General features: G+C 49.5%; 1 protein-coding gene across 8 annotated transcripts; it reads right to left on the bottom strand.

Moving 5' to 3' along the window:
* Positions 1–34,862: 34,862 nt before the first annotated feature.
* On the bottom strand, positions 34,863–110,079 carry LOC139230396 (cell adhesion molecule CEACAM1-like). Of its 8 annotated transcripts, XM_070862232.1 has the most exons (9): positions 109,998–110,079; positions 78,219–78,518; positions 74,397–74,666; positions 71,558–71,857; positions 67,607–67,876; positions 64,641–64,727; positions 43,369–43,421; positions 41,171–41,246; positions 34,863–35,836 (listed from the first exon to the last, which is right to left on the bottom strand). In XM_070862232.1, the coding sequence occupies exons 1-8, from the start codon at positions 110,056–110,058 to the stop codon at positions 41,205–41,207; spliced, it is 1,383 nt and encodes a 460-aa protein (XP_070718333.1). In that variant the 5' UTR covers positions 110,059–110,079; the 3' UTR covers positions 34,863–35,836; positions 41,171–41,204. The 8 variants fall into 8 exon arrangements, with proteins under 8 accessions (XP_070718333.1, XP_070718331.1, XP_070718336.1 ...); XM_070862230.1 differs by lacking the exon at positions 41,171–41,246; XM_070862235.1 differs by lacking the exon at positions 41,171–41,246 and having other exon boundaries at positions 43,355–43,421.
* Positions 110,080–144,179: the final 34,100 nt, after the last annotated feature.

A 144,179-nucleotide genomic window follows, 5' to 3' on the forward strand; every position in this document is an offset into this window, starting at 1 on the left:
CTTCACCCCCCCTCACCTAGCCTCACACTCTCCCCCCCACAGCCTCTCTCACTCTCTCTCTCTCATTCTTCCCCCCCCCACCTAGCCTCACACTCTCCCCCCACAGCCTCTCTCTCTCTCTCTCTCTCTCTCTCTGCCCCCCCGCCCCCCACCTAGCCTCACACTCTCCCCCCCACAGCCTCTCTCACTCTCTCTCTCTCCCCTCCACCCCCCAAACTAGCCTCACACTCTCCCCCCCACAGCCTCTCTCACTCTCTCTCTCTCTCTTCCCCCCCACCCCACCTATCCTCACACTCTCCCCCCCACAGCCTCTCTCACTCTCTCTCTCTCTCTTCCCCCCCCCACCTAGCCTCACACTCTTCCCCCCCCACAGCCTCTCTCACTCTCTCTCTCTCTCTCTTCCCCCCCCACCTAGCCTCACACTCTCCCCCCCACAGCCTCTCTCACTCGCTCTCTCTCTCTTCCCCCCCCCCACCTAGCCTCACACTCTCCCCCCCACAGCCTCTCTCACTCTCTCTCTCTCTCTCTTTCCCCCCCCACCTAGCCTCACACTCTCCCCCCCACAGCCTCTCTCACTCTCTCTCTCTCTCTCTCTTCCCCCCCCCCCACCTAGCCTCACACTCTCCCCCCCCACAGCCTCTCTCACTCTCTCTCTCTCTCTTCCCACCCCCCCCACCTAGCCTCACACTCTCCCCCCCACAGCCTCTCTCACTCTCTCTCTCTCCCTTCCCCCCCCCACCTAGCCTCACACTCTCCCCACCCCCCACAGCCTCTCTCACTCTCTCTCCCCCCCCACCTAGCCTCACACTCTCCTCCCCACAGCCTCTCTCACTCTCTCTCTCTCTCTTCCCCCCCCTCTACGTAGCCTCACACTCTCCCCCCCCACAGCCTCTCTCACTCTCTCTCTCTCTCTTCCCCCCTCCCACCTAGCCTCACACTCTCCCCCCCACAGCCTCTCTCACTCTCTCTCTCTCTCTTCCCCCCCCCCCACCTAGCCTCACACTCTCCCCCCCACAGCCTCTCTCACTCTCTCTCTCTCTCTCTTCCCCCCACCCACCTAGCCTCACACTCTCCCCCCCCCACAGCCTCTCTCACTCTCTCTCTCTCTCTTCCCACCCCCCACCTAGCCTCACAATCTCCCCCCCACAGCCTCTCTCACTCTTTCTCTCTCTCTCTCTCTTCCCCGCCCCCTCCACCTAGCCTCACGCTCTCCCCCCCACAGCCTCTCTCACTCTCCCTCTCTCTCTCCCCCCCCCCACCTAGCCTCACACTCTCCCCCCCACAGCCTCTCTCACTCTCTCTCTCTCTCTCTCTCTTTCCCCCCCCCCACCTAGCCTCACATCTCCCCCCCCACAGCCTCTCTCACTCTCTCTCTCTCTCTTCCCCCCCCCCCCCACCTAGCCTCACACTCTCCCCCCCACAGCCTCTCTCACTCTTTCTCTCTCTCTCTCTCTCTCTCTTCCCCGCCCCCCCCACCTAGCCTCACACTCTCCCCCCCCACAGCCTCTCTCACTCTCTCTCTCTCTCTTCCCCCCCCCACCTAGCCTCACACTCTCCCCCCCACAGCCTCTCTCACTCTCTCTCTCTCTCTCTCTCTCTTCCCCCCCCCCACCTAGCCTCACACTCTCCCCCCCACAGCCTCTCTCACTCTCTCTCTCTCTCTTCCCCCCCCCACCTAGCCTCACACTCTCCCCCCCACAGCCTCTCTCACTCTCTCTCTCTCTCTCTTCCCCCCCCACCTAGCCTCACACTCTCCCCCCCACAGCCTCTCTCTCTCACTCTCTCTGTCTTCCCCCCCCCACCTAGCCTCACAGTCTCCCCCCCACAGCCTCTCTCACTCTTTCTCTCTCTCTCTCTCTCTCTCTTCCCCGCCCCCCCACCTAGCCTCACGCTCTCCCCCCCACAGCCTCTCTCACTCTCCCTCTCTCTCTTCCCCCCCCCACCTAGCCTCACACTCTCCCCCACACAGCCTCTCTCACTCTCTCTCTCTCTCTCTCTTCCCCCCCCCACCTAGCCTCACACTCTCCCCCCCACAGCCTCTCTCACTCTCTCTCTCTCTCTCTCTCTCTCTCTCTCTTCCCCCCCCCCACCTAGCCTCACACTCTCCCCCCCACAGCCTCTCTCACTCTCTCTCTCTCTCTTCCCCCCCCCCCACCTAGCCTCACACTCTCCCCCCCACAGCCTCTCTCACTCTCTCTCTCTCTCTTTCCCCCCCCCCACCTAGCCTCACACTCTCCCCCCCACAGCCTCTCTCTCTCTCTCTCTCTCTCTCTCTCTCTCTCTGCACCAACCACCCACCTCCCCCCAATCTCTCCCTTCTCTCTTCCCCCCACCCCAGTCTCTGTCTATCTCTTCCTCCCACCAGCCTCACTCTTCCCCAGCACCCTCCAAGCTCTCTCTAACCACCCCCAAGCTTTCTCTAACCACAGATTTAAGATAATTGGCAAAAGAACTACAGGGGAGATGAGCAGAACTGAATTTTATGCAGCGAGTTGTTATGACCTGGAATGCATTCGAAACATTGAATGGTTACAGCACGGAAGGAGGCCATTCGGCCCATCGAGCCCGTGCCAACTCTCAGCTAGTCCCACTCCCCCGCCCTTTCCCCATAGTCCTGAAATTTGTTTTCCTTCAGATAATTATCCAACTCCCTTTTGAAAGATAAGATTGAGTCTGCCTCCACCAGCCTTTCAGGCAGTGCATTCCAGATCCTAACCACTCGCTGTATAAAAAAGTTTGTTCTGGCGTCGCCTTTGCCTGAAAGTGCGGTGGAAGCAAGATTTAATAGTAACTTTCTAAAGGGAATTGGATATATACATGAAATGGAAAAATTTGCAGGGAAATGGGGGAAAAGTGGGAATGGAACTAATTGGATAACTCTTTCAAAAGAGCCAGCACAGGCATGATGGGTCAAATGGCCTCCTGTGCTGTAAACCTCAATGGTTCTTGATGGTGGACAGGTAAAACATTTCAAGCTCTTTAACTTGGCTTCTGTAGACTATCTGGACTGGATACTCTACTTCAACATGCCTGGGACTCTCCCTCGGAATTCTGCACTATCAGCCTATGAATTTCTGGCCACTCCGAATATTGGTTGGAAAACCACAGGATAGAGATTGTGGAATTTCCCAAAATACTCTTGGCAGTACCAGGAATACTGAAACGGAAAATCCGGACCTCCAGCTCTCCTTTATGTCTAGACGATTGAGGGTTGATCTGATTGAAATATTTAAAATAATAAATGGATTTGGTAGGGAAGATATAGAGAAACTATTTCCTCTGGTAGGGGAATCAAGAATGAGGAGGGGACATAATCTTAAAGTTAGAGCCAGGCCATTGAGGAATTAAATCAGGAAGTATTTTTCACACAAAGGGCAGTAGAATTCTGGACCTCTCTCCCCCACAAGGATGTGGATACTGGGGGACAGTTGGAGCTTTCAAGACCGAGATCGATGGACTTTTGTTGGGTAAGGGTATCGAGGGATATGGAGCAAAGGCGGGTAAATGTGCTGATGATCCTCCATGACCTAATTGAATATGTGAAACAGGCTCGAGGGGCTGACTGGCCTCCTCCTGTTCTGAATGTTTCTCACCGGCACAGGCAGCCAAAAGCTGAGCTATTTTGCACCTGTTTGTTGGAAAAAAACTTTCCACATCTGAGTTCCTGAAAGATGAAACGTTAACTTAAACAGTAACCTATCTTTCCTCTTTTAGATGCTGACTGAGCTGTTGTGCATTATCGACAGTTCTATTTCTCGGCTTTATGTTTTCGCATCCTGTAAGCTGACCTTTTCTGCTCTGTGCAGGTTCGGGAGTCGGTAACGAATGGTGAGCTCACGTACTCCCTTCTACAGTGGTCTAAGCCCAGAAACTCAGCACCAGAACCCGACACAAGAGAGGGACCTCTAGAGACCATATATGCTTTTGCACAGAAGACGGCGAGATGAAGTGCCTGAGCTGAGGCAATCAACAGGGAATTGGATCAACTTCCTGGTTCAGCAGGAAGAGATAGGGAATGGGTTTTGCGGTGGGAGAAATATGACAATCGGCCCTATTTTAGTGGCGAGCAGAGTCCGTGAAACCTGTGCAGGTTGGTAGAATCCTGAGTGGATCCAGTGGAAGTTCCACTACCCTCCATGGGACACACTGACATTATACAGCACCGAGTACAATCAGGGGTCTGAGGGAGCTCCAGTGAAAGTGGTTACAGTGTGTACCATCGACAAGATGCACTGCAGCAACTCGCCAAGGCTTCTTCGGCAGCGCCGCCCAAACTCGTGACCTCTACCACCTGGAAGGACAAGGGCAGCAGGCGCATGGGAACATCACCACCTCCACTTTCCCTTCCAAGTCACACACCATCCTGACTTGGAAGTGCATCGGTCGCTCCTTCATCGTCGCTGTGTCACAATCCTGGAACTCCCTCCCTAACATCACTGTGGGAGTACCTTCATCACACGGACTGCAGCAGTTCAAGAAGGCGGCTCACCACCACCTTTTCGGGGACAATTAGGGATGGGCAATAAATGCTGGCCTTGCCAGCGGTGCCTACATCCCATGAATGAATAAAACATTATTTTTTTTTTTTAAAAGGACCACTACCCTCCATGGGACACACTGACGTGATATAGTACCGAGCATGATCAGGATCCCTGAGGCAACCAGCTAGGCCCATTGGTTGGCTCCTCGGAATGTGGCCCCTTTGGCTGCGAGTTCCTGAAGTCCTTCAGAATGTTGGGGGGTAGCCCTTCACATTGCACCATGGTGTATAACGGGAGTCAGCAATCCGTTTTGTATCTCTCCCCACGGACTACGATGGATATAAAAATGGGGAGAGATGTAGGATGGGCCGAGGCTTGCTTTCACCTGGTTTACACCATTCACCCACAGTCGAGATCCACCCCTAGGGGCGCTCCAGGGTGGCAGATTTAGCGGGTTCCAGAATCGGTCGCAGTTGGGCTGACAGGGGAAGCGGGAGTCCCGGCACTCGCTGTTCCTCAGCTCTGCTTCTGGTTTGTAATAGTTTCAATCACCAGCGACATTCTACGTACAACAGTTTACAGTTACTGTAGCCACAGAGGGCTGGGCCATTTCATTCATTCATTCCTTCATTCCTTCATTCCTTCATTCCTTCATTCCTTCATTCCTTCATTCCTTCATTCCTTCATTCCTTCATTCCTTCATTCATTCATTCATTCACATTTGCTGATAGGAGTTGTAAAAAAATTCAGTAGCATTCAGTATCGATGGGGGGTAAGTTTAACTTTTGGCCAGGATGTTACAGAGGCGATACAGTATCCGCCGCCCATTAGTCGCCCTGCACGACTTTCCTTAGCATTGGCTGCAGGAGAGGTATATAATGGGCGGCCGACACAACATGAGAGAAATTGAACCCTCCCACCCCACAGGGTCCTGGAGCAGGAGTTGCATCTCCACCCGATGAAGATGGAATGAATCACCTTTTCCTCTTCCTCCATTCTTGTGGAGATTTAAAGTAATGATCACCGGCATTATCTGTATTAATATTGTACCCGACGATGGTTATTTGATTGTATCAACCCTCGCTCTGTATTCTGCCTTGTGTCTGAATTGGCTCACTATTGTATCCAATAACATATAAAATCCAATGAGGAATTTAGGGGACACTTCCTTACCCAGAGAGTGGTGAGAAAGTGGAACTTGTTACCACAGGGAGTAGGTGACTAACATAGCTGTCTATAAGGGGAAGCTAGATAAATACAAGGGAGAAAGGAATAGAAGGATTTGTTGATTGGGTGGGTTGAAAGAGGGGTGGGAGGAGGATGGTGTGGCACATAAACACCGGCATGGAGCAGTTGGGACGAATGAGCTGTTTCAATGCTGTAAAATTTGATGTAATAAGATAGCAGGGCTGGCTCCACGGTATTGGTTCCCTTGTGCCCCCTCACCTCACCTATACCAGGCTCAATATGAAAGCTTGCTACGTGCCTAAACAACACAGAGCATGAATGCTAATATGTAATTTCAGCTGCAGTGTAGTGTACCATTCTGGTATGTCGGTAAAAAACATCAGAGTCAGAGACTTGTTTGGATATTGATATTGATGTAATTTCTGTGCATGGATGTGGAGCAGGGACATCGTCCATTCAACAGCCCCCTGTACGGGGGAGCCGATTTAAAACTGATATGAGAAGGAATTTCTTCTCCCAGAGGGTTGTGAATCTGTGGAATTCTCTGCCCAAGGAAGCAGTTGAGGCTAGTTCATTGAATGCATTTAAATTACAGAGAGATAGATTTTAACCAATAAGGGAATTAAGGGTTACGGGGAGCGGGCGGGTAAGTGGAGCTGAGTCCACGGCCAGATCAGCCATGATCTTGTTGAGTGGCGGAGCAGGCTCGAGGGGCTAGATGGCCTACTCCTGTTCCTAATTCTTATGTTCTTATGTTCCGTCCACCCTAAACCCCGACGACACTGGTACATCTGATAGCCCAGAGCCCCCCATACACCCCGTACATCTCACACCCCGGGACCCCCCCGTACATCCCACACCCCGGGACTCCCTGTACATCCCACACCCCGGGACCCCCTGTACACTGTTAAGGTTGTGATATAAAGATTGTGATATAAATAATAAGCAATTTAACAGAAAATGCTGGCTATCTGACACAAGAACGGAACATACTCAGCATACTGGAGCAAACAGAAGAATTAATGGACCTGAATTTGCTGAGAAAATAATGGGGTGTGAATGATGCACGCTGTTATTAATGTACAAATCGCCCAGCAACTTGTGGCAAAGAACAAATACCCTGTGAAATGACACTCACTCCAAATGTCTGGCTGATTTGTGCCACTGCCGTTAGCTTCATGAAAGACACCTCGCACTTAACCTCCCCGTGAGTTTCATGAAATTGCTGCATTTGCACATTAATTAATGATTACACTCAGCACAGAAAGTCAAGTCTAGTAATTAATAGTGTAAGTACCCTTTTAACACCATAATGTTTGTTAATGATAATAGTTAATGACGGCCAATCAAACCCTCTGGCCCAGAAAGTAAACAATTAAAAGTGTAGGCTCTCATTCCTTCAGGTTTTGAATTGTTGTTAAAGATTTTTAAAAATGTCAAACTTAAAATTTGCATTTGTGGCCTTGTCATTTTCTGCTTTTTTTTTTCTCTTTTTCTCTTAATCCAATCTTTCCTTCCTTTGTTTTATTTGTCCGTCTGTACCTGATTTGACATCGAATTCACATTCCTTCTCCTTCCTCCTTCTGTTAATCTCTCAATCCTTTAATCTCATTGGTTAAGGAGATAGACTGTTGGTCCCATTGTTCACCAAGGTCCCAGGTGACCAGTTGCAATTAGCACATCATTATCCGCTCACACTTTCAGTAACTTTGTGGGCAAAACATTTTTGTGCTGAAGGATGCAGGAACAGGTCTAACCAACAGGGCATCGCGCAAGATGCCCCAATCCAGCAAATTCTGGGCCATTGTTTGAGGTTTAGAGCCATCATCAGGTCTGTAAGAAATTACAGAGGAACAACATTTTAAAAAGGAATCAAATAAAGGGAAGGGAAATAATATCAAGAACAGAGAGCTGCAAACTGCCTCAGACTTTAATGATAGTTGCCCACTTTCTCTTTGGCAGGGAGTGCTGGTGGTGTGGGCTGGATGTGGCGGTAGGTTGGTTGGGAAAGGGTTCAATTGATGCTTGGAGTGGGGACCCTCCTTCAGAAATTCTCCTTTAAGACCATCCATAAAACCCAGCTCTTTGACCAAACTTGTGGTCACCCCTTCGAATATCTCATTCCTTGGCTCGGCGTCCATTTTTGCCTGATTAAACCTCTGTGAAGCACCTTGGGACATTTTGCTACATTAAAGGTGCTGTATAAATGCAAGTTGTTAATGGAGTCTGTGACAAGGCCCTGCGTGTTTTTGCAGTTTTGGTTACTTTTGTAGACATTACTCCTGATTCTGTGGCCCAGTTTTTATAGTCAGCAGTGAATGAATGGCTCCCGCCATTCATTGCACGTGCACTTGCTGCCATTTGCGCTCATCTGAAATCCATTTCAGCACGGCGCCCTCTGCAGGGGATCTGGGACCTGTGAGAGCAGCGCAAGCAACAGCGTTTCTCTTCAACCAATCACATTGTAGAATCCTTACTGTGCCGTGCAGAGTCTGAACCAGGAAGTGTCAGTTAGAATATTTAATTTAACGTCCAATCATGTCAAGAAAGTGAAATAAAGTGTGCGAAAGAAAGATAGAATTAAGAGAGAGATAAAAGAGAGACAGAAAAAGTAAAAGAAAACTTATTTGAATGTTTATTTAAAACCTTCAATAATAATTAAAATCTGAAGGAATGAGACTCCACACTTGTAAAAGTAAATTTTCAGTGCCAGAGAGGTTGTTTGGTTGTAATTAAGAGTTGTCACGCTGTTAAAAATGCACTTGTACTTGAATGAACCAGCCCGAACTTTTTCTGGTGTGTTTAGTGGGTATCTAGTGGGTAATTATCACAACGTCATGCCCTTAATGTGTTTCAAAGCCGACTCTCTCAGCGAGGTACTGCTGTAGCGAAGCCTGTGGAGGAGGAGCAGGAAGGAGGGCAACTTCATGATTTTTGTGTTTAACTGCACATGTGTGTACTCTGGAAATTGCTGTCCGATATACTCCTTATCACAAACTCCGGGCCAATAATTTTACTTATTGAGCTTCTGCCTGTATGTATAATATACGGGCCACATTGTCCGCATGCCTGAGATGAGACTCCCTAAGCAAGTGCTCTCCTCGGAACTCCTACACGGCAGGTGGGCCCCAAGTGGATAGAGGAAATGCTTCAACGACACCCTCAAAGCCTCCTTGCTAAAGTGTAACATCCCCACCGGCACCTGGCAATCCCTGGCCCAAGACCACCCAAAGTGGAGGAAGAGCATGCGGGAGAGCGCTGAACACATCGAATCTTGTCGCCGAGAGGCGGGGAGAGGCGGGGACAAGTGTAGGCAGCGGCAGGCAAACCAGACTCCCCACCCACCCTTTCCTTCAGCCATTGTCTGTCCCACCTATTACAGAGGCTGTAATTCCCAAATCGGACTGTACAACCACCTGAGAACTCACTTTTAGAGTGGAAGCAAGTCTTCCTCGATTTTGAGGGACTGCCTATGATGAGGAATGTGTATGCAATGAAAGGGCGACAGGGGGAAGTAATGAGTCACTGGCTTGTATGATGCCTTAAGCTTGTTTTGCTGAAGCTATTTTGATACAAGCTTAAGGGCTGGGATTTTCCATTTCCATGTTTACAGCAATCAGATATTGGAAACTCCCACACACACCCTCATTATTTTCCCAACCATTCATTTTCAGTATTAACTTGTAAACAAAAACAATCAACAGATTGAGATACATGTACTATGGTCTCCTTGATTATAAATCTGTTGAATCTTTTAACTATTGGAGGAGAGCTGCAGAATCTTCACAATTGCAAATGTTGCCTCTGGCAAGGATTTTGAAGGGCTGGGCTGTGGCAACACAGAATAATGGCTCTTTCCACTCCTGGGGAAGGGTAGAGGGGATTGTACATAAGGCAAAACTTGGAAGATTCTACCTGGAGGGAGAGGGGGAGGGGTGAGCAGACAGAGATATATATAGACATGGAACACAGAGACAGGGACAGACAGACAAACACACACGCGCACAGACAGGGACAGACATACAGACAGACAGACACACACACGCAGATAAAGAGAGACAAACAGAGAGAGAGAGAGACACACACACAGACTCAGACACAGAGAGAGGCAGGGACAGAGATAGACACTGACAGAAACACAGACACAGATAGAGATAGGGACAGACAGACAGACACACACAGACAGGGACACAGACACACAGACACAGACACAGATAGGGACAGACACACGCACACAGACAGGGACACAGACACACACACACACAAACAGACACAGATAGGGACAGACAGACACACACAGACAGGGACACAGACACACACACACATACACACACACAAACAGACACAGATAGGGACAGACAGACACACACAGGCAGGGACACAGACAGACAGACACAAAGAGAGACAGGGACACAGATGGACAGACACAGAGTGAGACAGCGACCAACAGAGAGGCAGACAGACAGAAGGCAAAGAGCTGTTGCAGTTACTGCTAGGAACCATTGTTTCTGGTTATTATTAAACGCACGGGGGCAATTTTGACTGTGCGACAGTGTGATCTAATGATAGCTCTTCACACTATAAATGCTAACATTTATAATCAAGATAAACACATTTGTTGAAAGGTGGAGGCAAATAAATACTTAAATGTAATTTCATTAAGAAAAGAAGAGGGGGTAGATTTTGGCTGCGATAGTGTCAAGTGGGCGAAAGAGAATCACCAGCTCGTTTTACATCTCCCCCGATTCACTGCAATGGAAATAAGAATAGGGTGAATTGTGAAACGGGCTGCCGAGTTACTATCGCCCATTTTACACTATCACATAACATCAACATTAAATCCTCCTCCCATTAGTTTTAATAGACTACTAAATAATTTAGTAAATGATTAAAAAGAATGTGTTATTAATTATTTTGCTGGAAACACAGTGAGTGATCTCAGCCACCAACACAGCCGAGCTCGAATACATCACACCGAGCTGTCCGACTGCAAAATAATGAAACATGCCGCAGGCAGGAGGTGGGCGGGCATCAATAAATAAAAGATTTTTTCTGTGAAGGTAGGAAGTGTAATTGGCCGATGGGCCTTTGAAACGACCGCAATACACAAAGGAGGGAATTAACACTCCGAACTGTTTGTCATCACCATGGCGATGAGTAATTCAGCCTGTGGATGGACTTGGATGGTACAATTGACTGAATTGCTGAGGGTGAAATTCGACGGCATCAGCAGCACCAAACGAGCTTGTAGCTAATCGACTGCCCGTTTGAAGTTAAGGGAAAAGTAAATCAGGCACGGTGTAAAACAGGCTGTAGTTTCAGTGAGCTTATGGTCTACAGGTCAGTAATGATACCAGCCCTCCTACATGGGCTCAGAGACGTGGACTATATACAGCAGACATCTCAAAGCGCTGGAGAAGTGCCATCAACGATGCCTCCGCAAGATCCTGCAAATCCACTGGGATGACAGACGCACCAATGTTAATGTTCTCGCTCAGGCCAACATCCCCAGCATTGAACCACTGACCACGCTCGATCAGCTCCGTTGGGCAGGCTACATCGTCCGCATGCCCAACACGAGACTCCCAAAGCAAGCGCCTACTCAGAGCTTTGTCACGGCAAGCGAGCCCCAGGTGGGGAGAGGAAACACTTCAAGAACACCCTCAAAGCCTTCTTGATCAAGCGCAACATCCCCACCGGCACCTGGGAATCCCTGGTCCAAGACCCACCCAAAGTGGAGGAAGAGCATCCGGGAGGGCGCTGAGCACCTTGAGTCTCATCGCCGAGCAGAATCCAAGCACAGACAGCGGAAGGAGCGTGCGGTAAACCAGGCTCCCCACCCACCCTTTCCTTCAACCACTGTCTGCCCCAAGGTCCTGCATTGGACACTTCAGCCACCTGAGAACTCACTTTTAGAGTGGAAACAATGCTTCCTCGACTCCGAGGGAATCCCTATGATGATGATGATGTTTCACATTGCAGGCGCGGATCAATTTCACACTCTGCCCCCGTGTTTAATCAGACTACAGCCCTATTTTCCTATAGCGTGGTGACTGGTAGTATGCAAAGTCCTGCTAATTTTCAGGCATGGCTCAGTTTCAGAAGTTAATGGGTTTGTGTCTGGGCGGATATTAAAGAGTAAGAAAGAACTTGCATTTATTTAGTGGACGTTCACAAGCCCAGGACATTCCAAAGCACTTTACAGCAAATGAAGTACTTTTTTAATCGCTGTTGCACTGTAGGAAATGCGGCAGCCAATTTGTGCACAGCAAGCTCCCACAAACAGCAATGTGATAATGACCAGATCATCATTTTTTTTCCCAGTGATGTTCATTGAGGAATAAATGTTGGACACTGCTCGTCCTCGAAATAGTGCTGTGGGATCTTTTATATCCACCTGAGAGGAAACTAGACAGAGTAGATAGAGAGAAATTGTTCCCATTGGTGGAAGGGTCGAGAACCAGAGGACACAGATTTAAGATGATTTGCAGAAGGTCCAAAGGCGACACGAGGAAAAACTTTTTTATGCAGTGAGTGGTTAGGATCAGGAATGCATTGCCTGAATGTATGGCGGAGGCAGACTTAATTGAGGTTTTCAAAAGGGAGTTGGATAAGTACATGAAGTAATAAAGAATTGCAGAGCTACGGGGTAAGGGCGGGGGAGCGGGACTAGCTGAAGTGCTCTTGCAGAGAGCCGGCACGGACTTGACAGGCCGAATGGCCTCCTTCTGTGCTGTAACCATTCTAGGATTCTATGAGAGAGCAGACGGGGCCTTGCTTTAAAGTCTCTTCTGAAATACACAGCTCAGACAGTGCACCACTCCTTCCATACTGCACTGGCAGCGTCGGCCTAAATTATGGGCTTATGTCCCTGAAGTGGGGCTCGAACACATGATCCTCTGACCCCCAGGTAAACTGCTGCCCACTGAACTATGGCTGACACCAATATAAACACAATGGGGAAGAAGAGTAATTCGTGTGTCTGATCGCGTGTTAAAGATAAGCGCACATTTAAATAAACAAATGCTGATAAACAGCATAGGTTTCTGCGAGGGCTGTTATTTCATATTTTGACCCGATCAGCAGACTGCGACTTGTTCCTGTTCTAGCTGCAGCCCCAGGTGGTTGGCTTGCTGTCACGAGAGGCCCTGTCAGGGTTGGCATCTTCAGCAGTGGGTCAATACAGTCGGGCCATGTGGGTTCAGCAGCTCAAAAGACAAACTGTCGTTTAGCACTTGTGGTTTTGAAACTGCCGATTCTTTCCTTAAACAAAACCAGCCACTTATGACAACAGATGGGTCACGGCTGGCTTGACAGCACCAGGCCGCAGACTGACCTCCACATTGCTACTCCTTATGGGCCAGCGCTGGTTCTGTCAGGATACAACGCACAGTCTGGGGTGCTGAGTCGCTCGGGCCAGTTATGTCCCTGCTGAGATCGTAGAGTTGGCCTCAGTGTCCTTGAGCTAGCAAGCAAGCCATGGCTAATTGACATCCAGTGCTGTGGATTGTGGAGCAATGGCAGAATTATTAGTAACGCACCTCCCTTGGTGATATACTGGGGGGGGGGGGGGGGTGCTCATGGAACCAGCATGTAAAAGAGGAAAGAAAGACTTGCATTGATATAGCGCCTATCATGACCACCGGACATCTCAAAGCACTTTACTTTTGGAGTGTAGTCACTGTTATAATGCAGGAAATGTGGCAGCCAACTTGTGCACAAGCAAGCGCCCACAAACAGCAATGTGATAATGACCAGATAATCTATTTTTTTGTGATGTTGCTTGAGGGATAAATATTGGCAAGGACACCGGGGATAACTCCCCCTGTTCTTCTTCAAAATAGTGCCATGGGATCATTCACAAGCACCTGCGAGAGCAGACGGGCCTCGGTTTAAAGTCTCATCCGAAAGACGACAGCTCCGACAGTGCAGCACTCCCTCAGCACTGCACTGGAGTGTCGGCCTAGATTTTATATGCTCAAGTCCTCAACCTTCTGATTCAGAAAGCAAGTGTGCTACCCACTGAGCCACAGCTGACATAAATGCATGTTGCTGTATCTCACAAGCGTTTAGCAGCGATTAATATATATATAATTCTGTGCTACCCACTGAGCCACAGTTGGCACTGTAAAGGAATTAAAAATACAGCTTTCAAGGAGAGAATGGGAGGACAGAAAAATTGATGGGGATAACCTTTCAATAGAATGTCCCTCCAAAGTACTTATCATGTTGACAGCATGACTGATAAACTGCCCGTGCACTGTCACTGAACTCCTGAAAGGTTTCCTTGTGTACAAGAGGGCAGCGAGCGTTCAGATGCAACATACTGCAGGGGCTGGAAATCAGGAATGCTGGGAATGCTCAGTAGGTCAGGGCAGTATGTGTGGAGAGAGAAACAGAATTCCCTGCCGCAGAGAGTTGTTGATGCCAGTTCATTGGATATATTCAAGAGGGAGTTAGATATGGCCCTTACGGCTAAAGGGGTCAAAGGGTATGGAGAGAAAGCAGGAAAGGGGTACTGAGGGAATGATCAGCCATGATCTTATCGAATAGTGGTGCAGGATCAAAGGGCCGAATGGCCTACTCCTGCACCTATTTTCTATGTTCATAAGTTTCTATGATCAATTTATCTTTTGTGTATTCCAGTTGATTTGCCGAGGAGATCCAGGTGAATAGGGATTAATGTGTGAAATTGAGCTTGAAATGTGAAGAAACCATTGGCAAACCATTAACTGTAATAGCACAAATCATTGCAAAACTGGGTAAATCCTAGACTGGAAAACAACAGAAGCCACACCACCAGGTAGAATGTGAAGCACATGCAAACTCACAAACCTTTCTTGAGCATCCATCTCAATTTTTACAAAAGCTAATAGGTCTGGAAAAGTGAATCGTATTCTTCGGGACTTCAGCTTACTTTTATTGAGGAAACTATGCAGTTGCAATATTTAACTATTTTAAAATAGCTACTGAAGTGCTGAGGATGTTTGACAAACAATTTAGCATTTAAAATAAGTGTACCTGATATTTAACAGTTTTGCAGGTCCAGAAATGTGCCATATCTCTCGCATGCAATAAAAGCTACTTTAAAGTTAAAAAAAAAACAGGCCTGGGTGGAGGCTGGGTATTGGTTCAAAGCCCATCTGCCTTAGAAATACTGTATACAGTTCTGGTATCAATATTACAAAAAAGACACAGTAGAGAAGGCGCAAAAAATAATTACAAGGAAGTTAAGCAAAATCGAGAGTTTATAACCATCAGGAAAGACTGAGCAGGTTCGGCCTCTTTTATATGAAAGAGAGAAGACTGAGGGGTGACCTGACAGAGGTCTTTAAAATTACGAAGGGGGTTTCATAAGATAGGCATAAAGAAAATGTTTCCACTTGTGGGCAAGACCAAAATTAGGGGCCATAAATATAAGATAGTCACCAGTAAATCCAATAATACATTTCAGATAAACTTCCTTATTCAGACAGTGGTGAGAATGTGGAACTCGCTACCACATGCAGCAGTTGAGGCGAATAGAACAGCTGCATTTAAGGGGATGTTAGATGAGCACATGAGGGAGAAAGGAATAGAAGGTTATGCTGATGGGGTGAATTGAAGTAGGGAGGGAGGAGGCTTGTGTGGAGCATAAACACCGACATGGACCAATTGAGCCGAAAGGCCTGATCCTGTGCTGTACATTCTATGCAATTCTATGCCACTGGGATGATTCACGGCCCAGGGAGAGGAAGAAAGGGCAGGAGAGACAATTCAAAGAAGTCGCTTAGAAAGTTCTTGAGGCACAATGTCTGGCGTTGTGAACCTCTGAGAATCAATTCGCCATTCGCTCTACTTCTGGCTCAGATCAGCAGCTTCCTATAAACATCACAAGATGCGAATTTCCAGGAATAGTTACAGAAGCCGTTCAGCTAACGGGTTGATAACTGCCCGAAATGTCAAGTTAGCAGCAAGTTGGCCAGCCAAAGAAAGGGGCCAAGGATTTAACTCCAGTGCCAGAAGCACCGACCCCTGTAAGGCACTGCACAAGAGAGTTCTGTTAAAATCTTCATTGAAGAAACAAACACACAGATTTAACCATCCTTTAAATATCGCTTCCGGAGCGGTGGAGACACGAGAACACGGATCAGACCGACACGCAGGGCATACTAAGTGTTAACCCACCAGTTCCTGTCAACCCGAGCCACCCGCAATCTCAGCATAAACACCACCCACCCCGCAGTACCGGGGAGAGCAGCATCCTGCCGCTCAAAGATACACTGGAATTGAAAATCATTGGGGTGGATCAGTGTTCATGGAGCTGCAGTTACCATGGGCGCACACAGACTCGGGGCGGGGGGGGCTGAAATTGGACACGGGCGGGGGACATAAAGCAGGCGCCCGTTTTACAACTCGCCCGATATTCATTGTTAACGGTGTGTGGGGTGGTTCAAATGTGGAATTCGCTACCCGCCGGGAGGCTCGTATGAAGCATAAACACCGGCATAGACCAGTTGGGCCGAATGACCTGATCCTGTAAATTCAGTGTAAAACAGGAAACTGATGCGATTCTGCCTGATTTGTGCCCAATCTCACCCACACAGGCTGCTGATTGGGTCTAAATATAGAATAATGACTCATAAGCAGCACAAGAGCTCTGCTTTTTATTAATGTTTATTAAATCAGGCTCTTTAGCATGCAACCAGCCATACAGCCAGCCATTAATACCCCAATCGCCTTCTCCTCTCCTCCGAAACCCCCCTCACTCCCCACCTCCTCTCCCCTCACCCCCCCATCCCCACTCCCCACCCCTCCCCCACTTCCCACCCCCTCGCCCACCACCCCCTCCCCCACTCCCCACCCCCTCTCCTCCCATTCCCCACCTCCTCTCCCCCTATTCATCGCCCCCTCTCCCCCCACTCCCCACCTCCTCCCCCCCCACTGCCCAATACTCATCTCCTCAGGGCCCACTCCACACCTCCTCATCGTCTACTCACCCCCTCCCCCTCTCTCCTCACCTCTGACCCCTCCTCACCACCTTCTCCTCCTCACCAACTCCCCCTCATCACCCCTCCCCCTCCTCCCCATCTCACCCCCTCCCCACACCCAACCCTTCTCACTCTTTCCATTTTACTTACGCCTCACCTCTCCTCACACTCTCACCCCTCTCTAAAATCCCTCCGCCAACTCAACTTCTCCTAATCCCTTCCCCTCCTCAACCCCTCCCCCCTCCTCACCCCGTCGGGCCCCTCACCCCTCCCCTTCTACTCAACCCTCCCTCCCCACTCCTCATTTTCACCACTCCTCTCCTCCCCCACTCCTACGCTCCCCTCACTCCTCCCGTCTCTCACTTTTCCCCTCACTCCTCCTGTCCCTTGCTTCTCGCCTCCCCCACCCCTACCCTTCCCCTCTCCTCCCCTCCACTTAATCCTGCCCTCCATCCACTCCTCCCCTCCCACACTCCGTCCCCCCACTCCTCCCTTCCTCGCACTCCTCCCTTCCCCTCACTCCTCCCCTGCCCCCACTCCACCTCCCTCACTCACTCCCCCCACTCCTCCCCTCCCCTCTCTCCTTCCCTCCTCTCTTTCCCTCACCGCTCCACTCCCCCTCACACAGTCCTCCCCTCCCCCTCCCACTCCTCTCACTCCTTCCCTCCCCCACTCCTCCCCTTCTCCCCACCCCCACTCCTCGCCCCCACTCCTCCCCTCCCCACTCCACCCCTCCCTCACTCCTCCCCTCCCCACTGAACCCCTTCCCACTCTTCCCCTTCCCCCCACTCCTTCTTCTGCTCACTGTCCCACTCCTCCCTCCCCATCACTGCTCCCATTCCAATTCCACCTGCCCCCCACTCCACCCCGCCCCGACTGCTCCCCTCCCCCACTTATCTCCTCACCCCAGTCCTCCCTTCCCCCACTCCTTCCCTTCTCTCACTCCTCCCCTCGCCCCCACTCCTCCCCTCACCAACACCCCTCCCCTCACACAGTCCTCCCCTCTCCTTCCCTCCCTCCCACTCCTCCTCTCCCACTTCCCCCCAACTCCTCCCCTCCCCCACTCCCTCTCCCTCCCCCACTCCTCCCCTCCCTCCGCTCCTCCCCTCCACACTCCTCCCATTCCCACTCCTCCATCCCTTCTCCCTCACCTCCCCCACTCCACCCTTCCAGTCAATCCTCCCTTCCCTCTCACTCCCCCCTTCTCACCACCTCCCTCCCCCTCTTCACTTTCCTCACTCCTCCCTCCCTTACTCCTCCACTTCTTCCAATTCCACCTGCCCCCCCACTCCTCCCCTCCTCCCCAGCATTCCTCCCCTCCCCATCACTCCACCTCTCCCCCAGTTCTCCCCTCCCCCACTTCTCCCATCCCCCTCACTCCCCCCTCCCCTCCCTCTCACTCCCCTCCTCCCCCACTCTTCCCTACCCTCCATGCCGCACCTTCCTGCGGCCCCCACCAAACCAGTGTCTCTGATGCCTGGATGCTGGGTGCCCGGCTCCTGGATGCGGAAAGTGTGGAGTCACCAACTGCCCAGGATTGGCCGTGGATTCTCCAGGAACTTAAGATCAATCTCCAGGACACTGTGGTGAGGCAAAGCATGGGAGAAAAATCATAAAGCATATGTTAGATCTCTTAATTTCCAATGAAATACGAACTCCGATTGTAGTTTTAATGTCACTTTATTTCTGGCAGCTGTAAGAAGCTCTTGGCTTTAAGCCAGTTCTTTGTCCTTCTGAAACCACATGGTCAAAATGGCTGTACTTATACCTGGATCAATTTACAGAAAAGAACTCACCTTCTTTGACCTTAGTGGCTCAATTAATAGTCTTTTAACCTTTTAATTGGCTCTCTACCCAAAGTCCTAAAATGTCAAGTTGATTGATGACTTAATGCAACATGCTCCCACTCATGTAGCATCTCTGACTTGGTGTCTGTGAATTCTCACAGTCTGTCTAAATGCAGCCTGTTTGAATTCTCTATCAATCTCCCCTTTGATTCTTTCACAAACTGAATCATAAAACATCAGGTATCACTGGTTAAACATTCTACAAAATAATTTCATACATGTTAATAGAGTTTCCTTCTAAAATTTGTTCATGTGTTTCGCCACATGTCTGGACTAGTAGCTTCCACACAAATTTACACCAACCCGAGTTCCATCATGGCCACAATGGAAGTCTGGTTTTAGTAGGTTAATTAACCTTATTCCAATTTAATCCAAATCAATAGCTTAGTTCAACCAGTAAACATCCTTCCCTTAAGCATAACATACCCCTGTGCCATGTACAGACGGTCTGCTGGGACCTGCAAGGTGTCTCACATGCGGGACAGCAGCTACAGCCGCCTGGTCGCAACAACATTTAATCAACATAAACAAACAATATAAAAGTAAAATAATTACAACAAATAGAATGAAACCTTCCACCAATGAAGTTCCTATTGAACCTAGCCATTCAGTGGCTCCGCTCCACAAAGTGAATGATGGGGGTTGCTTAAGTTTTTCTACCTCCTTTTGGATATGCTCCGCTAAGTGGGTAATTTCTTCTGAGCTATCTGGGATATATGTGCAACACTCAGTTCCGAGTAGGGCGCAAGTACCTCCCTTTTCAGCCAGGATGTAATCAAGGGCCAGTCTATTCTGTAGGGCTACTGTGCGGATTGCTACCATTTCTGCATTGATTTTAACTAGGGCCTCTGGGATATCATTGGCTACCCGTTCCACAACGGATGCCATGTTAATGGATTCCCTTGCCAGTCTGGCGGTCCCATACCTGGGGATCAGAATAGCAAAGAACCTCTCGGTTTCTGTGATAGCTCTCTTAGGATGGTGTAAATGTTCCGACAGTGACTTTACATGATACATATAAGGCACAAAGTAGGCTAAATAGCAGGATCCCGTCCAATTCTGGGGCAACCAAAGGTAGGCCTAGTGGCCACACACCCAATAGGTGCCATTATAGGCAATGAATTTTAGCTTTTTCTTTGTCAGCAACACTCCGGGGCCTGTCCAGGCTTTTCCATCTGTATTATTCAGAATCCCCGTTACATTAAGAATTCCCACATCGGCCCAGTTTGGACGGTTCCGTGGCTTGGTTATATTATAAATGCAGGAGCAGTTACTATACCCCATATTTTGGCCTCCTTTGATGTTTCTAATCAGACAGACTGATTCCCCCAGTCTTCCAATTCACGTTGTATTAACGATAACAAAAAATGGGAGCCGTTTGGAATTATTGTAGCACGGTATGGTATCCCCCTTCAAAGGTAGTCAGATTGTAACCTGCTGACTTCCATTTACGTGCCCAGTTTTCCGTATCCTGAAACGCATTGCCTGTTTTGTTTTGATTAATTGTCCACTCAGCCATTTCCGAGACATTCAAGGGAACTGGCCTCAAGGGAATCCCTCCCTTTGAGTGAATAGGAATATGCGCACACCCAACAACTAGAAATGTTACCTTGTTTGGCATAAATGTTTGACATATATAAAAAGGTATTTACATGTAATTCCCTTGCTACTCTACTATTTCCCTTTGGTGCAGAGGGTCGGCTAGTAAGAAGTAGGCCTATGCCTAGAATACCTACAATCAATAATACAGTAAATGTATACATTTTCGCAAAATGTAATTGTCCTTAATAGATTTCAGCTTCAGTTACGGGTTCTCGTTTAACGTGTGAAGCATGGATCCAGGCTTTCTTTCCTTGGACTTTAACAGCTGCCTGGGCGGTCAATAACACTTGATAAGGTCCCTCCCACTTGGCACCCAAAGGTTCTTTATGCAACTTTTTCACATACACCCAGACTCCCGAGATGATGTCTTGTCCTCCTTCGGGTGGATTACCCCAAGCTGCCGATACCTGTCGGGAAACAGAACTAATAGCTTTGGTTAGGTTCTGACAGTATGATAACAAAGTGTCACTCATTAAGTGAACATCAGCTTTCCGTAAATCGATAGTTCCTGGCAGCGACATGGGTCTTCCTGTTATAATTTCAAATGGGCTTAGACCTGTAGTTCTGTTCAGGGTTGCCCTAATGCTACATAGCACTATTGGTAGTGCCTGGGGCCATGGTGTTCCTTCTTGGTGATATTTGGCAAGCTGTTGATTCAGTGTTCAATTCATTCGTTCTACTTGTCCTGATGATTGTGGATGATAAGGACAGTGTAATCCCACGTAATGTTCAGTAACCTACAGACTTCTTGGCAGACAGCAACTGTGAAGTGTGTTCCCTGATATGAGTCGATGCTACTCGGGACTCCCCATCGGGGAATGTAATCCTTACACAAGACCTTTGCAGTGTGATTGGCTGTGGCTCTTTTAGTTGGGACAGCTTCTACCCATCTAGAGAATCTGTCGACCATGACAAGAATGTTAGTGTATCCTTGGCATGAAGGAAGAGATATATAATCAACCTGCAGATGCTGGAATAGTCCGACAGGGGCAGGGGGCCTCAGTTGGGGCATTACCGTGATGGGTCCAGAATTATTTTTCTGGTAGACCACACAGCGGTCTGTTACCAGCTGGGCATGTTTTATAAATCCCCGACCCCACCAGCTTTTCTGGAACCGCGCCATCATCTGTTGTGAGGCCAAGTGTCCCCACGAGTGGATCTGTTGGGCTAAAAAAGCATAAGTGCTTGTGGCGCGACTGGCTTGTCGGTAACTCTTTGTCTCCAGACACCATCTTCGCATAGCTTAATTCCTGCCTCAATCCATATCCATTTTTCCTCTCGGGAGCACTCACCTTGCATTGTTTGAAGGTCTCTTGTCAGAGTCCTGAGTGCTTTCAATCTGCACATCTGTGTTGGTTCTTCTGGAGGAACGCCCTGTGAGGCGGCATCTTTAGCTGCCTGGTCGACTAGGGCATTTCCCTGTGCTTCTGTGGTATTTTCCTTGGTATGGGCCTTACACTTCAGGATGGACACTTCCTAAGGTAATTGTATGGCCTCCAGTAAGTCTTGGACTTCTTTTCCATTTCGGATAGGTGTACCAGCAGCAGTGAGGAATCCTCTTTTACGCCATAACAGACCAAAGTCATGAGCGATTCCAAAAGCATAATGCGAATCTGTGTAGACATTAGCTGTCTGTCCTTCTGCTATTCGACATGCTTCTGACAGGGCCCGTAACTCGGCCTGTTGTGCTGATGTTCCTGAGGGTAAACATCCTTTTGCCACTACCTCATATAAGGCTGTAACTGCCCATCCTGCTTTTCTGGTACCATTGTCAACAAATGAGGAACCATTTGTAAACAGGATGAGGTCTGGGTTGTGCAGAGGCTCCTCTGCTGCTAAGGCTGCTTCTTCTGTTTCTTTTAAAATCTCCACGCAGTCATGCTCTTCACATTCTCCCCCCTCTTGCTCCCTCGATTCTGACATCGGGAGCATAGTTGCGGGATTAACCGGGCTGGCCCGGACGATATGGAGATTAGGAGCTTCCAAAACTGCTGTCCAGCGGGTCCATCTAGCTGCCGTCACCTGAGACATTCTAGTCATAGACAGCAAAGCATGTACGGTGTGGGGACACTTGACAATCAGCTTTTGGTCGAGGACTAGACCCGCAGTGATCATTACTGCTCGACATGTAGCTTCCATGGCCCTTAGGCAACTTCCCCATCCAAGGGCTACCGCATCCAGTTTTGCTGAATAATAGCCAATAGGTCTTTGCCGATCCCCATGTTCTTGTGTCAGTATAGCTGTCATATATCCTTCTTTCTCATGGACAAACAGGGTAAATGGCTTACCACTGTCAGGGATTCCCAGAGCCGGTGCCGAACACAAAGCCTTTTTCAAACTCAGGAAGGCCTCTTGCTGTTCTTGAGTGAGGGTGATGGCTTCTTTAGAGGCACGTTTCCCCTTTAAAATATCATTCAATGGCTGAGCAAGCTGTGTGAAGGAGTCAATCCAATTTCTGTTAAAATTACACAATCCCAAAAAAGACCTTAGTTCCTGAATAGTGGTGGGTTTTTTAGCAGCCCGAATGGCTGAAGTTCTATCCTGGGTAAGTTCTCTCTTTCCTTGTGAAATCTTTTGTCCCAGGTATACAACCTCTTCTTGGGATATTTGTGCTTTGTCGATGCTGGCTTTATGTCCTTTCAGCCGAAGGTGGTCCAGCAAAGCTCGTAAATCTTGTTCATGCTGGTCTTCTGTGTTTGAAGCTAGCAAGATATCGTCTACATATTCGATGACTGTGGATGACAGGGGAGGTAATTCTCGCAAATGGCTTTGTAAAGCCATGTGGAATACCGTAGGGCTGTTGTGGAAACCCTGCGGTAACCGGGCCCAAGTATACTGTTGTCCTTGGACCGTGAAAGCAAACCACTGTCGAACCTCCGATGCCAGAGGCACCGACCAAAATCCGTTGGCCATATCTATAACCGAGAAATATTTATGTTCCGGTTTGAGGGCATTAAAAATGGTGGAGGGATCTGCGACCAAAGGAGCTTTTTGATCAATACACTGGTTAGCTTTCCTATAATCGACAGTCAAACGCCAAGTCTCATTAGATTTCTGTACCGGCCACACGGGGCTATTGGAGGAGCTATGCATTTTAATAAGCACCCCTTGTTTCTCCATTTGCTGAATAACCAGTAAGATTCCCGCGATGGCAGTTGGACTGATGGGATACTGTTTAGTGCATGGAGGCTTGGTCCCGGTAAATGATGCAGGCTCCATCTGGAGTAGGCCACCTTTATCTTTATCTTTAGCCCATATCGGGTGTTCCTTCAATTCTTCTTTCTTCAAAGTTCTAATTGACCATGTCACCCGACCATCCTCAAAATGCAACGATGAATCTATTTGGATTAGAATGTCCATTCCCAAAAGGGGTTGATCTACTGGGCCTATGCAGACCGGCGTGGTTAGTTCATGTGGACCCAGCCCTATAAGTACCGGTGTTGTCCTTTTAATTTCCATTTTATGGCCCCCAACTCCATAGGCTGTACGTGCCCTACCATCCAACGGCAAAAAGTCTCCATATTGTAGGGGTAAGCATGTTAATTCCGCCTCTGTGTCTAAAAGACAGTCCACATCCTTATCGCCCACCCTCACAGTTATATATAGCCCATCTCCCCTCTGTTGTATTAGTGCGAGGAGGGGAGCCAAGGTGGGCTCTAACCGTTGTTTGCTATCCCAAGTAACTCCTTCCAAGTTGTTGTATTGTCAGTCGCTTAAATGCTTCTATGAGGTCGTTATCTTGTGACAAGCCTGGTTTGTTGGCTGAATTGTATCCCTGGCTGCGTCCTCTTCCCCAGCCACGACCTTTCTGTTTTGCCCTGCATGTCTTGGCCCAGTGACCTTCTTTCCCACAATAATGACATTTTCCGGGTAATTTTCCTAATAACTGTTTATCGGAATCCTGGGATTTCCATCCCATAGCCTGTACAGCTCGGACTTTAGCTCCCATATCCCGATCTAATTGGTTACATCGATCCACCAACACTGCAAAGGTAGTTCCTCTACCTTCCCAGTCCGGTAAAACTACCTTAAGCATTTTGGACAGTTCTGGCTTTAGACCTGCCATGAAAGCTGCTTTCAGGGGTCCAAACACTTGTTCATCCATTTCCTCATCAGTATTATTCATACCCGAATGTTCTAGCCATGTGCATCTAAACCGTTCGTCATACTCCAGGACCTCCTCTGTTCCTTTCTGTTGGCAGGCTGCAATTTTTCCCCAGTCTGTCTTCGCTGGACTGAAGGCTTGCAGCCAGTGTTTAATCGCCTCCCATTCTGCGTCTAATTCTTGCTCATCCTGCCCCAAAGCTGCTTCTACCTTGTCGTGCAATTTTCTTCCCTGTGTTTTTGGCACCATTATGGTCAAAATTTGTACTCTGTCCCAGGGATGAAGTTGATATATATTTCTTAAGCGGTCCAATTGGTCCCACATTTTTACACCCCTTTCTTTGGATTGGGCAATTCCTTGGACCATTTATCAATTTTCTCTGGGTCTGCTGGATCATGAACTAAGTATTTTTTATACAGCCTTTTCTTCATTTTTTTGGTTCCGCCCTCATCCGCAGTCTCTTCTGATTTGACTACAACTCGTCTTTTTTTAAACGGGGCAAAGTGCACCCCTAATTCTTCATCATCCGACCTTGTATCGTCGGAGGATTCAGAATTCGTATCTATTCCTCGGTCGTGTCTTCGGGTTTGCGCTTTTAATTTATCCAAACATGGGTACCCTGGGAATTGACTGATACATTTTCCTTTTCCTATTACTGTCTCTTGACCTAATGATTTTTTCCATTCTTTAATTTCACCTTTAAGATCTTTAACTTCCGCTTTTAGCTTTTCAAGTCCAAGTTTTTTCTGTCGCAGCTGTGCACAAACAGCTTGCAATTGATCCTTTGTACTGGTCAGTTCTTGATCATGTTGGGAACGCATTATAATTTCATTCCAGTTTCGAATCTGTCCCATAACCGCTAGGGACCATGTAGTTCGCTTTTTATTTTTCATATGGGTCATTTTTCCCCAGACCCTTTTAATCTCGTCCAAGGACCATTGTCCTTTGGAGGTTCTGTACTTTTGTTCGATCTTAATATAGGTTTTAGATAACTTGAATTGTTGCTCTATGTATTCTTTCAACTGTTCGAGAATTTTATCTATCGAAACCTCAGGTGGTACTTGCCCACCTTAACAGTTGTAGGCAATTCTTTGCTCTTATCTCCTGCTGCCATAATACTGATTTCTTTACTGGGGTCTCAAGTCGTAGGCTTTCTAGCCGATCAATAGGTCAGTGATTAATTAACTAACACACCGCCAAAGTTTAGACGTCTATGGGACCTCGAGCCGACTACCAACCGGAGGGTTCGCAAACCGGAGGCTTTCAGAATCACGTAAAAGGAGAGGCGAATTTAGACTTTTGACCGAGGACTTTTATAAAGAGGAGTCCTTACCTCAGTATGTAGGTCCGATGTCCAAAATTCTGTTTCTTTCCTCAGCGATTGTGTTCGTGAAGCCAAAATTGTTAGATCTCTTAATTTCCAATGAAATACGAACTCCAATTGTAGTTTTAATGTTACTTTATTTCTGGCAGCTGTAAGAAGCTCTTGGCTTTAAGCCAGGTCTTTGTCCTTCTGAGACCACATGGTCAAAATGGCTGTACTTATACCTGGATCAATTTACAGAAAAGAACTCACCTTCTTTGACCTTATTGGCTCAATTAATAGTCTTTTAACCTTTTAATTGGCTCGCTACCCAAAGTCCCAAAATGTCAAGTTGATTGATGACTTAATGCAACATGCTCCCACCCACGTAGCATCTCTGACTTGGTGTCTGTGAATTCTCACAGTCTGTCTAAATGCAGCCTGTTTGAATTCTCTATCAGCATATTAAATTTAACATTTTTATTTTCATTGGATACATAAAAATATCGGGTATGGGGGAAACAGGGCTGTTTGACTGAGAGTGAAGAAGTGAATTTAATTTCTTACACTGCCATGGTGGAAATTGAACTTGCATTCTCTGGATTACTAGTCAAGTAACATGGTTACTGCACCACCCTACCCTGTTAACCCAGCAGCTCTTTCAATGATATTTATCTTCTCCATGTTTGAGAGTTCCTGGCTGCACCTTATTTCAGGTGTAGATTGACAGAATTTTACATAGGAACAGGAGTGGACCATGCAGCCCCTCAAGCCTGTTCCACCATTCTATGAGATCATAGCTGATCTGTGACCTAACTCCATAGAGCTGCCTTTGCTCCATATCACTTAATAGCTTTGGTTAACAAAAATCTATCATCCTCAGATTTATAATTAACAATTGGCTTGGCCTCAATTGCCATTTGCAGAAGAGCTTTCCAAAATTCTAGCACCTTTTGCCAGTAGAAATCTTTTCTAACTTCACTCCTGAAAGATCTGGCTCTAATTTTCAGGCTCTGTCCCCTAGTCCTACACTCCCGAACCAGCGAGAATAGTTTCTTTCTATCTACCCTATCAGTTCCCCTAGATTGTACAATCACACCTCGTAATATCGAGTCTAGGCATCATTCTGGACTCCTACGCTGCACCCTCTCCAAGGCAAATATTTCCTTCCTAAGGTATGGTACCCAGAACTGAACACAGTACTCCAGGTGTGGTCCTATTGGGCTTTGTACAGCTGCAGCATAACTTCTACCCCTTTGTATTCTAGTCCTCTCGATATAAAGCCCAGTCGGCCTATCGAGCTTGTGCCAGCTCACCGAGAGAACGATTCAATCAGTCCTACTCCCCTGACCTCTCCCCATACCCTTCTAAATGTTTCTCCAAATATTTATCTTTTAAGTCTGTAATGCAATTATGAATGACTCCATGAGGCAATGTGTTGTACTCAAACTGTAATGACCTTAGTACTTTATTCGTAACTCCAGAGTGAGGCACAAGCATGGTGGGTAGCCTGTTATACTGGGCCCTGCACACCCATGCAGGTGACCCTCAGGTGTCCCACTGCAGTGCCCTCTGGTGGACAGCCTCTGCCACAGGGGCAGGAAACCCCGGTCTCCACCAGTTGCACCCTCTAGTGGTGCCAGCATAGTATATACACAGTGCAAACCTTATTGATAGTACATCAGGTAACAAGTCTCCATTTTATGCAACTATACAGTGACGACACAGAGAGTATCTCTGTAGTCTGCATATGTAACATTATCCACTTCCCTTTTAAGGCATGATCTCATTGAATGGCAGAATGTGCTGGAGGGGCTGAGTTGCCTACTCCTGGTCCTTCCACACTGTTTCTGACAGTGGACTGCATGTTCTAACAATACTCTGTCTTAAACATTTCTCCCAATCTTTCTCTTTGTTGTTTTGATGATTTTTCTAAATGTAAGTCCTCTAGTTTACAGACAAGTGGAAATAATTAATCCTGTTTAATCTATGATTTCCAAGTAATCTCCTGTGTTGTAATGAAATTATTTATTCTGTGTGGTTCTACTGTATTTTGTCAGTTGTCAGTTTTTACTTAGGCTCAGAAATTTGCCTATTATCTGGGAGAGGTCAGAACACTCAGCAGTCCACATATATGTTGAGGAGATATTTGCATATTATTTGTAATAGCCGAGGTCATCATCTGGTACATTCCACAGGTCTAGTTGCGCCGAGTAATTCAATGAACAACCAGCACTCCTTCCCCGTCCCAGTGTGTGGGTCTGTGTGTATGCATGTGTCCCTGTATTTGTGTGTGCGTATGTCTGTGTGTGTGTATTGCTGTGTGTCAGTGTGGATATCCGTGTGAGTGTGTGCGTATGTCTGTGTCAGTGTGTGTGTCTGTGTGCATTGGACTTGGATATATATCGCTGTTCCTTTATCGTCGGTGGGTCCAAATCCAGGAACTCAATATCCAACAACACTCTGGGAGCACCTTCACCGTACTGACCACAACGGTTCAAGAGGGCGGCTTACCACTACCTTCTCAAGCTCAATTAGGGATGGCCGATAAATACTGGCCTTGCCAGCGACGCTTACATTCAGTGAATGAATAAAAATAAAAATATAAATGAAATGAGGGCGTTTATCGAAAGTGGTGAAATGGTTAAGGGGCCAACAGTCACACTGGGTCCTGCTCAGGAAGTACAGGATCATTGGGCTGGATTTTTGGCTCGCTTGTGCCTCTGTTAGCACCTTCAGAAGGGCGGTAAAGGTGCTAACAGAGGCACAAGTGAGCCGAAAATCCAGCCCAGTGATTCTAGGCGTTAGGGTGGACATCCAGCTTTTACTGCCCGGTGGACAAATTGAGCTCATGGTTTGCAGCGGTGCAAAAACTTACCGCCCCACCCTCTAGTTTCATTGAGATCATAACGTCAATCGTCGTGCAATGCTCCACTAGCACCCCGGATGTAAAATTAGGCCTTAACGCGTCATTATTCGCCTGCCTCAGGAAACGCCTGAAAAACAGGCATTCCCATGGTGCAGCAGGCGGTATTGGCGGCGTATTTAAATGGAGGGATGAGGATCCTACATCGCAAATCACATCGACTGCAACAGTTGTGCACAGCAAGCTCCAACTTGAAAGCGGCAGTTTTATCTGCCATTACAGTGTCTTTGTAGCTTCAGTGAAAGAATTTAATGGGGGCATTACTAGTTTGCCAGCCTATCATCCTCCGTGCTATTGCTAGGTGGCATCAGTATACAACAAGGGCTCTTGGCCATGTCGGGCCACAGATGAGGAGAGGCTGAAGATGTCTGGGGTGGAAGGCTTACCCCGCCCCCACCGGTTTACAGGCACCAACGCTCAGACCTCCAGCTCTCTGAGGAGAATTGTGTGAGAAGGCTGCGCTTCCGAAAGGAAGTGCTGACAGAGATATGCCATCTCCTACAGGCAGACCGATGCCTGGACCGCTCTGGAGAAAGCCTTCAATACTCCTCTCAGGAGGTTTCTGAATTCATTGTGGTGTGCTGCATGTTGCACAACTTGACCATCATGAGAGGCCAGGCATTGCAGTGGGGATTGCAGGCCCACCTCAGGGGGAGGAGGATGATGAAGAAGAGTCTGGCAAGGCCCCCATTGGATAGCCATACCATCCATGGGGGAGGCAGCATGGAGATGCTGCCGGATCAGCAGTTGTATGTCGCCAGCTCATAATGGACCAATTCTTCTAAAGAGAGGTGTTAGCGTTAGTGTTTTCTCAGAAGAATCACTCAACACTCAACACTCAGGTTCCAATGCTGATGCGGCTTTTATTACGCTCAGCGGGGAGGAAAAACTCAGGACTGTATCCAGGTTTCTCTCCACCGAACAAAGGGTTACATGCACCTTTATATGTTTCACAACAGTTACAAAACAGTTTATTACAGCTACACAGCCCATCACAGCTGGACACAAGCCAATCACAACGATTATAGATTACATATAGGTTCTTTTAACCCAATAGAATTCCCCTAGTATCCAGGGAACCATATGTTCGGTTATTGTCAGCTTGGGCTGATCGATGACTTTATAGGTTCTCTCCCTAGTTCTTTCATCTGGGAGAAATAATTGGTTTTAACCTTGTTTACAGGAGATGGTTTCCCTCTTATCTTTCTTCCTGGGGAATTAATTGGTTTATGACCTTGTTCACAGGAGATGGTTTCCTTCTTATCTCTGTCTTCCCGCATCCCAGGCATTCCTACAGTGGGCCTCACAGGGTTATTGCTTGGTCATTGAACGTTCAACAGTTCACAGCTTGACTACCTGATTTCCCATCATGCCTGGGCAGCCATTTTATGTGTGTGTCCACTTTAAACTTATATGCATTTAGATATATCTAGCAGGTGCCTAATGCCTAGTATTCTGGTATATTCTAAAGGTGCCTACCTCCTACAACAACTCCCTCTTTCGGTAAAGGGACTAGTCCTAGTCCCCTTTTAACCGACCATTCGACCTTTATTAGATTTTGTGCACGGCCCGGTACTCCCTGCCTCAAAGTGCTGGCCAGTCACGCGGTTTCAGGAGTCCCGGTTGCTTAAATCGAATTGACAAAGGCCAAATCCTCCTGCCCCCTTATAAAACAGGCTTGTTTAGTATCCGGGGAACGGTGATTTGTCCGTTTTCGTTGTGCGTGGTGTCTGCATGCCTGGCAGGCCATTACGCCCCATGTTATTGCTAAGATCAATTGTATCCCGACCAGTATATGTGAAATTATTCGAATCCATGGGTGGATGTTCACATTTATTCCCCAGTCCCACACCTTTCTCCACCAACTCTGACTTTGTAAGTCTACCTCGGTATCTTCTTCCAGTGCTTTGATTTTAGTTTGTAGTTGGTGGTAGAGCTTTACGGATTGACCCACTCTGAGCCTCAACTCTCGTAATACTTCGGTTAGATGTGGGATAAGGACCTGATCTGGTTCATCATAAGCCTGTAAATGATCATGGAGCTGATCGGTTACCTCAATAACTTCGGACTTCCGGCGCCTAACCTGGATGATATGCGCTTGCCCAATCGCGACAGGTCGTAGTGGTGTAAAGCAAAATTTTGGCTGTGGTATAGGGCACTGCAGGTCATTATACTGGAATGAACGCTCAGTAGTAGAGACGCAGTATCTTCCCTTCCCTCCGTAGCCTGCCCTCGCGAAGTGCATGTGTGCGGGCACTATTTCTAGTACACACCCGTCGGTTCAGTTAAACCCGCACTCGTCTCGCTCCCCTCTGCCCACCGGGTGAGGGCATACTGTGATTTCCCCCTTTTGCTTGCAATCTGCTAGGGAAATCCCGGTAAGTATGTTGTTTCGACGAACGGCAGAGGTGGTGGTCAGGTCGTAGCGTATGGAGACATTTTCCCGTATTATTACGATATTCTCTCGTTGGTATAGGGGGAACGGCCCTGAGTCCGGCGTGGCTATAGGGATCATCAGGACTATCCCTATCCCGGTAGTCCTACCCATCTGGCAATCTGGAATTGCTGGGTATACTCTGGTCAGTCCCTTCAGAGTACAATTATCCAGTGTCCCCCTTTGGTTAGCAAACTGAGCTAAATGTGAACTGTCTATCCAATCTGGTACTTCCCCGCGTTGGATCTGGTCGAGATTGTGGCGGATCTGTCCCACCATCCACAGACCATAAGCGAGACAGAGTTGCCCCTGTCTTTGCTTTCCCTGTATCTTCCTGTTCTCTATCAATGAGGTGATTGATGGTTCTGGCGTGAGCTTCCAGGACTGAGATGCCATCCAGCTGGATTTTGGCACCCTCCTTTCGTAGGTTGGCTTGGTCTTCCTGGTTTTGCTCCACCCTCTCCAATAATCCCTTCATCACCCCTCTAAGCTGTTCCACCCTCTCATTTAATCCTTGTATGTCTATCGAGTTCACTACGGAGGTCCCTGTATTGAAAACGGTAGCAACATCATTAACTATTTCCCTCTTCATCCTGGGGGCTAACCCCTGTCCCCGGAACCTACTGGCACCCATTGCATCGGCAGCCTGCTGCATTACAACTTTACTTAATACATTGTACATCTTCCTTGACTGTTCTGTACAGTATTCCGGCATCTGGATGCCTGAAATATTGATCAGAGCAGGCACAATTTAATGTTTAACATTATCATACAACAGTTCCCCCTCGTTGTACATTACAATCCCATTCTCTGGTCCCTTCGTAGTTATGGGGCAAGGCAGTTCCTCGGGCAATGTAGTGATTCTTATGGGGCGCGGTGTCGGAGCGGGTGAGAAACAGACATACAATGATATTGCAGCCGCCCCCGCCTCCTCGTAATACCCACACAGCCCCATTCCCTTCTTGCGGATGACTGATTGCTGGGATTGTCCCGGAGGCGCGCAAATTATGCCGAAAGTACATTCATCGGGCCCTTTGACATCCCTCCGTTTAATGCATCTGCTCCTTATACCCGTGGAGCACTGTACACATACTCTTATTCTTATTAGGATTCTTATTAGGATTCACTTGTAACCATGCATTAAAATAAGTCCTGTCCTTGCTCCAGTCCTTGGCTGCTGGGATGCACATTCCGTCCGTTAAATTAAACAAGACTCCATAGTTCAGGTAGTTGTTTATTTCCAGCGTGCTCTGCTGTCCGTCGGTGTTGCCCAGGGTACGTGCATGTCACAGGGCTATCCATATTACGAGTAGCACCGTTCGTATTCCCATTCCGGTAAGTATTATCTGTAATTTTAAACAGACGGCCTGGTCGTCACCAGGGGTTAAGTTTTTTGCTCTACGAGTGTCCCTGTCACCCTGCAAAATCAGAAGCACAAGGTTATAATCGAACCATTTCGAGCTGAATCTGTAGGGCGTGCGCCCGTGTCTTTACCCACTTAAATATTACCCAAACTCCTATGACCAAGGCCAAAGCTATTCCTCCAAACATCGCTGTCTGCTTTACCGTTAGGTTGGGTTTGTGGACTACACCTACCCACCGTGGGGTACATTGGCTCTATTGCCAGAGGTGATGGTGCTATGGCTGCGCACTGCACTATCCGTCTAGTCCCGTTATCTCTTCCAGCCTGTTTATCTTAGCTTTTAACTCTTCAATTTGTTTTATTGAATATCTATTTCTTTATTGTATCAGGCAAGTATTATTACATAAGCTAGTTCTGTTTTTATTTTTGTTTCCTCTGTTAGGTGAGTCTTTTTTTTTCCTATTAAGAAATCCAAATTAATAATGTTCAGTATAAAACGGCTGTCAATGGAAAGGGTTAACTCCTTTCCAGGTTTGTAAGAAGACCTGATGTCATTACGTGACTTCACGTAATCATCTGAAAAAAAAAAGTCTTTGTGCTTCGAAATTAGGAATCCGTTAAAAACAGCATAAATCATTAGAGTAAACTTCAATGTTTTCTTAACTTCTAATTCAAGTACTTGCCAAAGAATTTTTTTTTTAATTGTTTTAAAACAAGACCACACATACAATAGCAATTTTGTTTACTGAAATTCAATTCTGTTTTTTTTTATTTCTCTCTTTCTCCTCGTTATCTTCAAAACCCTCCTGCTTGTTTAGACTGTTCGAGACATTTTTGATAAACACTGTCCATTTTGGAAATCTTTTCAAACTGCATTGAAACTTTTTCATAATTTAAAATTCGAATCCATGTAGAGTGTTTTTTACTTATTCCAATTTTTTTTTCCTTCTAATTAAACCAATATCTTTTTCACAGCAAACATCAACTAGTATTTAGTAAGTTATGTCTTTTTCCATTTAGTCCGTTACATCTTTTTTTTCTTTCTTCAAATTAGGTTTTGTATTTTACACGGAGGGTTCGTAACTCCATAAAGTTGTTAATTTAAAATCATTTGTTTACTTTCAAAGTGGCGTCTTTATCTTTTTCTTTTTTTTCATAACTGGAATGGAGTCCAGCTTTGAGAGTTTGAGGGCTGCCTTTCGTTATCTCAAAATGCTCCAGTTTCAAAGTCGTTACTAAAGCTTGCTGTCTTTTAACATTTTCCAAAAGTTCCTTTTACACCTTCGCAGATAGCTCGCCACTTGCCCAGGAGTTTGACCTGATCAGATTTAATTTAAGCTTTTTCTTTTTTTTTTAAATCCACCTCAGTATTTCCTGTGCTTTCTCTGAATATCTCAAAATCCCAATTCAAACTTTGTAATTTCAATCTTTATTTAAAACTTTTTTTTTTTAGAAGCTCTTTTTTTTAAAGCATTCTTTATCTCATTCCGAGACTAAATTTATGTCTTTCAACCCAATCAATCATTGCATGTTTTCTTTCGGCAAGTAAGTGAGCGTGTCAAATAAATCTTTTGCTCAACAAACCTATCCTTTATTTGTTTATTTTCCTAGCTCCGTAACTTATCATCCGAATAAATCCACACCTGCGTTTCTAACTTAAATGTCTTAAAACTTCCCACATACAGGACAACATTACAAAGGGTTAAAAAAAGACTTTCACTCTGTTTCTAAAATAAACAGACACTTGCATTCCTCTTCCAACCAGGCTTTCGGAACATGAAAACATAAAAAAATTCATTCTGCAGTCAAAAATCACACAGACACTTCTCACTCAACGATCAGACATTTACAACGGCTCTATTTTTGGATCCATGACCTTTCAGGGAATTCGTAGTTTTATCTAAATAATTCCTCACATAACTAGTTCCTGAGGATTCCACCCTGCTTTAATCATTTTTTCAATTAGCTTCTTTTGTTTTTCCGCCAGGTGGCGGGTAAGCGACCCTTCTGGTCCCCACTCGAGTTTACTTGTTTTCATGGCCATTCCTGGGTAGGACTAGTACCGTTAGGAATCTACTCTCAGAGGTCCGCTTTCTTTCTAGCGCGACTTGTAGTAAACTGTCTCTTAGCTACTGTCAGGTCACAAGTTCTGCTGTTACACAAACTTATACAATTCTTAAAAACGCGTTTAAGCAATTCCCGCAGTGCTCTACGTATCCTTAATGACTACCTACCACCGCTCAGCCCGTTGGTCCGACCCTGTTCACAGGTTTGGATTCCGTTAGCCGCTGTACACCGCTTGGTTCTACCCTGGGGTATTTCAAATTACACTACTGGGTCCGGAAGATGTCTCTCGGTATCACGATCCCACGGTCTAAATGTGTTCCCTACGCCTACTTGGTTCCTGGCCGTCACGTGGGACAAAAGTCCTTTTAATTCAGGCTCAGGCTAGGCGTTTGAGATATTAGACCGTCTCCTCATGTCGATCAACCAGCTTCCACCTTCCGCACCCTTTATATTTAAAAATTGTTTTTTATACTCACCCGGGTTTTTTCCAAGGGCGTCCAGTGACTCCGGGAAATCCCGTCGACTACGCCATTGTTATCGTTAGTGTTTTCTCAGAAGAATCACTCAACACTCAGAGTCGGTTCCAATGCTGATGCGGCTTTTATTACGCTCAGCGGGGAGGAAAAACTCAGGACCGTATCCAGGTTTCTCTCCACCGCACAAAGGGTTACATGCACCTTTATATGTTTCACAACAGTTACAAAACAGTTTATTACAGCTACACAGCCCATCACGGCTGGACACAAGCCAATCACAACGATTATAGATTACATATAGGTTCTTTTAACCCAATAGAATTCCCCTAGTATCCAGGGAACCATATGTTCGGTTATTGTCAGCTTGGGCTGATCAATGACTTTATAGGTTCTCTCCCTAGTTCTTTCATCTGGGAGAAATAATTGGTTTATAACCTTGTTTACAGGAGATGGTTTTCCTCTTATCTTTCTTCCTGGGGAATTAATTGGTTTATGACCTTGTTCACAGGAGATGGTTTCCTTCTTATCTCTGTCTTCCCGCATCCCAGGCATTCCTACAGTGGGCCTCACAGGGTTATTGCTTGGTCATTGAACGTTCAACAGTTCACAGCTTGACTACCTTATTTCCCATCATGCCTGGGCAGCCATTTTATGTGTGTGTCCACTTTAAACTTATATGCGTTTAGATATATCTAGCAGGTGCCTAATGCCTAGTATTCTGGTATATTCTAAAGGTGCCTACCTCCTACAACAGAGGAAACTGAGGGATGGAGCTAATACTGGACACACGCTTGGTGCCCCCATAAAGGCACATCTCCGGTGAACATCAGAATGATGCACAAGACACCAATGCTAAAGGATTAAACACACATTTTACTACAACAAAGTAACAGAAACTTCTGCCACCAAAATAAAACCATACAATATACAATGTTATGTTGCAGGGCACTGAACAACAATGGGGAAGGTGCAGATTCTATCTTCCACCCAAGCGTGCCAAGCTGAAGGGAATGCCGTTTAGTTTTCCCGACACATCCGATAGTCATGACCCAATACTCTGGACATTTCGGCAGTCTGTTGGTGAAAAATAGCATTCCGTGAGTTACTATATTCCCCAGTTATCCAGCTTTAGATATCCGGCTTAGTTCCCAAGGCTCCGTGACCAGGTAGTGGTTGCAGCATGACAATTATTTAGGGTTCGGGGGATGGGTGAGTCTGATCTCCCAGTGACCCCTCCCTCTGGGAGAAGGGGCTCTGTTCCTTCCCCAGAGAGTGGCTGGGAGTTCAGTATTCACGGGCAGGAGCCGTATTCCTGGGGCACTGTGTCAGTGAACAAACCCACTGCCTCAGCACATACCTACCCGGTTGTAGCAACTGTATGTTTTTACTTGTGATAAATTGAGATTTATCCAGTTGAAATCATTTCAATGACAATTTCTTTTACTTCCACTTGCACAGCGGGTGATTTCCCCCATCCACTGTGATTCTCAACCAGTTACTTTTTTTTAAACAACTGTGATCAATGGTTAATGCAATGTCACAACACCTGTCTGGCCCAGAAAGAGAACAATATAATCCATTCCGTCTCAATCCTGCATGTTTTAACTTCTTCTTAGCGACTTTATAAGTGTAAAAAAAAATGTTCATACTTTTCCTCTCTGTCTCTTCTTTCTCTCGTAACCCCATCTTTTTACCCTCTCTTTGGCCGGAATTTTGCCAGTGCTCAGGGGACAAGGTCGGTGGCAGGTCGACAGTGAAATTTGATTTGATTGGCAGTGGGTCAGGAACCCACTCTCAAATCGCGCACACTTACTTTTCCCATTGTCGGGTCTGCTAGCGCTGAGCAGACCTGACCAGCAGCGTGAATTCACAACCTCATCTCTCTCAGCTGAAGGGAGGAGAGCATGCCAGGAGATCTTAGAGATCCAGTGATCATAACCATCTTTATAAAAGGGGACAAGTCCGACTGCAACAAGTACAGAGGAATCTCCCTGTTATCAGCCACTGGGAAAGTCGTCACTAGAATCCTCCTCAATCATCTTCTCCCCGTGGCCAAGGAGCTCCTCCCGGAGTTGCAGTGCGGATTCCGTCCCCTCCGGGGTACAACGGACATGATTTTTGCAGCACAGCAGCTACAGCTACATGGCCTTCTTTGACCTTGCAAAGGCCTTTGACACTGTCAACCGCGAGGGTCTATGGAGCGTCCTCCTCCGTTTCGGATGTCCCCAAAAGTACGTTACCATCCTCCGCCTGCTCCACGACGACAAGCAGGCCGTGATCCTTACCAATGGATCTATCACAGACCCAATTCACGTCCGGACCAGGGTCAAGCAGGGCTGTGTCATCGCCCCAACCCTCTTCTCAATCTTTCTCGCTGCCATGCTCCACCTCACAGTTGACAAGCTCCCCGCTGGAGTGGAACTAAACTACAGAACCAGTGGGAAGCTGTTCAACCTTCGCCGTCTCCAAGCCAGGTCCAAGACCACCCTAACCTCTGTCGTCGAGCTACAGTACGCGGACGACGCCTGCGTCTGTGCACACATAGAGGCTGAACCTAGTCGACGTATTGACCGAGGCATATGAAAGCATGGGCCTTACGCTAAACATCAGTAAGACAAAGGTCCTCCACCAGCCTGTCCTCACTGCACAGCACTGACCCCCAGACATCAAGATCCATCGCGCGGCCCTGGAATTGTGGACCACTTCCCTTATCTTGGGAGCCTCCTATCAACAAGAGCAGGCAATGACGACGAGATCCAACACCACCTCCAGTGCGCCAGTGCAGCCTTCGGCCGCCTGAGGAAAGAGTGTTTGAAGACCAGTCCCTCCACACTTTCACCAAGCTCATGGTCTACAGGGCTGTAGTAATACCCACCCTCCTGTATGGCTTAGAGACGTGGACCATGTACAGTAGACACCTCAAGTCACTGGAGAAATACCACCAGCGATGTCTCCGCAAGACCCTACAAATCCCCTGGGAGGACAGACGCACAAACATTAGCGTCCTCGTCCAGGCCAACATCCCCAGCATTGAAGCACTGACCACACTTGATCAGCTCTGCTGGGCAAGCCACATAGTTCGCATGACAGACACAAGACTCCCAAAGCAAGCGCTCTACTCGGAACTCATCCATGGCAAACGAGCCAAAGGCGGGCAGAGGGAACGTTACAAGGACACCCTCAAAGCCTCCCTGATAAAGTGCAACATCCCCACTGACACCTGGGAATCCCAGATCAAAGACTGCCCTAAGTGGAGAAAGTGCATTCGGGAGGACGCTGAGCTCCTCGTGTATCATCGCTGAGAGCATGCAGAAATCAAGCGTAGGCAGCGGAAGGAGCAAACCAGGCTCCCTGCCCACCCTTCTCCTCAACCACTGTCTGTCCCACCTGTGGTTCTCATATTGGACTGTACAGCCATCTAAGAACTCATGCTAAGAGTTGAAGCAAGTCTTCCTCGATTCCGAGGGACTGCCTATGATGACTTACTTTTCCCATTGTCAGGTCTGCTAGTGCTGAGCAGATCTGACCAGTAGCGGCGTGGGACCTAATTTAAACAATTCTTGGCCCAAGTCCAGCCCCTCGTCCTCCTCTTCCTCTCTCTCCTGGCATGGAGCATCAGTCCCTTCTGGTAATTCTTGTCCCCTCCTGATAACCAGGTTGTGCAGCATAGAGCACACAACCACAAATTTAGCTACTTGCTCAGGGTTGTATTGTAGCTCCCCTCCTGAGTGCTCCAGACATCTAAAGCACTGCTTAAGCACAGTAATTGCTTTCTGGACCACATTGCGTGTGTCTCTGTGGCTGTGGTTGTATCGCTTCTCGGCCTCGGTGTGGGTGTCACACAGTGGGGTCATCAGCCAGGTGGATAGGCCATATCAGTTTTCACCAAGCATCCAGCATTGTCCTTGTGGCTGACTCTTAAACATGTCAGAGACAGCGCTCTCACGCAGGATGTGAGCCTTATTGAAGCTGCCCGGATATTTGGCATTCACTGCCATTATTATCTGGTTGTGGTCGACAACTAGTTGGACCTTCAGGGAGTGAAATCCTTTTCTGTATTGCTCCCTGCACCCTGGGGAACTTAGCAATATGGTAGAATCTCCAGCCCTGTCAATCTGAGCCTCCGTGTTCATGGGGAATCTGATAAAATCCATCCTACGCGCGTACAGGGCCTCCGTGACCTGTCGAATGCAGCGATGTGTGGCATGGTGAGACAGAGGGGAAATCTCGACCGCAGAGGCCCGAAAGGTAACCGGACACGTAGAAAGACAGTGCCGCGGTGACCTTGACCTCGACCGACAGTGATGTCCTGATGGCAGGCTGCATATCTGGCCTGATGAGCTCGCATTTATCATTGATCTTCCCACCTTGTGGAAGCGCAGTCTCCGAAGGCAGGTGTGCTCGGACACGTCAAGGTAATACCTCTTCTCCCTGTAAGTGCGGGATGTGTATAGTCTGGACCTCCTCCTCAGTCTGATACATTTTAGATTGGTCACATAATGATGTGCACTAGACGTTGCACCATTTGCACTCTGCAGCATCTGCGTATTAATCGATGCAGGCTGAGAAATGGCTGTCCCCATTCCAATGAAAGTATAAAAGCGTTGATCAGAAGCAATAATTTCCACACTAAAAGACACCTACAGTAAAACCCAATCGTCCAGAGTCTGAAAAGATGTCTGTTGAGATGGTCACTTCACCTGAGAAGAACTCCAGAGTCAATCCAAACGCCCCCGAAGTTGAAGCAGTCTTTTCAATGAAGCGACCTGCGATTTGAAAAATGATGCCCACATCGCTGTGATTCGTTCAGAACAGTTCCCCTTTTTCAGAGCAGTTTTTTCGGTGAGCGATATTGTGGGCGAGATGTGTGTGAGGTGGTGAAAGTGATGCTGGGCGATCTTGTGGGTGTTAGTTTCAGCAAATGTGATCTTTACGACAAAAAAAAGTGGGCGGTCGGTATTATTGAATCTCGGCGTTAATTCCGTGCAGAAAGTAACACTGGGCGATATTATGGGCATTGGTTTCGCCCACTCTGATGATTCTGCCCAAAATAGGTGGGTGGGCGGTATTATTTATTCCCAGCATTACGGACATGGCAAAAGTAACGCTCGGTGATAAGTGTCCGAACAATGGGCGTCAGTTTCTATTTTGTGGCTAAATGAGTGATATCTGGACGTTATACCTCATTTCAACGGTAAAATGGACGTTAAGTGGGCGTTATTCATGCAAAAATAATGGAAAATCTAGCCCGTAGACTCTTGGTCCTATTGTTCACTTAAATGCCAGGTGCCCATTTCCCTCGCCGCACTGTTTTCGGCTCACACTTCCAGCGAGGTACGGCACAAATTATATTGAAGCTGTAGGGTCAGGGGGAAAAGTCTAACGAATGATGCACGCCACGAGATGACCCGCTCCAGGAAAATTTGTCCCATTATATCATTGCCTTAATAAATATTCACCTTTATTAGTTGAGAGTTGAGGCATAGAATACAAGAGCAGGGGGTTATGCTTGAACAGTATAAAAGACTAGTTAGGCCACAGCTGGAGTGCTGTGTGCAGTTCTGTCACCACATTACAGAAAAGATGTGATTGCACTAGAGAGGGTACAGAGGAGATTTACGAAAATGTTGCCTGGACTGGAGAATTTTAGCTATGAGGAAAGATTGAATAGACTGGGTTTGTTTTCTTTGGAACAAAGGAGGCTGAGGGGAGACCATACTGTGGTGTATAAAATTATGAGGGACCTAGATAGAGTAGATAGAACGGACCTATTTCCCTTCGTAGAGGGGTGAGTAACCAGGAGGCATAGATTTAAAGTAATTGGTAGGAGGTTTAGCGGGGATTTGGGGGAAATGTTTTCACCCAGAGGGTGGTGGGGGTCTGGAAGTCACTGCCTGAGAGGGTGGTAGAGGCAAAAACCTGGACCACATTTAAAAAGTACTTGGATGTACACTTGAAGTGCCGTAACCTGCAGGGCTACGGACCAAGAGCTGGAAAGTGGGATTAGGCTGGGTAGCTCTTTGTTGGCCAGCACGATGGACTCCTTCCGTGCTGTAAATTTCTATCATTCTTTGGGGCCGAAATTGACCCTTTCTATAAGGGACATGACCAGCTAAAAGACGTGGCCATGGGTCGGTTAAGAGCCCAAATACCAGAAGCACCAAGCACACCAACAGCAACACCACCACCACCACCACCACCAACCTTCTCTGCAACCACCTGATGCTACACAGGTTACAGGACATCAGCACCTGAGCACATTGCTGCCTAGGAGGCCAGGGATGGCCTCATCATGGCCAGAATTACTTCACTTGATGCTGTACATCCTTATGTCTGCCCATGATGCACCAGGTTGGCACCACCCCACAGCAACACCATAAAGCTTCTCTGTATTCCTTTCATACTCACCACCATTGCTGGAGGTACCGTTATGTCTCACCATTCACAGCAACTCACTAGTCCACTTACAAAGGTGCACATGAATCTGTCCAAGACCAGAAAGTGTTGAAAATAAAGATTATTATGCTTGACAGCACATTAACGGAACTTTACATAGTCATTGGATAAAAAACCTTAGTGGCTACCTTTGTGAATCTACTTAGTGTCATCTTTCTCTTCCGCGTGCTTCTACAAGGTGTTAGTCCTGTGGCTTCAGCAGAGGTAGAGGGAGCCTGCTCACTTCCCTGCTGCCAATGAGCTGGAAAGCACCTTGCTGCATATCAGTGGGGCCATGAAGACCCACATTTATGCTGACATACCTCCTAGAGAGGTCTATAAGCCGCTCCATCTATTCTCCATACATAGCCATCTATCCTCCAGAGACCATGTGCTGCTTTGAGTGGCACTTTAGCTGCTCCATGTAGGTGCCCATCCTATCCATGGAGGAGCCTACAGTCACCATCTCCTGTGGCATGGTGGTGCTCATGTTGGAGATGGGTTCCTCCATCCTCCGACCATTTGCAGACACTGTGCTCACAAACCCTGTCAGTGCTGGACAGAGACGTGGGGGGCGATCTTGATGGACCTGTGGGAAAGTAAAAAGGTGAGTTAAATATGTCATACGAAGAATGGGTACAGATACCATTATGAACATGACCATTCAGTGACTGCTGACATCAGTGCCCATATGAGTGACTGATGTATGCCATGTAGCTGCATGATATGTAATTCTGTCACCAGGTTGCTGAGATGTCCCCATCTCCAGCTGCTCGGCGACTCCAGATATTTCTAAGTAAGCCTCCTCTGCTGTTGTAAGGTTTGCAAATGATGGAGGGCCACCACCGGTTCTCTCCCTCTTATTTTGGGCTCTCTTTCCTGCTGAGAAAGAGAAAAGGTTAAGTGAGAGTTATGGACACCGGTTCTCTCCCTCTTATTTTGGGTTCTCTTTCCTGCTGAGAAAGAGAAAAGGTTAAGTGAGAGTTATGGACACCGGTTCTCTCCCTCTTATTTTGGGTTCTCTTTCCTGCTGAGAAAGAGAAGAGAAGGTTAAGTGAGAGTTATGGACAGGGTGCAAGGAATGGATGGGTCAGATCTTTAGAGGGTGACTATGATGGAGTCGGGTGCCAAAGCCAAGTGGCCTCCTTGTGTGTTGCTGGTTGGTATGATTGCACTAGGATGAGGGTGAGTGTGAGGGGTGGTTAGTCAGATGGGGATGTGATAATGTAGATAGAGAGAGATGGGTGGACGTGCAAGGTACGTTTATGTGAGTAAGGATGTGCAGGAGCCGGCTTGGGAAGGCAGAGTGATGGGGATAAGATGAGAGGCACAGCAGGTTGAAGGTGAGTGTGGCTTTGTACTCGCGTTTTCTGATCTATGTTTGCGGCACTGCACCCAGGTCCTCCTGACCACATCCTTACTGGTGACCTCCTTTGCAGCCTGTTTTGGTGTCCTGGGGATGTCTCTTCTGCCCATTGGAAGGAAAGAGGATCTCCCTGCATGCTCAGATTCCTCCATAAGCATATGGAGGGAGTCATTGGTGAACCTGGGTGCAGCCCTCTGCCTCTGTGCAGTCATTGTCAGTGTTTGCAGTACTCCAAAGCTGTAGTGCACTGACAGCACTATGTCACACTGACATGGCCACTTTAAGAATCCCGGATGATAACCTGCCATGGATGATGGCACCAGACCCGCACCATCTAATTGAATCGGGTAACGCGCAGGGCGGGTTTAATCAGCTCTATGAAGGGAAAGTTGTTTTCAGCAGCGGGATGGAGCCAGCAGCGAGGTCGTGACTCGCCATGACCACCTCCTGTACCAGACCTGCCCAGGTAAGCAAAATTCCGGCCAATGTGTCAGAGTTTCCTAGTCCTCAAAACTATATGAGATCTGAAGAATGTATGACAATATCCTATAATACCTCCACCTAATGGTGAAAGGGATATAAGCCAATATCCTATATACAGCCAACAGTGGAAGACCCCGGCTTCTTCCTTCAGTGGGTTGGATTCAAACCCTGGTCCTGAGAAGATGAAAGGTGCACTAACTCACGACACCACCCAGATCTCAGTCTATTAACAATGGACTATTTCATAGCTGTAGACATGCTGAATGAGGCATGTTGAGCCAGCACTGAAAGAGTTAACAGTTACTTGCCATTCTTCATTCACCTCGTAGACCTGCTTGGTTCTCTTTCCCTCAAGACGCGAGACCGGTTTTCTTGCTGCTAGCAAACAAAAGGATGAAATATGGACTTCAAATTTGCTTTTTTTTTCATAATCTTCTTCGTAGTAATTTCAATCTGATTTATAATGGGAGACTCGCTCCCCCTCCATTTCTCATTGATATACACCATGTCAAAGGAAGTAAGAAAGAACTTGCATTTATATACCACCTTTCATGACCTCAGGATGTCCTAAAACACTTTGCAGCCAACAAAGTACCTTTGAATTGCAGTCATGGTTTTAATATAGCAAACGCAGCAACCAATTTGCGCACAGCAATCTCCCACAAACAACAATGTGATAATGACCAGATAATCTGTTTTTCTTTCCTTGGATGTCGCAATTATTGAGCCACATTCTTGAACCACAGCCATCCTTGTGGTGAAGTTTCTCCAACAGTGCATTTAGGGAGGGAGTTCCAGGATTTTGATGGAGGAACAGCAATATCTTTCCAAGTCAGGATGGTGTGTGACTTGGAGGGGAACGTGGAGCTGGTGTTTTTCGCATGTCCCTGCTGCCCTGGTCCTTCTAGGTGGTAGAGATCATGGGTTTGGGAGGTATTGCTGAAGAAACCTTGGCAAGTTGCTGCAGTGCACCTTGTAGATGGTACACACTGCAGCCACGGTATGTCGGTGATGGAAGGAGTGAATGTTTAAGGTGGTGGATGTGGTGCCAATCAAGCAGGCTGCTTTGTCCTGGATGGTGCTCTCTCAGGTGGAAGAGCAGAGAAGTTATCCCCGGTGTCCTGGCCAATATTTATCCAGCAACCAACATCACCAAAACTGATTATCTGTTCATTATCACATTGCTGTTTGTGGGAGCTGGCTGTGTGCAAATTGGTTGCTGCGTGGTGTCCTACATTACAACTGTGACTACACATCAAAAGTACTTCATTGACTGTAAAGTGCTTTGGGACATCCTGAGGTCGTGAAAGGCACAAGCCTGTCTTTCTAAAGACAAACATTTTTGAAATAAGACCTTTTCAAATGACTACTTCTATTTTGGTGCAAGAAAGAAGTGGACACAGAGAGTGCATGTAAGTTTGATGCGCTCATTTAATTGCACATCATTGAAAATTACAACACAGTAACAACAACAAAACAGAAACAACAACAGCACAGAAACAAATACAACAACTATTGGAATTTATAAAACGACTTTAATGTAGTAAAATGTCCCAAGGGTCTTTGTAGGAGCATCATCAGATAAAATTTGATACCCAGCCACATAAGGAAATATTAGGACAGGTGACCAAAAGCTTGGCCAAAAAGATAGGTTTTAAGCAGTGGTTTAAATGAGGAAGGAGAGGTAGAGATGGAGAGGCTTAGGGATGGAATTCCAGAGCATAGGGTCTAGGCAGCTCAAGTAGGATATGCGCAAGAGGCTAGAATTGGAGGAGCACAGATATCTTGGAGGGTTTTAGGGCTGGTGGAAGTTACAGAGATAGGGAGGAGCGACTTGAAAACAGGGATGACAATTTTTAAATTTTGTGCCCCCATCAATATCCTCCATCTCAGGCCTTTTAAAAAATTCATTCAGGGGATGTAGATGTCTGCACTGAAATTGGGAGAGGTTTTCAGAACTCCAACATGTTTTTTTACAGGGTCCTTACTGGGCAGTTTAACCGTGTCACACAAGGACAGAGTTTAAATGGATCACCGAATGCTCACCACACAAGGAGACAAGAGTTTAACCGGAGCATTGACCTGAAATGTTAACTCTGTCTCTCGCTCCACAAGTGCTGCCTGACCTCATGAGTATTTCCAGCATTTTTTGTTTTTTACTGTCTGCTATCACCGCTGATTTTAAGATTATGCCCCTTGTTCTGGACAGTTCAGCCACACCAAATTGTTTCTCTCTACCTACTCAATCAAATCATTTTAATAATTTTAAATGCCTCATTTAGATAACCCCTTAATCTTCTATATTCAAGGGAATACTCTTTGCAACCAGTTCTCATAACTTAACCCTTTTAGCCCTGGTATCATTTTGGTGAATCTGTACTACACCTCCTCCAAGGCCGATATATCCGTCCTGAGGCGTGGAGCCCAGAACTGAACAGAGTACCCAGATGGATTCTAACCAGAGCTCTGTACCGCTGTAACGTAACTTCCACCCCTCTGTATTCCAGCCCTCTTGGGATAAGGGCCAACATTCCATTAGCCTGTTTAATTAATCTTTGTACTGGTCCACTAGCTTTTAGCAATTTCTGTACTTGGAGCCCTAAATCTCTCAGCTTCTCACAGTTTATATAATCTAACCATTTACAAAACACATCGATCTATCTTTTTTAGTTCCAATGTAGGTGAGCATTTGGTTTTCCCCACATTGAACTCCAGCTATGACCGTTTTTCCCACTCACTTTATCGATCAAAGTCCTTTTGCGAGTCGTGGCTCTCATCTACACTATTTGCAGTGCCACCTAACTTCGTGTTGTCACCAAACTTGGATATACAGCTCTATTGCCCCCCTCTGTCCATGGAATGTTGGAAAATGCATCTACTATTTCTAGGGCCACTTCCTAAGTACTCTGGGATGCAGACTATCAGGCCCTGGGGATTTATCGGCTTTCAATCCCATCAATTTCCCGAACACCATTTCCTGACTAATAAGGATTTCCCTCAGTTTCTCCTTCTCGCTAGACCCTCGGTCCCCTAGTATTTTCGGGAGGTTATTCGTGTCTTCCTTAGTGAAGACAGAACTGGATCAGCTGTCCTCTTTGGCCAGCAGCAGAGAATGCGCCAATACCGTGGAAGGTACCAATTTACAGCCTATTAATTAAATGTGAACGCTGTAATCAAACCAATCGCCCTGTAATGTCAACCACCAAGACACAGTTCCCAACAATCTTCACAATAATTGTTACTACCAACAATAGAGACAGAAATAAAGAACCTGCATTTATACAGGACATTCCAAAGCGCTTCACAAGCCTGTGAAGTACTTATGTTTCTTGTAAGGAAGCGCAGCATCTAAAATTTGTGCACAGCAAGAGCCCACAAACAGCAAATGAGGTGAATGACTAGTTAATCGATCTTTTTGTAGTGTCGATTGACCAGGACATGAGGAGAACCTCCCTGCTTTTCTTTTGATTGTCACGGGATCTTTTACGTCCACCTCACTGGGCAATTGAGACCTCGGCGTAATGTTACATTCGATGGTCAGCACCTCTGACAATGCTGCACTCTCTCAGTACTGCAGTCGTGTCAGCCTGGATTATATGCTGAAGTGGGGCTTAAACTGAGCGCTCTGTATAATATAAGTCAGGTTTTCCTCTTCGGTGTTGGGTGTACGAGCTGGACTGGATGGGAAATGGTGACCATCTTGTGCTTGATTTTGTAACCAGCGTTTCCATGTTTCCCAATGCAAAACAAAGTCTGCCCCCATAAGATTTTATTAAGTTCCTGTGAAAATTATTTGATTTTTGTGTTACCTCTCCACTGGCTGGCCAGGCAGGTTTACTGTAAACCTATTGTTGTGTGTGTATGATTATATCAATATGTGTCAATGTGTGGGGTGGGGAAGTGGGTAGCTTAGTATCATTACACATAGATGGCAGTGTCATTGTGATTAACCACAAACCTCACTGAAAAAGGAGTGAGCTGTGTGGAGAGAGGCACCATCTTTCCTAAAGGGGACTCGATAAAGTAATAAACGTGACAGATAAGGTAAACATGCAAAATTACGCAGCTGATTTCATAGAATGAATCATAGAATAGTTACAGCACAAAAGGAGACCATTTGGCCTGTCGAGCTAGTGCTGGCTCTCTGCAAGAGCACCTCACCTTGTCCCACTCCCCCACCCTTACCCCGTAGCCTTGCATTTTTTTTCCTTCAGGTACTTATCCAATTCCCTTTTGAAAGCCACGATTGAATCTGCCTCCACCACCCCTTCAGGCAGCGTATTCCAGATCCTGACCACTCACTGCGTAAAAAAAGGTTTTTCTCACGTCGTCTTTGGTTCTTCTGTGTCCTCTGCTTCTCGGCCCTTCTGCTAATGGGAACAGTAATAAAAACCTATAAGAGGACGAATTTGTTTTCCTTGTATGGGCTGCATTGATGAATATCGCACTGACAATAGTTGTCCTTACCCACTGCCCGGGTATATGGGGAAATCGTGACCCAGGACTTATCGTCCATTCTTGAATTTTTAGATTGGACTGGGGCATATTTCTAGCGGAAATCTCGCAACGTAGCAAGGCTGCCTCCTTTCAGAGCAGAATTTTACAGCTCATATTTAAAGTCCCTCGTTTCTGCTTTTTAACCACTTGACTCATCAAAGTATCTATAGTTAATGTCAGTTCAGCATCGTTTGCAGAAGGGACGCCTGCCTTTCAGTGACTCCATAGCTTTGAGTCAGGAATCTCACTCTCGCCTCTGAGTCAGAAGGTTGTGGGTTCAATCCCACCTCCGAGACTTGAGCACGTAACCTGGGCTGACACTCGCAGTGCAGTACTGAGGGAGTGCTTCACTGTCAGAGGTATCATTGAGATCTGAGATTTCAGTGATGACCTAAAAAAAAAATGGTTTGTCTTTGATTAACCTCTATTAGAAGGGAACATCTTTTAATATTTTACATTTAAATGAATATTGCACAGTGAGTTGGTAGATGCAAAAGATCCCACAACATTATTTTGAACAAGACCAGGGGAGTGCTCCTGTATCCAACTCCAGGACCTCCACCTCCACTAAGGTGTCAGCCCTGGCTCAGTGGGTGTGGGCATCGAGTGGAAGGCTGGCATTTATTGCCCATCCCTAATTGCCCTCTGAGAAGGTGTGTGGTGAGCCTTCTTGAACCGCTGCAGTCCGTGTTTTTTTTAATTTCAAAATATATTTTATTCATATAAAAATTTGCACAATACATTGGAAGAAAGTTCAGTGCATTTGGATGCAGCCATCAATTCCATACAATACATTTGGATGCTGACGGCAGTTCTGTTCAATTCATTTGCTTGCTTTACATTTCGAGGTACTTTTCAGTACAATCCAGGATACATTGTAATACAGTCATCAAATTAGTTTACTAGTGGCATTATACGGTACATGAAATGGGTGAGGGTACAGTTAAATTTCTTTGCAACATACATTACCAAACAGAACTTGCATTATACATGGCACTACATAGAGCACCATGATCTGAAAAAACCTATGTATACAAATCGTTTCCAAGGACAGCCCGAGGGGAGTTTTATACTGATTCCAGCCCCTGGGTTTATCGTGGTGGAAGGGCTTTAAACTGTGGCTCTTCCCCACCGTGCCTTTGAGGCGACTGCACCAATTTTTAGTGTGTCCCTCAACACGAATTCCTGGATCTTGGATTGTGCCAGCCTGCAACACGCAGATGTGGATATCTCCTTGCTCTGGAAGACCAGCAAGTTTCGGCAAGACCAAAGTGCATCTTTCACCGAGTTGATGGCCCTCCAGCAGCAGATGATGACTGCCTCGGTGTGTGTCCCTGGGAACAGCCCGTAGAGCACAGAGTCCTGTGTTACGGAGCAGCTAGGGATGAACCTCGACAGCAACCACTCCATCTCCATCCAGACCTGCCTTGCAAAGGGGCAGTCCCAAAGGAGATGGATGACTGTCCCGTCCATACCACAGCCAACTCGGGGGCAGAGTGCCATGTCTCTGAAACCTCGGCTGTGCATGAACGCTCTGACGGGTAGGGCCCTCCTCACCGCCAACCAAGCTACGTCTTGGTGCTTGTGTGAAAGCTCTGGCGATGAGACGTTCTGCCAGACAAGTTTGACAGTCTGCCCGGGGAACCACCCGACAGGGTCCACCCTTTCCTTCTTTCGTAGGGCGTCCAGGACCTTACGTGTCGACCACTGCTCTATGGCCATGTGATTAAAGGGTTTTTTTCTGAAAAACTTTTCCACGAAGGACAGGTGGAAAGGCATGGTGCAACTGGTGGGACCGTTTCACGGCAGCGTGGCCAGGCCCATCCTTCGCAACATCGGGGACAGGTAGAACCTCAGCACGTAGTGACATTTGGTGTCTGCGTACCGGGAGTCGGTGCACAGCTTGATGCAGCCACACACAAAGGTGGCCATCAGGATGAGGGCCACGTTCGGAACATCCTTTCCTCCACTGTCCAGAGATTTGTACATCGTGTCTCTGCGGACACGGTCCATTTTGGACCTTCAAAGTGGAAGATGGCCTGAGTGACTGCCACAGCACAGGAGCGTGAGATGGGCCAGATCTGTGCCACGCACAACAACACCGAGAGCGCCTCACTCCTGGTGACCAGGTTCCTTCCTGCAATGGAGAGGGAGCGCAGCTTCCACCATCCCAGTTTTTGTTTCACTTTGGCAGTACGCTCTTCCCAGTTTTTGGCGTACGCCCCATCTGCTCCGAACCATATTCCCAACACCTTCAGGTAATCTGGCTTAACGTTGAAGGGAAAAAAGGATCGGTCGGCCCAGCTGCCAAAGAACATGTCCTCGCTTTTGCTGTGATTGACCTTCGCTTCCGAGGCCAGTTCAAACTGGTCGCAGATTGTGAGCAATCTGTGGACTGACTGCGGATCCGAGCAAAAGACGGTGATGTCGTCCATGTACAGGGAGATCTTGACGTGAGTGCCTCCGCTGCCTGGGATCGTCACCCCTCTAATGCTCGCATCCTTCCTGATGGACTCGGCAAAGGGTTTGATACAGCACACAAACAAGACAGAGTAGAGGGGACAGCCTTGCCTGACTCCATACCTGATCGGAAAGCTTTCAGTTTCCCACCCGTTGATTAGAACTGTGCTACTGATGTCTGTGTAGAGCAGTTGGATCCAATTGCGGATACCCTCCCTAAACCCCATCTTGGAGAGCATGTCCATCAGGTACGCGTGCGATATCCTGTCAAAGGCCTTCTCCTGGTCCAGGCTGATTAAACAGGTGTCCGCCCTCCTGTCCCGCACGTAGGCGATCGTATCCCTGAGTAGCGCGAGGCTATCAGAGATCTTCCTGCTGGGGACAGTGCAGGTCTGGTCCGGGTGAATCACCAGCTCACGAGCAGACTTGACCCTGTTTGCGATGACCTTCGACAGGATCTTGTAGTCCACATTGAGCAGCAAGATGGGCCGCCAGTTTTTGATTTCCTCCCTATCCCCCTTCTGCTTGTAGATGAGGGTGATGATGCCTTTCCTCATTGATTCTGACATACTGCCGGCCAGAAGCATACCCCCGTACACTTCCAGCAGGTCTGGGCCCATCCAGTCCCACAGAGCCGAATACAACTCGACCGGTAAGCCGTCGCTTCCGGGAGTTTTACTCGTCGCAAGGGACCGGACGGCCTTTGTCAGCTCGTCCAGAGTTAGCGGGTGGTCCAGACTCTCCCATTCGCTGTCGTCTAAGACCTCTGAGATAGACGACAGAAAAGACAGGGAGGCCGCGCGGTCTGTGGGCTTGGCGTCGTACAGCCCGGCATAGAAGGATTTGCTGATCCTCAGCATGTTGGGCTGTGAAGACGTCACAGAACCATCTTCTTCCTTTAGGCTGCTGATCACGGAGCTCCACTGTGTACCTTTTGGAAGAATAAACGCGAACACGTCTCATCCTGCTCGACGGAGCGGACTCTGGAGCGGAAGATGATTTTGGAGGACTCTGAGGCAAAGAGCGAGGCTTGCTGGCACATCACCTCTTGGAGTTCCTCCGTGACATCGACCCCCATCGACTGCAGCAGGAGCAGGTTTTGCATACTCTTCTGGAGTTGGGACAATTCCCTCTGTCTCCCTCTCGCCTCCTGAACACCTTTGAGGATGAAGAACCTCTTGATGTTTGTCTTGATTGTTTCCCACCAGTGCATCGGGGAATCACAGAGGGGTTTTACGGTTCTCCAACCTTTGTAATCCCTCTTGAGTTCCTCAACGTTTTCTGGGGTCAACAGTTTCACGTTGAGCTTCCATATCCCACTGCCCACTTTCTGGTCTTCCTGTGGGAGGCAGTCGGCCAGTAGGAGGCAGTGGTCAGAGAAGAACACCGGCGTGACATCGGTGGATCTGACCTTGAGCATGTGGGACATAAACAGGAAGTCTATTCTGGAACGGACAGACCCGTCTGGCTTCGACCAGGTGTATCTGCGCGGTGCTCCATCTGCAGGGTTGCTGAAGACATCGCACAGCTTGGCATCTTTTACCACGTCCATCAGGAGTTTGGACGAGGTGTCCAGTTTGCTGTCGGCTCTGCTGGATTGTCCAGCCGCATCGATGATGCAGTTGAAATCACCGCCCAGAACGACCGGTCTGGATGTCGCCAGCAGCAGTGGGAACTGCTGGAGTAAGGCCAGCCGCTCGCTTCTGAGAGGCGAGGCATACACGTTAATTAGCCTTAGAGGAACATTTTTATACAATACATCTGCTACGAGGAGGCGGCCGCCCAACACCTCCTTAACTTCGGTGATGGTGAAGTGGCCTCCCCGCAGCAGAATGCTCAGGCCGGAGGAACGGCGATCGTTGCCTCCTGACCAAACGGGTGGTCCATGGGACCACCATTGCGACCACTGCCGGTAACTGCTGGAGTGCAGCAAGCCGCACTCCTGCAAGAATAAGAACATAAGAACATAAGAATTAGGAACAGGAGTAGGCCATCTAGCCCCTCGAGCCTGCTCCGCCATTCAACAAGATCATGGCTGATCTGGCCGTGGACTCAGCTCCACTTACCCGCCCGCTCCCCATAACCCTTAATTCCCTTATTAAATCTATCTATCTGTGACTTGAATACATTCAATGAGCTAGCCTCAACTGCTTCCTTGGGCAGAGAATTCCACAGATTTACAACCCTCTGGGAGAAGAAATTCCTTCTCAACTCGGTTTTAAATTGGCTCCCCCGTATTTTGAGGCTGTGACCCCGAGTTCTAGTCTCCTCGACCAGTGGAAACAACCTCTCTGCCTCGATCTTGTCTATCCCTTTCATTATTTGAAATTTTTCTATAAGATCACCCCTCATCCTACTGAACTCCAATGAGTAAAGACCCAGTTTACTCAATCTATCATCATAAGGTAACCCCGTCATCTCCGGAATCAACCAAGTGAATCGTCTCTGTACCCCTCCAAAGCCAGTATATCCTTCCTTAAGTAAGGGGACCAAAACTGCACGCAGTACTCCAGGTGCGGCCTCACCAATACCCTATACAGTTGCAGAAGGACCTCTCTGCTTTTGTACTCCATCCTTCTCGCAATGAAGGCCAACATTTAATTTGCCTTCCTGATTACCTGCTGCACCTGCAAACTAACTTTTTGGGATTCCTGAAAAAAAAACGCTCAATCTCATCTGATCTTGGAAGCTAAGCAGAGTCAGCCCTGGTTAGTACTTGGATGGGAGACTACCTTGGAATACCAGGTGCAGGAGGTTTACCGTTGGTGGACTTTGATGTCACCCAGGTCGGGTGGCACGATTTAATGTAATCTAAAAGAGTTTCATGCACAAGGACCAATTGTGGAGCACTGGAGGCGTGGCCTATTCAATTGGAGCCCTGCTGCTGAGAGAGGAGCAGCTACCAACTTTTGCTCCTGCCTGGAGTGAGCCCTGAGACCAGCCCAGGAAGAGAAGGAAGGAAGGGGCTTCACCACCAACTTTCACCCAGAGGGAGAGGAGGAAAAAGCAGAAAACTTACAACTTTTTACCATTTCTACAAAGAGTTGGAGAGAGGGGGAAAGACCAACAACAACATCCAGTGTGGAAGGAGGGAGACTCTACCATTCTACAGGTGGGTGTGGGTGCATTTCCCAAAAAGACTTTGTTGTATCGGTGGGGGGAGGAAAGAAGACCACTGAGGGCCGGAACATCGCGGGGGGTGTGTGTGTGTGGAAAGTGTGTGTGGGGGCCTTGCTTACAACTAGGCCCCACACACAACTGAACCCCCCCCCCAAATTACCTAGCCTGGGATAGCTGGAGCTACCAGGCTGAAGATTTCTTTTCTTTAAATACCCATTTTAACATCGTTAGGATTGTGTGACTGGTTGGCTCTAGCTGCCCCAGGTGAAGACATCTTCTCCCCTCACCTGAAGACCACCCCAAAGACTATTTGTGTTTTGCCATCTGGGGATTGCACCCACCCACAGCTGCGAGGGGAGACCTGCCCTCGCAGTTACCCCCCCCCTTCCCACCCCCCTCTCTCTTTCTCTGTTACTCTGTTTCTCCCCTCTCTCTCTGAGACCCCTTTCTCCCAAATTAATTTTTAAAAAAACAATTGAGACAACTGAGCAGAGGGAGCAAGGCCCCTCCCCAATTGCCAACTAGGGGAGAGGTGTGCCTCGTTAAGGGCTCCTCTGCTCAGTCTTTAGACAAGAGGCCAATTAAGACCATTAAGGCCTGTGACTTTGGGGTGGGTGTAGCCCTTAAAGGGACCCCGTGATGGCGACTCCATCCACGCCGGTGGCAGGGCCAGCAAGGACATATGCGCAGGCGGTGTCCACATCCACGGCACCTCCTGCGCCACCCGCTGCCCTGCCACCTTTTCGACTTATTACAAAAAAACACGGGGTCAAGAGCTACACTCACCCCACAATGACCATCGAGGAGTGCGTGCGGGCGATGGCTGGGGTAGTCGGCCCCTCGGCCATTGTCGCAGCCTCCAAGATGTCTGGAAAGGCCGTGTTCTTCCTGGGGTCGGAGCGGGCGGTGTCCCTGGCCCTCGAAAAAGGGCTCACGGTGGGCGGGACGTTCCTGCCGGTGGACCCTCTCGAGGCCACCGCGCAGAGGGTCATCGTTTCAAACGTCCCGCCCTTTGTTCCCGCTGAGCTCCTCCTCCCTCACCTACAACAACTGGGGGAGGTAAGGTCGGGGATCAACCCCATACCGCTCGGCCTCAGGGAGAACAGCCTGCGCCACATGTTCTCCTTCCGCTGCCAGCTCTTTGTCCGGCTGGCGCGGGAGGAGACGACGGAGGGAAATTTCAATGTGGTGCACGAGGGGACTGCCTACCGCGTCTTCTGGACGTCGGACGGCGTGCGGTGCCATGCCTGTAGGGAGGTGGGGCATGTTCGTAAGAACTGCCCCGCCTCCAAGGCCGCCAAACCACCGAGGGCGGCCAAGGCTGGCGCCGCCGCCACCCCTCCCCCTAGTTGCGTCCGTGTGCCGGGAGCCGTAGGTGCGCGGGCATCGTCGGGGGCCTTTGTTTTCACGGCCTCCGGCGGGGGGGAGGGAGAGCGTCCGATCGAAAAGAAGGCGCGGAAGAAGACGAGACATCTAGAGGCGGGTCCCCTCAGTGCGCCGGAAAGTTTGACCACCGCGCTCAGCCCAACCCAGTCACCGGCGAGCGCGGGGTACCCTGAGCCCGTGCTCTTGAACAACACCGCAGAGGGGCCCGGGCGCGGGCAAGAAAAGGAAAAGGGGGGGGCGGAGCGGGAGGCCTCGGCAGACATGGAGGTCTCGCTGCCTCAGCGCACCTCCAGCATCAAAAGGAGGCGCCGCTCCGTTGAGGCGGAGGGGGAGCAACATCCCTCCGTGGAGGAGTCGGTGCCCGCCGCGTGTCCCGCGTCCCCCACCAGCGCCCCCAAGCAGCGCCGTAGGCGGGAGGAGTCTGTCCCCGGGGAGGGTGAGACAGTCGAGGCGGCCCAGCCTCTGCCTCCCGGGGATGGCGTGGAAGATCTGCCTGTCGTGGGGGGCGTGGGGCTCGCGGAGGAATGCATTGCCGCCGGGCCGGGCGTCCCGGGGACTGAGGCGGGCGAGGCCGAAAAGGCCGAACCTCAGCCCGCCCAGCCAATACCCAACTTCCCCCGGGAGTCGCTCGACCCGGCAGAAAATGAAATTAATAATTTTAATAATACTGTACATGCTGGGCTGGGGGGTGGCAGCGGGGAGGGGGAGGAACACCCACCCTCGCCTCTTGCTGTGGAGCTGGAGCACTTGGAGAGCCTGGGGATTTCCTATGGCCGGGTCTCTCCTTGTTCCCCAGTTCCTGGGGCGGAGGGGGAACCCCTTCCGCTGTCATTTCCCGACCCAGCACCATTTTTAAAAGAGCCCAGTGGGGCCTCCTCTGCCGACGATCCTGGGGGTGGGATCGGGGCAGTGCCAGGGCCGGTTGGAGCGGCCGGGTCATTTGCCGTACCTTGTGCGGTCGATGGGCCGGTTGCTGGCGGCCACCTCCCGGAGGAGGACGGGGACTCGGTGGGGGACGCGGGAGAAAATCTCGAGACCACCGCCAGCGAGGCGGTGGATCTGCTCGCGGCCGCCGCCGAGACCATCCTCATTCCTGCAAAGGAACTCCGGGACTTTTTGGCCCAGAGCTGGGGTCGCTGCAACCAAGCCCGACTGGCCCTGGAAAAATGGTCCCAGCCAGAGCTTATCAAGGGGTCCGTCCGCGCCGCCGTTAAAACCTTGGCCGCGGGCGGGCCCTTGACAAAGGAGCAGCACCTTGAGCTGCGCGAGCTCGAGGGACTCCTCGCTGGGCTGCGGAGGGAGCGGAGTTCAACAAAAGACTCCGCTCCCTCCCCCACAATAGGTTAAGGTAGAGGTTGCACTATGCTTTTGCCATGAAGATAACCATAGCCAGCCTCAACATCAACGGCGGCAGAGGGGCACGCCGTAGATTTGACAATTTTTCGCTCCTGCGGGAGGGGAAATATGCGGTGTGCTTCCTGCAAGAAACCCACACCGTTCCGGGAGACGAAGCCACGTGGCTCCTGGAATGGCAAGGAGAGGTCCGCATGAGCCACCTCACCGCCATTTCTAGTGGGGTGGCCATCTTGCTGGGCCCGCATTTTCAGCCGGAGATCTTGGGGGTCGAGGAGCCCGTGCCAGGCCGCTTGCTGCACGTAACGGTTCGCCTGGGGGACGTGCCGCTCCATCTCGTGAACGTGTACGCTCCTCAGCCCGGCCCGCAGCAGACGCGCTTCTTTGAAGAGGTGTCCGCTCTTCTTGGCTCCGTCGACGTCGGCGACTGCATTGTCCTTGGGGGGGATTTTAACTGCACCCTCGAGGCGAGGGACCGCTCCGGTGCCCCGCAGTGCATGACGGCGATGGAGAAGTTGAGGGACCTGGTCGGGTCCTTCGACTTGGTGGACGTCTGGCGAAATCTCCACCCCGACTCCAGCGCCTTTACTTGGGTGAGGCCTGGAGTAGGATGGTCTAGAGTCGACCGCCTTTACGTGTCTCGGGCGTACGTTTCCTGCGTCCCGGCGGCCTCCATGCGGCCGGTGCTGTGTTCGGACCAGCACCTGGTGTGGGCTGAGCTCGCTTCGCTCCGCGCGAGGACGGGGTCCGCGTACTGGCACTTTAACAACCGGCTGCTGGAGGATGTGCGGTTCCAGGACTCATTCCGTCGATTCTGGTCCGACTGGAGAAGGAAGCAGGGGGGCTTCCCCTCCTTGAGGCTATGGTGGGACGTGGGCAAGGCTCACGTCCGCGTCTTCTGTCAAGAGTACGCGAGGGGGTCGACCAAGAGGCGGGCGGCCAGAGTCGGCGCCTAGAAAAAGCGGTGCTCGACCTGGAAGCCCGTCTCGGTCAAGTCGTCCAGGACCCGGCCCTGCGGACGGTGTACGAAGCAAAGAAGGCCGCGCTGAAGGGTCCCGAGGCGCGTTCGTGAGGTCGCGGATCCGGTTCCTGCGGGATCTGGACCGCGGCTCCCCCTTCTTCTACTCGCTGGAAAAAAGGCAGAGTGTCCGTAAGCAGCTCTTGACGCTGCTGGCCGACGACGGCTCTCTCGTCTCGGATCCGGAGGGCGTCAACAACAGGGCCCGTGAATATTACGGGGCTCTGTTCTCTCCGGATCCGTCCAGCGAGGAAGCGCGTAGAGTTTTGTGGGAGGACCTGCCGAAGGTCAGCCCGGAGGGCGCCGAAAATCTGGAAGCTCCGCTAAGCCTGGCGGAGCTGACCAGTGCCCTCGACCGGCTCTCGAGGGGAAAATCCCCGGGGCTGGACGGGCTGACCGTGGAGTTCCACAGGGCGTTCTGGGACGTCCTGGGGAGCGACTATGCGCGGGTCCTGGGAGAAAGTCTGGCGACCGGGGAGATGCCCCTCTCTTGGTGCAGGGCAGTCATCGTCCTGCTGCCTAAGAAGGGCGATCTCCGCCTCCTTAAGAACTGGCGCCCGGTCTCCCTCCTCAGCACGGACTACAAAATCTTCGCCAGGGCGATGTCTGCTCGCCTTGGTGCCGTGCTGGACCACATGATCCACCCCGACCAGTCCTACACGGTCCCGGGCCGGACAATCCACGATAACATCCATCTGGTCCGGGACCTCATCCATTGTTCCCAGGAGGCTGGTCTGTCGGTCGCCTTCCTATCCCTCGACCAAGAGAAGCCGTTCGACAGGGTGGATCACGACTATCTGCTCGGAACTCTGCGCGCTTTCGGGTTCGGGACGCATTTCGTCGCCCGGATCCGACTTTTGTACGCCGCCGCGGAGTGTCTGATTAAGGTTAACGGGTCCTTGACGGCGCCCCTTCGCTTTAGGAGAGGGGTGCGCCAGGGATGCCCCATGTCCGGCCAGTTATACGCCGTTTGCGTGGAGCCTTTCCTGCGCCTCCTGCGGACGAGGTTGACGGGACTGGCTCTGCAAGGGCCGGGCGTGGAGGTCGTCCTCTCGGCTTACGCCGATGACGTGCTCCTCGCGGTAGAGGATCCCGCTGACCTGCGGAGGATGCGTGAGTGCCAGGAGATTTACTCGGCCGCGTCCTCCACCAGGATCAACTGGGAGAAATGTTCCGGACTCCTGGTGGGTCAGTGGCGGGTGGACTCCCTGTCGGAGGAGCTCAGGCCTTTTGCCTGGAGCACGACCCATCTCCTCTATCTGGGAGTCTACCTTAGCCCCGACGAGGGAGCCTGGCCGGCGAACTGGCAGGAGCTGGAGGCCAAGGTCGCCGCTCGCCTAGGGCGCTGAACAGGACTGCTCCGAGTGCTGTCCTACAGGGGTCGAGCGCTAGTCATAAACCAGCTAGTGGCCGCAATGTTGTGGTACCGGCTGGTCACTTTGACCCCTCCCCCTGCGTTTGTCACCAAGATACAGAAGAAGCTGGTGGACTTCTTCTGGAACAACAGGAAGCACTGGGTCTCTGCTGCGATCTTGAGTCTCCCGCTTGAGGAGGGCGGTCAGTCGTTGGTGTGCATCAGCGCCCAGCTCGCGACTTTCCGTCTTCAGACCCTGCAGAGATACCTTTACGTCGAGCCCCCTCCTAGGTGGTGCGCTCTGGCGAGGTATTTCTTCCGCCAGCAGCGCGACCTCAATTATGACACGCAGCTCCTGTTTGTGAACTTGGGGGGTGCCAGGACCGCCCTCCGGGAGCTGCCTGTCTTTTACAGGGAACTCATCAGGGTCTGGAACAAAGTCTCCACCAAGCGCTGCTCTCCACCGGCTGGAGTGGCGGCCGTCCTGCAGGAGCCGCTGCTCGGGAATCCGTACCTCCACGACCGACGTTTTATGTGGCGGTTCAAAGAGAGGGCTGTGGCTGGTGAGGTGACCAGGGTCAGGGACCTGCTCGATGGCGGAGGTGCGGGCTGGATGGCGACAGACACGATGGCGCGGCGCCTAAATTCTGCCAACGTCCGCCACGCGGCCGATGCCATCGAGTCGCTAAAAACAGCTCTGGGCCCTGACTCCGTTAGGTGCATCGAGGAGGCTCAAGCACGTGGGGAGATCCCGTCCGAACTGACCCCCGTCCGGACGGAATTCCTCATCGGCGCCAAACCCTGGAACCTCCCTTGGGGGCCGGCGCCTCACAACTTGATACGCCTCGGGGAAACCCCTCCGCGCGGAACTGAAAGGCACGGAGGGGTTTCCTGTCCGGGCTGCTCCTGCACACTCTCAACTTTGCCATCCTCGCCGGCCATCCGGACACGCCATGGCGTACCATCTTGCCGTCCGGAGGAGGCGGCGGTCCCCGATGGAGGGCACTCTACGCAGGGGTCCTCCCACTATTCATCGGGGACTTGGCCTGGAGGGTGGTGCACAGAGCAGTGCCGTGCAACAAATTTTTAAGCCGGTTCACGGACTCCCAGGCCGCCTGCAATTTCTGCGGTCTGGAAGAGTCCGTGTTCCATGTTTTTATGGAATGTACAAGGTTGCAGCCCCTGTTTTATTATTTGAAGGGGCTGCTCCTGAAATTCTGGCTGAACTTCAGTCCCACTCTCCTGATCTTTGGGCACCCTGTGCGAAGGGGAGCGGGTAGGTCCGAAGGCCTCCTCGTAGGACTGCTCCTGGGCACGGCCAAGGGTGCCATCAGCCGGTCCAGGCAGCGGGCGGTCGAGGGGGTCGTTCAACCTGACTGCCTGCCTCTCTTCCGCTCTTACATCCGGTCCAGGGTGTCCTTGGAGATGGAGCACGCGGTGTTCACCGGTACGCTCGCGGCCTTCCGCGAGAGGTGGGCACCGGAGGGACTGGAGTGCATCATCACGCCCGGCAACCAAATTTTAATTTGATTTTACGTTTTAAAGTTTAATTTGTTTTAAATGCCGATGCTTTTAGTGTCCCCTTCCCTTTTATAGGGGGCACTGGAAAATTGTGATTTTAGTGCCCAAACAAAAAAAGAAAAACTCAAAAAAAAAGGAAAAAAAGGGCCTTGTAAATGTCGGGTGGCACGATTTAATGTTTTATGTTTTTGCAGGTAGACTCTAAAAAAGTTTCATGCACAAGGAACCCCAGGTCCCTTTGCACCGCAGCATGTTGTAATTTATCCCCATTCAAATAGTATTCCCTTTTTTTGTTTTTTTCCCTAAGGTGGATGACCTCACACTTTCCGACATTGTATTCCATCGGCTAAACCTTAGCCCATTCGCTTAACCTATCTAAATCTCTTTGCAGCCTCTCTGTGTCCTCTACACAACCCGCTTTCCCACTAATCTTTGTGTCATCTGCAAATTTTGTTACACTACACTCTGTCCCCTCTTCCAGGTCATCTATATATATTGTAAACAGTTGTGGTCCCAGCACCGATCCCTGTGGCACACCAATAACCACCGATTTCCAACCTGAAAAGGACCCATTTATCCCGACTCTCTGCTTTCTGTTAGCCAGCCAATTCTCTATCCGTGCTAATACATTTCCACTGACTCCGCGTACCTTTATCTTCTGCAGTAACCTTTTGCGTGGCACCTTATCGAATGCCTTTTGAAAATCTAAATACACCACATCCATCGGTACACCTCTATCCACCATGCTCGTTATATCCTCAAAGAATTCCAGTAAATTAGTTAAACATGATTTCCCCTTCATGAATCCATGCTGCATCTACTTGATTGCACTATTCCTATCTAGATTTCCCGCTATTTCTTCCTTAATGATAGTTTCAAGCATTTTCCCCACTACAGATGTTAAACTAACCGTCCTATAGTTACCTGCCTTTTGTCTGCCACCCTTTTTAACCAGAGGCATTACATGAGCTGCTTTCCAATCCAGAGTCCAGAGAATTTTGGTAGATTATAACGAATACATCTACTCTAACTTCCGCCATCTCTTTTAATACCCTGGGATGCATTTCATCAGGACCAGGGGACTTGTCTGCCTTGAGTCCCAATAGCCTGTCCCCCTAGTGATAGTGATTGTCTTCAGGTCCTCCCTTCCCACATTCATGTGACCAGCAATTTCTGGCACGGTTTTTGTGTCTTCCACTGTGAAGACCGAAGCAAAATAATTGTTTAAGGTCTCAGCCATTTCCACATTTCCCATAATTAAATCCCCCTTCTCATCTTCTAAGGGATCAACATTTCCTTTTGTCATTCTTGTCCGTTTTATATATCTGTAAAAGCTTTTACTATCCGTTTTTATGTTTTGCGCAAGTTTAGCTTCGTAATCTATCTTTCCTTTCTTTATTGCTTTCTTAGTCATTCTTTGCTGTCGTTTATAATTTTCCCAATCTTCTATTTTCCCACTAACCTTGGCCACCTTAAACGCATTGGTTTTTAATTTGATACTGACCTTAATTTCCCTGGTTATCCACGGCTGGTTATCCCTTCTCTTACCGCCCTTCTTTTTCATTGGAATATATTTTTGTTGAGCACTATGAAAGAGCTCCTTAAAAGTCCTCCACTGTTCCTCAATTGTGCCACCGTTTAGTCTATGTTTCCAGTCTACTTTAGCCAATTCTGCATTCATCCCACTGTAGTCCCCTTTGTTTAAGCATAGTATGCTCGTTTGAGACACTACTTCCTCACCCTCAATCTGTATTACAAATTCAACCATACTGTGATCACTCATTCCAAGAGGATCTTTTATTAGGAGATTGTTTATTATTCCTGTCTCATTACACAGGACTAGATCTAAGATAACTTGCTCCCTTGTCGGTTCTGTAACATACTGTTCTAAGAAACAATCCCGTATGCATTCTATGAATTCCTCCTCCAGGCTACCCCGTGCGATTTGGTTTGACCAATCGATATGTTGGTTAAAATCCCCCATGATTACTGCCGTTCCTTTTTCACATGCCTCCATTATTTCCTTGATTATTGCCCACCCCACCGTGAAGTTATTATTTGGGGGCCTATAAACTACGCCCACCAGTAACTTTTTCCCCTAACTATCTCTAATCTCCACCCACAATGATTCAACATTTTGTTCATTGGAGCCAATATCGTCTCTCACAACTGCCCTGATATCATTCTTTATTAACAGAGCTACCCCACCTCCTTTCCCTTCTTGTCTATCTTTCCGAATCGTCAGATACCCCTGCATGTTTTAATACCAGTCTTGGCCACCCTGCAACCACGTTTCTGTAATGGCCACCAAATCATACCCATTTGTAATGATTTGTGCCGTCAACTCATTTACTTTATATTGAATGCTGCATGCGTTTAGGTGGAGTGTTTTACTACTAGTTTTTAATCCATGATTTTTAGGTTTGACCCCTCCTGTAGCCCCTTTACATTCAGTGGCCCTTTTTGTTTTTTGCCTTGGGTTTCTCTGCCCTCCACTTTTACTCATCTCCTTTCTGTCTTATGCTTTTGTCTCCATTTTGTTTCCCTCTGTCTACTTGCATTGGTTCCCATCCCCCTGCCACATTAGTTTAACTCCTCCCCAACAATACTAGCAAACACTCCCCCTAGGACATTGGTTCCGGTCCTGCCTATGTGCAGACCGTCCGGTTTGTACTGGTCCCACCTCCTCCAGAACCGGTTCCAATGCCCCAGGAATTTGAATCTCTCCCTGCTGCACCACTGCTCAAGCCACGTATTCATCTGAGCTATACTGCGATTCCTACTCTGACTAGCACGTGGCACTGGTAGCAATCCTGAGATTACAACTTTTGAGGTCCTACGTTTTAATTTAGCTCCTAGCTCCTTAAATTCATCTCGTAGGATCTCATCCCTTTTTTTACCTATATCGTTGGTACCAATGTGCACCACAACAACTGGCTGTTCACCCTCCCTTTTCGGAATGTCCTGCACCCGCTCCGAGACATCCTTGACCCTTGCACCAGGGAGGCAACATACCATCCTGGAGTCTCGGTTGCGGCCATAGAAACGCCTATCTATTCCCCTTACAATCGAATCTCCTATCACTATCGCTCTCCCACTCTTTTTCCTGCCCTCCTGTGCAGCAGAGCCAGCCCCGGTACCATGAACTTGGCTGCTGCTGCCCTCCCCTGATGAGTCATCCTCCTCAACAGTACTCAAAACGGTGTATCTGTTTTGCAGGGGGATTACCGCAGGGGACCGCTGCACTACCTTCCTTGCACTGCTCTTCCTGCTGGTCTTCCATTCCCTAGCTGGCTGTGGACCCTTCACCTGCGGTATGGCCAACTCACTAAACGTGCTATTTACATCATTCTCAGCATCATGGATGCTCCAGAGTGAATCCACCCTCATAGCAGGTCTGCCTTGACCTTGGCAAGGTACCGCAAGGTGGAAACACATCGCGTAGTTGACTTAATGCTACGCATGTTAATGGATGCAATCTTCAAACCCATTTTTAAATTGATGGTTACAGTCCAAAAATTACATATAGATCACGCAGTCCTTTGGCCCTGTGGCCTGTTCCCGTATACATAGGTTTACTTTAAACTTTTCTACTGCACCTTGGCTGAGATATGGGTTGTCCTCTGCCTTGGGGATGGTTCGACCAGGGGACGCCAGCAGTGTGGACGGGAGGTCCTCCATGTCAACTGGGCTGCCCTCGCCTGGTGTTGGTTGTTCCTTGTGTGCATCCCCTGTGGTGTCATCGCTCACAGCGTTCTGGAGTTGGGGTGCATCTGTCACTTCGTCACTCCCAGAGATCCGGAGCCGGGGTGCATTGGTGACATCACTGCTCCCGGGGTCCCGGAGCTGGACTGCGCTGGTCGCATTGGCATGTTGCCTCTTCTTCTGCTGGTGGTAGTGAGGGTTTTTGCCTCGTCCTTCATCATTGGATGAGCTGCAGCCACTGCTGTCCGTCGTGGACTCTAGCCGTCTTTTGCCTCTCGTTTCTGCAGGAGGCCCCTTTTCCTTTGACTTGGTAGCCTTCTTCTTCTTGACGAGCTGCCATTCCTGTTTTCCTTCTGCTTCTGCTCCCTCCTCTTCCATGGACTTGGTGTCTCGGGGGGGAGTTTCACTGCTGGGTGCTAGTGTCTGGCAGCTTGCCATGGCTGCAGTCCGTGTGGTGAAGGTGGTCCCACAGTGCTGTTAGGGAGGGAGTTCCAGGATTATGACCCAGCGATGATGAAGGAACGGCGATATATTTCCAAGTCAGGATGGTGTGTGACTTGGAGGAGAACTTGCAGGTGATGGTGTTCCGAGGCACCTGATGCCTTTGTCCTCCTAGATGGCAGAGGTCATGGGTTTGTCAAAGCAGCCTGAGCGAGTTGCTGAAATGCATCCTGTGAATATGCGAATAGCCCCAGAGCACAGATAAAAACACCAAATAAGTGGGGTTACGGGAAGGGCAATGCACTCTGCACAGGTAGCTGTACACTCGTAGCTTGAACTTATAGATTGAGACACAATGTGGCCACTGTTAGGAGCAGGGTTCTTAAGCAATAGAGGTGAGCAAACTGGGGGAGACAGGGAAAGGATGAGTCTGAGAACTAATGCTGTATCTCTGACTTACGATGTTCTCTTTCGGATGAGACGTTAAACCGAGGCCCTTTCTCCCCTCTCAGGTGGACATAAAAGATTCCACAGCACTATTTCAAAGAGCAGGGGCATTGACCCGGTGTCCTGGCCAATATTTAGCCCTCAACCAACACCTAAACCAGTTTGTTGTTTGTGGGACCTTGCTGTGCGCAAATTGACCAATACTCATCACACATAAGGTCAGAGTTTAACCGGAGCACCGAGCACTCACCACATACAAGGACAGAGTTTAACCAGAGCACCGAGCACTCACCACACACGAGAATAGCGATCACTGTCACACACAGTAAGAGAACAAATGGAATTAGCCCAAGATGAGCTCTGGAACTGGATTCATGACCTAAAAAGTGAAATAATTTGTGTTCGATTAACCCTTGTTAAAAAGGAACACTTCTTATTATTTTTAATTCAAATGAATATGGTGTACATAAAACATCTCATAGCACTATTTCCAAAAAGAGCAGGGGAACATAAGAACATAAGAAATAGAAGGAGTAGTAGGCCATTCAGCCCCTCGCGCCTGCTCCGTCATTCAATGAGATCATGGCTGATCTTCTACCACAACTCCATTTGCCTGCACCATCCCCATATCCGCTGATCCCATTGATATTTAAAACAGAGAGGTCTCCTGTATCCTCCTGCAGGAGCTGCAACTACATTTCGGTGTCAGCCGCGGCTCAGTGGGTAGCGCTCTCACCTCCGAGTCAGAAGGTTGTGGGTTCAAGTCCCACTCCAGGAACTTCAGCACAACATTTAGACTGACACTCCGACAGTGCAGTACTGAGGCAGGGCTGCACTGGAGATGCTGGGGGTGATTTTTGCCGAGTATTTTAGGCAATAAAGAGGTGACCAAGATGGGGTCTTAAGCTGAAATGCTGGTTTAGCCCACGTTTAGCGCAATACGCCATCTTGATAAAGGAGTTGAAGGCAGCACAAGGAAAAGCCACTCGGGGGCTTGTTGAATAGCCGATTGCCACTTAAAGTGCCTGATAGCACTCATTAAAAAAGCTGGATTGCATTTTGGTGGCAAGCACTTCAACTAACGCCCTCTCATAACAGCAATCAGCTGTTTGGGAGTAAAAACACAATGTTGATTTCAAGCGCTACTTAGAGGGATTACTCACCACTTAAAAGGATACAACAATGAAAACAACTTGTATTTATATAGTACCTTTAACATAGTAAAATGTTCCAAGGCACTTCACAGGAATGTTACAAGATAAAAAGAAAGTCATGGACTGCAGGAGGATATCAATCTACTGGGCAGGGCAGTGGCAAATGGAATTTAATTCGGAGAAGTGTGAGGTAATGCACTTTGGGAGGGCTAATAAGGAAAGGGTATGCACTTTAAGCGGTAGGCCACTTAATAGTATAGGTGATCAAAGGGACCTTGGAGTGCTTGTCCACAAATCCCTGAAAGTCGCAGGCCAGGTGGATAAGATGGTTAAGAAGGCATACGGAATGCTTGCCTTTAATGGCAGAGGTATAGAATACAAGAGCAGGGAGGTTATGCTTAAATTGTACGATACTTTGGTTAGGGCACAGCTGGAGTACTGCGTGCTGTTCTGGTTGCCGTATTATAGGAAGGACGTGATTGCACTGGAGAGGGTGCAGAGGAGATTTACTAGGCTGCTGCCTAGAATGGAGAATTTTAGCTATGAGGACAGATTGGACAGGCTAGGTTTGTTCTCATTGGAACAGAGGAGGTTGAGAGGAGACCTCATTGAGGTGTACAAAATATTGAGGGGTCTGGATATTGTGGATAGCAAGGGCATATTTCCATTGGTGGAGGGGTCAATTACGAGGGGGCACAGTTTTAAGGTGGTTGGCAGAAGGTTCAGAGGGGATTTGAGGGGGGGCTTCTTCACGCAGAGGGTTGTGGGGATCTGAAACTCATTGCCTGAAAGGGTGGTGGATCCAGAAACCCTCACCACATTTTAAGAGATGGTTGGATGAGCACTTAAAGTGCCGTAACCTGCTGGGTTACGGATCTAGAGTTGGTAATTGGGATTAGACTGGATAACCTTTTGTTGGCTAGGACAGTTATGATGGTAAGTACTGCAGGGAATTGAATGCGGCCAGGGTGATCTCCTGGACTAGATTCGATCACCTGGATTGGTTGGAGAGGAATTTTCCCAGATTTTTTTTTCTCCAATTGGCCTGGGTTTTTAATCTGGTTTTTGCCTCGCCTTGGAGACCACATGGCTCCAGTTGGGGTGGGACGTAGATTGTTTCAGTGTAAGGGATGACGCAGTTGTGTGGGGCGGACTGGTTGGGCTGGGTGCTCTTTCCCTTTCCGCCATTGTTCATAGGTTTATATGTAACCTTCAGGGTTGCTGGCCGAGGGCCGTGTGGCTCTTTGTCAGCCGACGCGGACACGATGGGCCGAAATGGCCTCCTTCTGCGCTGTAAATTTCTATGTAAATAATTGGCCACTGAGCCACATAAGAAGAAATTAGGGCAGATGACCAAAAACTTGGTCGAAGAGGTATGTTTGAGGGAAATTCTGAAAGGAGGAAAGAGAGGTAGAGAGACGGAGAGGTTTTGGCAGGGAATTCCAGAACTTGGAGTCTAGGCAACAGAAGGCACAGCCACCAATGGTTGAGCGATTATAATCAGGGATGCTCAAGAAGGCAGAATTAGAGGAGCGCACATATCTCGAGGAGGGGTTGTGGGGTTATTACAAAAAGGACATAGAAGCATTGGAGAAGGTGCAAAGAAGATTTACAAGAATGATAGTTATAACCTCTCTTATAACCTGAGAGGTTATAACTATCAGAAAACATTAAATAGGCTGGGGCTCTTTTTTCTAGAAAAGAGAAAGCTGAGATATGACCTGATAATGGTGTTTAAGATTATGAAAGGGCTTGATAGGGTCGATGTAGTGAAGATATTTCCCCTTGCAGTGCGACCAAAGCTATAAGATTATCATTAATAAATCTACTCAGGAATTCAGGAGCAACTTCTTTATCCAGAGAATGATTTGAATATGAACCCTCGCTACCTCAAGGAGTGGTTGAGGCAAATAGTATTGATGCCTTTAAGGGGAAGATAGATAACCACAGGAGGGATAAATGATTGGAAAGATATGCTGATAGATGAAGTAGGGAGGGAGGAAGCTCGTGTGGAGCATAAACACCGGCAGAGACCGGTTGGGCCGAGTGGCCTGTTTCTGTGCTGTAGTCTCAATGTAATTCTATGTAACCCTGACAGACTTACCCATGATGGTCAGATGGTAGGTGTTGTTGGTTTGACTGACTGGGTTTGTCACAGTGCAGGTGTAAGTGCCAGAGTCCGATTTCTGTGCATTCCTAATGATTAAAGTGGTGTTGCCGTCCGACAGCCAATAGCGTTGGTCGGCTGGGAGCACGACCCCTCCTCTGGTCCACAGAATGGAACTGGCTCTCCCTCTCTGCACCTCACAGCTCAGCGCAACTGTGTGGTTCTCAAGGCTGAAGTTACAGGAGATCGCGGGTTTGGAGAGAGGATCTGGAGAAAGACACAAACAGAGGGGTTTTCAATTAATGAAAGAACGCACCAATTTGCATTTATATAGCGCCTTTCATGACCTTAATACATGTTAAAGCAATTTACAGCCAAGGAAGCACTTTTGAAATGTCGTCTCTGTTGTAATGTAGGAAACGCAGACGTCAATTTACGCACAGCAAGCTCCCACAAGCAGCAATGAGATAATGACCAGAAAATCTGGTTTATGAGTTTGTTGAGGGGTAAATATTGAGGTATAAATATTGGCCATGACACGGGAAGAACTCGTCTGCTCTTCTTTAAGGAGGGGCTGAATTATCTCCTCCTGTTCCTATGTTTCTTCGTTTCACAGTGCTTGGGGACGGCAAGACATTAATCCACAATGGGTTCAGTAGGTTTTACCAGCAGTAGAATCTTGTCCAAAACAGTTCATGGGCTGAATGTTTTGTTGCCTGTTTCTGTGCTGCGGACTATATCATTCTATGTAACCCTGACAGACTTATCCGTGATGGTCAGCTGGTAGGTGTTGGTTCGACTGACTGGGTTTGCCACAGTGCAAGTGTAAGTGCCCGAGTCCGATTTCTGTACAACTGGTCCAGGTATGTTATTTGATGTACTATGCAGTTCGACAAGTCTGATCAACTGTTGTCTGAAACAGCTCAATATATTATAAATGGACGTGCTTATTTGTACTGCAAAAATGGCCAACAGGCTCGACCCCTTATTTCTGATTGGTCCCCTTGAAGTATAGCCACACGCTGAAGTTTCACAGCAATGTGTCACTGGATCCGCCCATCCCAAGGTCTCACTGACTTTGCAAATTGTAACATGATCCACTTTGATTTCCTGAAGCAACAGAGGACAGAGCTCCCTAGAAGACAGCAAGGGCCAGCAAAAGTGCCTTACCCCAGTCCAAGTGCATGCCTCCCCCAGCCAAAGTGCCTTACCCCAGTCCAAGTGCATGCCTCCCCCAGCCAAAGTGCCTTACCCCAGTCCAAGTGTATGCCTCCCCCAGCTGAAGTGCCTTACCTCAGTCCAATGCATGCCTCCCCCAGCTGAAGTGCCTTACCTCAGTCCAATGCATGCCTCCCCCAGCTGAAGTGCCTTACCTCAGTCCAATGCATGCCTCCCCCAGCTGAAGTGCCTTACCTCAGTCCAATGCATGCCTCCCCCAGCTGAAGTGCCTTACCCAAGTGCAAGACGATCCAGCCACACCCTCCCAGCCTCTCTCTCACCACCACCACGCCTCCCCCAGCCTCTCTCTCACCCCCCTCCCCAGCCTGCCTCTCTCTCTCACTCCCCACCTCCCAGCCTCTCTCGCTCTCTTTCCCCCGCAAGCCTCTCTATCTTCCCCACCCCCTCAAGCCTCTCTCTTTCCCCCCCAACCTGTCTCTCTCTCCACCCCCAGCCTCTCTCTCCACCCCCAGCCCCTCTCTCCCTCTTTCTCTCGCTCTCTCTCTCCCCAGCCCCTCTCTCTCCACCCCAGCCTCTCTCTCTCTCTCTCTCTCCACACCCACAGCCTCTCTCTCTCTCTCTCTCTCTCTCTCTCTCCACCCCCAGGCTCTCTCTCTATCTCTCTCTCTCTCTTCCCCCACAGCCTCTGTCTCACCCCTCTTCCCCCCTTCCTCTCTCTCTCCCCCCCAGCCTCTCTCTCTCTCTCTCTCTCCACCCCAGCCTCTTTCTCTCCCCCCCCTCAGCTTCTCTCTCTCTCCCTTACCACCCCCCCACTCAGCCTTTCTCTCTTCCTCTATTCCCAGCCCCTCTCTCTTCCCCCACCCCCAGCCTCTCTCTCCTCCCCCCAGCCTCTCTCTCCTCCCCCCGCAAGCCTCTCTATCTTCCCCACCCCCTCAAGCCTCTCTCTTTCCCCCCCAACCTCTGTCTCTCTCTCCACCCCCAGCCTCTCTCTCTCTCTCTCTCTCTCCCCACCCCCAGCCTCTCTCTCTCTCTCTCTCCACCCCCAGCCTCTCTCTCTCTCTCTCTCTCCACCCCCAGGCTCTCTCTCTCTCTCTCTCTTCCCACACAGCCTCTGTCTCACCCCTCTTCCCCCCTTCCTCCCCCCAGTCTCTCTCTCCCCCCCAGCCCCTCTCTCTTCCCCCACCCCCAGCCTCTCTCTCCTCCACCCAGCCTCTCTCTCTTCCCCCGCAGCCTCTCTCTCTCCTCACCCCCATCCACTGTCCCTTTCACTCTCGGCACCAAGGCCCTCCGACTCCCTGCCCCTGCTGCCCCCGCCGCTCGGGGTTCGCAGCTCAGCGGGAGGCCTGGTTGGCATAGCAAAACCTGGGGGTGGGGGGGTGGGTGTCTGTTTCGGTGGACCTAGCGAGTCCTGGGGGAAGCGAGTCGGCGAGGGAATCTGTGGTGTCTCGGGGCTCAGGTCCTGCCTCTTAGCACCACGTGGAGGGAATGATTCAGGGCCCGGGAGGGGATGGTGGTTGGAGCTTGACAGGGAGTGGGGCTCATGGCCTGTCAGTGAAAAAAGTTCAGCATGGGTGGGGCTGGACAGAAGCCTATCTGTCAAAGAAAAGTACAGTACAAATAGTTAGTCACATTATAAATAGCCTCTTTGTTATTGGTTTCAGTGAAAATGGCAAATAGTTCACACCATTTGCCCGACATAGGTGGTTGCCCGTTACAAACACAGATGGTGTAAGTGGTGAGGACGGTATTTTCACGAAGGAAAGCCTCAATTGAATACTGAGGATAAGAAATTGCCAAATAAATACTGCAGTTTGGTGCCTTATAGAAGCAAAAGCTCAGTAATTTTGTCAATTTACCATAAAATACAAGGGTTTCTTTTAAACACTTCTGGCAAATTTCCAGGACCCTGTCTGTGGTCAGCTGATGGACACAAGTTATTTTTAAAATAAAAGATGAGGACAGAGCTGTGAGATTTCAGAAACAGACCCCACAACTCTTTTAGTTCAGACCCCACAGAGTCTGAAACTACACAGACAGCTGGGGGACAGGAGAGCTCATTCACGCAATTAGTGGGGGGAGAAGGGATGGCTCATCCACACAGAGTAAAGGGGGGGGGGGAAACGGGAGAGCTCATTCACACACAATAAAGAGGGGGGTGGAGAGGGAAGGGGACCTCATTCACACACAATTCTCTGTTGAATTTTGTTCAGGCGACCATGGCAACATGCGAGTCTGCAGAGCAACATAAAACAAAGTTATATCTTGTTCAAACATGAATGCATGAGAACATTGCACTGGGTCACCACCACGCTCTGCTAGTTATTTAGAAAGAAAGAAAACCTTGGATTTATATACCGCCTTTCATGATGGTCTCAAAGCACTTTACAGCCAATTAAGTACTTTTAGAATGTAGTCACTGTTGTAATATGGGAAACGCGGCAGCTAATTTGCACACAGCAAGTTCCCACAAACAGCAAAATATGATAATGACCAGATAATCTGTTTTTGTTATGTTGATTGAGGGATAAATATTGGCCCAGAACACCGGGGATAATTCCCTTGCTCTTCTTCAAAATTGTGCCATGGGATTTTTTACGTTCACCTCAGAGGGCAGACGGGGCCTCGGTTTAATGTCTCATCCGAAAGACAGCACCTCTAACATTGCAGTGCTCCCTCAGCACTGCACTGGAGAGTCAGCCTAGATTTTTTGATACTCAACTCCCTGGAGTGGGACTTGAACCCACAACCTTCAATTTAAATAACACTTACCAAACACCTCAAGAGTTAGAATTCTGGTCCTGTGAGGGTCTAAGTCCACAGTCAATTTGTATCTCCCAGTGTCAGTCTGCTGTAAATCTTTTAGCAATAAGGATCCGTTTGATTTGCTAAATTCCACTCGATTGCTATACTGCTCAAATATGATGTGATGTTTTTTGGTGTATTCCATAATGGGAACAGTCCTGCTGGAATCAGAGAATTCCCAGTTGAATTCGGTGAATCCTTTATCAGTCCCCGGGAATCGGATGGAGGAACCTGTAGCAGCCACCATGCTGTCTTTCACCATCTGTGCTAAAATATAAATGAGTGAATCAGAACATTTTACACTTTATTTACAGGAGAGATTTAATCATTGCACAAACAGTGGCAGCTGTGAAGAACTAACTCCACTTCTCCCCTTGTCTGATGCTGATAACATTGTCCCCTCTCGCTTTTGCTATTTAAAGAAAGAAAGACTTGCATTTTTATTGCGTCTTTCACGACCACCGGACCTCTCAAAGCATTTTACAGCCAATGAAGTACTTTTGGAGTGTAGACACTGTTGTAATGTGGGAAACGCGGCAGCCAATTTGCACACAGCAAGCTCCCGCAAACTGCAATATGATAATGACCAAATAACCTGTTTTAGTTATGTTGATTGAGGGATAAATATTGGCCAGGACACTGGGGATAACTCCCCTGCTCTTCTTCAAAATAGTGCCATGAGATCTTTTACATCCACCTGAGAGGGTAGACGAGGCCTCAGTTTAACATCTTATTTGAAAGACTGCACCTTCTACAATGCAGCGCTCCCTCAACACTGCACTGGAGTGTCAGCCTAAATTTTATGTGTTCAAGTCTCTGGAGTGACACTTGAACCCACAACCTGTTGACTCAGACGTGTGTGCTACCCACTGAGCCACAGCTGACACTGCTTTAAAGTGTGTCAGCGTGTGTTTTTGGTAAACTTCAGCTTTTCTCCAACTATTGCCCAATCAGCCAATGTGGACGCAATATAATTAACATTAAAATTTTATAACTTAAGCCACTGCCAGAGGTCACACAGCTGTCTCAGTGTTCGACAGTGACATCCAATAGGAAGAGTGCAATCAGGACCCACTGTCATGTGGCTGACGCAAAAAGAAAAAAAAGAAAAGTATCTGAAATACAAACAGGAAACAAATAGAAATTTACAGCATGTAGATCAGCCCTTGAAGGAGAAAGGTGGACTGCACTAGCCTAGAGGCAGGGTTGCAGTGGTGTAGTGTGAGGGCTCTACAATATAAATCCTAGATTCATAGAATCACAGCACAAATGGAGGCCACTCAGCCCATCGTGCCTGTGCTGTCTCTTAGAAAGAGCAATCCAAATTAGTTCCACTCCCATGCTCTTTCCCCACAGCCTTGCCCAGAATTTCAAACAAACTAGTCTTATTCGCACTGCACCCATTTAGCGCCTGTTTTCACCCTTTGGCCAAAAATAAGCCCCACTAGCTTTTGGATGATATGTTAAACTTAGGCCCCATTTGCCCTCTCAAGTGGATGCAAAAGATCCCACAACACTATTTTGAAGAAGAGCAGGAGAGTTCTCCTGCTCAATATTTATGCCTCAACCAAAATCAATAAAAGACAGATTATCTGGTTATTATCTTATTGATGTTTGTGGGTCCTTGTTCATAAATTGTCTGCTGTCTTTCCTGCATGATAACAGTGACTACACTTCATAGAGTACTTCACTGGCTGTAAAGCCTTTTGGGACGTCCTGAGGGTGAGGAAGGCACTATATAAATGCAAGCTCTAGAGGTACTAGAAGGGCCCATGTTGCCAGCATCAATCAGTTGAGCAGGGGAGGAAAAATTGACAGGATCTCAAATTAGTATTCGACTGATGCCATTGTGGGGTAGTCACAGCGTCAGTTATAACTGCCTGGGTTTTGAAACACATTGAGGAGAAAAACAGGACACTTCATTATAAGGATAACATCTTGTGCCATACTGAACATAAACCAAGGTACAGAAGTTTGGTTAGACCACAATTACAGTACCAGTCACGTTTCTGATCTCCATATTATAAAAAGGGCATAGAGGCGCTGGAGAAGGCGCAAAGAAGATTTACAAGAATCTATTTCTTCTTAGGCGGTCCTTCGATTCAAGGATGACTTGCTTTCACACCAAAAAGGGATGAGTTCCCAGGTGTTCCAGGTCCTGAAATACATATTGAAGGGTGGAAGATGCCTGTGCATGCATTTTTTTTAACATGTGGTGGCCGTTGCACACCAGTCACTACACAGGCTTGACAGAGCTAGGTCTTGTTCCAGTGGCAAGGATTAACCAAGACAACTGGAGACCAGCTCTGCTGCATGGACCGAGTGTGCATAAATAATGATAGTGATGACCTCTCTTATAACCTATCAGAAAAGATTGAATAGGCCGGGGCACTTTTCTCTAGAAAAGAGAAAGCTGAGCAATGGTGTTTAAGATTATGAAAGGGTTTGATGGAGTTGATGTAGAGAAGATGGTTCCCTTTGTGGCGAGACCGAAACTAGGGCCCATAAATATAAGAGTCATCAATAAATCTAGTCGGAAATTCAGGAGAAAATTCTTTACCCAGAGAATGATTTGAATGTGAACCTCGCCACCACAATGAGTGGTTGAGGTGAATAGTATTGATGCCTTTAAGAGGAAGGTGATAACCACAGGAGGGATAAAGGAATAGAAAGATATGCTGATAGACGAAGTAGGGTGGGAGGAAGTTCGTGTGGAGCATAAACACCAGCAGGGACCGGTTGAGCCGAGTGGCCTGTTTCTGTGCTGTAGACTCGATGTAATTCTATGTAACCCTGACAGACTTACCCGTGATGGTCAGATGGCAGGTGTTGTTGGTTTGACTGACTGGGTTTGTCACAGTGCAGGTGTAAGTGCCAGAGTCCGATTTCTGTACATTCCTAATGATTAAAGTGGTGTTGCCGTCCGACAGCCAATAGCGTTGGTCGGCTAGGAGCGCGACCCCTCCTCTGGTCCACAGAATGGAACTGGCTCTCCCTCTCTGCACCTCACAGCTCAGCGCAACTGTGTGGTTCTCGGGGCTGAAGTTACAGGAGATCGAGGGTTTGGAGAGAGGATCTGGAGAAAGACACAAACAGAGGGGTTTTCACTAAATGAAAGAACGCATCAATTTGCTCCCACAAACAGCAATGGGATAATGACCAGAAAATCTGGTTTGTGTGTTTGTTGAGGGATAAATATTGATCAGGATATCAGGGAGAACTCCTCTGCTCTTCTTTAAGATAGTGCAATGGGATATTTTACATCCACCTGAGAGAGCAGATGGTGCCTTGGTTATTCAATTGGGTTTGTGTTTTAAATCCTAGGTTTTAATGTAAAGTAGATAAAATATATGTAATGTGAAAATCAACGAGGTTCAAAATAACACTGCCATCTGTATGTAAACTTTAAAGCTTCCCTTACACATCCCCCTAGTCCACACATTGACAACTATTTATATCACAGAAACACACACAGCAGTTAATTTACAATAAACTCACATACACAGCCAGTGAAGAGGTAACACAAAAATCAACAGATTTTCACAGGAACTTAATAAAATCTTAATGGGACAGACTTTCCTTAGTGTTGGGAAACATGGAGGCACTGGTCACTAACACAAGCACAAGATGCTCACGATTTCACGCCCAGCCCAGCTCTTACACCCAATACTGAAGAGGAAAATGTGTCTTATAGTTTACGAAGCAATCAGGTCAAGCCTCACTGCAGGACTTTAGCGCATAATCCAGGCCAACACTTGTCTGCAGTATTGAGAAAGTGCAGCATTGTCAGAGGTGCTGACCTTTGAACAAGACATTAAACCGAGGCCGCAGATGCCTGTTTAGTTAAAAGACATTTGATAAAGGATCCCATGACATTAATCAAAAGAAGAGTATGAAAGTTCTCATTTCCTGGCCAATCAATACCTTTAAAACTGGATTAACAGGTCATTCATCTCATTTACTGATTGTGTGATCTTGCTGTGAGCAAATTGGCTGCCGTGTTTCCCTACATTACAGCAGTGACTTATCTTCAAAAGTACTTCACTGGCTTGTGAAGCGCTTTGAGATGTCTTGAGGAAGTGGAATGTCCTGCATAAATGCAAGTTCCTTATTTCTGTCTCGATTGTTGTTAGCACCAATTGTTGTGAGGATTGTTGGGAACTGGGTCTCGGTGCTTGACAGTACAGGGTGATTGGTTTGATTACAGCTTTCACGTTTAATCAATAGGCCATATAACAGGGACCTTCAGTGGTATTGGCGCATTCTCCACTGTGGCCAAAGAGGACAGCTGCTCCAACAGAGATATTACGGTCCCCACCATGTATAGCGGGCATGTTGGTATTAACATGATTTGCCCGCTATAAGTAGCAGATGGGAAAACTGCATCTCGTTATGACAACGGCAACATTCCAATGGTTGGAGAGAGGCAAGGAGTCCAGGGCATGTTCTGGGGAGCAGGGAGGCTACGAAAGAAAGTTAATCCCTGCAAGAAGGCTACACATCGCACTCTGTGGCATCTCTTTCAAGAATGGGAATAAATAGCTGTTGAAGCTGGAGGTCAATAGAAAACTTCAAAACTGAGATGGATAGATTTTTGTTTGGCAAGGGTATTAAGGATTGGAGAACAAGGCAGGTAAATGGAGCGAAGATACAGAACAGCCATCATCTAAGTGATTGGCAGAACAGACTGGAGGGGCTGAATTATCTCCTCCTGTTCCTATGTTCCTTCGTTCCACAGTGCTTGGGGACGGGAAGACATTAATCCATCAATGTGTTCAGTAGGTTTTACCAGCAGTCGGATGTCGTCCAAAACCGTTCATGGGCTGACTGTTTTGTGACTGATGGTCCAGGTATGTTATTTGATGCATTATGCAATTCGACAAGTTTGATCTACCATTGTCTGAAACAGCTCAATGTATTATAATTAGCCGCTTTGTAAGTGGCTTCAGTGGAAATAGCAAATGGTCTGTGCCATTTGTCTGATATAGGCGTTTGACCATGATAAGCACGGACGGTGTAAATGGTGGAGACTGTATTTGAAAATGGAAACCACGGGGAAAGAAACAAAAAGTGGCCTGTTCAAAAATGAAAGCCACAATTTTATAGTGAGGATAAGAAAGTGTCAAATAAATACTGCAGTCTGGTGCCTTATGGAAGCAAAAACTCTTCCGTTTTCAATAAAATACGAGGGTTTTTAACACCGCTGTCAAATTTCCCATGACCCTGTTGATGGACACAACTTATTTTTGTTATAAAAGATGCCAACATCATTGGGAGATTTCAGAAAGAGATCCCAGAGTCTGAAACTACACGACTGCTAGCACAGGGAGAGCGAAACCACACACAATAAAGGGGAGGGGCGGGGAAGAGCTAATTCACACAATAAAGCGGGGGGGGGGGGGTGTGGAGAGCTCATTTACATCCAATAAAGCAGGGGTGGGTAATTATTTGGGCCGGAGGGCCACTTGACAAATTTTGGTGACCTGTTGAGGGCCGCCCACTAAAGTTCCACCAATCACACGGACCCATTCAGGCCGATCCCCAGCTCTTGCCACCGGAAGAGATACAGCGCATGCGCGGCTGCGTACTGGCCGGCCGGGCAGCAAATTTAAAGCGACCGGTGGAAAACAAATTATAGAGAACATTGCATGAACATAAACATAAATTCAGATAGTAGTCAGATGCTATCTTGTATACACAGGATGTTTTCGATACTGCTTAGAAATGAATCAAAGATAAACGTTGAAAATTTGATGGTATCTTCTGATCTCTGTAAATCAGTGCTGTGACATAGAACTCTACCCTCTCTAGAGCCTGCGTCAGCATCAATTTCCCTCCTCAACCATCTTTATACCCCTCGGCAAAATTACTGATGCTGTCCCAATTGGTGCCAGATGAGAACTCCCCTGCCGTCATACTCTGGATACCGAGAGAGGAAAGATGCAGCGCCGGTCAATTCCTTCTGTGAAAGATTTGTGGAGATAAGCAGCCATGACTCCGCTCTAAAATGGATAGGGAATATTCAAGTCCGCATTGCATTCTGGATAAGGACGTCCGCCATTGGGGCCCAGAATTACGGAGCAGATCCTTTTAAGATCGGGCCAGGGAGAATCATTTTTGTGAATCATTAATTTGAATGAATTATCACTATGTTTTTTCCTCGGCTACAGTTCGAGTCTGTGTCTGACCAATGAGGAGTGAAAGTGGATAGACGAATGTGCAGCTCGAGTTCCAGCTTGCGTTCTATTTCTGTCCCATGCAGCGGGTCGAATAGAATGACTTAGTGGGTCAGATATCACTCCCGGGCCGTATTTTGCCCACCATTGGATTAAAGGGGTAGGGGGAGAGCTCATCCATAGACAATAAAAGGGGGGGCGGGGAGGGAGAGCTCAACCACACTTAATAAAGGGGGGGGAGGGGGGAGTAGGCATTGCTCATTCACTGTTGAATTTTAGTTTCCCATTACCCACAATCATTGTCACATGATCATGAGTGTAACTGTTCAGGCAACCATGGCAACACGTGAGTCTGCAGAGCAATATTAGACAAATCTATATCTTGTTCAAACATGAGTGAAGCAGAACATTGCACTGGGTCACCACCTGCTAGTTATTTAAATAACACTTACCAAACACCTCAAGAGTTAGAATTCTGGTCCTGTGAGGGTCTAAGTCCACAGTCAATTTGTATCTCCCAGTGTCTGCCTGCTGTAAATCTTTTAGTAATAAGGATCCATCTGATTTGTTAAATTCAACTCGATTCCTGTACTGGTCAAATATGATGGGATGTATTTTGGTGTATTCCATAATGGGAATAGTCCTGCTGGGATCAGAGAATTCCCAGTTGAAATCGGAGAATCCTCTATCAGTTCCAGGGAATCGGATGGAGGAACCTGCAGCAGCCACCATGCTGTCTTTCACCATCTGTGCTAAAATATAAATGAGTGAATCAGAACAGTTTACACTTTATTTACAATTCTTTTTAAATAATACAATTCAACCATGTTCCCGCTTGTTAAAGGGACACAACCACTCGAACCTGCAAGCTAACCAAAAACGTTTCAGAAAACCGAACAAATCAAATTACACACAATATTACAGGTGGGGTTTAATCATTACACAAACAGTGGCAGCTGTGTAAATGAATCCACTTCTCCCCATGGCAACAGATGCTGCTAACTTTGACCCCTCTCACCTTCACTATTTAAAGTGTGTCAGTGTCTTTGTTGGTAATCTTCAGCAGCTCACCAACGGTTGCCCAGTCAGCCCATGTAAACAAGAGAAGATCAGAAGTACAGGAGGAGCAGGAGTAGGTCATTTGGCTCTGCCATTCAATAAGATCATGATCTGATTATAGGCTCAGCTCCACTGCCCTGCCTGCCTTATACCCTTATCACTCAAAAATCTGTCTATCTCTGCCTTAAATATATTCAATGACCCAGCCTTCACATCTCTCTGGGGCAGAGAATTCCATAGATTTACAACCTGCTGAGAAGAAATTTCTCCTCATTTCAGTTTTAAAAGGGGGCCTCTATGACTATGGGCTCGATTTTCCCCATTCATTTGCACCGCTTTTTTGGCGTATTTATTTTTTTCAATGTTTCTCCTGCGATCTGCACTGGCGTAGCTGACTTAGTTACTATTTTTCTAGGCCAGTTTTCTTTTACGTCATTCCCTCATTCCCTCATGTCTGGGCCGTTTTTTTTCAATTGTTCGCAGTTTGGCCAAAATATTTTTCTCTTAGGTATTTGGCCACTCCTGAAAACCCTTCTGGTGAGTTAAGACAACCAGCGCACATTTACAAATCTGCGCTGAAAGATGCCATTGTTTTTAAATCGAAGATTTTGGAGGGAGTCAAGAACACTGTCAAAATCAATAATAAAGTTCAACTTTTCTTTTTTACCTGTTAATGTAGAAGTGTAAATTTGTTGGATTTCAGAAGTTCTCTCATTTTTTAAACTTATTCACATGCCACCAGCGAACGCCTTGAGACAGGGCTGGAGGTCGGAGGTTTGGCCGGCAGAATCGGCCCCGTGCCCGGTCACAGAGGCTCGGCTACAAAACAAGCCATGGGGGGAAGGAGAGAGAGAGAGAGCGAGGTGCTGATTGGAAGGCTTGGAGCCCGGGGAGAGGGAGGGAGAGAGAGAGAAATCACAAGAATCCAATTAGTAAAGGGGGTGGGGGGAGGAAAGAGGAGAGAGAGAGGTGTCGATTGGAAGGCTTGGAGCCCGGGGAGGGGGAGGGAGAGAGAGAAGTCACAAGACTTCAATTTAGGGTGAGGGGGAAGAGAGGAGAAGTCACAAGACCGTTGAGTGTGGTCCACCAATACAGACCTGGAGAGATACAACTGCGAACCTGTGCTGCCTGCTTTCCTACGTTTTGAGCTTCTTTCAAAGGTTAAATTTAAGTATGGGGGCAATACTGACAATGTCATTCCTTGTGCGAGCCTTGTGCATCATGGTGCTACATAGGAGACATAAGAACATAAGAACTAAGAATTAGGAACAGGAGTAGGCCATCGAGCCTCTCGAGCCTGCTCCGCCATTCAGTAAGATCATGGCTGATCTGGCCGTGGACTCAGCTCCACTTACCCGCCCTCTCCCCGTAACCCTTAATTCCCTTATTGGTTAAAAATCTATCTATCTGTGATTTGAATATATTCAATGAGCTAGCCTCAACTGCTTCCTTGGGCAGAGAATTCCACAGATTCACAACCCTCTGGGAGAAGAAATTCCTTCTCAACTCGGTTTTAAATTGGCTCCCCCGTATTTTGAGGCTGTGCCCCCCAGTTCTAGTCTCCCCAACCAGTGGAAACAACCTATCTGCCTCTATCCTGTCTATCCCTTTCATTATTTTAAATGTTTCTATAAGATCACCCCTCATCCTTCTGAACTCCAACGAGTAAAGACCCAGTCTACTCAATCTATCATCATAAGGTAACCCACTCATCTCCGGAATCAGCCTAGTGAATCGTCTCTGTACCCCCTCCAAAGCTAGTATATCCTTCCTTAAGTAAGGTGACCAAAACTGCACGCAGTACTCCAGGTGCGGCCTCACTAATACCCTGTACAGTTGCAGCAGGACCTCCCTGCTTTTGTACTCCATCCCTCTCGCAATGAAGGCCAACATTCCATTCGCCTTCCTGATTACCTGCTGCACCTGCAAACTAACCTTTTGGGATTCATGCACAAGGACCAACCACAAAAAAAAGAAGAAAAAAAGGGCATTGTAAATGTAGGTGTTTCCCCCAGATCGGGGGGCACGGTTTAATGTTTTTTGTTTACTCCTAAAAGAGTTTCATGTACAAGGACCAATGGTGGAGCTTTGGAGGCGTGGCCTAATGAGTTGGAGCCGTGAGCAGTGAGAGAAGGAGCTGCTGCTTTTGCTCCTGTCTGGGAGGCCTTTGAGAGCCCTGAGACCAGCCCAGGAAGAGGAGGAAGGAAGGGGCTTGCTACAATTCAACATCCGTAGGGAGAGGAGGAGAGCTGAAAAATTTATTATTTACTACAACTACAGAGAGTTGGAGAGAGGGGAAAAAAACAACCTGAGGAAAAACCATCCAGTGTGGAAGGAGGGAGAGTCATTTCCACATCTTCGACAGGTGGGTGTGTTTTGGTTCATTCCCCAAAAGACTTTGTTGTATCGGTGGGGGGAGGAAAGAAGATAACTTGAGTGCCAGAACATCGCGGGGGGTGTGTGTGTGTGGAAGTGTGTGTGGGGGTCTTGCTTACAGCTAGGCCCCACACACCACCGAAGAACCCCTCCCCCATTGCCTAGCCTGGGATAGCTGGAGCTACCTGGCTGAAGAATCTTTAATCACCCTATTGAACATCGTTGGGAGTGTGTGCCTGGGTGGCTCCAGCTACCCCAGGTGAAGACATCTTCTCCCCCCACCCGAAGACCACTCTCCAAAGACTGTGTTTTTTGCCATCTGGGGAGTGCACCCCAAGAAACACCCACCCACCGCTGTGAGGGGAGACCTGCCCTCGCAGCCTCCCTCCTTCCCAACCCCTCCCTCTATCTCTCTCTCTCTGTCCCTCCCCTCTCTCTCTGAGAGCCCTTTCCTCCTAATTTCTTTTAAAAAAACCAATGAAGACAACTGAGCAGAGGGTGCAAGGCCCCTCCCCAATTGCCAACTAGGGGAGAGGTGTGCCTCTTTCAGAGCTCCCTCTGTTCAAATATTCAAACGAAGCCACTTAAGACCATTAAGGCCTGTGACTTTGGGGTGGGTGTGGCCCTTAAAGGGACCCCATGATGGCGACCCCATCCACGCCAGTGGCAGGGCCAGCTAGGACATATGCGCAGGTGGCGTCCACATCCACGGCGCCTCCTGCGCCTCCTGCTGCCCTGCCACCATTCAGACTGATAACTAAAAAACACGGGGTCAAGAGCTACACTCACCCCACAATGAGCATTGAGGAGTGCGTGCGGGCGGTGGCCGGGGTAGTCGGCCTCTCAGCCATTGTCGCGGCCTCCAAGATGTCTGGGAAGGCCGTGTTCTTCCTGGGGTCGGAGCGGGCCGTGTCCCTGGCCCTCGAAAAGGGGCTCACGGTGGGCGGGAGGTTCCTGCCGGTGGACCCTCTCGAGGCCACCGCGCAGAGGGTCATCATTTCAAACATCCCGCCCTTTGTTCCCGCTGAACTCCTCCTCCCTCACCTACACCAACTGGGGGAGGTAAGGTCGGGGATCAACCCCATACCGCTCGGCCTCAGGGAGAGCAGCCTGCACCACGTGTTCTCCTTCCGCCGCCAGCTCTTTGTCCGGCTGGCGCGGGAGGAGACGACGGAGGGCTATTTTAATGTGGTGCACGAGGGGACTGCCTACCGCGTCTTCTGGACGTCGGACGGCGTGCGGTGCCATGCCTGCAGGGAGGTGGGGCACGTTCGCAAGAACTGCCCCGCCTCCAAAGCCACCAAACCACCGAAGGCGGCCAAGGCTGGCGCCGCCGCCACCCCTCCCCCTAGTAGCGTCCGCGTGCCGGGAGCTGTGGGTGCGCGGGCATCGTCGGGGGCCTTTGTTTTCACGGCCTCCAGCGGGGGGGAGGGAGAGCGTCCGATCAGAAGGAAGGCGCGGAAGAAGGCGAAACATCTGGAGGCAGGTCCCCTCGGTGCGCCAGACAATCTGTTTATCGCGCTCAGCCCAACCCCGTCACCGGCGAGCGTGGGGTGCCCTGAGCCCGTGCCTGAACCCTCGATCAATACTACAGAGGGGTTCGGGCACGGGCATGATAAGGAAAAGGGGGGAGTGGAGCGGGAGGCCTCGGCAGACATGGGGGTCTCCCTGCCTCCGCTCCCCCCCAGGAACAAAAGGAGGCACCGCTCGAATGAGACGGAGGGGGAACAACATCCCTCCGCGGAGGAGTTGGTGCCCGCCGCGTGTCCCGCGTCCCCCACCAGCGCCCCCAAGCTGCGCTGTAGGCGAGAGGAGTCTGTCCCCGGGGAGGGTGAGACAGTCGAGGCTGCCCAGCCGCTGCCTCCCGGGGATGGCGTGAAATATCTGCCTGTCGTGGGGGGCGTGGGACCAGCGGAGGAGTGCATCGCCGCCGGGTCGAGCGTCCCGGGGACTGAGGCGGGCAGGGCCGAAAAGGCCGAACCTGAGCTCGCCCAGCTATTAACCAACTTCCCCCAGGTTTCGCTCGGCCCGGAAGAAACGGAAATTTTGAATTTTAATGATTCTGTACACGCTGGGCCGGGGGGTGGCAGCGGGGAGGGGGAAGAACAACAACCCTCGCCCCCTACTGTGGAGCTGAGGGACTTGGTGGACCTAGAGAATTTCCTAAACCAGGTCTCTCCGTGTTCCCCGGCTCCTGGGGCGGAGGAGGAACCCCTTCCGCTGTCGCTTCCCGACCCAGCACCACTTTTAAAAGAGCCCAGTGGGGACTCCTCTGCCGATGATCCTGGGGGTGGGATCGGGGCAGAGCCAGGGCCGGATGGAGCGGCCGGGCCGTTTGCCGTTCCTCGTGCGGTCAACGGGCCGGCTGCTGGCGGCGACCTCCCGGGGGAGGACGGGGACTCGGTGGGGGACGCGGGAGAAGATCACGAGTCCATCGCCAGTGAGGCAGTGGATCTGCTCGCGTCCGCCGCTGAGACCCTCCTCATTCCTGCAAAGGAACTCCGGGACTTTTTGGTCCAGTGCCGGGGTCGCCGCGACCAAGCCCATCTGGCCCTGGAAAGATGGTCTGAGCCGGTGTTGCTCATCGCTTCCGTCCGCGCCGCCGCTAAAACCATGGCCGCGGGCGGGCCCTTATCAAGGGCGCAAGGCCTTGAGCTGCGCCGGCTCAAAAAGTTCCTCGCTGGGCTGCTGAAGGAGTGGAGGTCAACAAACGACTCCACTCCCTCCCCCACAATAGGTTAGGTAGAGGTTGCACTATGCTCTTGTCATGAAGATAACCATAGCCAGCCTCAACATCAACGGCGGCAGAGGGGCACGCCGTAGATTTAACAATTTTTCGCTCCTGCGGGAGGGGAAATATGCGGTGTGCTTCCTGCAAGAAACCCACACCGTTCCGGGAGACGAAGCCACATGGCTCCTGGAATGGCAAGGAGAGGTCCGCATGAGCCACCTCACCGCCACTTCTAGTGGGGTGGCCATCTTGCTGGCCCCGCATTTTCAGCCGGAGATCTCCTCTATCTCCTCTATCTGGGAGCACGACCCATCTCCTCTATCTGGGAGTCTACCTTAGCCCCGACGAGGAAGCCTGGCCGGCGAACTGGCAGGAGCTGGAGGCCAAGGTCACCGCTCGCCTAGGGCGCTGGACAGGACTGCTCCGAGTGCTGTCCTACAGGGGTCGAGCGCTAGTCATAAACCAGCTGGTGGCCGCCATGTTGTGGTACCGGCTGGTCACTTTGATCCCTCCCCCTGCGTTTGTCGCCAAGATACAGAAGAAGCTGGTGGACTTCTTCTGGAACAACAGGAAGCACTGGGTCTCTGCCGCGGTCTTGAGGCTCCGGCTTGGGGAGGGCGGTCAGTCGTTGGTGTGCGTCAGCGCCCAGCTTGCGACTTTCCGTCTTCAGACCCTGCAGAGATACCTTTACATCGAGCCCCCTCCTAGGTGGCGTGCTCTGGTGACGTATTTCTTCCGCCAGCAGCACGGCCTCAACTACGACACGCAGCTCCTGCTTGTGAGTGTGGGGGGAGTCAGTACCGGGAGCTGCCTGTCTTTTACAAGGAACTCATCAGGGTCTGGAACAAAGTCTCCACCAAGCGCAGCTCTCCACCGGCTGGAGTGGCGGCCGTCCTGCAGGAGCCGCTGCTCAGGAATCCGTACCTCCACGACCGAGGTTTTTTGTGGTGGTCGGACGAGAGGGCTGTGGCTGGTGAGGTGACCAGGGTCAGGAACCTGCTCGATGGCGGAGGAACGGGCTGGATGGCACCAGACACGCTGGCGCGCTGCCTAAATTCTACCAACGTCCGCCACGTGGCCGATGCCATCGAGTCGCTAAAAAGAGCTCTGGGCCCCGACTCCGTTAGGTGCATCGAGGAGGCTCAAGCACGTGGGGAGATCCCGTCCGAACTGACCCCAGTCCGGACGGAATTCCTCATCGGCGCCAAACCCCGGAACCTCCCTCGGGGGCCGGCGCCTCACAACTTGAGCCGCCTCGGAGAAATCCCCTCCGTGCCTTTCAGTTCCGCGCAGAGGGGTTTCCTGTACGGGCTGCTCCTGCACACTCTCAACTTTGCCATCCTCGCCGGCCGTCCGGACACGCCATGGCGTACCATCTTGCCGTCCGGAGGAGGCGGGGGTCCCCGATGGAGGGCACTCTACGCAGGGGTCCTCCCACTATTTGTCGGGGACTTGGCCTGGAGGGTGGTGCACGGAGCAGTGCCGTGCAATACATTTTTAAGCCGGTTCACGGGCTCCCAGGCCGCCTGCAATTTCTGTGGTCTGGAAGAGTCCGTGTTCCATGTTTTTATTGAGTGCATGAGGTTGCAGCCCCTGTTCTGTTATTTAAAGGGGCTGCTCCTGAAATTCTGGCTGCACTTCAGCCCCACACTCCTGATCTTCGGGCACTCTGTGCAGAGGGGAGCGGGTAGGTCCGAGGGCCTTCTCGTAGGACTGCTCCTGGGCACGGCCAAGGGGGCCATCAGCCGGTCCAGGCATCGGGCGGTCGAGGGGGTCGTTCAGCTAGACTGCCTGCCTCTCTTCCGCGCATACATCCGGTCCAGGGTGTCCTTGGAGATGGAGCACGCGGTGTCCACCGGTACGCTCGCGGCCTTCTGCGAGAGTTGGGCACCGGAGGGACTGGAGTGCATCATCACGCCCGGCAACCAAATTTTAATTTGATTTTATGTTTTTAAGTTAATTTGTTTTAATTGCCGGTGCTTTTAGTGTCCCCCTCCCCTTTTATCGGGGGCACTTGGAAAAAAATTTGATTATGTGCCCCAAAAAACCCCCCCAAAAAATAAGAAAAAAGGGCCTTGTAAATGTTGGTGTTTCCCCCAGATCGGGGGGCATGGTTTAATGTTTTTTGTTTACTCCTAAAAGAGTTTCATGCACAAGGACCCCCAGGTCCCGCTGCACCGCAGCATGTTGTAATTTCTCCCCATTCAAATAACATTCCCTTTCACTGTTTTTTTTTCCAAGGTGGATGACCTCACATTTTCCGACATTGTATTCCATCTGCCAAACCTTAGCCCATTCGCTTAACCTATCTAAATAATTGATTCGACTTCATCGCATCAGGAATATCAGAGCCCGTAGGGTGCTGGGCAGGAGGCCTTACCCACCTTGGGTATATTGAGACAGGCATTCATACCTCTACCTGAGTGATGCAGAATGTGTCGAAATGCTGCGTTTCCACAAAGAAGTTGTAAGTGAGATCTGTGAGTTGGTCAAAGCAGACCTGCAACCTAGAAGCATCAGGAGGACTGCTTTGTCAATTGAAGTGAAGGTTACAGCTGCACTTTCATTCTATGCCTCCGGATCATTTCAAGCTACAACTGGGGATGTGTGCGCCGTCTCTCAACATGCAACACATGTCTCCATTTGCCAGGTCACGGCTGCACTGTACGCATGTAGGAATTACTTAATAAAGTTCCCCATGACCGCCCAAGCAATCCATGACAGGGCTGTCAGTTTCTCCAGGATTGCTGGCTTCCCAAAGTTATGGGATTGCATTGATTGTACCCACATTGCCTTACGAGCACCTTTAAAGAATTCCGAGATGTACAGGAACAGAAAACCCTGGCAGCATCCATGATGCGTTCATCCTACGCAACAGTATTTTATCTGCCATGTTTCAACTCAGAGTGGGAAAACAGAGCTTGGTAAGTCAGAGAGTCTTAAGGGTTAATCTCTTTTATACCATTTGGAGGCTGGTGGCAATTGCTAGTAGCCTCTAAGTAAGATTAACAGTTAAATATTTAGGATTCTTTCAGGCTGAAGTAGAGACAAAAAGCATGTGGGGCGATCCCGTCTGAACTGACCACCGTCCGGATGGAATTCCTCATCGGCGCCAAGCTACGAAACCTCCCTCGGGAGCCGGCGCCTCACTTGAGCCTCCTCCGGGAAATACCCTCCGTGCCTTTCAGTTCTGCATGGAGGGGATTCCAGTACGGGCTGCCCTTATACATGGCCCTTTTTGATCTTACAAAGGCCTTTGACACTGTCAACCGTGAGGGCTTATGGAGCGTCGTCCTCCGTTTTGGATGCCCCTGAAAGTTTGTCAACATCCTTCTTCTGCTCCACGACGACATGCAGGCCGTGATCCTTACTAGCGGTTCTATTACAGACCCAATCCACGTCCTGACTGGGGTCAAACAGGGCTGCGTCATCGCTTCAACTCTCTTCTCAATCTTCCTTGCTGCCATGCTCCACCTTACAGTCAACAAGCTCCCCGTTGGAGTGGAACTAAACTACAGAACCAGTGGGAAGCTTTTTAAATGGGTCCTTTTCAGAATGGCAGGCAGTGACCAGTGGGGTGCTGCAGGGTTCAGTGCTGGGACCCCAGCTATTTACAATATACATCAATGATTTAGAGGAAGGAATTGAATGTAATATTTCCAAGTTTGCAGATGACACGAAGCTGGGTGGTGGTGTGAGCTGTGAGGAGGATGTTAAGAGGCTACAGGGTGATTTGGACAGGTTAGGTTATGGGCAAATTCATGGCAGATGCAGTATAATGTGGATACATGTGAGGTTATCCACTTTGGTGGCAAAAACAGGAAGAGAGAATATTATCTGAATGGTGACAGATTAGGAAAAGGGGAGGTGCAACGAGACCTGGGTGTCATCGTACATCAGTCATTGAAGTTTGGCATGCAGGTACAGCAGGTGGTGAAAAAGGCAAATGGCATGTTGGCCTTCATAGCTAGAGGATTTGAATATAGGAGCAGGGAGGTCTTACTGCAGTTGTATAGAGCCTTGGTGAGGCCACACCTGGAATATTGTGTTCAGTTTTGGTCCCCTAATCTGAGGAAGGACATTCTTGCTATTGAGCGAGTACAGCGAAGGTTAACCAGATTGACTCCTGGGATGGCAGGACTGACATATGAGGAGAGATTGGATCAACTGGGCCTGTATTCACTGGAGTTTAGAAGGATGAGAGTGGATCTCATAGAAACATATAAAATTCTGATAGGATTGGACAGGTTAGAGGCAGGAAGAATGTTCCCGTTGCTGGGGAGTTCCAGAACCAGGGGTTACAGGCTAAGAATAAGGGGTAAGCCACTTAAGACTGAGATGAGGAGAAACTTCTTCACTGAGAGTGGTTAACCTGTGGAATTCTCTACCGCAGAAAGTTGTTGAAGCCAGTTCGTTAAATATATTCAAAATGGAGTTAGATATGGCCCTTATGGCCAAAGGGATCAAGGGGTATGGAGAGAAAGCAGGAAAGGGGTACTGAGGTTGAATGATCAGCCATGATCTTATTGAATGGTGGTGCAGGCTCGAAGAGCCGAATGGCCTGCTCCTGCACCTAATTTCTATGTTTCTATGTCTATGTTTCTAACCGACGCCACCTCCAGGCCAGGTCCACGATCACCCCAACCTCTGTCATTGAGCTGCAGTATGCGGACGACACCTGCATCTACGCACATTCTGAGGCGGAACTCCAGGATATAATCTATGTATTCACTGAGGCATAGGAAAGCATGGGCCTTACGCTTAACATCTGTAAGACAAAGGTCCTTCACCAGCCAGTCCTCGCCGCGCAGCACTGCCCCCACAAGTCATCAAGATTCAAGGCGCAGCTCTCGACAATATGGACCACTTTCCATACCTCGGGAGCCTCTTATCAACAAAGGCAGACACTGATGGAGACATTCAACATCGCCTCCAGTGCGCCAGTGCAGCCTTTGGCCGCCTGAGGAAAAGAGTATTCGAAGACCAGGCCCTCAAATCTAGCACCAAACTCATGGTCTACAGGGCTGTAGTAATACCTGCCCTCCTGTATGGATCAAAAGCATGGACGATGTACAGAAGACACCTCGAGTCGCTGGAAATATATCACCAATGATGCCTCCACAAGATCCTGCAAATCCCCTGGGAGGACAAGCGCACCAACATCAGTGTCCTCGCCCAGGCTAACATCCCCAGCATTGAAGCATTGACCACACTCGATCAACTTTGCTGGGCAGGCCACACAGTTCGCATGCCAGACACGAGACTCCCTAAGCAATTGCTCTGTGCGGAGCTCCTTCACGGCAAATGAGCCAAAGGTGGGCAGCGGAAACATTACAAGGACACCCTCAAAGCCTCCCTGGTAAAGTGCGACATCACCACTGAAATCTGGGAGTCCCTGGCCGAAGAACGCCCTAGGTGGAGAAAGTGTATCCGGGAGGGCGTTGAGCTCTTCGAATCTCAACGACGCGAGCGTGAAGAGGTCAGGCGCAGGCAGCGGAAGGAGCATGCGACAAATCAGTCCCACCCTCCCCCCGCTCCTTTTCCCCCAACGAATATCTGTCCCACCTGTGACAGTGTCTGTGGCTCTCGTATTGGACTGGCCAGCTACCAAAGGACTCATTTTAGGAGTGGAAACAAGTCTTCCTCGATTCCGAGGGACTGCCTTTGACGATGATGATGATGCTCTTGCACACTCTCCACTTTGCCATCCTCGTCTGTCGTCCGGACACGCCATGGCGCACCATCTTGCTGTCCGGAGGAGGCACGGGTCCCCAATGGAGTGGTCTCTACATGGGAGTCCTCCATTTATTATTGGCGACTTGGCCTGGAGGGTGTTGCACAGAGCAGTCCCATGGAATAAGTTTTTAAGTTGGTTCATGGACTCCTGGGCCACCTGTAATTTCTGCGGTCTGGAGGAGTCCGTGTTCCATGTGTATGTTGTATGTGTGAGGTTGCAGCCCCTCTTCCATTATTTGAAGGGGCTGCTCCTCAAGTTCTGGTGGCACTTCAGTCCCACACTCCTGATCTTTGGGCACCCTGTGCAGAGGGGAGCAGGCAGGTTAGAAGGCCTCCTCATAGGACTGCTCCAGGGCATGGCCAAGGTGGCCATCAGCTGGTCCAGGCAGCAGGCGGTCGAGGGGGTCGTTCAGCCCGAATGCCTGCCGCTTTTCTGCGGTTACATCTGAGCCAGGGTGTCCCTGGAGATGGAGCACGCGGTGTCCACCGGTACGCTCGCAGCCTTCCGCGAGAGGTGGGCGCCGGAGGGACTGGAGTGCATCATCACCCCCGGCAACTAAATTTTAATTTGATTTAAATTTACTGTCAAAGTCTAATTTATTTAAGTTAGTTGGTTTTCGTGACCCCCCTTTAATCAGGGGCACTTGATTTATAGGTTCCACCAAAAATAGTTGAAGTAGAGACAAGCTAGCTTTCCAGTAGTTTGCTAAATAGCCAGTTAGTTAAAACCAGCTCTTTGAACAGCTGACCAGTGGGGACTCATCTGAGCCACAAGCAGTTTAAAAACTGAGGGCTGGTGCTGTTAGCTCAGAGTGGGAAAACAGAGTTTAGTAAGTGGGGTCAGGAGGTGTTGCATTGCCTTGTTTTTCCTAACTTTTTCCGCAGGGCGGCAGCATACCTGAGCGGGAGCAGACTGAGGCCCAAGAGTGGGGATAAAAACCACAGCAGACCACAGCATACGGCCAGTGAGATCTAGATTCGATCGTCTGGTTGGGTTGGAGAGAAATTTTCCCAGATGTTTTCCCCACTTGGCCTGGGTTTTTATCTATTTTTTTTGCCTCTCCCAGGAGATCGCATGGCTCCGGGTAAGGAGAACTCTGCTGTGTGACATCACAGGTAAGGCAGGTTAGTGATTGCGGGCTAAATTTTTCTTTTAAATTAACATATATCATATAACTAAATACTAAAAACTAACATTTATTTGTTTAACTAATTTAAGAAACTATATAGGGTAAATACTTGATTAACACTAAACTAATTAAATTTAACAATGGGAAAACAGGAGACGTGTTGCTGCTGCAATATGTGGGAGCTTCTGGACTTTTTGGATGGTCACAGTGGAGAGAAATCTAGAATGCTAAAGAGAAAAGGAAGCAATGCAGGAAAGTCAGTGTGGTAAAGATGACCAGATTATGTCAGGAAGGGACAGAGCATACAAACAAAAGAGTGCACTAACAAATAGGGTCCAGGTAAGAAAAATAGGGCTAAGGTACAAAATAATGTAAGATGTCTAATAATGTTAAAAAGACCAATCTAAATGCATTGTATCTGAATGCATGAAGCATCTGTAATAAGGTGGATGAATTAATAGCGCAAATAAATGTAAACGGATATGATATAGTTGCAATTACGGAGACATGGTTGCAGTGTGACCAGGGTTGAGAACGGAATATCCAAGGATATTCGATATTTAGGAAGGACAGGCAAAAAGGAAGAGGGGGTGACGTGGCGTTGTTAGTAAAGGATGAAATCAGAGCAATAGTGAGAAAGGATATTGGCTCAGAAAATCAAGACGTAGAATCAGTCTGGGTGGAGCTAAGGAGCACCAAGGGGCAGAAAACATTGATGGGAGTTGTCTATAGGCCTCCAAACAGTAGTGGTAGTGTAAGGGATGGCATCAAACAGGAAATTAGAGTGCATGTAAGAAGGATACTACAGTAATCGTAGGTGACTTTAATCTACATATAGACTGGCCAAATCAAATGAGTAATAATACTGTGGCAGATGAATTCCTGGAGTGTGTACGAGATGTTTTTTTTAGACCAGTATGTTGAGGAGCCTACAAGGGAACAGGCTATCCTAGATTAGGTATTGTGTAATGAGAGGGGTTAATTAACAGTCTTGTTGTGCGGGGTCCTTTAGGGAAGAGTGACCATAACATGATTGAATTCTTTATTAAGATGGAAAGTGAAGTAGTCCAATCTGAAACTAGGGTGCTAAGTCTAAACAAAGGAAACTATGAAGGTATGAGGAATGAATTGGCTATGATAGATTGAGAAGATGTATTAAAAGGCACGATGGTCGATAGGCAATGGCTAACATTTAAGGAACGAATGCATGAATTGCAACAGTTATACATTGCTTTCTGGCATAAAAACACAAAAGGAATAGTGGCCCAACCATGGCTAACAAAATAAATTAAGGATAGTATTAGATTCAAAGAGGAGTTATACTTTTTCTGGCAACTTTGTATCAAAAGCCTGCGGATTGGGAGCAGTTTAGAATTCAGCAAAAAAGGACCAAGAGATTGATTGATAGAGGAAAAATAGATTATGAGAGTAAACGTGCAAGGAACATAAATACCGACTGCAAAAATTTCTACAAGTACATAAAAAGAAAAAGATTAGTGAAGACAAATGTAGGTCCTTTACAGACAGAAATGGGAGAACAATTGAAGAGGACACAAATAATGTCCCAGAAATGCTAGGGAACCAAGGGTCTAGTGAACAAGAGGAATTAAAGGAAATGATTTTTACTAAGAAAATAGTGCTGGAGAAACTAATGGGGCTGAAGGCCGATAAATACCAAGGATAAATATCTGCATCCCAGAATACAAAGAGGTAACCATGGAAATGTGTTTGCAGCTCACAGACTGGTGGCCATTTGCAGTGTGTCATTTGGTAACTTTGCACTTGAATCGTAAGTCAAGAGAGTGTACAGTTTCAAGCGCCAGGAGAGACGAGGCCCATGGCAGCCTCTGAGATGGCACCCTGTTGCATGGGCCAGCCCACACTGCGATATGTGTGTACGCTCGGTCCATGCAGCAGAGCTGGTCTCCAGTCATCTTGGGTCATCCTTGCCACTGGATCAAGACCTAGCTCTGTCAAGCCCGTGTGGGTGGCTGGTGTGCAACGGCTACCACACGTTAAAAAAAAAAATCCACGCACAGGCATCTTCCATCCTTCAGGATCTGGAATATTAGGCCCTTCATTGAAACACCTGTGAACCCATCCCTTTTTGGCATGAAAGCAAGTCATCCTCGCTTCAAGGGACTGCCTATGATGATGAAATGCATTGCTTGTCATCTTCCAAAATTCTATAGATTATGGAACAGTTTCTGCAGATTGGAGGGTGGCAAATGTAACCCCACTATTTAAAAAAGGAGGGAGAGAGAAAATGGGGAACTACAGATCGGTTAGCCTAACATCAGTAGTAGGGATAATGCTAGAGTCTATTATAAAGGATGTGATAATAGCACACTTAAATAATAACGAGATTAGACAAAGTCAACATCGATTTATGAAAGGAAAATCAAGTTTGACAAACCTACTGGAATTTTTTGAGGATGTGACTGATAGAATAGATAAGGGAGAACCAGTGGATGTAGTGTGTTTGGATCTTCAGAAGGCCTTTGATAAAGTCCCACATGAGAGGTTAGTGTGCAAAATTAAAGCACATAGGATGGGGGTAATGTACTTGCATGTATTGAAAATTGGTTAACTGACAGGAAACAGAGAGTAGCAATAAACGGGTCTTTTTCGGGGTGGTGGGCAGTGACTAGAGGGGTACCACAGGGATCAGTGCTTGCCGGGAACCAAATGTAATATTTCCAAGTTTGCTGATGACACAAAACTAGGTGGGATTGTGAGTTGTGAGGAGGATGCAAAGACGCTGCAAGGCGATTTTAGATGAGTGGGCAAACACATGGCAGATGCAGTATAATGCAGGATAAATGTGAAGTTATCCACATTGGTAGGAAAAACATAAAGGCAAAGTATTATTTAAATGGTGATGGCTTGGGAAGTGACGATGTACAGAGGGACCTGGGTGTCCTTGTACACTGGTCATTGAAAGCAAACATGCAGGTGCAACAAGCAGTTAGGAAGGCAAATGGTATGTTGGCCTTCATTGCAAGAGGATTTGAGTACAGGAGCAGGGATGTCTTGCTGCGGTTGTACAAGGCCTTGGTGAGACCGCACCTGGAGTATTGTGTGCAGTTTTGGTCTCCTTACCTAAAGAAAGGATATACCGTATATACTCGCGTATCATGCGACTTTTGAAGACCTAAATTGTAACCTAAATTTGGGGGGGTCGCATGATACGCGAGATACAAAATTTGCGGGTGTGAAGTGCTGGCCAAGATTAGGCTGTTAGGCTGTTAAGCAGACCGTATCCACGCTGAATCTCGGCATGCTCCAACAATCCTCTATGTAAAGACATTTCTCTTGGTTTCTCCTCTCACTCTCCATGATGGTTGTAAATCGAATATCCCTGGTTGATATTAGTTCCTCGATACTCATGACCAAATCATTAGTTTATGTGGAAAACAAGCCAAGTTCCTGCAGCACACCACTAACTACATCCTCCCAATGCAAAAAAAAATCCATTTGACTCCTGCTGAAATTCTTCTCTTCAGGGGGAGAGAGAGTCGCGGAGGTCGGGGGGGGGAGAGAGAGTCGCGGAGGTCGGGGGGGGAGAGAGAGTCGCGGAGGTCGGGGGGGGGAGAGAGAGTCGCGGAGGGCGGGGGGGGAGAGAGAGTCGCGGAGGTCGGGGGGGGAGAGAGAGTCGCGGAGGTCGGGGGGGGAGAGAGAGTCGCGGAGGTCGGGGGGGAGAGAGAGTCGCGGAGGTCGGGGGGGGGAGAGAGAGTCGCGGAGGTCGGGGGGAGAGAGAGTCGCGGAGGGCGGGGGGGGAGAGAGAGTCGCGGAGGTCGGGGGGGAGAGAGAGAGTCGCGGAGGTCGGGGGGGGGAGAGAGAGTCGCGGAGGTCGGGGGGGGAGAGAGAGTCGCGGAGGTCGGGGGGGAGAGTCGCGGAGGTCGGGGGGGGAGAGAGAGTCGCGGAGGTCGGGGGGGGAGAGAGAGTCGCGGAGGTCGGGGGGGGAGAGAGAGTCGCGGAGGTCGGGGGGGAGAGAGAGTCGCGGAGGTCGGGGGGGGGGAGAGAGAGTCGCGGAGGTCGGGGGGGAGAGAGAGTCGCGGAGGTCGGGGGGGAGAGAGAGAGTCGCGGAGGTCGGGGGGGGAGAGAGAGTCGCGGAGGTCGGGGGGGTAGAGAGTCGCGGAGGTCGGGGGGGGAGAGAGAGTCGCGGAGGTCGGGGGGGGAGAGAGAGTCGCGGAGGTCGGGGGGGGAGAGTACGGAGAGAGAGCACGGAGAGAGAGTACGGGGAGAGAGTACGGAGAGAGAGCATGGAGAGAGAGCATGGAGAGAGAGTACGGGGAGAGAATATGGAGAGAGAGCACGGAGAGAGAGTACGGAGAGAGAGCACGGAGAGAGAGCACTGAGAGAGAGCAGAATCCACTCGATGTTTCATGTTAAGGTCTGTATTCGATCTCAAAAAAGTGACTCGCATGATACATGAGATAGATGGTAAAATCATGTTTTGGGGACGAAAATTTAGGGGTCGCATGATACGCGAGATCGCAGGATACGCGAGTATATACGGTACTTGCCATAGAGGGAGTGCAGTGAACGTTCAGCAGACTGATTTCTGGGATGGCAGGACTATCGTATGAGGAGAGATTGGGTCGACTGGGCCTGTATTCACTAGAGTTTAGAAGAATGAGAGGGGATCTCATTGAAATGTATAAAATTTGAACTGGGTTGGACAGACTGGATGCGGGGAGGATGTTTCTTCTGGCTGGGATGTCTAGAACAAGGGGTCACAGTCTCAGGATAGAGGGTAGGAAATTTAGGACAAAGATGAGGAGAATTTTTTTCACTCAGAAGGTGTTGAATCTGGAATTCTCCACCACAGAAGGCTGTGGAGGCCAAGTCACTGAATATATTTAAGAGGGAGATAGATAGATTTCTAGACATAAAAGACATCAAGGTGTATGGGGGGAAAAAGCAGGAAAATGATGTTGAGATAGAGAATCAACCAAGATCATATTGAATAGCGGTGCAGACTTGAAGGGCCGAATGGCACACTAGTGCTCCTATTTTCTATGTTTCTGCAGCAGCCAGAAGGGCACAGCTGGCTACTGGGAGACAAAGGGTACGGCCTCGCCACCTGGCTCATGATGCCCCTACGCGTAACCCGGATGGAATCTGACCGCGAATACAACATGTCGCACATTGAGACACGCAGCATCATAGAGAGGACCATTGGCATTTTGAAACAGCGTTCCGATGACTGGACCATTCCGGAGGCTACTTGCAATACTCCCCTGAGATTGTCGGTCAGTTCACTGTTGTGTGCTGCATGGTGCATAACTTAGTCATCATGAGGCAGCAGCAGCTGGTAGTGGAAGAAGACCCACCTGCGGTGAGAGTGGCTGATGATAATTATGTGGAAGATGCAGCGGAGGAGACGGAGGAGATGGAGGAGGGCGGGCCATCGTGCTCCTTTAATGATTGCTCGAGCCTTGTGCCAGCAGCTCATCCGTGAATGCTTTACTGATGCCCGAGGGCTCAGCGACAACTATTCCACATGGACATGTTGATTTTTTTGGAGCTGTTCCGTAATGTTGTGTTGTGTTAATGGAACATGATTCCGTTTTGAAGTAAAATATATTTTATTCAAAAGTTTACAATGTACTTAACTTTGCTGTAATAAAATTATTCTTGTATCAAACTTTACTTTAATATGACTCTTTAAGATCACTTAAACTTTAAGATCACTTAGAGTAAATTTACATAACTTACAAAAAACTTTTAATGTGAGAACATTTACAACAGTAACAATAACAGCAGCAAAGAAAGGCTGCACCCATCTCTCATCCCCCTTAGTCTAATATTGCCCACTGCGCTTGGTCTCGGACTCTCCTCCACCCCTGCCCGCAGTCGGTGGCGCAGTGATTTTGGGCTTGGTACCAAGCTTATTCCTTCTAACATCTCTGGTAATGCGCACTTTGTCATTTGGGGGGTGGGGTGGGGGTGGGGTCAGGTGGTATTGTGGAAGGTGCAGTTTGGGCCTCTTCAGAGGCTGATGTGGGGATTAGAGTGGGAGTGACAGTTGATTCTATCAATGGGCGCGTGGTCTGGGTGTGTTCCCTTTATTGCAGCAGCTATCTCCAACATGCTGTCCCTCATGCGCCCTGACAGTGTTTCAATACCCAGCAACATTCCTTCCCTCATGGTCAGTGACGTGGTTTGCACTACCTCTGACATTCCCTCCCTCATGGCCACTATTCCCTCACTGATTGTCCTGGATATCATTCCCATTTCTCGTGTCATTGCTGTTGCTTCTCCCGACAGTCCCACTACCTTATCACTCACTCCAATGATGGCATCCAGGAATGATCAGGTAAGGTCAAATAACATCATCTGAACCACATCTGTTAGATCCTGCAGCTCAGAAGACCACGGTTGAAGGTGAGGCCCTGGAAGTGCCTCGCTGCACCATACCACTGGGACCCGCAGTTTCGGAAGTGGGGCCCTGGGTGTGCCTCGCTGCACCCCCACCATTGGGACCCGCAACCTCAGAAGGTGTGAAACCAGGGAATATCCCACCAATACTCAAACCACTAGTCATGTAAGGGGCTTTCACCTCCATGAGCGGCACCTCCTCCAAAGTCAGTACAACAGTGAGCGCTTCATTCAGCTCCAACCCTCCCCCCTCACCCCCATGTTCTTGGTCTGGAGGGTTGGATTGGAAGATGTTCTCCTCGTCAGGCTCATCCTCATCTGAATCTTCTTCTGCATTGTCTGGGTTAGCCTCAAGTTCTGCAAAATATAACAGAACAGACAAATGGTTAGCAGTAGAGGAGGGGGCAGGGTGGGTGGCATGAGTAGACTCACACATTGCAGGCCAGGCAGCAGGCTGATTTGAAGGACCATGGTGAATTTGCAGGCCTTACCCTCTCCCTCGAGTGTAGGCTCAGCTTGTGCAATGGTGATTGCTTTTCTCCAGGCAGGACCCTTCAAAGCAGTGACTCTCTCTTCCAAGGGTGTCAGTGGGTGCAGATTTGTCGGGCCTCCTCCTGTTTGAGTACTTTCCCTTTTATTTTGTGCCACCTTCCTCTGCAAAGATGAAAATGCAACTTTTTAGAGAGGGTGTCTTTCTGCTGGGTGGGACATATACATTTGGTCACATTTACAATTGCAATTCCATTAAATAAATGAAAATATTACTTACACTAACTACTTGACCAAGGTCCTGCCATTTCCATTTACACTGACCTCCAGATCTCGTGGTGGGCACCATTGCACAATAATCTTCTGCAACTTGGTTCCAGCGTTTCTTCATTTCTTTGGGTGGAACTTTTATGTGACCTCTGCTCGTGTCCAGCTCCTGCCATCTGTTCTCAATCACAGTAACTAGTGTCTTCACTTCTTCCTGTAAGAAATTCTTGGTCCTTGCACTGCATTGCATCTTGTATTGCTCCAGCTGCGATTTTTCCCAATGCTCTCACAGACACAACTGACAACTGGCTCTTTAAAAATGGCTGATTGCCAAATCCGAGCTATACTGAGCATGGGTATCCATTGGAACTACGTCAAAATAGTAACTGTTTTTCCCCCGCGCATGCGCAGAATGTGCGGCTTTGTTTTTCGGCGCAGACAGCAGGCTCCACCACTCCCCCCCACCCCGCCCCCAAGGTGACTGGTCATGCTGCGCGGCGTCAAATTCGAATTATACATCGGGGAAACTTTGGCAAAATATTTCTGGCCTAGAAAAGTGGGTGTAACTCTGGCAATCCGCCAGAAAACGGGTTTGGGGACAATTGAGCTCTATGTCCCCTAGTTTTAGTTTCCCCTATGAGTGAAATATCCTCTCTGCATCCACCTTGTCAAGCCCCCTCATTATCTGATAAGTTTAAAATAAGGTCACCTCTCATTCTTCTGAACTACAATATGTATAGGCCCAACCTATTCAACCTATCCTCATAAGTCAACCCTGTCATCTCTGCAATGAACCTAGTGAATCTTCTCTGAACAGCCTCCAATGCACATATATCCTTCTTTAAATATGGAGACCAAAACTGCATGCAATACTCCAGGTGTGGCCTCACCAATACCTGTACAGGTGTAGCAGGACTTCTCTGCTTTTATACTCTATCCCCCTTTCAATAAAGGCCAACATTCCATTTGCCTTCCTGATTACTTGCTGTACCTGCATGCTAACTTTTTGTGTTTCATGCACAAGTCTCTCTATACTGCAGCACTTTGCAATTTTTCTCCATTTAAATTATAATTTGCTGTTCTATTATTCCTGTCCAAGTGGATAACCTCATATTTTCCCAAATTATACTCTATCTGCCAAATTTTTGTCCACTCACTTAGCCAGTCTATATCCCTTTGCAGATTTTTTGTGTCTTCCTCACAATTTGCTTTCCCACCCATCTTTGTATCATCAGTAAACTTGGCTACATTACACTTGGTCCCTTCGTCCAAGTCATTAATATAGATTGTAAATAGTTGAGGACCCAGCACTGATCCCTGCGGCACCCCACTCATCACTGTTTGCCAAACGGAAAATGACGCATTTATCCCAACTCTCTGTTTTCTGTTAGTTAGCCAATCCTCTATCCATGCTAATATATTACACCCATCCCGGTGAGCTTTTATCTTGTGCAGTAACCTTTTATGTGGCACCTTATCAAATGCCTTCTGGAAATCTAAAAACACTACATCCACTGGTTCCCTTTATCCACCCTGCTTGTTACATCCTCAAAGAACTCCAGCAAATTTGTCAAACATGATTTTCCTTTCATAAAAACATGCTGACTCTAATATAATTAGCAATAAAATTGTATAACTTAACGAAGTAACTATATGTACTGTACTTTTTTAACAGACAGTCATCCGTCCCTGCTACCCCCCTTCCCCTGCCCCTGCCCCTGCCCGTACTGCACATTTTTTTGACTGACAGGCAACAAGCCCCGTTTGCTGTCAAGCTCCGCACCTCCCTTCCGGCCCTGAATCATTCCCCCCACGTGGTGCCGAGAAGCAGGACCTGAGGCCCGTTATTTGGCTGAAGCCCCGACTCTCTCCGACTTTCCACCGCCGACTCTCTTCCTCCCCCTCCAGGACTCGCATGGCCCCGACTCGCTCCCTCACTCCCTCACCGATAGCGGCGGTCCTGGGCCCGATTGAGAGAGTCTGGGGAGAGGGGAGGAGGAGTGTGGAGAGAGAGAGAGAGAGAGAGAGGCTGGAGGGAGAGAGGCGGGGGGGGCAGAGAGAGAGGCTGGGGGGGCAGAGAGAGGAGCTGGGGGCAGAGAGAGGGGCTGGGGGGGCAGAGAGAGGGGCTGGGGGGGCAGAGAGAGGGTCTGGGGGGGCAGAGAGAGGGGCTGGGGGGCAGAGAGAGAGGCTGGGGGGGGCAGAGAGAGAGGCTGGGAGGGCAGAGAGAGAGAGAGGCTGGGGGAGCAGAGAGAAAGAGACTGGGGGGGGGCGGCAGAGAGAGAGGCTGGGGGGGGCAGAGAGAGAGGCTGGGGGGGGGGGGGCAGAGGGAGAGGCTGGGGGGGGGGGCAGAGGGAGAGGCTGGGGATGGGCAGAGAGAGAGTCTGAGGGTGCAGAGAGAGCGTCTGAGGGGGCAGAGAGAGTCTGAGGGGGCAGAGAGAGAGGCTGGGGGGGCAGAGAGAGAGGTTGGAGGGGCAGAGAGAGAGGCTGGGGGGGCAGAGAGAGAGGCTGGGGGGCAGAGAGAGAGGATGGGGGGCAGAGAGAGAGGCTGGCAGGGAAGAGAGAGGCTGGGGGGGAAGAGAGAGGCTGGGGGGGGAAGAGAGAGGCTGGGTGGGGGAAGAGAGAGGCTGGGGGAGGAGAGAGAGGCTGGCGGGGGGGGGGGGAGAGAGAGACTGGCGGGGGTTGGGAGAGGCTGGGGGGGAAGGGGGAAGAGAGGCTGGGGGGGAAAGAGAGGCTGGAGGGGGGGAGAGAGGCTGGGGGGGGGGAAGAGAGGGTGGAGGGGAAGAGAGAGGCTGGGGGAGGAGAGAGAGGCTGGCGGGGGGGGGGTGGAGAGAGAGACTGGCGGGGGTGGGGGAGAGAGGCTGGGGGGGAGGGGAGAGAGAGGCTCGGGGGGAGAGAGAGACTGAGGAGGGGAGAGAGAGGCTGGGGGGGGTGCTGTGGGTGCGGAGGGGGGCGAGGCTTAAGACACGGATGTGGAGGGGAGCAGAGACATGGGTGGGGGCGAAGACGGAACACATTCTTCCAACCCCCTACAAGGGACAGCGTTGGAGTGCATGATATCCAAAAGTCCCGACTGTCACTATTCACTTCATATCTAATAAAGCTGTAAACAATCTGTACACAATGCCTGCCCCATCTATGGTGGGGAGGGGGGAGGGGGGGAGGCATGAACGTGGACTTGGGTAAGGCACTTTGGCTGGGGGAGGCATGCACTTGCGCTGGGGTACGGCACTTCGACTGGGGGAGGGATGTAGTTATACTGTGATCGGACACTTTGGCTGGGGAGGGATGAACTTGGACTGGGGTAAGGCACTTTTGCTGGCCCTTGCTGTCTTCTGCGAAGCTCTGTCCTCTGTTGCTTCAGGAAGTCAAAGTGGATCGAGGTACAATTTTCAAAGTCAGGGAGAGCTTGGGATGGGTGGTTCCATTTACACATTCCAGTGAAACTTCAGGGTGTAGCTTATCACCAAGGGGACCAATCATAGACAACGGGTGGAGCATGGTAGCCATTTTCACAGTACAAATAAGCATGTCCATAACTTAAGGTGGTACTCAGCAAGATAATGTTAATCCCCTGGACCTGATGGCTTGCATCCTAGGGTCTTAAGAAGTAGCAGCAGGGATAATGGATGCATTGGTTGTAATTTACCAAAATTCCCTGGATTCTGGGGAGGTCCCAGCAGATTGGAAAACTGCAAATGTAATGCCCCTATTTAAAAAAGGGTAGGCAAAAAGCAGGAAACTATAGGCCAGTTAGCCTAACATCTGTGATGGGGAAGATGTTGGAGTCCATTATTAAAGAAGCAGTAGTAGGACACTTGGAAAAGCAAAATTCATTCAGGCAGAGCCAGCATGGATTTATGAAGGGGAAGTCATGTTTGACAAATTTGCTGGAATTCTTTGAGGATGTCACAAATAGGGTGGATAAAGAGGAACCAGTGGACGTGGTGTATTTGGACTTCCAGAAGGCATTTGACAAGGTGCCACATAAAAGGTTACTGCATAAGATAAACATTCACGGGGTTGGGGGTAATATATTAGCATGGTTAGAGGATTGGTTAATGAACAAAAAAGAGAGTTGGGATAAATGGTTCATTCTCGGGTTGGCAATCAGTAACCAGTGGGGTGCCACAGGGATCAGTGCTGGGACCCAACTATTTACAATCTATATTAACGACTTGGAGGAAGGGACTGAGTGTAATGTAGCCAAGTTTGCCCATGATAAAAAGATGTGAGGAAGACACAAGAAATCTGCAAAAGGACACATACAGGCTAAGTGAGTGGGCAAAAATTTGGCAGATGGAGTATAATGTTGGAAAGTGTGAGGTCATGCACTTTGCAGTCTTTCTCCATTTGATTTTTTCTGCCAAAGTGCTGCAGTACAGCGGGACCTGGGGGTACTTTTGCATGAAACACAAAAGGGACAGCAAGTGATCAGGAAGGCCAATGGAATCTTGGCCTTTATTGCAAAGAGGATGGAGTATAAAAGCAGGGAAGTCTTGCTACAGTTGTACAGGCCACACCTGGAATACTGCGTGCAGTTTTGGTTTCCATATTTACGAAAGATATACTTGCTTTGGAGGCAGTTCAGAGAAAGTTCACAAGGTTGATTCCAGAGATAAGGGGGTTGACTTATGAGGAAAGGTTGAGTAGGTTATGCCTCTACTCATTGGAATTCAGAAGATTGAGAAGTGATCTTATCGAAATGTATAAGATTATGAGGGAGCTTGACAGGGTGGATACAGAGAGGATGTTTCCACTGATAGGGAAGCCTAGAACTAGAGGGCATAATCTTAGAATAAGGGATCGCCCATTTAAAACTGAGATGAGGAGAAATTTCTTCTCTCAGAGGGTTGTGGATCTGTGGAATTCAATGCCTCAGAGAGCTCTGGAAGCTGGGACATTGAATAAATTTAAAACAGAAATAGACAGTTACTTAAACGATAAGGGAATAAGGGGTTATGGAGAGTGGGGTTATGGAAGTGGACCGGAGTCCATGATCAGATCAGCCATGTTCGTATTAAATGGCGGAGCAGGCTCGAGGGACCTTATGTTGTTATGTAAGCCACTGCCAGAGGACACACATCCAATAGAAAGAGTGCCATCAGGACCCACCATCGCGTGATTGACACAAAAAGAAAAAAAACGTAACTGAAATTATAACAGGAAACAAATAGAAATTTACAGCATGTAGATCAGCCCCTGAAAGAGAAAGGTGGACTGCACTAGCCTAGAAACTGAGTTGTAGCGGTGTAGTGCGAGAGGTCTACGGTATAGAGCCTAGTTTCATAGAATCACACAGCACAATAGGAGGCCATTCAGCCCATTGTGCCTGTGCTGTCTTGTTGAAACAGCAATCGAAATTAATCCCACTCCCATGATCTTTCCCCAAAATCTAGGCTGACACTTCAGTGCAGTACTGAGGGAGCACTGCACTATTGGAGGTACCATCTTTCGGACGAGACTTTCAATTGAGGCCCAACCTGCCCTCTCAGGTGGACATAAAAGATCCCATGCCACTATTTTGAAGAAGAGCAGGAGAGTTATCCCCGGTGTCACCCTGGGTCAATATTTATCCCTCAATCAACATAACAAAAACAGACTATCTGTCATTATCACATTGCTGTTCGTGGGAGCTTGCTGTGTGCAAATTGGCTGCTATGTTTTCTACAGTGACTACACTCCAAAAGTTCTTCATTGACTGTAAAGAGCTTTGAGACGTCTGGTGGCGGTGAAAGGTGCTATATAAATCCAAGTCTTTCTTTATAGTTTTCAAGTAGACATTCAATTGCCTTTTGAAAGTTACTACTGAATCTGCTTCCACCACCCTTTCAGGCAGTGCATTCCAGATCCTAACCATTTGCTGCCTGAAAAAATATTGTCCTCCCCGGCCACCATCCGTCCCTCCCTCCCTCCAGTTCTTTTGACAATTATGTTAAATCTGTGTCCTCTGGTTAAAGGCACTCGGGAATCAGGTTCTCCCTAACTACTTGATCAAAATCCCTCATAATTTTGAACAACGTTTTGAAATCTTCCCCCGAAACCTTTTTGCTTTACCCAGAATAATGGAGTGAGCCTTTAGCTCAGTGGTGGCATTCCAGCCGCTGAGTCAGAAAGAAGCAGCGTTTAAGCCCCAGTTTCACACAGTCGTGGATACTGGAGCTCTGGCTCAGGATTCAGAAAGCAGCTTTAAAGCATAAACACAGGAAGTCAGTCCAAGTACAGTAAAAAAAATAGGAGTACAGACAATGTTTTACAGAAATTGGAACTTCCTCTAGAGAATTTGGCCTCATTCCGAAACAAAAAAACCTCAGCTGAATATTTTTAAAACAAGTCAGACTCTGTGTTTGATCATTAAACTCACTCTGCCCAAACACTCCACCCTGGGATTCCCCTCACAGCCAATCCTGATCGATAGCTTTCATCCCAGCGACTGGGTCCGAGCTCCAGAGGCCGACATATTGATGACGAAATTCAACTGCGGGCAGAACGTACTGAACCCGCGGTATGAATCACCCGCTGGTTATCCACACCCTTCCATTTGCATTTCCATTGAAGTCACAGGGGGTAAAAATTCATCCCGGGCGCTAATGAGCGGAATCGCATCAGACACTCGATATTCAGCTTTATCAAAATCAATGCCACGGAATATCAAGCGGGCCCAAGAAAGGGTGGCCGATTCCATTTTGAGCAAATGTCTAAGACCAAGAAAGAAAGACTCGAAGCATTGTAATAAAACACCAGAAAAATTACTGCTTCCTGTTGCGCCTGAAAATCTGGCCTTAATTTGAAGAAAGCATTTCAACAAGTGCAATTGCTGAAACTCATAAATGAGGTTCTGTTAACTTGGGGGGCAGGGGCAGCTTTATGGGCAGAGATGTGTTCAGGCAGAGGGATCGATAGAAAGCTGTAAAAACTCGAGGAGATTTGGGCTTGAATCACTTACGCCCAAAAGTGCACAATCTTTTAGACCGCATAAATGATTTGCAGCTCGGTTACACGTATCTCTGGGTGCAAATACGGAGGAATTTTGAGTAAAATCACTCTCTTATTAAACAAAGCATAATCATAAAGCATAATAACTCTGTTATGAAACATAAGGCCATCACCCCGTTATTAAACATAACACAATTATGTTATTATTAATAAACATAGAGCAATCACCCTTCTGTTATTAAAATAATCACTGCCTTGTTTTTGTGGATCTTTGTAGGATTTATCCTGACTGGCCCCAAACCTGTGGCAAAGAAGTCTGCTGATGGTTGCATGCCGCAGCAATTGACCTGTACCTCAGTGTCTTGTGAAGGTACCCTTCAATCAGACCTGAGCATCAGCCAATAAGAATGCTGTATTTTAAAAATGACCGCATTTATTTTCAGTATAGTAATCAGGAAAATAGACTTGATCTCATCAGAATTAATCTTCAGTCGTGTTTTACTGCCATATATTGCTGATTCACATTGCAACAGACTATGGGTGTGTTATGAAATGCATGTTTGAAAAGAAAAAATGTAAATGTACCGTCACCCATTCCGGGCTCTGTATTGTAACACATGAAATGTAATTTGTGTAAATGTACCACAATGTACCCTGTTTATTGTACTGAATCGCAGTTGAACAGAAAAACGAGAAATGTAACGGAACTGCCGTCAGCACCCAGATGTATTGTATGGGATTGCTGACCGCAGCGAAATGTAATGAAATGCCATTGAATGTACTGTACAGATTCTTTTTATGAATAAAGTATATTTTGAAAAAAAAAATGCTGCCTCAGGTAGGAGGTGGGTGGGGTGGTTTGACCCATCCACCTTCACGGAGGTGTGTGGGGGTGCTGACCCAATCCACCTCCATGGCACGAACCTGGTATTGCAGTACTTCCAGGAATGGTGCAGTGGCTCTCGGCCTTTTGGCTAAGAGCATTGGCGCAGAGTGATCCTTGATGTGTGCAAGGTGACCTCTGGCGTTTGTGATTTGACAAAGAATTGGAAAGATTGGCTACGAAAATTATTTTTAAAAAAAATGCTGCCTCAGGTGGGAAATAGGAGGTGGGTGGGTGGGGTGGATTGACCCATCCACCTCCATGGAGGTGTGTGGGGGGCCTGACCCATCCACCTCCATGGCACGAACCTGGTATTGCAGTACTTCCAGGAACGGTGCAGTGGCTCTCAGCCTTTTGGCTAAGAGCATTGGCGCAGAGTGATCCTTGATGTGTGCAAGGTGACCTCTGGCGTTTGTGATTTGACAAAGAATTGGAAAGATTGGCAACGAAAAATTAAAAAAAAACATGCTGCCTCAGGTGGGTGGGGTGGATTGACCCATCCACCTCCACGGAGGTGTGTGGGGGGCCTGACCCATCCACCTCCATGGCACGAACCTGGTATTGCAGTACTTCCAGGAACGGTGCAGTGGCTCTAGGCCTTTTGGCTAAGAGCATTGGCGCAGAGTGATCCTTGATGTGTGCAAGGTGACCTCTGGCGTTTGTGATTTGACAAAGAATTGGAAAGATTGGCAACGAAAAATAAAAAAAAACATGCTGCCTCAGGCTGTACACTCAGCAGGAGGCCCAATGTAGTGAGGGATATACCTGGCCATGAGTTGACAGATTATGGTGAGATATATATAATTCTACTGCTGCTGATAGCCCACAGTGCCTTTTGAGTTGCTAGATCTCTTCTGAATCTGTCCCATTTAGCACAGTGGTAGTGCCACACAACACGATGGAGGGTGTTCTCAGTGTGAAGACAGGACTTCACTGATACATTGCTGTCATGGACAGATGTATCTGCGACAGATAGATTGATGCAGATGAGGCTAAATAGATTCTTCCAACGTTATTGGTTCTCTCACCACCTGCTACAGGCCCAGTCTGGCAACCATGTCCTTCAAGACTCGGCCAGCTCGGTCAGTACTGGTGCTACCCAGCCACTCTCAGTGATGGACATTGAAGTCTCCCAGCCAGAGGACATTCTGTGCCCTTGCTACCCTCAGTGCTTCTTCCAAGTGGTGTTCAACATGGAGGAGTACTGATTCATCAGCTGAGGGAGGAGGGTAGGTGGTAATCAGCAGGAGGTTTCCTTGCCCATGTTTGACTGAATACCATAAGACATCATGGGGTCCGGAGTCAATGTTGAAGACTCCTAGGGCCACTCCGTCCCGACTACACCATGTGCCACCACGTCTGATGGGACAGGATCTACCCAGGGATGGTGATGGCACAATCTGGGACATTGGCTGAAAGGTATGATTCTGTGAGTATGACTATGTCAGGCTGTTGCTTGACTAGTTTGTGGGACATCTCTCCCAATTTTGGCACAAGTCCCCAGATGTTCGTGAGGAGGAGTTTTCAGGGTCGAGTATGCCTTTGTCGTGTCTAAAGCCGGTGCTGAGTGGTCCATCCAGTTTTATTATTGTTTCTTATTGCAGTTTGTTACAATTGAGTGGCTTACTAGGTCAATTCAGAGAGCAGTTAAGAGTCAATCACATTGCTGTAGGTCTGCAGTCACATATCGGCCAGGCCCGGAAAGGTTTCCTTCCCTAAAGGACATTACTAAACCAGATCCGACAATCCGGTAGTTTCAAGGTCGAGTTGTGTTGCTGTTTCCAGTTCAAGAATGCCCTGCGCTTGCGGCTTATCAGCTCCTGGATCTCCTGGTCATTCTCATCGAACCAGTCTTGATGTATCCTGGTGGAGTGACCAAGCTAATTATGATGACCTTGTGGGCAGACCAGGCACTGTGGACACTCTGTGTCTCCGGTTCACTGGAAATCATCAGATTGGTTGTGAGGCGCTGGCTGAAGGGTGCTTTCTCAGCAGGGCCTTTGAGTGCTCCAGCGTTAATTTTCCTGTGGCTGCATTTCTGATGCTGCTGCTGTTTTGGAGTTACATTGATGGAAATGACAGAGCGGATTAGGCGGTGGTCAGTCCAACAGTCATCAGTTCCTGTCATGGCGCGTGTGATGCGAACACCCTTGCGGTCCCTTGCTCGGATGATGATGTAGTCTAGCAGATGCCAGTGCTTGGAGCCTGGGTGTTGCCATGAGGCCTTGTACTTGTCTCTCTGATGAAACAAGAATATGACAAGACCATGATCTAAGCAACACAAGTTGAGAGCAAGAAAGCAGCTCTAAGGAGATCCAACACAAAACTCGCAACCTAAAGAACAGATGGTGGGTGGAAAAAGTGCAGGAGATCCAACAACTAGCCCACAACCACGACATATGTGGATTCTTTAGTGCAGTCAAAACCACCTACGGCCCAAGCACCCAAGATCCTACCCCCGTGAGAGCCAAGAATGGAGAGGTACTCATCAAGGACATAGAGGCAGTCAGTGCCTGTTGGAAGGAGTACTTCGAAGATCTCCTTAACCGAGACTCTGTCTTCAACGCGAGTGTCCTCGACTCCATCCCGCAGCATGCTACCCGCCACCACTTCAGCACAACCTCAGCCCGGTATGAGGTTGAAAAGGCCATTCGACAACAAAAGAACGACAAAGCATTAGGAGCAGACGGAATCCCCAATGAAGCACTAAAGCACGATTGGTGCGAATCCATAAACTAATTTATTTTATTTGGAAGGAGAAAAGCATGCCAGGGGATCTCAGAGACACTATAATCATGACCATCTTCAAGAAAGGTGACAAGTCTGATTGCCGTATGACAGAGGAATTTCCCTGCTGTCTGCAACAGGGAAAGTAATCGCAACAATCCTCCTCAATCATCTTCTCCCCGTGGATGAGGAGCTCCTTCCGGAGTTGCAATGCGGATTACACCAACTAAGTGGCACAATGGACTTGATCTTCACCACATGTCAAATTCAAGAAAATGCAGGGAGCAGCACCAGCCTCTGCACATGGCTGCCTTTGACCTCACAAAGACCTTTGACACTGTCAACCGGGAGGGATTATGGAGTGTCCTCCTTAAATTCGGCTGCCCTCAAAAGTTCATCATGATCTTCCGCCTGCTTCATGATGACATGCAAGCAGTGATCCTGACCAACGGATCCATCACAGACCCAACACATGTGCGGACCGAGGTCAGGCAAGGCTGTGTCATCGTACCAATGCTCTTCTTGATCTTCCTGGCTGCAATGCTCCACCTCACCCTTACTAAGCTCCCTGCTGGAGTGGAGCTAATGTACAGAACAAATAGGAAACTGTTCAACCTCCGTCGCCTCTAGTCCAGATCCAAGGTCGTCCCATCCTCTATCATTGAATTACAGTATGCAGACGCGCTTGCGTTTGTGCACACTCGGAGGTCAAACTCCAAACCATCATCAACACCTTCACTGAAGCATACGAGAGTATGAGCCTTACACTAAATATCCGTAAGACAAAGGATCTCCACCAACCTGCCCCCACCACACAGTATTGCCCCCCCCCCCCCCCCCCCGATTATCAAGATCCATGACGAGGCTTTGGACAACGTGGACCATTTTACATACCTCAGGAGCCTACTGTCAACAAGGGCAGACATCGATGATGAAGTTCAACACTGGCTTCAGTGTGCCAGTGGAGCCTGAGGAAGAGGGTGTTTGAAGACCAAGACCTCAAACCCGGCACCAAGCTCATTGTCCACAGAGCAGTAGTGATACCTGCCCTGTTTCAGAGACATGGACTCTGTACAGCAGGCACCACAAAGCACCGGAGAAGTACCACCAACGCGGCCGCAGCAAGATCCTGCAAATCCATTACTGAATTTAAATTCCCCAGCTGCGGTGGTGGGATTTGAACTGGCCTGGCCGGATCATTAGTTCAGGCCTCAGGATTACTGGTCCAGTAACATAATCATTGTGCAACCATTCCCAATTTCTCTCCAATACACCTGAAATTAAGTTTCATCCTCACTGTGCCCATCCTCGACAGGGTAAAGATCCCAGGCTCCTGTCTGGCACTGAGCGGGTGCAATCGACAGACAAGAGTCGCTGTGGGAACTACAGTTTGCGAGTCTCCCGGTCTTTGTTTTTTACTTCAGCGCTGCTGTTAAATGTTCTTTTTCTTTCAACTGAAACAGCTCCATGCTGTCGCCGCCAGATTAAGGAGACTTATAGAAAGGGTTTTTACCTGAAGCCGAGTCGGTGAGAAGGTGCAAAAGGCGGAGAAAAGTGAGGACAAAGAACGTCATCTGGCTGGAGATCTCGCCGCTCAGACATTGGATTTAAAGAACGGAACAAGCGAGCAGGAACTGAATAGTCGGAAGTGTAGCTCAACACGAAACTCAGGATTGGGAGAGAGACATCGATATAATTATTCTCACAATGTAGGAAGCTCTGAGACTTACTAAAAAAACAATGGACCAGACCCAAAGATGGAGAAATTTGGAGGGGTGACTCAAAGGTTGCTCAGAGAGATGGGTTTTAAGGAGGTTTTTAAGGAATGTGATTGAAAGGTAGAGAGGTTCAGGGAGGGAATTGCGGAACCTGGGGCCGAGGTTGCTGAAGGCACCACCAAAGGGAGGATGTGCATGAGGCCAGAGACAGAGGAATGGAGAGTTTGATGGCGGGGTGGGTGCTTATGGGGCTGGAGATAGGGAGGGGCGAGGCCATGTGGCGATATAAAGAGGATGATGAAAATTTAAAATTTGAGGTGTTGGGGCGCCGTGAGTTAATGTAGGTCAGTAAGGGCAGGAGTGATGGGTCAACAGGACATGTGCGGGATAGGATTCGGGCCACAGCATTTTGGATGAGTTGGAATTTAAAGAGGGCGGAGGCTGGTCAGGAGATCATTGGAATAGTCGAGCCTGGAGGTTGAGGATGGCGTGAGGGATAAAAGGGAGATAGAAGTAATGGGCATCGGATCAACACCGGAAATGTGCGCACAAATGGACACAGTGGGAATTCAGGTTCTGTAGAAAATATGGAGCTTAGTTATAAACCGAGGACCGTGAGTAGACAATATGAAAGAGTCCAAAGTTAAATTCAGAAGTCCTGTTGGCGGGATGAAGCCGACGAGTAGACAGCATGGAGTCAGCTTGCTGCCTCCACAAAGCCAGCTTTCAGGTTCAGAGAAAATTGTGGATCCAGGAGCCATCGAAGGATAGTTGTTTCAGCGGGCGTGCTGGGGGAGGTTGCCGAGTGGAATCTGAGTGCTGAGGAGAAGAGTTGATCATGAGTGTAAGAATTGTGATGTGTTTTTACAGTATTCTAATACAGAACAGTTAATATAATGGAACTGGTTTAAACTGCGCTCACAAATCCTGTCTTTTCCCCTCAATTGCACTGATAACATTGGAGAAGCATGAATTAAAAGGTGCAAGACAATGTTCTGTGAGGATAGGCACATATAAATTATTAAATACATCAGCTAATTTGATGAGGACGTGTGTATTCGCAACACCAAAGTCCTGATTGGTCCCCTTGGGTGACAAGACCTGATTTCTGATTGGTTCCCTTGGAGGACAAGACACCCGTGGAATGTGTAATTAGACCCCAAACAAGTTCCTACCCCCACTGCCCAAGTTCCTGACATTCTCCCCCTCAACCGAGCTCCTGACCTCCAACCCACCCTCTTCCCAAGTTCCTGACCTCCCTCACCTTATGAATAATATGGACCTAAAAAGGTTGTTAGGTTAAAGCACAAAAGCTTTTAAAACACCGGCTTTGTGGAAAGTGTAAGAGAAGGAGATTGTTGCCTATTCAGCAATCTGTTCAAAGAAGGGTCATGACATAATGTTGAATCCAGCAGGAACTGGACCATTAAAGAGATGCAACGCTTCACTCAGGAGGAACTTTTACCTACCTTCATGATCAGGTGACGTGAACGGGCCTGAATAAGCCGTTCTCCCAATTTCCCCCTCGAAGCTCCCTGCACAGATGGTTTTAGACACAGGGCTAAATGTGCACTATTTTGTGTGAAGTTTTAAGTGAATGTTTAGAAACAAGATAATTGAAGTTAATTCTCAGATATATTACTGTCCCTGTCTTTTCAAATCTGTTAAAAGGATAAGAAATAAATTATCCTGACAATGAGCTTGCAGAGGTTGATCCAGGGGTTGAGGGGATGTGTGTTTGTGGCTTCAGTTATTAGCAATAGGCAGCCCTCCAACACTGCACTGGATTAAGTGGGCAAGTCCCTGGTTTAATGTCTCATCCAAAAGACGGAGTGTCAGCCTAGATTTATGTGCTCAAGTCCCTGGAGTGGGACGTGAATCTATAACCTTCTGACTCAGAGACGAGAATGCTACCACTGAGGGGTGAGGTTTTTTTTTTTAGGACACTAATAACAGAAATTATACAAGTGCCCCCTGGTTAAAAGGGGTGGAGGGCACTAAAACCGGCAAATTAAACAAATTAAACTTTAAACTTAAGTGATCAAATTAAAATTTGAATGCCGGGGGTGATGATGCACTCCAGTCCTTCCGGCACCCAACTCTCGCGGAAGGCCATGAGCGTGCTCCATCTCCAGAGACACCCTGGCTTGGATGTAACTGCAGAAGAGAGGCAGGCAGCCGGGCTGAATGACCTCCTTGACCGCCCGCTGCCTGGACCGGCTGATGACCCCCTTGGCCATGCCCAGGAGCAATCCTATGAGGCCTTCCGACCTGCCCGCTCCCCTCTGCACAGGGTGCCCAAAGATCAGGAGCGTGGGACTGAAGTACAACCAGAACTTGAGGAGCAGCCCTTCAAATAATGGAAGAGGGACTGCAACCTCGCACATGCCATAAAAACGTGGAACACGGACTCCTCCAGACTGCAGAAATTGCAGGTGGCCTGGGAGTCAGTGAACAGACTTAAAAACTTATTGCATGAGACTGCTCCGTGAACACCCTCCAGGCCAAGTCCCCAATAAATAGAGGGAGGACTCCTGCATAGAGTGCACTCTATTGGGGACCCCCGCCTCATCCGGACGGCAAGATGGTGCGCCATGGCATGTCCGCCTGAGGGGTGAGGCAGACATAAGATTGGGAGCAGCAGGATCAGCTTGATGAGCCAATTCAAGCCAGTCCAGCAAAGGGTGAAGGTGGACTTCTGAAAGATGAGTAAAGCAGAGCAGAGTCAGCGACCATGGTAGATAGCAGCAAGGCAAAGGTCACTTGGCAGCAGAGTACCCGACAGGAACAGATCAGAGTAAAGATTCCTAGCAGAGGAGCAGAATACACAGCCTGCAGGAACGGGTCTGGTGGTGGAATACAGGCTGTCCAGTAGAGAACATTATTACTTTATTACTGACTGTATTACTTAGTCCTCCACCCTCTATAAACTTCACCTTATCAGAGGAAGATGGCGCCAAGGTTGGCAGCTGAAGCTCCCTACTGAGCAGAATGCAGGAACAGGTCTGGTAATGGAAAAGGCTGGAGGTTGGCTATGGGGAAGGTAAATTCTTTTCCAGGACTCAACACTGTAGCAGAGTAAAGCTGAGAGGCCAGCAGTGTATCCGCTGTGGCTTTCAAAGGTGTCAGCTGTGGTGCAGTTAGTTGTACTCTCACCTCTGAATCAGAAGGTTGTGGATTCAAGTCCCACTCCAGGGACTTGAGTGCTCCTGGTGCAGTACTGAGGGAGTGTTGCATTGTTGGAGGTGTCGTCTTTCAGATGTGATATTGAACCGATGCCCCTGTCTGCCCTTGGCTCCATGGCAATATTTAAAGAAGAGCAGGGGAGTTCTCCCTGGTGTCGGGACTAATATTTATTCCTCAACCAACATCACTAAAACAGAATATCTGGTTATTATCTCACTGCTGTTTGTGGGAACTTACTGTCTATAAATTGGCTGCCACGCTTCCTACATTACAACAGCGACTACATTTCAAGAAGTATTTCATTGGTTGAGCATCTCTAATTTTAATCACTCAACCATCGGGTGGGGGCATGCCTTCAGCTGCCTGGGCCTTAAGCGCTGGAATTCCCTGCCTAAACCTCTCTGCCTCTCTTTCCTCCTTTAGTTGCTTCTTAAAACCTACCTCTTTGAACAAGCTTTTGGTCACCTGCCTTAATTTCTCCTTATGTGGCTCAGTGTCAAATTTTGTTTTATGACACTCCTGTGAAGTGCCTTGGGACATTTTACTTTGTTAAAGTTGCTATATAAATACAAGTTGTTGTTACGCGATTTGGGATGTCCTGAGGTTGTGAAAGATGCTATGTAAATGCAAATATTTATTTTATTCTGATTTCCTGGAGTGCAGTCCTGAAGCTCAGCAGGTAACAGCAGCAGGTGAAGGGGGGGTGGGCACAATAGGCTGGAACAGGTCATCTTAAACGTGAAGATATTGGGCGGCAGAGAAGAGTCACGGCAGACAAGGCACACAGTGTAATCCAGCAGAGCAGAAGAGTCCTGATGGCAGAAGAGTCCAGGAAATCAGATGCGAGAAGAGTCCCGGCTATCGGAAAGAGCACAGATAGAAAGACAGAACAAGGATGATCAGGGGAAGGGCAATGCACTCTGTACAGGCAGATTTACACTCGTAGCTTGAACTTGTACATTGAGCCAAATGTACCCACAAATAGGAGCAGGGGGCTTAAGGAATGGAGGTGAGCAATCTGGCGGGAGAAAAGCAATAGATGGCCATGGATGGAGTTGCAAAGGTGAAGAGAAAAGCTCAGTAGGGAGCTTCAGCTGCCAGCCTGGGAGACATCTTACTCTGTTCCACTGAAAATTACGGAGGGTGGAGGACCATAAGTAATAGAGTCAGCAATATAGTAATAATGTATCGTAATATCATCCTACCCCATATACAGTAAATAGTGTCCCTAATATAATAGAACATACCCTGATACATTAATAAAACATCCTAATACAGTAATAATACACCTGCATATATTGTTTTCTTTGAAACAGAGGAGGCTGAGAGGAGACTTGATTGAGGTGTATACAATTATGAGGGGCCTAGATAGAGTGGATAGGAAGGATCTATTTCCATTAGCAGAGGGGTCAACAACCAGGGGGCATAGATTCAAAGTAATGGTCAGAAGTTTAGAGGGGATTTGAGGAGAACTGTTTTTCACCCAGAGGGTGGTGGGAGTCTGGAGCTCACTGCCTGAAAGACAGACGCTTGTCACATTTAAAAAGTACTTGGATGTGCACTTGAAGTGCTGTAACCGACAGGGCTACGGACCAAGAGCTGGAAAGTGGGATTAGGTTGGATGGCTCTTTGTCGACCGGCTCAGACACGATGGGCCAAATGGCTTCCTTCTGTGCCGTAAACTTCTCTGATTCTATGAGTACACCCCAATACAGTAAAAATCCAGCCTAATGCAGTAATGATACACCCTAATACAATTAACAAAAATAAATAAAAGGACTCTCAGTGACAGTCCTGTTTTAAACAAGAGACTACAAGCTGTTGGCCTTAAGCCCCGGAGCTGGAAAATAAACTGCAGGTATTCAGCTTTTGCAGTTGGAAGTAGTCGGGGAAGAAGGATAATATCAAAAACTATTAAGTCAGCCCACCAAATGGACAAGGCATGTGATTTATTGTTTTTGTTCCCCATTCTTTAAAGAGGGAAGTGAGTGGAGTCAAACAATAGATTATTTGACTCAATCAGCAGCAAGCACTATGCCTGGCTTGCTAACAACAAGGACATTGTGCTTCAGTGCCTCGATCATTGAGTTCCATCTAATGGATTTTCAGCATCATTTCACCTTGAGGTTGTATTCCTGCATTGTAATTGGTGGGATCTGCTTAATGTGAAATGGTCGGCTGATTAAATATAAATGGAGGAAATACAAATTAAATGAAAATAACAGATTGGAATTAATGAGAGAGGGAAGGTCATTTTTTATGCATAACATCACACTCCTCTTCTTCACTTGCAAGCCATGAATTTGTGAACGACAACAACAACCACAACAACTTGCATTTATATTACACGTAAAACATTCCAAGGTGCTTCACAGGAGCGTTGTTAGTCAAAATTTAACACCAGGCCACATGAAGAGCTATTAGGGCAGGTGAGCAGATGTTTGGTCAAAGAGGTAGATTTTAAGGATAATCTTAAAGGATGAGAGAGAGGCAGAGTGATTTAGGGAGGGACTTCCAGAGCAGCGAGCTTAGAAAACTGAAGGCACAGCCGCCCATGGTGAAGTGAAAGAAATCATGGATGCCCGAGATAATAAAAAAGACAATGGCAAGAAAGAACAAATGTTGAGAAGATGGGAAAAGTGCAGGCTAGAAATTCATCTCGGGCGGTGGCGCAAAGGGGGCAGTGTCGGATCAGCTGGCATTATACACAATGCCTGAAATTCAGTATCATTGACAGCACTGGACCTGATCATCAGGCAGCCGATCGAACATCACCCATTTTGTGCCATCACTCAAGAAACATTTCTTGGCCAATATCTTTACAATAATCAGGACTCCTGTCAGTTAAAATATGAAATTTATTCGTACATTTATGCCCAAGCCATCCTCTTCATTTGATTTGGCCATTAGTAGCAGCTCCACCCAGGTATCACCCTGTAAATTGGTCTGGCCCATGGATTGCTCCAAGTTGCAACTTCATCATCCTGATGGGGTGATGTAGGTTGCACATTCTGCCTTCTTGTGATAGAAAGAAAGAAAAGAAAGATTTGCATTATGCAGTGCCTTTCATGCCCCGAAGTTCTTTACAGCCAATGAAGCGCTTTTGAAGTGGTGTCACTGTTGGACTCTGGGAAATGCGGCAGCCAATTTGCACACAGCAAGCTCCCACAAACAGCAATGCGATGACCAGATAATCTGTTTTTGTTATGTTGGTTGAGGGATAAATATTCGAGTAACTATTTGCACTAAGTCTCCCTTCTGCGCTTGCATCAGGAAAGATATCACTGACCCGGCCTACTCCCCAGCGCAATTCCCACTAACCCTTTTCTGCGCATGTATCCAACACCACGTTGCCTCCGATCCATCCAGCAGCAGCTGAACGCATCCGCCAAGCCACCCGCAGCGCCGAGCCCCGAGCAGGCCCCGAGCCATCTGCAGCGAAGTAAGCATCTACTTTGGGGGTGGGGGGGGGGGGGGGCAAGAAGCGGGGAGAGAGTTTGCGGGGTGGGGGGGAAGAGAGTGAGCTTGTGGGGGTGAAGAGAGAGAGCTTGGGGGGGGGGGGCGGAAGGGAAGAGAAAGCTTGGGGGGAAGAGAGAGAGAGAGAGCTTGGTGGGAGAGAGAGAGAGAGCTGGGGGTGTTGGGTGGTGAGAGGCACAGGTGGGGGTGTCGACTGGAGTGGAGAGAGAAAACTCAGGGAAGATGGATCACGTTCTTCAAACCTCCTGGTGCGTGCAAGTTCGGTGCATATATTACAAGGGATATCTTTGGGGAGGGTGAAATCCAGAAGTCACAAAACTATCACTATTCAATTCATACCCAATAAACCTGTTGACAATCCGCACACATTGCCCCATCTATGGGGGTGGGGGGTAAAGTCTTGCGCTTGGGTAAGGGACTTCGGCTGGGGGAGGGATGCACTTGCGCTGGGGTAAGGTACTTCGGCTGGAACTTGGCTGGGGAGGCAGCACATTTGCTGGGGTAAGGATCTTCAGCTGGCGGAGGGCTGCTCTTTCACTGGAATAATGGACTTCGGCTGGAGCTTGGTGGCTTTTGGGGAGATCTATCCTCTGTGGCTTCTGAAGTCAAAATGGATCGAATTACAAATTGGAAAGTCACTCAGAACTTGGGCGGTTCCAGTTACACATTCCAGAGAAATTTCAGGGTGTGGCTTATCCGCCAAGGGGACCAATCAGCAATCAGGTCATGTGAAAATGGAGAGCCAGAGAAACGGTTGCTTTTCAGTTAGTACAAATAGACACAGCCATAAATATTTGCCAGGACACCGAGGATAGCTTCCCTGCTCTTCTACAAAATAGTGCCATGGGATCTTTTATATTCACCTAAGAGAGCAGATGGGGCCCATGGTTTAACATCTCATCCTTTGCCCATAGCCCTGCAATATTTTTCCTTCTGGTACATCCAGTTCCCCTTTGAAAGCCACAATTTTAAATCTGTCTCCACCACCCCTTCAGGCAGTGAATTCCAGATCCTACCCACTCACTGCATAAAATAAGTTTTCCCTCATGTTGTCTTTGGTTCTCTCAAATCTGTGTCCTCTGGTTTTTGACCCATCTGCCAATGGGAACAGTTTCTGTCTATCTGCTCTATCCAGACCCCTCATGATTTTGATCACCTCTATCAAATCTCCTCTCAATCATCTCTGCTCTGAGGAGAACAACGCCAGCTTATCCAGTTTATCCATGTAACTGAAGTCCCTCATCCCTGGAACCATTCTCGTAAATCTTTTCTGCAGCCTCTCTAAGGCCTTCCCATCCTTCCTAAAGGACACAATACTCCAGTTGAGGCTGAACCAGTGTTTTATAAAAGTTCATCATAACTTCCTTGCTTTTGTACTCTTTTGTATTCATGAAGCCCAGGATCCCGTATCTGTTTTTAACCGCTTTCTCAACCTGCCCTGCCTCTTTCAACGATTTGTGCACATGTAGCCCCAGGTGGCTCTGTTCATACACTCCATTTAGAATTGTACCCTTTAATTTATGTTATGTAATGATGTGTGTATCGCCCCAGTACCTTAAATGTAATGTAAGTACTATGCCACACCACAGAGGGCGCTGCGGTGGGAAACCCTGGTAGTGCCTGTAACAAGGACTATATAAGGGTGACCACCACACCTGGGAGGCACTCTGGAGCTGAACAATAAAGGACCAAGGTCACAGCAGTTAAGACTTACACCAGACCGTGTGGAGTCAGTGATTTGTGTGCTACATACACCACAGTTTATATTGCCTTTCCTCGTTTTTCCTACCAAAATGTCTCACTTTGATCGTGGGCGTTTGCGCTAAATGGGCAGTGTCACAACAGCAACCTGTTATATTCAGTTCTATTGAAGTGAAGGTAATTAGATATCTGACGGGGTATATAACCGGCTCCAGGTGAACTGCTACCTCATAGTGTTCATTATGCATGAAATATATTGAATGGTGATTTTCAGGGAGGTGGTTTCCCAAATGACAATGAGCCAGGTGAGGAAGGTAGTAGGTCAGCAAGAGGCACAAGCATGGTTCAAGGAGAGTATCTTATGGATGAGTGTAAAGGCAGGGATTCATTTTTCAAGGAGGAGGATGTTATGTATGTATGTAGACCTTACCCAAATGTAAGACTTGCCACTAGGGGGCACACCTGTGGGAGACCTAAGGGTCACCTGTGCACCCTGGGGCAAGCAGGTGTAAAAGATGATTCACCATGCTGCTTCCTCACTCTAGTGTCTGAATAAAGAGACCAAGGTCACAACAGTTTGAGCTTGCGATACAGTCCTGTGAATTTATTCTGAACATAACAAATTGGCAATGAGTAACGGATCACGAACTTTCATGTGGTAATGGCTGCCGTTGGTATTCTTGAGAGATTTGTTGAGGGTGATGATTGGGAAGCCTTCGTTCAGCGCCTCGACCAGTACTTCGTGGCCAATGAATTGGACAAGGCTGAGACAGTGGCCAAGCGCAGGACGATTCTCCTCACTGTATGTGGGTCATCGGCATATGGCCTCCTTAAAAATTTGCTGGCACCGGTCAAAATACCAGTCAAATCTTACGCAGAGCTGTATACGCTGGCTAGGGAACACCTCAAGTAGAAGGAGAGCATCCTGATGGCCAGGTACCGCTTTTACACACACTGTCGCTCGGAGGGCCAGAACATGGTGAGTTTTGTCGCTGACCTAAGAAGCCTCGTGGGGCTGTGCCACTTTGCTGGATCCTTGGAGGAAATGTTGCGGGCCTTTTTCGTGCTTGGAATTGGCCACAAGGTCATCCTTTGCAAACTGCTGTCTACCGAATCCCTAGATCTGAGCCAGGCCACCACGATAGCCCAAGCCTTCATATCCACAAGCGATAACACGAAACAGATATCTTCACAGAATCAAAGCTCACCGGTGTGCACTGTGCACAAAATAATGTTTACAGCGGGCAGAATGGCACAGGGCAGGGCCCACCCGATTGCAGAGGCCAGACTTAGGCCTAGAGTGACTCAGAGTCCGCCGTGGGGCGTGAATACGTATCCATTAGCACCATGTTGGCGCTGCGGGGGCAGCCATAGAATTCTTCAATGTAGATTCATGCCCTATGTGTGCAAGAGCTATGAAACAATGGGGTACCTCCAGCGAATATGCAAACGATCTCTGACTCACCACATGGCACAGTCAGGAGAGGACGACCGATCCAGTGAGGATCACGCTGAACGAGCAGGAGAGGCAACTCAACCCGAGGATGAAGAGGAAGTATATGGGATACACACCTTCACCACCAAAAGCCCTCCGATAATGTTAAAAGTTGAACTTAACTGCACTCCAGTCTCGATGACTCGCCCCCTGTTCCAATCAGTCATGAGTCAGAAGGCTTTCAAGAGGCTGTGGAGCGACAAAGCACAGCGACCCGAGCTGATCCCGATTCAGGCAAAGCTGCGCACCTACACCAAGGAACTGATACCAGTTATTGGTAGTGCGGACATAAGAGTATTTTCCATGAGGGAGCAGTGCACGATTTATCGCTGTGGATTGTTTCAGGTGATGGGCCAACGCTGCTTGGCAGGAGGTGGATGGAGAAGATTCGACAGAACTGGGAAGACTTCTGCGTACCTTCGCCAGCGAACGAGGCCTCCCTTTCCCAAAGGCCGAGTGGACCCCCACTTCCAGCTGAACCAGGCATCGAAGTGCAGATACATTTGTAGTTCCTGACCTTACCCCCCCCCCCCCAACTCCAGCCCTGCCATAGATGGGACATTGTGTGTGGGTCACAGATTGTTAACAGAGACACTTACTCTGCACAGCATGAAGTGAATAGTGACAGTGTCGTGACTTCCGGATTTCATCCACATCAATGATGTCCCTTGTCACACATGCACCGTGCTTTTCCCTCTCCTTCTGCAAAAACCCCTGTCACCACCTCTCTCTACCCACCCGACCCTGCTGCTGCCTCTCTCTATATCCCTGCCTCACTCTCTCTCCTCTCCCCCACCACTCCCCGCCGCCTCTCTCTCTCTCGCCCTGCTCCCCTGCCTCTCTCTACACCTTCCCCCCACCCCACTACCACCATCTCCCTCTCTCCCTCTGCCATCGTCTCTTTCCACCCCCCACCACCGCGTCGCTCTCTCTCGTACTCCCCTCCGACCTCTTTCTCCGCCCAGCTGCCATCTTTCTATCCCTTCCCCCACACCACCATCTCTCTCTGTCCCCCCCTGCCGCTGCCTTTCTCTATACCCCTGTCCCTCTCTCTCTCCTCTCCCCCCCCCCCCTGGCCTCGCTCGCTCTCTCCTCCCGCTCCCCTGCCCCTCTCTCTCTACACCTCCCACCCCCCGCCACCGCCTCCTCTCTCCCTCTCCGCCATCGCCTCTTTCCACCCCCCACCACCGTGTCTCTCTCACAGCCCCCTCCCACCTCTCTCTCCCTTCCCCTGTGCCACCATCTCTCTCTCTACCCCTGTGCCACCATCTCTCTCTCTACCCCATCCACTGCCGCCATCTCTCTCTCTCTCTCTCTCCCCCCCCGCCGCCTTTCTCTCCTCCCACCCCCAAGGAATTCGACTTCAGGTGCCATGAATACACATTTCGAGTATTTCAGCCTGAATCCCATTTCATCCAGACGCTGTAGGACTTCAAGATTGTTCAGATGTTCAGCAGTGTCACGACCTGTGGCCAGAATGTTATCTTGAAACACAACAGTTCTAGGAACGGACTTCAGTAAACTCTCCATATTCCTCTGAAATATGGCTGCAGCCGAACGAATTCCAAAAGGACACCTGTTGTAGACAAACAGTCCTTTATGGGCGTTGATGCAGGTGAGTTTCTTCGAAGTGTCAACAAGCTCCTGTGTCATATCGGCCAATGTCAGATCCAGTTTCTTAAAACGACTTTCCACCAGCTAGCATGGCAAACAGGTCATCAGTCCTTGGTAACGGATACTGATCCTGTTTCGAAAATCGGTTAATCATAACCTTGTAGTCTCTATAAATTCTGACGATGCCATCACTCTTCAACACAGAAACAATGGAACTAGCCCAATCGTTAAACTCGACCAGTGATATGATTCCTTCATGCTGGAGTCTCTCAAACTCAATTTCAATCTTCTTCCTCATCATGTACAGAACAGACCGAGCTTTGTGATAGACAGGCCTTGCATTGGAGTCCAGGTGAATCTGCACCTTGGCTCCCGTAAAATTGCCAATGCCCAGTTCAAACAAAGGAAAGAAACTTTTTCAATACTTGAGCACATGAAGCATCATCTTGACAACATCTTGACATCATTCCAGTTCAGCTTGATTTTCTAGAGCCAATTCCTGCCGAACAGCGTTGGACCATTACCTGGGCCGATCCATAATGGTAGCTCGTGAACCACACCATCATATGACACCTTGATTGCTGCACTGCCGAGCACCGGTATGAGTTCCTTATTGTAAGTACGCAACCTGGCATTGACTGGACTCAGCTTCGGTTTCGCAGCCTTAGTGTCCCACAGCTTGTCGAATGTCCTTTGGCTCATTATCGACTGGCTCGCAGCCATGTCCAGCTCCATTGATACAGGCACACCATACAGCTTCACATTAACAACTATCGGCTTGCTCTTGCTCAGGAACAAATATGGTCCATTCACTTCCTCCTCAGGTTGCATATCCAGGCCATCACTGAACTGGTCCTCATCAACCATGTGGTGAGCCACACCATGCTTGCTCCATTGTGGACACATCCTGTGAAGATGCCCCACTTTCGAACATCCATTGCATGAGTATTGTCCAAACCGACACTGATGAGGCTGATGATTGTCCCCACAATGGCAACAGGGTGAAATCTGGTTCGAACCAATTGGCAAGCTCTGAGCAGCGGCAGGTTTCGCGTAAGCAGCTCTGCCTGAAGACGACCCCATCTTGTTTACAATACTTGCCGTGGAACTCCGACTCATCAATGATATCTGTCTCCAACTATCATCCGTCGTCATGCATGCCTGGGCAGTTGCGATGGCGTTTTTCAAATTCAGCGTCACTGCAGTCAACAGCTTCCCGAGGATCACATCATGATTGACGCCTATCACGAAGACATCACGCAGCATGTCTTCCAACATGTTCCCGAACTTACATGGCTCAGCAAGACGTCGCAGGTCGACGACAAATCCCGACACGTCCTGGATCTCAGCATGAACATGCATGTAAAAACGGTAGCGTGATATGATGATCCCCTCTTTTGGCTTCAGATGGTTACCCACCAATGTACACAATTCCTCATATCCTTTTTCCGCCGGACATACAGGCAAGAGAAGATTCTTCATGAGGCCGTAAGTGTTCAGACTACAAACGGTGAGGAGAACTGCCCTGCACTTAACTGCGTAGGCCTCTGCCTCCATGCCGTTGGCCACAAAATACCGATCCAGGTGGTTGACAAAATCCGCCCAATCCTTGCCCTCCACGAATCTCTCCAAGATTCCAACAGTGCCCATTGTGCATGCGAAGGTCTTAAATTACCTCGTCGCCAATTGTAATGACTCAAGAGTCTGGTTACTGTAAGCTCACTCAGGTGCAACCTGATCCATCTTTATTCCAGCCCAAGAGTGCCAGCTTGACAAAGACCCACAGCTTATATACAGGTGACCAAGCACACATGCCACATGCGTACAGCCCGATGACCTCCGACTGTGGCGCCCTCTGGTGCCTGGTGACCCCTAAGCATTAATACATAACACCTTTACTCCCTTATCACTCAAAAATCTGTCTATTGCCACCTTAAATGACCCAGCCTCCACAGCTCGCTGGGGCAGAGAATTCCACAGATTTACAACCATCTGAGAGAAGAAATTTCTCCTCGTCTCAGTTTCTGAGAATATGCCCCCTAGTTTTAGTTTCCCCTATGAGTGGAAATATCCTCTCTGCATCCACCTTGTCGATCCCAGTCATTATCTTATATGTTTTGATAAGATCACTTCTCATTCTTCTGAACTCCAATGATTTAGGCCCAACCCACTCAACCTATCTTCATAAGTCAACCAACCCCCTCATCTCCGGAATCAACCTAGTGAACCTTCTTTTAACAGCCTCCAATGCAAGTATATCCTTTCTTAAATATGGAGACCAAGACTGTATGCAGTACTCCAATTATGGCCTCACCAATACCATGTACAGTTGTAGCAGGACTTCACTTCTTTTATATTCCATCCCCCTTGCAATAAAGGCCAGCATTCCATTTGCCTTCCTGATTACTTCCTGTACCTGCACACTAACTTTTTGTGTTTCATGCACAAGGACCCCCAGATCCCTCTTTACTGTAGTACTTTGCTATTTTTCTCCATTTAAATTATAATTTTCTTTTCTATTTTTTCTGGATAAACTCATAATTTCCCACATTATACTGCATCTGCCAAATGTTTCCCCACTCACTTAGCCGGTCTATATCCCTTTGCAGATTTTTTGTGTCCTCCCCACAATTTGCTCTCCCACCCACCTTTGTATTATCAGCAAACTTGGCTACATTACACTCAGTCCCTTCATTCAAGTCATTAATGTAGATTGTAAATAAATGAGGCCCCAGCACCGATTCCTGCGGTACCCCACTATTTACTGTTTGCAAACCGGAACATGACCCATTTATCCCGACTCTGTTTTCTGTTAGTTAGCCAATCCTCTATCCATACTATTATATTATCCCCCAAACCTGTGAACTTTTATCTTGTGCAGTAACCTTTTATCTAGCACCTTATAGACTGCCTTCTGGAAATCCAAATACACTACATCCACTGCTCCTCCTTATCCACCCTGCTCGTTACATCCTCAAATAACTCCAGCAAATTTGTGAAACATGACTTCCCTTTCATAAAGCCATGTTGACTCTGCTTGATTGAATCATGCTTTTCCAAATGTACTGCCACTGCTTCCTTAATAATGGCCACCAGCATTTTCCCAATGACAGATGTTAGACTAACTGGTCTATAGTTTCCTGCTTTCTGCGTCCTTTTTTAAATAGGGGCATTACATTTGCAGTTTTCCAATCCGCCCCAGAATCCAGAGAATTTTGGTAGATTACCATCCTGTGAGAACACAGAGTCTGCAAAGGGACATAGATCGACTAAGTGAATGGACAGTAAAGTGGCAGATAGAGTATAGTGTTGGGAAATGTAAGGATATTCACTTTGGTAGAAAAAATAGAAAAACAGAATATTTTTTAAATGGTGAGAAACTTTTAAATGTTGGTCTTCAGAAAAATGTGGGTATCTTCGTGCAAGAAACACAGAAAGCTAGCATGCAGGTACAGCAAGAAATAAGGAAGGAAAATGACATGGCTTTTATTGCAAAGGGTGGCGTATAAGAGTAAGGAATCTTGCTACAATTGTACAGGGCCTTAGTAAATCCACACCCTGGAGTACTGTGCACAGTTTTGCTCTCTTTATCTATGGAAGGATATACTTGCCTTGGAGGTGGTGCAACAAAGGTTCACTAGATTGATTCCTGGGAGGATAGAGCTGTCCTATGATGAGAGATTATGCAGAATGAGCCTATACTCTCTGGAGTTTAGAAGAATAAGAGGTGATCTAATTGAAAAATTCAAGATTCTGAAGGGGATTGACAGGGTAGATGTTGAGAGTTGTTTCCCCTGGATAGAAATCGGCGGCCTAGTCTCAGGATAAGGGGTAGGCCACTTAAGACTGAGGAGGAATTTCTTCACTCAGAGGATTGTGAATCTTTGGAAATCTCTGCCCCAGAGGGCTGTGGATGCTGAGTCTTAGAGTAAATTCAAGGCTGAGATAGATAGATTTTTGGACTCTGGGGAATCAAGTGATGAGGAGATTGGGCTGGAAAGTGGAGTTGAGTTCAAAGATCAGCTATGATTCACAGTATAGGAGCTCTCCATTGCACTGACCTAGTCTAATTTGCAGTATAGGGACTCCCCATTTTACTGACCCAGTGTGATTTACACTATAGGGGCTCTTCATTGTACTGACTCAGTCTGATTCACAGTATAGGGGCTCTCCATTGTACAGATCTAGTCTGATTTACAGTATATGGACTCCCCATTGTACTGACCCAATCGGATTTACAGTATAACGCCTCTCCATTGTACTAACCCAGTCTGACCTAGTACAAATCCAATCTGGTCAATTACCGCCCCATCATTCTACTCTCAATCATCAGCAAAGTAATGGAATGTGTAGTCGACAATGCTATCAAGCAGCACTTACTCACCAATAACCTGCTCATCGATGTCCAGCTTGGGTTCCACCAGAACCACTCAACTGCAGACCGCATTACAGCCTTGGTCTAAATATGAGCAAAACAGCTGAATTCCAGAGGTGACAGCCCTTGACGTCAAGGCAGCATTTGACTGAGTCCAGCATCAAGAAGCCCTAATACAGCTGAAGTCAATGGGAATCAGGGGAAAACTCTCCAGTGGCTGGAGTCATACGTAGCACTAAGGAAGATGGTTTTGGTGGTTGGAGGACAATCATCACAGCCCCAGTACATCGCTGCAGGAGTTCCTCAGGGCATTGTCCAAGGAACAGCCATCTTCAGCTGCTTCATCAATGACCATCCCTCCATCATAAGGTCAGAAGTGGAGATGTTCACTGAAGACTACACAGTGTTAAGTGCCTTCACAACTCCTCAGATAACGGAGCAGTCCATACCCGCATGCAGGAAGCCCTGGATGACATTCAGGTGTGGGCTGATTAAGTGGCAAGTAACATTCACGCCGCACAAGTGCCAGGCAATGACTACCTCCAACAAGTGAGAATGTAACTACCGCACCATCACCGAATCCCCCACCATATTCAACCTGTGGATCACCATTGACCAGAAACTTAGCTAGACCATCTACAGAAATACTGTGGTGACAAGAGAAGGTCAGTGGCTGGGTATTCTGCAGCAACTGTTTCACATCCTGAATCCCAAAAGCCTTTCCACTATCTACCAGGCACAAGTCAGGAGTGTGATGGAATACTCTCTACTTAACTGGATGAATGCAGCACCAACGACACTCAAGAAGCTCAACACCATCCAGGACAAAGTAGCTGCTTAATTGTCACCACATCCACCACCTTATACATTCATTCCCTCCATCACCGGCATACCGTGGCTGCAGTGTGTACCATCTACAAGATGCACTGCAGCAACTTACCAAGACTTCTTCAGCAGCACATCCCAAACTCGTGACCTCTACCACCGAGAAGGACAACGTCAGCAGGCGAATGGGAATACCACTGCCTCCACGTACCCCTCCAAGTCTCTCACCATCCTGACTTGGAAGTATATCGCAATACCTTCATCGTCGCTGGGTCAAAATCCTGGGCCTCCCTCACTAACAGCGCTGTGGGAGTACCTTCACTACACAGACAGCAGCGGTTCAAGAAGGCAGCTTACCACCATCTTCTCAAATGCAATTGGGGATGGGCAATAAATGCTGGCCTTGCCAGTGATGCCCACATCCCATAAATGATTTTTAAAACAACAATATAGCAGTTTTCCATTGTACTGACCCAGTCTGATTCACAATATAGTGGCTCCCCATTGTACAGACCCAGTATGATTCACAATATCGGGACTCCCCATTGTACTGACCCAGTCTGATTCACAGTATAGGGACTCCACATTGTACTGACCCAGTCTGATTCACAACATAGGGAATCCTCATTGTACTGACCCAGTCTGATTCACAGTATAGGGACTCCCCATTGTACTGACCCAGTCTAATTCACAATATTGGGACTTCCCATTGTACTGACCCAGTCTGATTTACAGTATAGGGTCTCTCCATTGTAATGACCCAGTCTGATTCACAGTATACGGGCTCCCCATTGTACTGACCCAACAACAACATCAACAACTTTTATTTATTTCCCATGGCACTTCACAGCATGTTATAAGACAAAACAGATAATTTGACACCGAGCCACATAAGAATCAATTACAGCATAAGACAAAAGGCTTGGTCAAAGAGCTACGTTTTAAGGAGCGTCTTAAAGAAGGAAAAAGAGGTAGAGAGGCGGAGAAGTTTAGGGAGGGAGTTCCAGAGCTTAGGGCCCCAAGCAGCCAGCGATGTTTGAGCAGTTATGTGGGCAAATTTCTGTGAAGTCCAAAAACCATAGGGCAGTAATAGGGGATTTCAACTATGCTAATATTGATTGGGACAAATATAGTATGAAGGGTATAGAGGGTGCAGAATTCCTGAATTGCATTCAAGAAAACTTTTTTAGTCAGTATGTAACAAGCCCAATATTGGAGGGGACGGTTCTGGATTTAGTTTTGGGGAATGAAGCTAGGCAGATGGAAGGGGTATCAGTGGGAGAGCACTTGGGTACCAGTGACCATAATTCAGTCGGATTCAAGGTAGTTATGGATATGGACAAGGATAGGCCAGGAACAAAAGTCCCAAATTGGGGAAAGGCTAACTTTGCGAAGTTGAGATGTGATTTGGCCAAAGAAGACTCAAAACAGCTACTTGAAGGTAAATCTGTAGCGTATGAAATGATACAATGAACTCTGTACTGTGAGCCAGTGACTCGGTGTAACCTGGTCAGTCTTTAATGGTTTCCAGAAGTGAAGATACAAAGGTGAAGTTCAGGTTGGAACAGTGGGAGGCATTGAAGGAGGAAATCCGGAGGGCTCAGGTCAAACATGTGCCCTTAAAAGAAATAGGGTGGGAATAACAATTTTAGAGCCCCCTGGATGTCTAGGGACTTACAGGGGAGGATAAAGAAAAAAAGAGAAGCTCGTGTCATATACCGACAGCTAAATACTGCAGAATTTCTGGAGGAATATAGAAAGTTCAGCGGTGAAATTAAAAAGGATATTAGGAATGTTAAGAGAGCATGAAAAATTCTTGGCAATTAAAATCAAGGAAAACCCAAAGATGTTCTATAAATATATTAAGAGCAAGAGGCTAACTAAAGATTACCATGAGGGTAATCTGTGTGTGGAGATGGAAGATGTGGGTATGGTTCTTAAGGAATACTTTGCGTCTGTTTTCACAAATGAAAGGGGCAATGCAGATACTACTATCGAGGAGGAATGTGAAATTCTGGATGAAATAAACATAGTGAGAGAGGAGGTATTAAGGGTTTTAGCAGCTTTGAAAGTGGCTAAGTCCCCAGGCCCGGATGAAATGCATCCCAGGCTGTTGAGCGAAGGAAAAGAGAAAATACCAGAGGCCTTGACCATTATTTTCCAGTCCTGCTTGGATTCAGGCAGGGTGCTGGGGGACTGCTAATGTAGTACCCTTGTTTAAGAAGGGAGAAAGGGATAGGCCAAGTAATTACAGGCCTGTCAGCCTAACCTCAGTGGTGGGAAAATTATTGGAAAAAATCCTGAAGGACAGGATAAATCTACATTTAGAAATGCAAGGATTAATCAGGGACAGTCAGCTAGGATTTGTTATGGGAAGATCGTGTTTGACTAACCTGATTGAATTATTCGAGGAGGTAACCAGGAGGGTCGATGAGGGTAGTGCATACGATGCAGTGTATATGGATTTTAGCAAAGTTTTTGATAAGGTCCCACATGGCAGACTGGTCACGAAGGTAAAAGCCCATGGGGTCCAGGGCAAAGTGTCAAGTTGGATCCAAAATTGGCTCAGAGGTAGGAAGCAAAGGGTAATGGTTGATGGATATTTTGGTGGACTGGAAGGATGTTTCCAGTGGGGTTCCGCAGGGCTCAGTACTAGGTCCATTGCTTTTTGTGGTATATATCAATGATCTAGATTTGATTTTGGGGGTATGATTAAGAAGTTTGCAGATGAAACTAACATTGGTTGTGTGGTTGATAATGAAAATAAAAATCATGGACTGCAGGAGGATATCAATCTATTCGTCAGGTGGGCAGAACAGTGGCAAATGGAGTTAGGCCACTTAGAAGAGCAGATGAACAAAGGGACCTTGGAGTGCTTGTCCACAGATCCATGAACATATGGATATGTGGACAAGCCAGGTGGATAAGGCGGCATATGGAATGCTTGCCTTTATTGGCTGAGGAATAGAATACAAGAGCAGGGAGGTTATGCTTAAATTGTATAATACACTGGTTAGGCCACAGCTGGAGTACTGCGTGCAGTTCTGATCACCGTATTATAGGAAGGACGTGATTGCACTGGAGAGGGTGCAGAGGAGATTTACAAGGAAGCTGCCTGGAATGGAGAATCTTAGCAATGAGGACAGATTGGATAGGCTGGATTTGTTCTCCTTGAAACAGAGGAGGCTGAGAGGAGACCTCATTGAGGTGTATAACATTTTGAGGGCCTGGATATCGTGGATAGCAAGGGCCTATTTCCCTTGGTGGAGGGTTGAATTACCAGGGGGCATAGGTTTAAGGTGTTTGGTGGAAGGTTTAGAGGGGAATTGAGGGGAAGTTTTTTCACGCACGAGGATTGTGAGGATCTGGAACTCACTGCCTGGAAGGGTGGTGGAGGCAGAAACCATTATCACATTTAAAAGGTGCTTGGATGGACCTGCAGGGTTACAGACCTAGAGCTGATAAGTGGGATTAGATTGGAAGACGTCTTGTTGGCTGGCACAGATACGATGGTAAATACTTCCAGGAATCTAATACGGCCAGAGTGATCTCCTGGAGTAGTTTCGATTGCCTGGAATGGTTCGGAGAGGAATTTTTCCAGATTTATTTTCCACAATTGGCCTGGGTTTTTAATCTGTTTTTTTGCTTCTCCCAGGAGATCGCATGGTTCCGTGTGGTGTGGAGTGTAAAATGTTGCAGTGCATGGGATGTCGCGGTTGTGTGGGGTCAGACTGGTGTTTTTTATCTGTCTGCCATTGTACAGGTTTATAGCTTTATATGTAACCTTCAGGGCTGCTGACCGAGGGCCGTATGGCTCTTTGTCGGCCGGCGCGGACACAATGGGCGGAAATGGCCTCCTTCTGCGCTGTAAATTTCTATGTTTCTATAATCAAAGATGCTCAAAAGGGCAAAATTTGAGGAGCACAGACTTCTCATGAATGGCACAGGCCTTGTTCGCAAGTGAACAGACATTCTGCAAGGAGATCCGGAGAGGATCAGTGATGGCTGATCCACTGCCAGCATGCACAGGGTCAGTGCTTGGAGGGATGAGTTGGATGGGGAGGAGATTGGCAAGGTTAGCCTCCCCGGGCAAGCTGGACAGTGAGGTCGGTGAGAGAGTACGATGGGACAGTTGGGGTCACTGCTCGTGAGGAGACAGCGATGAGTGCCACGGTGGGCCCTTTGGAGGATGCCAAGAGCGGCACAAAGGAAAGCTGCAGGCTTGTGTAAAAGGGAGTCGAGCTCGAAACGGTGGTAGGAGAGTAGCATGGTCGAACTGTAATGTAGCTTTAGGGCAGGGATTTGGGAGGACAGAGTATCCGAGAGAGGAGAAATGAAAGGTGGCATGACGACATGAAAGACTGGTCAGGGAGAGATAGAGAGAAAAGAAGAAGCAGGAGAAGGAAATGGAAATAGAAGTGAATGACTCGGGTTCGAAGCAGCAGCCAAAATGCGCATGCAAATCGAGGAGAAAAAACTCAATTTACATAGTGAATAGGGAACGCTAGAATAGGGATTGTACAATAGTAGACTCAAGATCAATTATATTAAAACAAAATTGATTAATATATAGATTAATTATAAGTACATTTAAAATCAGAACTTGAGTAATTGAAATGTTATATCAGTCTCTAGCTGTCTCACTAAATCATTCTCTGGTAGATCAAAAGGCACAATGAGAAGTAATCATTCCAAAGACCGTTGATCCAACTTCTGTCCTGTGACAGTTTGAACTGATGCTCTCCACTCTCTGTCCTGTGATTGCATGAACTGATGCTCTCCACTCTCTGTCCTGCGATTGTCTGAACTGATGCTCTCCACTCTCTGTCCTGCGATTGATGGCACCCTTGGCCGTGCCCAGGAGCAGTCCTACGAGGAGGCCTTCGGACCTACCCGCTCCCCTCCGCACAGGGTGCCCAAAGATCAGGAGAGTGGGACTGAAGTGCAGCCAGAATTTCAGGAGCAGCCCCTTCAAATAATAAAACAGGGGCTGTAACCTTGTGCATTCCATAAAAACATGGAACACGGACTCTTCCAGACCGCAGAAATTGCAGGCGGCCTGGGAGTCTGTGAACCGGCTTAAAAATTTGTTGCACGGCACTGCTCCGTGCACCACCCTCCAGGCCAAGTCCCCGATGAATAGTGGGAGGACCCCTGCGTAGAGTGCCCTCCATCGGGGACCCACGCCTCCTCCGGACGGCAGGATGGTACGCCATGGCGTGTCCGGACGGCCGGCGAGGATGGCAAAGTTGAGAGTATGCAGGAGCAGCCCGTACAGGAAACCCCTCCGCGCGCAACTGAAAGGCACGGAAGGGATTTCCCCGAGGCGGCTCAAGTTGTGAGGCGCCGGCCCCCGAGGGAGGTTCCGGGGTTTGGCGCCGATGAGGAATTCCGTCCGGACGGGGGTCAGTTCGGACGGGATCTCCCCACTCCAGCCGGCGGAGAGCTGCGCTTGGTGGAGACTTTGTTCCAGACCCTGATGAGTTCCTTGTAAAAGACAGGCAGCTCCCGGAGGGCGGTCCTGGCACCCCCCAAGTTCACAAACAGGAGCTGCATGTCATAATTGAGGTCGCGCTGCTGGCGGAAGAAATACGTCGCCAGAGCACACCACCTAAGAGGGGGCTCGACGTAAGGGTATCTCTGCAGGGTCTGAAGACGGAAAGTCGCGAGCTGGGCGCTGACTCTACGCGCTTCCTCGCTGGACGGATCCGGAGAGAACAGAGCCCCGTAATATTCACGGGCCCTGTTGTTGACGCCCTCCGGATCCGAGACGAGAGAGCCGTCGTCGGCCAGCAGCGTCAAGAGCTGCTTACGGACACTCTGCCTTTTTTCCAGCGAGTAGAAGAAGGGGGAGCCGCGGTCCAGATCCCGCAGGAACCGGATCCGCGACCTCACGAACGCGCCTCGGGACCCGACGAGCTGCAGGTCCTTCAGCGCGGCCTTCTTCGCTTCATACACCGTCCGCAGGGCCGGGTCCTGGACGACTTGACCGAGACGGGCTTCCAGGTCGAGCACCTCTTTTTCTAGGCGCCCGACTCTTGCCGCCCGCCTCTTGGTCGACCCCCTCGCGTACTCTTGACAGAAGACGCGGATGTGAGCCTTGCCCACGTCCCACCATAGCCTCAAGGAGGGGAAGCCCCCCTGCTTCCTTCTCCAGTCGGACCAGAATCGACGGAACGAGTCCTGGAACCGCACGTCCTCCAGCAGCCGGTTGTTAAAGTGCCAGTACGTGGATCCCGTCCTCGTGCGGAGCGAAGCGAGCTCCGCCCACACCAGGTGGTGGTCCGAACACGGCACCGGCCGCATGGAGGCCGCCGGGACGCAGGAAACGTAGGCCAGAGACACGTAAAGGCGGTCGACTCTGGACCATCCTACTCCAGGCCTCACCCAAGTAAAGGCGCTGGAGTCGGGGTGGAGATTTCGCCAGACGTCCACCAAGTCGAAGGACCCGACCAGGTCCCTCAACTTCTCCATCGCCGTCATGCACTGCGGGGCACCGGAACGGTCCCTCGCCTCGAGGGTGCAGTTAAAATCCCCCCCCGAGGACAATGCAGTCGCCGACGTCGACGGAGCCAAGAAGAGCGGACACCTCTTCAAAGAAGCGCGTTTGCTGCAGGCCGGGCTGAGGGGCGTACACGTTCACGAGATGGAGCGACACGTCCCCCAGGCGAACCGTTACGTGCAGCAAGATCTCCGGCTGTAAATGCGGGCCCAGCAAGATGGCCACCCCACTAGAAATGGCGGTGAGGTGGCTCATGCGGACCTCTCCTTGCCATTCCAGGAGCCACGTGGCTTCGTCTCCCGGAACGGTGTGGGTTTCTTGCAGGAAGCACACCGCATATTTCCCCTCCCGCAGGAGCGAAAAATTGTCAAATCTACGGCGTGCCCCTCTGCCGCCGTTGATGTTGAGGCTGGCTATGGTTATCTTCATGGCAAAAGCATAGTGCAACCTCTACCTTAACCTATTGTGGGGGAGGGAGCGGTGTCTTTTGTTGAACTCCGCTCCCTCCGCAGCCAAGCGAGGAGTCCCTCGAGCTCGCGCAGCTCAAGGTGTTGCTCCTTTGTCAAGGGCCCGCCCGCGGCCAAGGTTTTAACGGCGGCGCGGACGGACTCCTTGATCAGCTCTGGCTCGGACCATTTTCCCAGGGCCAGTCGGGCTTGGTTGCAGCGACCCCGGCTCTGGGCCAAAAAGTCCCGGAGTTCCTTTGCAGGAATGAGGAGGGCCTCAGCGGCGGCCGCGAGCAGATCCACCGCCTCCCTGGCGGCGGTCTCTAGTTCTTCTCCCGCGTCCCCCACCGAGTCCCCGTCCTCCTCCGAGAGGTGGCCGCCAGCAGCCGGCCCATCGACCGCACAAGGTACGGCAAATGACCCGGCCGCTCCAACCGGCCCTGGCTATGCCCCGATCCCACCCCCAGGATCGTCGGCAGAGGAGTCCCCACTGGGCTCATTTAAAAATGGTGCTGGGTCGGGAAACGACAGCGGAAGCTGTTCCCCCTCCGCCCCAGGAACCGGGGAACAAGGAGAGACCCGGCCACAGGAAATCCCCAGGCTCCCCAAGTGCTCCAGCTCCAAAGTAAGGGGCGAGGGTGGGTGTTCCTCCCCCTCCCCGCTGCCACCCCCGGCCCAGCATTTACAGTGTCATTAAATGTCTTGATTTCGGTTTCTGCCGGGTCGAGCAAATCCCGGGGGAAGTTGGGTATTGGCTGGGCGGGCTCAGGTTCGGCCTTTTCGTCCCCGCCCGCCTCAGTGCCCGGGATGCCCGGCCCGGCGGCAATGCTTTCCTCCGCGATCCCCACGCCCCCCACGACAGGCAGATCCTCCACGCCATCCCCGGGAGGCAGAGGCTGGGCAGCCTCGACTGTCTCATCCTCCCCGGGGACAGACTCCTCCCGCCTACGGCGCTGCTTGGGGGTGCTGGTGGGGGACGCGGGACACGCGGCGGGCACAGACTCCTCCGCGGAGGGATGTTGTTCCCCCTCCGCCTCATCGGAGCGGCGCCTCCTTTTGTTGCTGGGGTTGCGCTGAGGCAGGGAGACCTCCATGTCTGCCGAGGCCTCCCGCTCCGCCCCCCCCTTTTCCTTTTCTTGCCCTCGCCCGAGCCCCTCTGCGGTATTGGTCAAGGGCTCGGGCACGGGCTCAGGGCACCCCGCGCTCGCCGATGACTGGGTTGGGCTGAGCGCGGTGGTCAATCTTTCCGACGCACTGAGGGGACCCGCCTCTAGATGTTTCACCTTGTTCCGCGCCTTCTTTCCGGTCGGACGCTCTCCCTCCCCCCACCGCCGGAGGCCGTGAAAACAAAGGCCCCCGACGATGCCCGCGCACCCATGGCTCCCGGCACGCGGACGCAACTAGGGGGAGGGGTGGCGGCGACGCCAGCCTTGGCCGCCTTCGGTGGTTTGGCGACCTTGGAGGCGGGGCAGCTCTTACGAACATGCCCCACCTCCCTACAGGCATGGCACCGCACGCCGTTCGACGTCCAGAAGACGCGATAGGCAGTCCCCTCGTGCACCACATTAAATGATCCCTCCGTCGTGTCCTCCCACGCCAGCCGGACAAAGAGCTGGCGGCGGAAGGAGAACACGTGGCGCAGGCTGTTCTCCCTGAGGCCGAGCGGTATGGGGTTGATCCCCGACCTTACCTCCCCCAGTTGGTGTAGGTGAGGGAGGAGGAGCTCAGCGGGAACAAAGGGCAGGACGTTTGACATGATGACCCTCTGCGCGGTGGCCTCGAGAGGGTCCACCGGCAGGAACGTCCCGCCCACCGTGAGCCCCTTTTCGAGGGCCAGGGACACCGCCCACTCCGACCCCAGGAAGAACACGGCCTTCCCAGACATCTTGGAGGCTGCGACAATGGCCGAGGGGCCGACTACCCCAGCCATCGCCCGCACGCACTCCTCGATGCTCATTGTGGGGTGAGTGTAGCTCTTGACCCCGTGTTTTTTTGTGATGAGTTGAAAAGGTGGCAGGGCAGCGGGTGGCGCAGGAGGTGCCGTGGATGTGGACACCGCCTGCGCATATGTCCTCGCAGGCCCCGCCACCGGCGTGGATGGGGTCGCCATCACGGGGTCCCTTTAAGGGCTACACCCACCCCAAAGTCACATGCCTTAATGGTCTTAATTGGCCTCTTCTCTAAAGACTGAGCAGAGGAGCTCTTAACGAGGCACACCTCTCCCCTAGTTGGCAATTGGGGAGGGGCCTTGCTCCCTCTGCTCAGTTGTGTTATTTTATGGTTTTTTTGTTAAAATTTGGAGGAAAGGGCTCTCAGAGAGAGAGGGGAGAGACAGAGAGAGAGAGTAGAGTGAGGGGGGTGCGGGAAAGAGGGAGGCTGCGAGGGCAGGTCTCCCCTCACAGCGATGGGTGGGTGTTTTTCTTGGGGTGCACTCCCCAGATGGCAAAACACACAAGCACAGTCTTTGGGTTGGTCTTCGGGTGGGGGGAGAAGATGTCTTCACCTGGGGCAGCTAGAGCCAACAGGCACACACTCCTAACGATGTTCAATCGGTGATTTAAAGTAATCTTCAGCCTGGTAGCTCCAGCTAACCCAGGCTAGGCAATGGGGGGGGGGTCCAATTGTGGGGGGGGCCTAGTTGTAAGCAAGGCCCCCACACACACTTCCACACACACACCCCCCCCGCGATGTTCCGGCCTTCAGTGGTCTTCTTTCCTGCCCCCACCGATACAACAAAGTATTTCTGGGAAATGCACCCACACCCACCTGTAGAATGGTAGAGTCTCCCTCCTTCCACACTGGATGTTGTTGTTGGTCTTTCCCCCTCTCTCCAACTCTTTGCAGAAATGGTAAAAAGTTGTTGAAAGTTCTCTGCCTTCCTCCTCTCCCTCTGGGTGAAAGTTGGTGGTGAAGCCCCTTCCTTCCTTCTCTTCCTGGGCTGTTCTCAGGGCTCTCCAGGCAGGAGCAAAAGTTGGTAGCTCCTCTCCTCACTGCAGCTCAGCTCCAACTGTGCAGGACACGCCTCCACTGCTCCACAATTGGTCCTTGTGCATGAAACTCTTTTGAGTTTACCTGAAAAAAAAACATAAACATTAAACCATGCCACCCGCCTGGGTGACACGGCAGACATTTTCAAGGCCCCTTTTTTTTTTCCTTTTTTTGTGTTTTCTTTTTGTTTTTCTTTTTTTTTTTGGGCACTAAAATCACATTTTTCCAAGTGCCCCCTATAAAAGGGGAGGAGGACACTAAAAGCACCAGCAATTAAAACAAATTAAACTTTAAAACGTAAAATCAAATTAAAATTTGGTTGCCGGGTGTGATGATGCACTCCAGTCCCTCCGGTGCCCACCTTTCGCGGAAGGCCGCGAGCGTACCGGTGGACACCGCGTGCTCCATCTCCAAGGACACCCTGGACCGGATGTAAGAGCGGAAGAGAGGCAGGCAGTCAGGTTGAATGACCCCCTCGACCGCCCGCTGCCTGGACCGGCTGATGGCACCCTTGGCCGTGCCCAGGAGCAGTCCTACGAGGAGGCCTTCGGACGTACCCGCTCCCCTCCGCACAGGGTGCCCAAAGATCAGGAGAGTGGGACTGAAGTGCAGCCAGAATTTCAGGAGCAGCCCCTTCAAATAATAAAACAGGGGCTGTAACCTTGTGCATTCCATAAAAACATGGAACACGGACTCTTCCAGACCACAGAAATTGCAGGCGGCCTGGGAGTCCGTGAACCGGCTTAAAAATTTGTTGCACGGCACTGCTCCGTGCACCACCCTCCAGGCCAAGTCCCCGACGAATAGTGGGAGGACCCCTGCGTAGAGTGCCCTCCATCGGGGACCCCCGCCTCCTCCGGACGGCAGGATGGTACGCCATGGCGTGTCTGGACGGCCGGCGAGGATGGCAAAGTTGAGAGTGTGCAGGAGCAGCCCGTACAGGAAACCCCCCCGCGCAGAACTGAAAGGCACGGAGGGGATTTCCCCGAGGCGGCTCAAGTTGTGAGGCGCCGGCCCCCGAGGGAGGTTCCGGGGTTTGGCGCGATGAGGAATTCCGTCCGGACGGGGGTCAGTTCAGACAGGATCTCCCCACGTGCTTGAGCCTCCTCGATGCACCTAACAGGGTCAGGGACCAGAGCTGTTTTTAGCGACTCGATGGCATCGGCCGCGTGGCGGACGTTGGCAGAATTTAGGCGCCGTGCCCGCGTGTCTGGCGCCATCCAGCCCACTCCTCCACCATCGAGCAGGTCCCTGACCCTGGTCACCTCACCAGCCACAGTCCTCTCTTCCGACCGCCACATAAAACCTCGGTCGTGGAGGTACGGATTCCCGAGCAGCGGCTCCTGCAGGACGGCCGCCACTCCAGCCGGTGGAGAGCTGCGCTTGGTGGAGACTTTGTTCCAGACCCTGATGAGTTCCTTGTTAAACACAGGCAGCTCCCGGAGGGCGGTCCTTACACCCCCCAAGTTCACAAACAGGAGCTGCGTGTCGTAATTGAGGTCGCGCTGCTGGCGGTAGAAATACGTCGCCAGAGCACACCACCTAGGAGGGGGCTCGACGTAAAGGTATCTCTGCAGGGTCTGAAGACGGAAAGTCGCGAGCTGGGCACTGACGCACACCAACGACTGACCGCCCTCCTCAAGCGGGAGACTCAAGACCGCAGCAGAGACCCAGTGCTTCCTGTTGTTCCAGAAGAAGTCCACCAGCTTCTTCTGTATCTTGGCGACAAACGCAGGGGGAGGGGTCAAAGTGACCAGCCGGTACCACAACATTGCGGCCACCAGCTGGTTTATGACTAGCGCTCGACCCCTGTAGGACAGCACTCGGAGCAGTCCTGTCCAGCGCCCTAGGTGAGCGGCGACCTTGGCCTCCAGCTCCTGCCAGTTCGCCGGCCAGGCTCCCTTGTCTGGGCTAAGGTACACTCCCAGATAGAAGAGATGGGTCGTACTCTAGGCAAAAGGCCTGAGCTCCTCCGGCAGGGAGTCCACCCGCCACTGACCCACCAGGAGTCCGGAACATTTCTCCCAGTTGATCCTGGCAGAGGACGCGGCCGAGTAAATCTCCTGGCACTCACGCAGCCTCCGCAGGTCAGCGGGATCCTCTGCCGCGAGGAGCACGTCATCGGCGTAAGCCGAGAGGACGACCTCCACGCCCGGCCCTTGCAGAGCCAGTCCCGTCAACCTCGTCCGCAAGTGGCACAGGAAAGGCTCCACGCAAACGGCGTATAACTGGCCGGACATGGGGCATCCCTGGCGCACCCCTCTCCTAAAGCGAAGGGGCGCCGTCAAGGACCCGTTAACCTTAATCAGACACTCTGCGGCGGCATACAAAAGTCGGATCCGGGCGACGAAATGCGTCCCGAACCCGAAAGCGCGCAGAGTTCCGAGCAGATAGTCGTGATCAACCCTGTCGAACGCCTTCTCTTGGTCGAGGGATAGGAAGGCGACCGACAGACCAGCCTCCTGGGAACAATGGATGAGGTCCCGGACCAGATGGATGTTGTCGTGGATTGTCCGGCCCGGGACCGTGTAGGACTGGTCGGGGTGAATCATGTGGTCCAGCACGGCACCAAGGCGAGCAGACATCGCCCTGGCGAAGATTTTGTAGTCCGTGCTGAGGAGGGAGACCGGGCGCCAGTTCTTAAGGAGGCGGAGATCGCCCTTCTTAGACAGCAGGACGATGACTGCCCTGCGCCAAGAGAGGGGCATCTCCCCGGTCGCCAGACTTTCCCCCAGGACCCGCACGTAGTCGCTCCCCAGGACGACCCAAACGCCCTGTGGAACTCCACGGTCAGCCCGTCCAGCCCCGGGGATTTTCCCCTCGAGAGCCGGTCGAGGGCACCGGTCAGCTCCGCCAGGCTTAGCGGAGCTTCCAGATTTTCGGCGCCCTCCGGGCTAACCTTCGGCAGGTCCTCCCACAAAACTCTACGCGCTTCCTCGCTGGACGGATCCGGAGAGAACAGAGCCCCGTAATATTCACGGGCCCTGTTGTTGACGCCCTCCTGATCCGAGACGAGAGAGCCGTCGTCGGCCAGCAGCGTCAAGAGCTGCTTACGGACACTCTGCCTTTTTTCCAGCGAGTAGAAGGGGGAGCCGCGGTCCAGATCACGCAGGAACCGGATCCGCGACCTTACGAACGCGCCTCGGGACCCGACGAGTTGCAGGTCCTTCAGCGCGGCCTTCTTCGCTTCGTACACCGTCCGCAGGGCCGGGTCCTGGACGACTTGACCGAGACGGGCTTCCAGGTCGAGCACCTCTTTTTCTAGGCGCCCGACTCTGGCCGCCCGCCTCTTGGTCGACCCCCTCGCGTACACTTGACAGAAGACGCGGACGTGAGCCTTGCCCACGTCCCACCATAGCCTCAAGGAGGGGAAGCCCCCCTGCTTCCTTCTCCAGTTGGACCAGAATCGACGGAACGAGTCCTGGAACCGCACGTCCTCCAGCAGCCGGTTGTTAAAGTGCCAGTACGCAGACCCCGTCCTCGTGCGGAGCGAAGCGAGCTCCGCCCACACCAGGTGGTGGTCCGAACACGGCACCGGCCGCATGGAGGCCGCCGGAACGCAGGAAACGTACGCCCGAGACACGTAAAAGCGGTCGACTCTGGACCATCCTACTCCAGGCCTCACCCAAGTAAAGGCGCTGGAGTCGGGGTGGAGATTTCGCCAGACGTCCACCAAGTCGAAGGACCCGACCAGGTCCCTCAACTTCTCCATCGCCGTCATGCACTGCGGGGCACAGGAGCGGTCCCTTGCCTCGAGGGTGCAGTTAAAATCCCCCCTGAAGACAATGCAGTCGCCGACGTCGACGGAGCCAAGAAGAGCGGACACCTCTTCAAAGAAGCGCGTTTGCTGCGGGCCGGGCTGAGGGGCGTACGCGTTCACGAGATGGAGCGGCACGTCCCCCAGGAGAACCGTAGCGGCCTGGCACGGGCTCCTCGACCCCCAAGATCTCCGGCTGAAAATGCGGGCCCAGCAAGATGGCCACCCCACTAGAAATCGCGGTGAGGTGGTTCATGCGCACCTCTCCTTGCCATTCCAGGAGCCACGTGGCTTCGTCTCCCGGAACGGTGTGGGTTTCTTGCAGGAAGCACACCGCCTATTTCCCCTCCCGCAGGAGTGAAAAATTGTCAAATCTACGGCGTGCCCCTCTGCCGCCGTTGATGTTGAGGCTGGCTATGGTTATCTTCATGGCAAAAGCATAGTGCAACCTCTACCTTAACCTATTGTGGGGGAGGGAGCGGTGTCTTTTGTTGAACTCCGCTCCCTCCGCAGCCCAGCGAGGAGTCCCTCGAGCTCGCGCAGCTCAAGGTGTTGCTCCTTTGTCAAGGGCCCGCCCGCAGCCAAGGTTTTAACGGCGGCGCGGACGGACTCCTTGATCAGCTCTGGCTCGGACCATTTTTCCAGGGCCAGTCGGGCTTGGTTGCAGCGACCCCGGCTCTGGGCCAAAAAGTCCCGGAGTTCCTTTGCAGGAATGAGGATGGTCTCGGCGGCGGCCGCGAGCAGATCCACCGCCTCGCTGGCGGTGGTCTCTAGATTTTCTCCCGCACCCCCACCGAGTCCCGTCCTCCTCCGGGAGGTGGCCGCCAGCAGCCGGCCCATCGACCGCACAAGGTACGGCAAATGACCCGGCCGCTCCAACCGGCCCTGGCTCTGCCCCGATCCCACCCCCAGGATCGTCGGCAGAGGAGTCCCCACTGGGCTCTTTTAAAACTGCTGCTGGGTCGGGAAATGACAGCGGAAGGGGTTCCCCCTCCGCCCCAGGAACTGGGGAACAAGGAGAGACCCGGCCATAGGAAATCCCCAGGCTCCCCAAGTCCCTCAGCTCCAAAGTAGGGGGCGAGGGTTGTTGTTCTTCCCCCTCCCCGCCGCCACCCCCCGGCCCAGCGTGTGGATGTATATTAAAATTGTTTGCAGTGTCAGTTTCTGCCGAGTCGAGCAAATCCCGGGGGAAGTTGGGTATTGGCTGGGCGGGCTCAGGTTCGGCCTTTTCGGCCCCTGCCCGCCTCAGTCCCCGGGACGCTCGATCCGGCGGCTACGCATTCTTCTGCTGGCCCCACGCCCCCCACGACAGGCAGATCTTCCATGCCATCCCCAGGAGGCAGCGGCTGGGCAGCCTCGACTGCCTCACCCTCCCCGGGGACAGATTCCTCGCGCCTACAGCGCAATTTGGGGGCGCTGGTGGGGGACGCGGGACACGCGGCGGGCACCGCCTCCTCCGCGGAGGGATGTTGTTCCCCCTCCGCCTCATTGGGGCGGTGCCTCCTTTTGTTCCTGGGGGTGCGCGGAGGCAGGGAGACCTCCATGTCTGCCGAGGCCTCCCGCTCCGCCCCCCCCTTTCCTTATCTTGCCCTCGCCCGAGCCCCTCTGCAGTATTGGTCAAGGGCTCGGGCACGGGCTCAGGGCACCCCGCGCTCGTCGGTGACTGGGTTGGGCTGAGCGCGGTGGTCAAACTTTCTGGCGCACTGAGGGGACCCGCCTCTAGATGTCTCGTCTTCTTCCGCGCCTTCTTTTCGATCGGACGCTCTCCCTCCCCCCCGCCGGAGGCCGTGAAAACAAAGGCCCCCGACGATGCCCGCGCACCTACGGCTCCCGGCACATGGACGCAACTAGGGGGAGGGGTGGCGGCGGCGCCAGCGCCAGCCTTGGCTGCCTTCGGTGGTTTGGCGGCCTTGGAGGCAGGGCAGTTCTTGCGAATGTGCCCCACCTCCCTACAGGCATGGCACCGCACGCCGTCCGACGTCCAGAAGACGCGGTCGGCAGTCCCCTCGTGCACCACATTAAAATACCCCTCTGTCGTCTCCTCCCGCGCCAGCCGGACAAAGAGCTGGCGGCAGAAGGAGAACACGTGGCACAGGCTGTTCTCCCTGAGGCCGAGCGGTATGGGGTTGATCCCTGACCTTACCTCCCCCAGTTGGTGTAGGTGAGGGAGGAGGAGCTCAGCGGGAACAAAGGGCGGGACGTTTGATATGATGACCCTCTGCGCGGTGGCCTCGAGAGGATCCACCGGCAGGAACGTCCCGCCCACCGTGAGCCCCTTTTCGAGGGCCAGGGACACCGCCCGCTCCGACCCCAGGAAGAACACAGCCTTCCCAGACATCTTGGAGGCTGCAACAATGGCCGAGGGGCCGACTACCCCAGCCATCGCCCGCACGCACTCCTCAATGCTCATTGTGGGGTGAGTGTAGCTCTTGACCCCGTGTTTTTTTGTTATTAGTTTGAATGGTGGCAGGGCAGCAGGTGGCGCAGGAGGCACCGTGGATGTGGATGCCGCCTGCGCATAAGTCCTAGCTGGCCCTGCCACCGGCGTGGATGGGGTCGCCATCATGGGGTCCCGTTAAGGGCTACACCCACCCCAAAGTCACAGGCCTTAATGGTCTTAATTGGCCTCGTATATAGACTGAGCAGAGGAGCTCTTAACGAGGCACACCTCTCCCCTAGTTGGCAATTGGGGAGGGGCCTTGCTCCCTCTGCTCAGTTGTCTCAATTGTTTTTTTTTCCAATCTGGAAGGAAGGGCTCTCAGAGAGAGAGGGGAGAAACAGAGAGTAACAGAGAAAGAGAAAGAGAGAGGGGGGTGGGAAGGGGGGGGGACTGCGAGGGCAGGTCTCCCCTCGCAGCTGTGGGTGGGTGCAATCCCCAGATGGCAAAACACAAAATAGTCTTTGGGGTGGTCTTCGGGTGAGGGGAGAAGACGTCTTCACCTGGGGCAGCTAGAGCCACCAGGCACACACTCCTAACGATGTTCAATCGGTGATTTAAAGAAATCTTCAGCCTGGTAGCTCCAGCTAACCCAGGCTAGGCAATGGGGGGGGGGGGGGTCCAATTGTGGGGGGGGCCTAGTTGTAAGCAAGGCCCCCACACACACTTCCACACACACACACCACCCGCGATGTTCCGGCCCTCAGTGGTCTTCTTTCCTCCCCCCACCGATACAACAAAGTATTTTTGGGAAATGCACCCACACCCACCTGTAGAATGGTAGAGTCTCCCTCCTTCCACACTGGATGTTGTTTTGGTCTTTCCCCCTCTCTCCAACTCTTTGCAGAAATGGTAAAAAGTTGTTGAAAGTTTTCTGCCTTCCTCCTCTCCCTCTGGGTGAAAGTTGGTGGTGAAGCCCCTTCCTTCCTTCTCTTCCTGGGCTGTTCTCAGGGCTCTCCAGGCCTTCCAAACAGGAGCTAAGGTTAGTAGCTGGTCCTTTCTCAGCAGCTCAGCTCCAACTGAGCAGGACACGCCTCCACTGCTCCAGAATTGGCCCTTGTGCATGAAACTCTTTTTGGAGTTTATCTGCAAAACAAAAAACATTAAACTGTGCCACCCGCCCTGGATGACACACCAGACATTTACAAGGCCCCTTTTTTTGTTTTTTTCTCCT

Source organism: Pristiophorus japonicus, chromosome 19 (genome assembly GCF_044704955.1).
Source record: "Pristiophorus japonicus isolate sPriJap1 chromosome 19, sPriJap1.hap1, whole genome shotgun sequence".
Lineage (NCBI taxonomy): Eukaryota > Metazoa > Chordata > Chondrichthyes > Pristiophoridae > Pristiophorus > Pristiophorus japonicus.

What these genes read in the sequence shown, in the direction of transcription:
- LOC139230396 (XM_070862230.1), bottom strand. Translation starts at nt 110,058, where the DNA reads ATGACGTTCTTTGTCCTCACTTTTCTCCGCCTTTTGCACCTTCTCACC. An exon ending in TCTCACCGACTCGGCTTCAG is followed by an intron (nt 78,519 to 109,997) that starts GTAAAAACCCTT and finishes TTTATATTTTAG; the next exon opens with CACAGATGGTGAAAGACAGC. An exon ending in TCTAACTCTTGAGGTGTTTG is followed by an intron (nt 67,877 to 71,557) that starts GTAAGTGTTATT and finishes GTCTTTCTCCAG; the next exon opens with ATCCTCTCTCCAAACCCGCG.